The 111,995-nt window shown below is 32.4% G+C and overlaps 4 protein-coding genes across 5 annotated transcripts; all 4 read right to left on the bottom strand.

Moving 5' to 3' along the window:
• Positions 1 to 4,887: 4,887 nt before the first annotated feature.
• Mtpalpha (monolysocardiolipin acyltransferase Mtpalpha) lies at positions 4,888 to 21,541 on the bottom strand. The gene is made up of 14 exons (XM_088273201.1): positions 21,357 to 21,541; positions 21,139 to 21,245; positions 20,119 to 20,305; positions 18,814 to 19,006; positions 16,863 to 16,984; positions 16,094 to 16,323; positions 15,036 to 15,215; positions 14,295 to 14,461; positions 12,938 to 13,167; positions 11,915 to 12,107; positions 10,390 to 10,525; positions 8,000 to 8,223; positions 7,155 to 7,271; positions 4,888 to 6,241 (listed from the first exon to the last, which is right to left on the bottom strand). Exons 1-14 carry the CDS (start codon positions 21,427 to 21,429, stop codon positions 6,106 to 6,108), a joined length of 2,295 nt encoding a protein of 764 aa, XP_088129327.1. The 5' UTR covers positions 21,430 to 21,541; the 3' UTR covers positions 4,888 to 6,105.
• Positions 21,542 to 22,531: 990 nt separating this feature from the next.
• CarT (Carcinine transporter) lies at positions 22,532 to 27,949 on the bottom strand. The gene is made up of 7 exons (XM_088273203.1): positions 27,608 to 27,949; positions 26,296 to 26,469; positions 25,516 to 25,774; positions 24,465 to 25,097; positions 23,703 to 23,884; positions 23,112 to 23,290; positions 22,532 to 22,796 (listed from the first exon to the last, which is right to left on the bottom strand). Exons 1-7 carry the CDS (start codon positions 27,827 to 27,829, stop codon positions 22,604 to 22,606), a joined length of 1,842 nt encoding a protein of 613 aa, XP_088129329.1. The 5' UTR covers positions 27,830 to 27,949; the 3' UTR covers positions 22,532 to 22,603.
• Positions 27,950 to 32,309: 4,360 nt separating this feature from the next.
• On the bottom strand, positions 32,310 to 45,338 carry Fs(2)Ket (Importin subunit beta Fs(2)Ket). Of its 2 annotated transcripts, XM_088273200.1 has the most exons (7): positions 45,194 to 45,338; positions 42,813 to 43,054; positions 40,159 to 40,339; positions 36,867 to 37,126; positions 36,114 to 36,300; positions 33,788 to 35,507; positions 32,310 to 33,700 (listed from the first exon to the last, which is right to left on the bottom strand). In XM_088273200.1, coding segments are annotated over exons 1-7 (2,649 nt in total). In that variant the 5' UTR covers positions 45,252 to 45,338; the 3' UTR covers positions 32,310 to 33,699. The 2 variants fall into 2 exon arrangements, with proteins under 2 accessions (XP_088129326.1, XP_088129325.1); XM_088273199.1 differs by lacking the exon at positions 32,310 to 33,700 and having other exon boundaries at positions 33,784 to 35,507.
• Positions 45,339 to 53,090: 7,752 nt separating this feature from the next.
• On the bottom strand, positions 53,091 to 64,337 carry Hr38 (Hormone receptor-like in 38). Its single transcript, XM_088273204.1, has 4 exons — positions 64,238 to 64,337; positions 62,646 to 62,773; positions 54,208 to 55,552; positions 53,091 to 54,036 (listed from the first exon to the last, which is right to left on the bottom strand). Exons 1-4 carry the CDS (start codon positions 64,335 to 64,337, stop codon positions 53,780 to 53,782), a joined length of 1,830 nt encoding a protein of 609 aa, XP_088129330.1. The 3' UTR covers positions 53,091 to 53,779.
• Between the last annotated feature and the right edge of the window lie 47,658 nt (positions 64,338 to 111,995).

Genomic DNA, 111,995 nt, shown 5'->3' with positions numbered 1-111,995 from the left:
CTTCTCTCCATCACATGCACGATACGTGTAAACCAACATTAAACTTAACGATAACTTTCAAAGTATGTCAAGTCCTATTTTCTCGGTATTTTTTACTACCCAACTACGCCACGGCGCCTGTCATCACTTTATACAACACAGCGTTATTGTATAAAGTGATCACTTTATACACTAACATTCACCATTCAATGTTCAATAATAAGTAGAATGGTGAAAGTTATACACGTGTATATAGCGATTACTTTAGCCAGCCAAATGACAGGTTGTTAGCCCTGTGATGCTCGGACGATAAATTTATCATCTCAAATTGAGTCCATTAGAAAGTCAACATTTAAAATGAGCTTTGTTCGGAAAAATCAGAGATTTTCTGGTATATATTTATTTTGATTCAAGAAATGAATTCTGGGATATTTTTTTTTAAATATATGAAAATGTTAAAGCTGAAAATTGAAAAGCACCAATATTAAACAGCTGTAAAATTAATAAACACGTGTCGTGTAATATATTATAAGTAATAGTGGTATTTACCAAGCTCATTTACTCGCAATATTTTGAGTTAAACATGTTCAGAAATTTTCTCTACTTTTTTGACAACTCAACATATATGAAGGAGAATATGTTTGCACGTGTGTAAAATGATCATTTAACTTGCACTTAATAGGTCATAAGTCCTGTAAATACCCAGACTTTCATATTCTTCGTCATCTTTGTTAAGATGTCAAAAACAATAAAATTTAAATTTTAAATAAGTAGACATTACCACAAAGCGACTGTCGAATCAATTAATGAATATTTTTTCTTAAAATGTACTTGGTTTTCGTTTATTCTCATAATTTGTTTTGCATTTATATTAAATTGTTTCTCTTAAATTCAGCATCCCATATTTGTCTACTATAATATTTAAGAGAGAGCTACATTTTTTTCTTTCTATCTTTCATTAAAATTACTTTCAGTTCAATGACTCAAGGTTAGCGTCATTCGTCTCGATATATCATAATATGTCACCAGCATTGAAGGGTCCTTTCCCGATATCCCGTCGACCAACAAAATATCCCAATATGGAGTACGGTGATACTTTCTGCGTCAATTTGATTTTTTTAAATATATTTTTAAAATCCAGAAAATGAAGCCCCGAAAGTAGAGATGTGACTAATACGAAACTATTAATCGTTATATTACACGATTATGATGGTATTTACTACTTTTTCTCGGTTTTTATTCAATTTCTTTCCCGCTTAAGATATATGCCTCTTCCATGTGCTTCCATCACAGGCTGGTTTAAGTGATCATTTTATACAAGTGTATAAAATGATCACTATAAATATGTTTATATATATATACAAATATATATATATATATATATATATATATATATATATATATATATATATATATATATATATATATATATATATATATATATACATATATATATATATATATATATATATATATATATTTATATATATATATATATATATATATATATATTTATATATATATATATATATATATTTATATATATATATATATATATATATATATATATATATATATATATATATATATATATATATATATATATATATATATATATAAATATAAATATAAATATAGATATATATACATATATATATATATTTATATATATGTATATATATTGTACATGTATACATATATATCATATTTTTCTCACATCGTTTCATGTGTGAGTTCGCGGCATTATCTATGGGTGATTTAAGTAAGCTTTTTCTTTAGAAGAGACTCTTATTTTTTAGCAAATGCAAGATCCTTGCCGAATTATTTTACAAACCTGGAGACGCCTGAAAACGTGGTTTTAATTTTTATGAAGTGCCCAAGTTTTTATGGGTGTGCCCAAAAATACACATGAACGAGAATTTGGACACATCCAAAATGCTGAGATTCTGAATAAGATATTATGGAATAAGTTAGGCAACTTAGGATGTGAAAGTTTTCACATTGTCGTATATCACCATAAACAGGCAACAGACTTTACTAATAGGAAATTTGGATACAAATAATGGCAGACAATTCAATTCGTATAATAGCGGATACTGAATCTCCCTTTAACAAAATAAATACGTTCCACGCGATACCGTGTAAAAAATACAATAAAATAAATAAATAAAATGTGATGGATAGGTTTCCATGTGTAAAAATAAAAAAAATAAAAATTTATTAACATCTTAATTTCATTTAACATTCAAGTAGGCGGACCCGTTTACGCACTGCAACGTCTTCAATTTTACGAAATTTAATAAAAAATTCTTAAGCTGCATTTAAAAAATGGTAATACAGAAAAAAGTATTGTTTAGTGCAAAAGAGACAAAAAAATCTGATCAAAATGCATTACACGAGATTTTGAAATTTCACCACTTAATAAACAATTATTTAAAAACATCTAACTTTGAGGTAGGTATCATAATTTATTAATGAAGCAATAATGAAAGTTGTAAAAAAATTGTAAATAATATAGTTTTAGCATTATGAAATAATATGGAGATTTTTTATATTAGGAAAGCACTTAAAAATAATATTCCTCTAATTAACAACCAAATAAATTTTACATATAGTCCATTGTTTGATTCTACATCGGTTAAACACGATTCGTCAATATCCAATTCGAACCCCCCCCACTCCTTTCATCCTACAAGTATATAAGTAGATTCGATTCCTAGTCTAATTTTAATGTACGTTTAACCTCGGCTCGTAACGCATGTCTGTATTGAAAACTATAGTGCATGTTGGTCTTCGGGTCGACCAAAAATCGCATGTGTTAGACATTTTGTGTAGTTTTGAGTGTGTAAATGGTGCTATGGTGGTGAAGGGTAGTATTGTTTGCATGCTGTGTTAGTGATTGTCCTGACGAAGAGACGGGTACGTCTCGAAACCGGTAGACGTAAAAATCTCGGTGAGTGGTTATATACTAAGTTTATTAACATTTTTGTAAAAAAATAAATAAGTAATCAATGTTTATTTAAATTTCTACCACATATTAGACAAAAGGACGATTCCGGTCAGTCGTATAAAAATTTGTAAAAACTTTGATTTGGACTGATAGCAGTGGAAAGAGCTGCCTATTTTTCAAATTAAAACCAATAAACTTCGACGTTATTCAATAATAATTATATGAAAGCATTTTTGACATATACAATGCACATATCGCTTACTCCTTTCAACAAGGAGATCGTTTAAAGTTTAAAAATATAATGAAATATATTAAAAATAAATATCAAGCTACTTCTTGAACCTTTTACTGTGCAACAGATCTTTTTAGGTGAAACCTGAATGTTTTTTTCTTCATTTGAAAAATATTTATTTTATTTAAAAAAAAAAAATTAATCAATACCTTTTCTTCAAAATGCAAAACAACACTTTCTACCCTGTAGCGGGTAAATATTAAGTTAAAAATATGCCGCTTTTGCTGGGATATAGTACATTTTCTGAGCATTCCGAAAACATGCACAACTGAAAATTGACGATTTTTGATAAATGACGTTGAAAGGAGTGACCGATATATGTAAATCGTTTAGAGATGCCAGGGCTGAAATTACACACGGAATTTCAACATAACGGTTTAACCACGTAGTGTAGATTAGTTAAACTTTTTTCTAATGGCTGGTTTATTTATTGTGAAGATAACTTTGACTTTATATCTTGAACTTTTTTTTTTTGAACATAAGTAGCGTCTTATGTAGAAAAAAATTTCGAACGGCCCGATGTCCACATTTCGCATCCATACAACAATACGCTCCAGACTAGTTTAGAGTTTATAAATAGTTTACTTCAGTTTGTAATCAATGCCATGTAGGTACACCTAAACGCCTTCTCAGGATCAACCATCACAAATGCCAGTCTTTGCCTCCTTCCCGACCTTGGGCGAAGTTTTTTTTGTGGAATGACATTTAACACGTTAAACGCCAATACTAAACTTTGTCAATTTTTAAATTCACAAAAAAAAACTTTTCATTATTTTGCGTATTTTAACAATACAATGTATGTATTTAGTTTATTTAATTTTTTTGAGTTGATGATTGGTTCCATAGTTAAAGAATTTTGATTAAAGCTTTTGATTGAGGTCACTGGTGCCCCCATGGGGCTGCGGTCTAACACAGGCGAGGTCACCGGTACCCCCATGGGGTTAAAAACTTGTATTAGACCACTCATTAAGACTTATTTCATTTCATTTAGATAACTACCGCAAGAAAGATCATTACTTCAAAGTCTATACTTATTTTGTCCATTTTTCTTTAAAAATTTCCCTTAGCAGGGTGGCGGAATCTCAAATCAAAGATTAAGTCAATTTAAACCAGTCATCTTTGTGCTTCTATATTTTTAACTGTAATTTTTTTTCCATGAATAAATATTTACTTCAGATATTGAGTAGTGGGAAGAATAATACATTCGCGAAATATGAAAGTCTCTGTTAAAAAAAAAATACTCATCTCAAGCACAGATGGTGCCGAAAACTCATGTGCGAAAGATGTCAATAAACGGATTTATGCACTTCACTTACAATACAACCGTATACTCAAATATGTACAAACGAAATTTGAGTAGTGTGGTCGTCAATATTGGTAGAATGGTGAATATTATAAATGTATAAAGTGATCACTTCCACAACAGGTCGTAAGCCCTGTAAGTACCCAGGCATTCATATTCTTCTTTATCTTTGTTGAAATATCAATTTAAATAACTCCTAAGTCGAGACAAACCCATAACTTGTGAACAAAGATTTGGCCGCACTCAAAATATTATGAATATTAGAAACGAGTTCTTTGTCCTTTCTTTCTTTTCCATTTAACCAGAATTAATCACACCGATGCGTGGCTGGGTACAGCTTGTTTGAAATAAAACACATTTTAAAGAATAAATTATCTTTATTATAGAAACTGGCAGTAATATAAAAATGTATAAAAATACAACATGCTTTGCTGCGTTCCTGTTTAATATTTGTCTCATTGAAGTTTGAAGAATAATAAAATATTTTTTAACACGTGGATTAATAAACTTGTGTTCACATAAAACATGTACGGCTGTAATAGAGAGGAAAATAACTAAACAAATAAAATCTAGCTATAAAAAAACTTAAGTTAAAAACAATATAGTATCATAATACATTCACATACGTAATACAAATGTACATACATTTGTGGACAATAACCATGTTTTGTTATATTACATATGATTTTTTGTTACAATGATGTCCTTAAATTGACTTTAAAATAGATAATACGCTTTAAGTAATATTCACGAATAAAAAAATATATTTCATTAAGATTTTTAATTAAATTTTTTAAACATTTAAAGTCTTAAAACATTCCTTTAAGAGTATTAAATTCTTCGTGTAATTGCAAACATAGTAAGTAAATGTAGTATTTAAAAACGTATTGTTCAAGTGAATTTCCGCCAAAACGATTCTATATCATTATAATTATTTACTAAGATATGAATGGAATTTAATATTTATATTATTAATAATTTGCATTTTCAAAAGTTTACGAAACCCACAATACAAGATGTTGCCTGCAAATCTTATACATTGTAAAATTGAAATAATGTTTTTGATATGTTAATAACGCATTTAAAAAATATACTAAATTTAATTGGAAAATGCGATTTTAAAAGGAATTTTTTGTACGTAATCATTTAAGATTTCATCAAAACATTAGGTACATTCATACTTAACCCTTCACTGCATGACTGCATGACTGCATTGACAGACCGTCTTCGAGAGACAAGTCAAGTTATTATTTTGGCGTTCATAGCGCGTCTTTTGGCTAAATTATAAACTATATACGTGAGTTGTGAATGTATCTAATCAGTAACAACAAAGAATGGTTGCTTATATTTTTAAAGGACGTTTTTACACTAACTTTTGGGTATGTAACAAATTTGATACACTATGCAGTGAAGGGTTAATTGAGTTTACATCACTAAATACGCATTTCTTGATTCATGGCTAAAGCTTAATGATCATATATGCGAAGTTGGCATTTTATAGTAGATTGAAAAACGTAACAGCCTTATAAATAATGTAACATGGATGGTTAGAGTACAGAATAGTCGTGTCCGGGTGGAAAATCATTTGTAAAACTTCTTGGAAGAATCCTTGGCCATGTCGACGAGGGTCTGTGCCGGTTTGAATGGAGCTCCGTAGAGAGCGGCGAACTCTTCCATTTTGCTGACGAGTTTACCTGCTCCATACGCGTCAACCCATCTACAAAAAAGAAACAAATTATAAGACTACTACTACCGCTACTACCAACACACCGTTTCACACAGAAGATGGAACTAAAAAAATACAAATAACTAACTAATTAATCAACTTCTTCTTCACTTCAAACCCCTTATCCGCACTCCATTGGTGCATAGGGCACTGTATCATATAAACGCAGTATTATCTTGATCGTTAACATATGGAGGAAAAGTGATCAGCCCTCCGCTTCAGGTACCAGTACAGGGTAATATTGAATAAATATTACATTGAAAAAATCATTTATATTTATTTGACTCCCCCCCTGGGAATTGAACCCGGGACCTCCAGAACGGTAGCCGAATGTGCTGACCATTACACTGCGGAGGCGGACAAAATTATAAATTAACACTAATAACTAATCAGCAGTGTTGCCAAGTTTACATTATTTAAAAAAAAAAAACACTTGAATATACTACTTAATGAGTTCTATTTATATATACGACTAGTTTCGAAAACTTATAGATGTTTTCATCTTTTGGTAAAAATTAAAACTAACGAACAAAAAATATTTATGGGTTTATATAGGTTAATAAACACAGGGAAGAGGGGGGGGGTTAAGGAACAAGATTTTTTGTAAAAGAAAACATAGATAATAATGTGACGTATTTTGAAATAGTATATTACTAATTGACATTTTATCTGGATTAAATTTTTCATGTATTTCTAAATTTTCAAAGTTATTCATGACTCGACCTTTATTTGTAACAGAGTGTAATAATTTAAGTGTGTGAGAGTCAAACGAGTGGATAGTTTCCATGATATGATTTGCAAATTTGAATCAATAAATAATATAAGTTTACATTAAATTTTAAAATGGAAAGACATTACCACAAAGTCACGGTTGAATACATTAATAAAAATATTATTTTTTTACCTGAAAGGTCCTCCGGTAAATGGGGGGAATCCAAGACCAAATACGGCACCAACATCTCCTTCAAGAGGACTATCCAGGATCTTCTCCTCAAGGCATAAAACTGCCTCATTGACGAATCTAAAAAAATAAATAACAAATGACAATTTTTAATATCACATAACCATCTTCTTCTTCAAACCCTTATCCATACATGGTGCATAGGGCATGCATCATATAAACACAGTGTTATCTTTATCGTTGGACACATGAAGCAAAGGTGATCAGTTCTCCGCTTTAGGTAATATTAATAAATATTACAGTGAAAAAATAACTTATATTTATTTGACCCCCCCCCCCTTGGGAATTGAACCCGGGAGGTCCAGTATCGTAGCCAAGCGTGCTGACAATCGCATTACGGAGGGGGAACGTCATATAATAATATCGTAAAAAATATATTATTTATCTATGAAAAAAACATTAATATATAGTAAAAAGTCAGTGCAAGAAGCACAGGGCTGATCACCTTGCCTTCATGCAATTAACGATCAAGATAACACTACGTCATTACGATGCAGAGCCCTATGCACCATTGGGTGCGGATAAGAGTTAGAAGAGGATTTTAACTTTTAGAAGAACACTAGTTTTTTAAAAATATTTTTAGATTACCAGGAAAATTCATTCAAGTGGGATTTTTTTATACATTCATCTTTTCAATCGGTATAATTTGCTATGATTACAAATTTCATTCATATTAAATGTGTTCATTTCAAACACTCCCTGGAAGTTGAGGAAGGTCACTAAATAAGAAGAATTTATGACGAAACTTTCGCAAAGGTACGATTCTTTGATAGGGAAAAATTACACACCTTGACACCATACGCAGTTGCATGTCTTCGTTTGAGTTTGCGCCCTTAGACACGAGGGAATACCTTTCCTTGACTAGGTTAATGGCATCCTCGTTTACATCCCTATTCTTTGATCCCTTCTCGTAAATGTAAAGTCCCTTTCCGGACTTGCGACCCATGAAACCGGCCTTGACCATATCCGGCATTACGTTGATGTCACCGCCGCCAAACCTGTCCCCAAACGCCTGAAAGTAAAAAAGTCAAATGACAATTATTTATTATTTTATTTGTTTGGGAATTATACAGCTTGTACATAAAAAATTAAAAATAAATAGTTAAATTGACAATGATAAAAGCCAATGAATTAATTCCACATATCGCTCACTCCTTTCAAGAACGTCATAAATCAAAAATAGTCAATTTTCAGTTGTGCATGTTTTAAGAATGCCCAGAAAATGTACCATATCCCAGCAAAATCGGCATATTTTAAACTTAATATTTACCCGCTACAAGGCAGAAAGTGTTGTTTTTGCATTTTGTAGAAAAGGTATTGTTTTTGTATTTTTTTAAAATATACTAAATATTTTTCAAATGGAAAAAAAACATTCAGGTTTTATTTAAAAAGATCTGTTGCACAGTAAAAAGTTCAAAATGTGGCTTGATACTTATTTTTAATACATTGCATTATATTTTTAAACTTTAAAAACGTTCTCCTGAAAAATCAAGTTTTTTGATTTATGACGTTCTTGAAAGGAGTGAGCGATATGTGTTGCCTACTTTCAAAATCCGCCAGATCCATGTAAGTCGATTTTACAAAAAATGCATAATTCTACGGGTAACATTTACGTTTAAAAGATTTGTCTATCTTTACATAAAACATTATGAAATAGAGAATTTTCCCATTTTTTTAGAAATCTTTCAGTATTTATAAAAAAAACAGGAGACACAAACCAATAATGACGTCATCTTAATTTTTGACCTATCTCCGCTCTCTGATTGGCCAATATGGGTCAGAAGGCAAGTTCCATGAATATAGCGGAATTTGAAATACAACGCTGTTTTTAAGTATTCTTTAGCAGGGTTTTCAAGTACATAAATATTTTAAACAATAAAACCCACAATTGGCATTCCGATAAAGTATTTATTTTAATATCTAATAAAATTGAATCTGGCGGATTTTGAAAGTAGGCGACAAATATCGCTCACTCCTTTCAAGAATGTCATAAATCAAAATACTTGATTTTTCAGGAGAACGTTTTAAAAGTTAAAAATATAATACAATGTATTCAAAATAAATATCAAGCCACTTACTGAACTTTTTACTGTGCAACAGAACTTTTTAAATAAAACCTGAAGGTTTTTTCCATTTGAAAAATATTTAGTATATTTAAAAAAAATAATTATACAATACCTTTTCTTCAAAATGCAAAAACAACACTTTCTGCCCTGTAGCGGGTAAATATTAAGTTAAAAATATGTCTCTTTTGCTGGGATATAGTACATTTTCTGGGCATTCCGAAAACATGCACAACTGAAAATTGACGATTTTTGATTTATGACGTTGTTGAAAGGAGTGAGCGATATATGCTATGAATACTGTTGTATATTAAGAGAAAAAAGAGAAGAGAGGGTGGGTGTGCGTGAGTGTATGTGTGTGGTACAAGGGTATGGTATAAGATGGAATATCCAGGAAGGAAAAGGGTATGTATAGGAGCCCTGTAAAGGCCCAGACTTCCATATTCTTCTTTGTCTATGATGAGATGGCAAAAAAGTCGATAAATTGAGGACTTTACAGAGACAGAAAGAAGACAGGAGCAATATGACCAAAATTAACCTTTTCCGGGAGTATGGGTGTACATAAATGCCCGCGCTTATAACTAAAGCCTGGTGACATTTTTTTCTAAAATGGTACTTGTACTCCTATCTGTGGTTGTATTTAAACACTAAAATTACTATTCCGCCTCTGTGGTGTAATGGTCAGCGTGTTTAGCTACCATGCTGGAGGTCCCGGGTTCGATTCCCAGGGGGGGTGAAAATAAATATTAGTGATTTTACACTGTAATATTTATTTAATATTACCCTGGACTGGTTCCTGAAGCGCAAGAGTGATCACCTTGCCTTCATAAAAGTAATGATCAAGATAACACTGCGTCAATTCGATGCAGTGCCCTATGCACCATCGGGTGCGGATAAGGGTTATAAGTAAGTAAGTAAAATTACTATTCAGATTATTTTTATGTTTTAAGCGCAACATTTTAATTGAAATAAAATTTGTGCGATTTTATCGTAATGATGCTGTCAAAGAAAATTCGAGACATAAAATATTGATAATTTTGATTTCAATCATGATTACTAGAATTTTTTTTTCTTCTTTCATTATATGTTTTACTCAGGGAAATAAAAACAAATACCTTAGCTAAGTCAACGGCAATGTGGCTGCCAACGTCGATGCCAACTTCATCAGCCAATGTGGCCGCGCCAACAGGGAAACCAAACGTCTTGGTCAACTTGTCTAAATCTCTGGGATCAACTCCTTCCTGCAATAACCTGTGAAAACATATTCGCAATGTTAGCTCTGGCAAGTATCTGAAAACGAGAAAAGAAAAATAGCATCGCAAGTAGCCGCCATAGCTAGCGTAGTGGCAATACCACCCCGAAGGAAGACTTGTGCGCTGCCAAAAGGAGATCGGCGAAAACAGTATGAAGTCACGTGTGCGTGTACGTAAAGCATGGCACGCACGCACACACTGAGAAACTTTCGTGTATTGGTGATTCTATCCCTGATTTTTTCACTAAATAATTATTTATGTCGCTGCAAATGAATAACTTTATATTATAATACTTTTATTTCAAACGTAATTGTATTACGGAGGATTACAAAAATTCTGAGCCCGTATCTATCATATATATTATATATATATATTATATTATATCAATATTCTCATTCTTCTTCTTCTTCTTTCCATGTTCGCTCCCTAGGTGGAGCATATGGCCAACACGAGTCGTCTCCAAGTCACTCTGTCACGCGCCATCTCCTTGGCTTCCTCCCAGGTCAGTCCGGCGTCTCGAAGTTCCGCTGAGTATAGTCGGTGAATGGTCATCAGCGGCCTTCCGGGGCGCCGGAATCCTCGGGGTCGGAAGAAGAGACATGAGGGGTTGATGCCCTCAGGTGGCTTTCTAAGGACATGTCCCAACCATGTCCATCTTCTTCTCTTCAGGACTTCCAGTATGAGGGGCTGTTGAGTTCTTCTCCTCACATCGTCATTCCTGACGAAGTCATACCACTTTATACCCAGTATTCGCCCCAGGCACCTATTTTCAAAACTTGCTAGTTTTTTGCATTGAGCTTTGGTGAGGTGCCACGACTCACATCCGTACAGCAACACTGTTAGGATGCAGGCGTTAAAGAGACGACACTTGGTTTTTGTCGAGTAAATATATTCTCATTATTAGAGTCAAATTGCAGTAAATACATATCACTGGGAGGGAAAGGTCGGAAAGGTATCTTACTACTCGAGACGATAATTTTATCGGTAAAGCTTAAATTTAATAAATTGAAAGTATTAACCGTAAGGAGAAAGATTTTATAATTTCACATTGTTTGCGGGAAATGCTTAAAAGCTCTTTTACATACTGTTGGCAGAGAGCGAGAGACACTTCTAAGCGCTCTATTTGTTTTTTTTTTGTTGAACGCGAGAGACACCAAAAAACATTGTACAAATCATAATCGGGTTTGCGGTTACTTGTGATTAGTATACTGAGGTCAGGCGGCAGGCTGTCCGAGTATAATTAGGATCGGGGTTAATGTAAAAACCGCCCGACAACAATGTGTTAAAGATGTGAAATATTCTTCTTCTTCTTCTTCTTCTGACCCTTATCCAAAGAATCAGCTAGAGCTACTCTTGAAATTTTTCTTTGTAATTTTTGGTGCATTACCTGATGCCTTCGCTGAGCATGGTGGAAAGGATCCTGGTGGTGTAGAAGCCGGGACCGTCTCCCACCGTGATAACCACCTTCCCCTGCTTGAGGCCGACCTGCACCGCGGCGGCGCTGGTCTCCTTGCTGGTCTGCGGGTGCGTGATGATCTCCAGCAGCTGCATCTTGTCCACGGGAGAGAAGTAATGCATTCCTGAACGGAAAAAGGACATCGGTTCGATTAATATCAAATTATTTTTTGATATCTCAACATAGATGAGAAAGAAAGAATATGGGATGCTGGGCATTCATAAGGCTTACGACCATCATAGGCTGATTTTTTTTTTTAAAGATTGAATTGAGTTTTTTTTTAAATATGATCATATTTATCACTTTCTTTAATAGAAATATATTCGCGGAAACAGTTTTGCATCGTGGCTAACAATATTTGTTATCAACATAAATGAAGAAGAATATGGAAGGCATTTGGATGGCTTACGACCATCACAGACTGGTTTAAGTAATCACTTTACATACATGTAACATTGGTGTAACACCAATTCTACCCATGATTGACAACCACACTGCTCAAATTCTTGTAAATTCTAGATATATTGATCAAACTCGGAACACAGTGTTTGACTTCACTAGAGACATCTATGGTGGGATGAGAAAAGCTTTTTGTTAAGCAAAATCTCTTTTATTTGTATGTGAGGTCTGAATCCTGGATTATATTCACATACTGAGAAACGTTAAAAAATATATTTTTATTCAAGCTTATTATTTGACCAGTTAATTTATTTTCAGTGATCATCTACATTTCTGGAGGTCCAGGTTCGATTTCAAAGGATTATAAAAAATATGACTTATTTTCACTGTCATATTTATTTTATATCACCCTGGGCCAGTACAAGAATTGCAAGATTGATCACCTTGCATTCATGCAATTAATAATCAAAATAACACTGTCGACATGATGCAATGCCCTACGCACCATCGGGTATGTATAAGAGTTAGAAAAAGAAGAGAAGAAGAAGGACTCACCAATAACTTTGTCGGGTCGCGAGCTGCCGGCAGCGATTTTGGTGATTGGAATCGCGCTAGTGTTTGTGGCGATGATGCAATGACTTGGAACGACCGCCTCCAGTTCTTTGATTACTTTGTGTTTAATGTTCAAGTCCTCGAAAACGGCTTCAATCACAATATCGGCAGTCTTAAATTTGGAATAGTCTAGTGTAGGAGTGAGGTTTGAGAGGAACTTATCCTTCACGATACTGAAAAGAATAACCATAAAAAATTCATCATTCATCAAATTAATAAATAAAATCAATCATCATCAAGTGAATCAAATCGACGGCCCCTACGTAAAGTACTCTATCTGCAAATCTGTTACTTTACAGGAGAGAGCTTAGAAGATTTTTTCAACGTATTTTTTATAATTAATTAATGGTTTTATCTGAAATTCTAAACTAGTATTATACATTCAAAAACACGGTAAAATAATGTATTAAATTGTTTTAAAACTTTATGCTTTGTCAGAATTAAGTAGTTAGCGTTTTAGGAGTTCAGTTCATTTTGAACATTCGATGTAGATAGCGTCTTATACGCCTGAAAACTAGGCGTAATTTATTTTATATTTTTTGTTGTTTATTTACAATACATTTGTAGATAACGTGTCTGTTGATAACATACACCAAATACCTCAAAATTGACAAAAATGTAGTTAGAGCACTTTACGTAGGGAACATCGAAATGATCAGTTAAAGCAAATAAAAACCTATTGCCAAAAACTAAACTGGCAGTACACTGGGAGTCCTGGTTCCAACTCTAATGCATGGAAGTGAAGCATGGAGTTGGCAAAAGAAGGATGAAAGCAGTCAAAATCCCATACCTCAGACAAATGTGTGTCAATATGATATAAGATTTTAAGAAGTTTTAATGGTGAAATAAGGAAAGAATGCAAGGTTGAGATAAGCACTATCAATTAAATTAGGAAAGGTGTGTTGAGATGGTTTGGACACGTGAAACGAATGAGTAGGAAAAAACCGTAAAACAAATTATGAAGCGAATGTAGTTGGAAAAAGGAGCTGAGGAAGACCGAGAAAACCTTGGCATAATCAGGTTTGGCAAGTCTTTCCTCACTCATTCATTCCACATGTCCAGACCATCTCAACACACCTTTCTTAATTTAATGGATAATGTTTGCATTTCTTCCTCATTTCACTATTCGAACATCTATCATACATCGTTTTCCCGCACATTCATCTGAGGGATTGCATTTCGAATGCTTTCAGTCTATTTTCATCTTTCTTTTTCCAACTCCATGCATCACTTCCATACATCAGATTAGAGTTAGAACCAGGAACCAGATTATTTATTAATGATACAATCATCTACGTACACATTCATCTTCTTCCTTTTAACTGCCCCACTAAGCCCAGTCTGTATCTGACCAACTCCCCGGAAGAGTCCATTGTTACTCGTGTCCTTCAGGATGACTTTGTATCCTTTATCTACACTCACGTGAGCTATTCCCGCTCCCATTAAGCCGGCTCCCAAAACTCCAACCTGAAATATTAAGATTTCTTTATTTATTTAAACATATTACATACAAAAGTCGCATATATAATATGTATTACCCATGAGTACTTTCCGTTACTCATTTTGGGATATGATTGAGGTTAACAAGACTGATAAACAAATAATAAACACAGGATAAAATGTAAAATATAAAACCATAAAAGGTAAATAGGCATATAAAAAAAAACATAAGGTTAGAATAATGTTTAAAGGAAACAAATGAGAGAATATAACTAATCACTAACACAAATATCTTTCCATAAAGTATTTTTACAGTTCATTCATTTCAGACCCCTGACCGGGTTTTATTTTATATATGTCAGGCAGCTGGTAAATTTGAATATAGGCGATATATTGTAAGGACCCTAATCCAAACTTAGTTATGTTTATTGGCACCACATGTTTTTTATTATGTCCTCGTTTAAGATGAATTCCTCTGTTAAAAATTGGATTGTTTTTAGTTAAAATCAGTTATGATGTTTTAAAAAGAATGTACATTGAGTGAAAAATTAACCAGGCCTGGAATAAATTATGAGCTAATTTTTGAGAATGAGCTTCTTACGGTCTGAATTTTGGTCTGCGGTGCACCAAATCTGTTCTTTTTGCACTCAGTCTGCCCGCGGAAGAGGCTAATAAGGCCTTTGGACTGCGATGTCTGCGTCAGTTCTCCGAAACCCTTAGCTTCAGCTTCATACCCTGCCTTCTCACCCTTCTCAACTCCAGTTCTGATCACTTCCAAAATCTACAAATGGAAAATTTATTTTTGCAGTTTACATGAAACTTTAGTCAATAGAGATGGCTTGAAAAATTTATGATCAGGTCGATTCTCAGCAACATTTATATCCGTGATATATACATATTTGGTCAATAATGGAACATAAGTGCTAATTTTCTTCTCATATCAACAAGTTCACGACCTAAGTATTTTCCTACAAGTTTCTAATGCAACAGCAATTTAAACTTTACATTAACACACTAAGGACGAGAAAGGTATTTCTTCCTGTTCGGTCTATTGATGCTTAAGGGCGGGAAGGGTATTTTTATCTTCTGTGCCGGCAGAAGACAGAAAAGAAGGAATTATGCAATGTTTTTATATGAATATTATATAACAATCTCTCTATAAAGGTCTTAACTATATGTAAATAATTATCAAATCCCATTGCCAGTGGTCCACAGATCCACAAAAAATATCCACTCAAAGAATCAATTTAAAGTAGTTATGATTATTGGCAATATCTTAAAATGCATGATTACATTTTTTTTTTCAAACAAGTTTTTAAATCACGATTACTCTAGGAAAAGATAAAAAATAAATAATTCATAATATACTCCTCTCCTCACTGACTCTTATCTGCAGCCAATGGTGCATAAGGCACTGTATTGTAACAAGTCAAAGATAAGTAAATACATGTTTGAGTGAAGAAAACTAATATTATTTACTTGAAAAAAAAGTATCAAAACTGGGACCTCCTGAAAGGTAGCAAAAAGCGATAGCTACAACGGAGGAAGATAAAAGAAGAAGAAAAAGTTGACCTGACAAATGAAGTCTATCATAAGTTAAAAAGAAAAAATAACTACCAGGGTACTATGTAATTGTAACAAGTTATATGGAAATCATACCTTCAAAGGTGCTGGGTACAAGCCTCCGGACGCTTTCATTACTTGGTCCTTTGCCTTTGAAAACACTTTATTCCTGACAAATTCAATGTCAAAAGCGAAAGCCATGACTTTATCCATGAGTGTCTTCTTGGAGCGGTCTATTTTGATCGCTCCAGAGACAATATCCTTGGCAATCTTGATGGCAACATCTTCCAAATATTTGATGTTTGTTTCTTCCGCAGACATGATACCTGTGAAAAATGAGACTTTATAGAGTAGGATATCAATTTACAGCTGAGTATCATTGTGGGAGTTGGTGATCTAGCACAAGGACAAACTTCGACGTAGAAGCATGTTAAGTACTGCAAAAATTCAAATATTTCAAGAAATTGGACCTTAAATTTCAAACAAATGGACTAACTAACTAACTAACCATCACGCCGCGTCTCCGCAAGCGTAGGCATAGAGAATAGAATGCCACAACATTCCTGCCAATTATTCAACTCTTGACCTGAACGCTTTGACATACATAATCATATCAAGTTTTTTCATTAAGGTATTGTTTAATTTTTTTTTAAATATACTAAATATTTTTCAAATGGAGAAAAAACATTCAGGTTTTACCTAAAAAGATCAGTTGCACAGTTAAAAATTCAATAGGTGGCTTGATATTTATTTTTAATACATTTTATTATATTTTTAAACATTAAAAACGATCTCCTGAAAAATCAAGATTTTCGATATTTGACGTTGTTGAAAGGAGTGAGCGATATGAAGAATCGTTAAGTACCTGGTCCAAGGGGATTGACTAACAAATCAACGATGCCCAATTTTTTTGCTTTATCTGCACTCAATGACTTCCCGGTCAGCGCAAGATCCAACGCTGTTGGAATAGATGTCAATTTTGGTAACCTAAAAGAAAATTGACATTAAAATGAAACACCATTCATAATTTTTTACGGACAATGCAAGTTTTACTATTTCGATTTTTGCAGTCAGTTGCTAAACAATGACATCAATAATTGTTTGTTTATCTTACAATCAAAACTTGAAAGCTCAATCATATATTTTTCATAATATTTTAGGCTCGTCTAAATTTTTGTTTGCAAATACTGGATTCGCTTCACTTAGGTGCCTTAATTTCAAGATTTTTATCGATACCTCAACATACACAAAGAAGACTATTGAGTATCGAAGTCTAGGCATGTTATATCTTACATAAAAATGGTCCCGATTGTCTTTTGTTTTTAAATAAAATTTGTCAATAATAATAATAATATTAAATATACAAAAACTGCCTACATATTATGTATCCAGTTTTCCTACATTTGTCAAAGAGATTGCATTTATCTCCTTTTTTTTACCAATTCTATGTTTCGCTTCCATACATCAGTATCAGACATATCATTAAAGATAGTGGAAAAAAATATGCCTCATCACCAATATAAGATAATAAGATAATATACCAGATTTGTTTTAGATAATAAATTATATGGTGCTGTTTTATAAATCAACAAAAATGGAGAAATTCTGGGATATAAATTATTATTGTTCCATTAGTAAAATATGATAGCGATGTCATGAAAATATTACGAAAATTTAAATACTTTTTTATAGGGTGGAAGAATGTGCTATTTTTATCCAATTTTTAATTAACAATAAGCATACTGGTATGTATCAGAAAAAAAGGAATTAAATTGTGTAAAAGAATGAAGCCAAGGACTTTGAAGAATTTGACGAGAAAATATAGACTATAATGACTCGATCATCAAAAAACAGGATATGAAAAACCACCTTTTCACACTTTGTGCCACATGTATCTGTAATACTTTGAGTATATTTGTTCAGTGCTGATGCTAATATTAAAAACATGAGAGTACATTTGTGATAACGAGAATGGTATCCCAAATGTACTCTAATATTTTGTGACTCGTATTTGAAACACGCCAGGGTGTAGATGAGTTCGACTGTGAAACTGGCATCGCGAGTTCAATTCCCACCGATTGCAAACTACATCCAAGAAAGATTTACTTTAAATTGGTCTGGGTGTTTTTCCTCTCTCTTTTGAAGTATTTTTCTCATTTACCTTCCCCATCCTTACTATCCTACCTGCAGACAAACCTCTAAAGATAACGGCTTTACGGGTAATTACTTTATTTAAGATAAAATAAACTGTAGGGTTGTGGTCCCGTGGTTAGTGTCGGGGACTCTTGAGTGAGAGTTTCTTGGAACCCACCCTAACACAATTTGATACCTATTTCTAATAATGAGCCGCTTAGGGTCAAAGAAATAGTATGAAATTTAAGTATTTTTGTAAAAAAAGAGGTATAAAAAAGTGTGGAAGAGCCACAATGAGATAAAGGAATACCTCTGGAGTGATTCTTTTTCCTGCAAATCCCAAAAATAGCATAAGACTATTCGAGACAGAGAGTGACCATCCACAGGATATTTATTGTTTGTATTAATACCTCCTTGGAATTACCTCCGCCTCTGTAATGGTCAGCACGCTCGGCTACCGTTCTGGAGGTCCCGGGTTCGATTCCCAGGGGGGGTCAAATAAATATTAGTGATTATTTCACTCCAATATTTATTCAATATTACCCTGGACTGGTACCTGAAGCGGAGGGCTGATCACCTTTCCTTCGCGTGTTAACGATCAAGATAACACTATGTTTATATAATGCAGTGCCCTATGCACCATTGGGGTGCGGATAAGGGTTTGAATTGAATTGAATTAATACCTTTGGGTTCCGCCGCTTCCTGGCAGAAGGCCGAGCATGACTTCCGGCAGGCCGAGATTAGTTTTAGGGTCCTTCATGGCAATGCGGTAGTGACAGGCCAGTGCTGTTTCTAGTCCTCCGCCGAGACAAGCGCCTTGGATAGCCGCCACGACTGGTTTTGCGGATTTTTCTAATCTATCGAACAACTGCTGTCCTAAAATCATATAAAAAAACCAGTTAAGACAATTTTCTCACAAAATTTACAAAATGAGTGTAAAGGTGGAGACTGACCGGATCATTTCGTCGTAACATAACGTCACAACATCGCTCGCGGCGAGCATCACCAAGCATCCGAAACTATGGATGGAGCGCTCGGCTCGGTGTACTGACTGCCTGAATGCTCACATCGTAACGTGTTACGTTATGACGTAATGCTCCGGTCAGTCTCCACTTAATACCACCTCCGTAGTATAGTGGTCAGCGCGTTGGTACCATGCTGGAGGTCCCGGGTTCAATTCCCAGGGGGAATTGTTTAATAATTTATTTAATATCACCCTGGACTGGTACAAGAAGCGCAGGGTTGATCACCTTACATTCACGCAATTAACAATCAAGATAACACTGCGTCACCACGATGAAGTGCCTTATACACCATTGGATGCAGATAAGGGTTAATATTGACAAATATTGTAATAATTGTGGTGGAGATAAACGGACTTTCTTAAGAAATAAAGTTTGATTTCTTTCCAATAGTTGTTAAGAAAAGCAATACATTTAAATTCTTGAATGTTTTTTGCTAATACTTTGTGGCACATTTTATAAAATTTATAAAATAAAACTTTAATTTTTTTAGACACTTTTATTTTAAGTATTTTTTTTTCAAACGATTACGAAAAGCAGCGTGTCATCTTCAGGGATGGATATTAGTATAGTATGTACATGTAGTTCATATCCTTAAAAATGATAGGGTGCTTGTCGAAACCGGTTGGAAAAAAATACCAAAAATAAAAGTGGTTAAAAACAGTTTTATTTCATAAAGACACATGATAGTATCACACAGTTGGTCTATTTAAACTCAAACATAGATTTTTTCTTCTGCAATCAAATAATTAACACACATATTTATTAAATCACCATTTAATTATGACGGAAAAAATCAACTTAACTGATATTAATTACATATTAACTTATTGTTTATTATATAATCATACATTTAATAATAAATCAAAATCTGGTGACAATGATGTACAATGAAATAATACTGCTATTAATATAAGCAATCAAGGCAAATAAATATTTCAATTTAATTAAACAATAATAGCTCACCCATTTTGGACACCATTGTGCCATCTTCAACAGTCTTACATTTCTCCAGCATAGAAATATCCGCCCCGGCTATGAAGCTCCCAGGCTTACCAGATATAAGGACGCCTCCCCTAATGGCAGGGTTAGTCTCTATTTCTCCTATAATGGCCCTGAATTCATCAGTAAGTTGCTCATTCAGTGAGTTAACCTACAAAATTTCAAACTTTTTGAATACAGTTAAATCATTTTTGCAAGAATATTATGAATAAGAGTCAGCAACGTGCACAGTGTTTTTAATCGGGGTAGGCAGTTGGGTAGTAAGATAAGGTAGGCAATACTTAATAAAGCGTAGTAGGCACTGGTCGTGTTTCTATATGGAACGCGAGTAATCTACGTTAGGCACTGCTTTTCTGCCTGCAGAATGCATACCTCTGATTGGAGTACCATTCTGTTTGGTTTATATCTATTTCAACCACATTTTTCCATGGTTTTTTGAGCTGTATACAGTAGTGTGCTGTGTGTAGTTTAGAGAAGGAATGTGTATTTAAATATGCATTTTTTTACAATTGTGCGATGATCTCTAATTCTGAAACTATGGAATGCATTGGTTTATAAGTTTACGATAATTATCTAAGACATTGTCAACAGGTTATTTTACATTCCTATATGTAGGAACAAGCTACCACCATACCATTCCACATCTTCAAAATAGGATTATTTTATTCCAATCTATGACAATGTTAAATTTTGCAATCAATGCCAATTTTAAATTGGCTGGATTTTTTTCTATTTCTTTGTAATTTTACTTTTACTTATCTGTACTTGTACAAAATTGATTATGAAAATACCAAAACTCAAAAGTTACCCTGATTTAAACCTTAAAGATTATGCTTTTTAAAACAAAATTAAATAAAAAATCAATGTTTTTCTTAAGTAATTTTTTCTTAAGCATTTTACATTTTTCCTAATGCAATTACATTTAAGATATTAGAAATAAATGTTCGGAATCCCTGTACTGTAATATGTACGATATTTACTAACCTTAACGTTGGGAGAATTCAAACTGACAACGTATATTCCGTCAACTAATTTACATTTAAAATGAATTCTATCACTTGCAGCCGCCGCGTATAACCTAGATTGGGGAGCTGCAATCACAAGATCAAAAATAATATTAGTCGTCCATAGGTCACGTATGTAACAAAAATGTATTTATTGTTTTCTGATTTATGCGAATGTAAACGTGTCTTAAACTTTACCGAGAGTGGGTTTAAATCTGATGTTGCTTTGAGAAAAGCGACTCAGAGCCCCAAAAAATCGACAGGTCGACATGGTGTCGTTTTTTTCCAAATCCTAATCCAACTCCGCTCCAACAGCAACCGGTCAAGATAAAATAATTATGGAATAAATAAATCAGACTTTGCCCTTGCCTGACGTAACTGACGTCGCCGCAGATTAGACGAATTTTAGAATTACAAAATTTTATCTATGACATTCCAAGTGAAAGTAGGTACCTACGTTCGTTAATCATTATAAACCCAAACAATAATATTTGAAAAACAATAATAATTTTTTCGCGCGTTTCTATAATATCGTCTGATCATTTTTTTTAAAGAGAAATGTGTGTTTTTTTTATTTACAAAAATACTTTAATTCCATACTATTTCTGTGAGCCTAAGCGGCTCATTATGAAAAATGAGTATCAAATTGTGAAAGAGAGGGTTCAAACTACTGTCTCAAGAGTTTGCGACACTAACAACGAAACCACAACCCGACACAATCTAACCAAAATATTTTCGAAATATTCGGAGTTTCATAAAAAGCATTAAAAAAAGATAAAAATTAAGGGCTAAAAAAATACTGCTGCCCTGGGATATTACGAACGCATTTGAGATAAATTTACTGCCTGGTTTTTTCTGTTAAAAAAGGAAATCTAATTTTATTCAGTGATATTAACTTTTCGACAGTACGGATTAAAACTCAGTTTCAAAATGATAAAAAATAAAATAAACAGTTAAAAATTTAAGTAATCTAGAACGCGTAGATAACAGCTCTGCATATAATGACCAAATGTCCCAGATTTAGGTGATCAGGTGATCCAATATTTCGGTCCTTGGCTGATAATAAAATTTTCGAGCAATAACCCTTTTTTTGGTTAAGTGGTCACTGTCGAAATATTGCTAGTAGTTTGAGGCTTTATGGAAGCCAAACATCCTGGTTACTTTTTTGGCCATTATTTTGCATTTAAACAATATTGAATATGGTTTGTTAGTAAAATTTCACATTGTCTCTTTAAACTGAATGAAATGTTGAAGAATTCTTATTTGTTGGGTGGTTTCTGTCGGTACACATTGTGTATTTTCTTTGCAAGAAAATTTGAATTTGGGAAATCAAAAGGCATGCGGTTGATTTTTCTTTCAAATAAAACAAATTATGTTATTAAAAATCAATATCTTATTACATTTTAAAACAAAAACAAATTAACAAAGTATACAACATTCATCTTTTAAAACCAATATGTTAATTGCATTGAACCATCAAGACCCCTTTGAGTATCCATGACACTAGTCTGACGTATTAGTTTACGCATCGAATTTCTTCTTGGTTCAGGACTCACTTCATCTCGAAGATCGGTGACACGCATTTGACTCAACTCCAATTGTTCTAGATCTTCATATGACCCCGATGTTGCAACAGGTCTATGAAATAGAAAGATAAGATTTTTAACAAAGATAATAAAACAAACTCTTTAACAGTATGAATTTTTCAAAAATTAGGAAAATGCAAGTGTTTGGCTACAGGATTTTAGCCTTTTAATAAACCCGTGAGAAAAGAGTGATGTAAATATCTAACAAGTTTCATTTTGGCCCATAGCTCCTTTATCACTTTTATACCCAAACTGAATGTAGATCACAATATAAAAATTCAACTCAGCAATAAGCACTCAGGGTTGTGGTCCAAAAATCACAAAAAAATAATTAGTAATTTCATCAGTGTAAAAATTCACAACCTACCTAATTGGTATACACCGAATACAGTCAGCATAAGACCAATCTTTTCCAAACTCTTCACCTTCTTCCAGAGTTTGTGGAAGTTTATGATGAAGTGTTTCCGGAAGCCGAAGAGCTGCAAGGCCCCCAATGACAGATACTACTCCCATTATAACAAGTGGCATCACCAAATTATCAGATCCCTGAATATAAAGCAAAAAATGAAGCATTAGACTTTCTTCCTACATAGATAATTCTATAAAATATTGATTTATTGTTTTTGCATACAAAGTTACTATAAAACTTGAAAAATTAATTAATTATTGATTAATTAAAAATGGAAAATTACTACTTCAAATATTGATTGATAGAATAAAAAATTATGATTGCTACAGCATTTATGTTTGTTTGCTGTAGTCATTCTATGTGAATTTGAAAACTAAAACTGCTTCAAACTAAGTAGTGTCAAACCTACACAGATTCACTTGGCAGTTGGGCACATACTTACAAGGGAGAGGAGAATAGTATGTTTCTATTCATTGACAAATTTGTATTATTCAATCCCTTTTGAATAAGTGACAGAGAATAAGTGAGAGTTCAATGAAAATTACTCACCAAATAAGTTATAAAAGGAATGATTATTAAGCCAAGTCCTCCTATGTATGCTGATGTTCCTATTCCGATTCCACGGAGTTGTGTTGGATAAAGTTCTCCAGCAAATGGGTAGACAATCAGAAATGATGCCGATATAAGTGATTTAGATATCAAAAAGATGACAAGAGTTGCTGTGACGGCATCTGAAGAAGTTAGGATACAAATAACTTTAGTCTGACATAAATCACTTCACGACCTCTATTGTATTTTCGACCAAACTTTACCAACCATCATTATTTAATTTATCGACCTAGGTAACAAATTGCTCAGCTTAATTAGTTAGAGCAGAAGGTATAATATCCAAAAGTTCCGGAGTAGGCAGTTACTTTTTCCAAGATATAATTAGTTCATGTTTTATGATTATTTTTTAATAATAATTTTACTACTACTACTACTACTACCATCACGCCGTTTCCCCGCAGGGGTAGGCAGAGAGGATGGAACGCCACACTCTATAATAATTTTAATATATTTAATATTGCTTATGTCTAATATTTTGAGAATCAATAAGGTAGACAAAGAAAATCAAATAAAAAAATTCAACTTAAATTAAATAACTTCATTAAAAAAAGTTGTTATATAATTCACTTTTTAGATTTGATCAAATTAAAGATTTTGATTTTGGTAGTTTATTCCGGATTTCTAGCTTTTAATATGTTTGGCAATCTAACATCAAAACAAAAGCTGGAAAAATAAGAATAAAATAATTCAAATGTATTTTACCATCTGGCAGAAGAACAGTGACGATACATGTTATTCCGCTTAGCACCATAGAAGTGCACAAGGGCCATCTTCTGCCCCAGCGGTCCATCAGAATCCAGCATACTAAATAACTCGGAATTTCCACAATAGATGACAGAAAAAAACTGATATATTGGTTGCTACCGAGAGAAGGCCCGTAGTAACTCATTCCAACATAGACCATTTCACTCGCAAACCAGTTCAGAGTGATCAAGCAGGTCTTCAATCTCATATTGGGAGTTCTGCACAAAGTCAATGCGCTTGGGTTCATTTTTGCTCTTTGTTCCTCACTTACGGTGCGTTCCATCATCATCAACTGTTTCAGTTTTTGTTTGAACGTTTCAGGTAAGGCTTTGCCATTAACTTTGGCTAATGTTTCTAGAATTTTGGACGCTTCCTCTAATCGGCCTTTGGCGAGTAACCACCGAGGAGACTCCGGAAGGAAGAACCAGTACAAATAATATAATATAAATGGTGCAGATGTCACATACGCCAGTAAACTCCAGTCTTTAACCATGTAAGTAATGCCAGCAAGCACAACTAATCCAAGTGTGTAGAACATGCAAGTCATTACAGTAATAAAAGAACGATAGTTTGGTCCAACAAGCTCTAATGCTGAAAAAAGAGGTGATCATTACTTAAAAAAGAGACAACTGCTGCATAGTTATAATATTAGAGAAAATAGTAATTATCCATATATCTGATGTGGTGCCCAATGCACCATCTGGGAACAGATAGTTATAGAAATAGTCATATTTTTGATAAGATTAGATTCCATAAAAGTGCTTAAATCTCCTATAATCCTCCTATATACCACAATGATTTCTATGGAATTAACCATAGAATTTTTTTTATATTATTTAAGTTTAGGTATTAAATCTTCATGCAAAGTTGGTAGTATAGTAGACATATTTAGAGATTACATTTGTTATCAATATTCTTAATAATCTGATAGTTACATAACGCTTGTAATTATGATTTTTTTATAGATTTGCATAAAATACAAGAGAGATGTTTATCAAACAAAACTTACATATTATGAATGGTATTTGATAAGCAGCTGGAATAGTCAAGCCAACAATGACTCTGCTACCCGCCCACCACCAGTAACTCTGTGCCGATGCTGTCAGTAGACTCCCGATTATAAGAATGGTGAGGCATGAGAAATATGACTTTTTTCTTCCGATTCGGTCATTTAAAACGCCAAAGAAATATACCCCCACCGGCCCTCCAACATTGAGTGCAACAAGTCCAAGAGTTGGGTATATCGATTTGTCACAAACTAAATCAAACTGAAAAAAATATAGTGGCTAACAGATAGTAATCAATAACAGATAGAATTGGAACCAAACGTACTAAGAACTTTTTTTATTTACTTGGAGTTGGATAATTGAGAATAAAAATGTTTTTTATCAAGTTATCTGAGGAAGCTTTTTCGAGATCTTTCAGATTCTGAAATTCTTTAGCCACATAGACATAATTTGTATTTTTTGGGTAAATTTTTTGGTTAATTAAGTATATACTACAAAAGTATAAAACAAAATAAATATCTCTTTTTTAATGATTTTATAGATAATAGGAGTTTACTGAAAAATATCCAAATGTGGTATGCGTTTAGTTTTGTTTAAATGTATTACTGCATTTTTGATTTTGGTTCTATTAATATTTTCGTCTAGAGCAATGGTTCTTAACCTTCCAGCGGGCGCGTGTCATAAAATTTATGACAAATGCGGCCCGCGGGCCGCGGGTTGGCCACCCGTGGATTAATGTATGCGATTTATACAAGTAAAAATTTAGTTAATGCTATACTCACATCTATCACAATTGAAGACTCAACTTCCGACCGATCGAATTCCCATCCGTCATAGCACGGCTCTACATTCCAGTCCATGTTAGGAACAATATCATCGAGTTCATACTGTTCCAATACCTCGGCCCAAGAAATAGCATACCTAGAACACTTACTGTATGTGCCGTTTGTATCCACCTAAAAAGCTACACCTATAAACATAATGCCTTATCCATCATGGGTTAAGCCGTAATCCAATTAGGGAAAGGTGCAATGAAATTGGGCTACTGATAGCGGTAGAGTATATATTATGCAAACTGTAGCAGGTAATTAAAGTAGGCTTAGCTGATGTAAGAATGAATAAACTGTTGCCTGGGCTGTTTACAATATACACTTCTCATTCTTTATTTTATATTTGATATTTTAGGCTATTATTTTGAGCAATAATATTTGGTGTTGTGTCTGATCAAATCATTACCAAACAAAAAAGGGAGTTCAAATAATTTTTTATTTTATTTCATTGCACCAAACAAAACACACATTTGAATTATAAGTAAAATGTAGCTTTGTTTTAAGATTTTAAAACAAAGTTACATTTTAATTATTAAATGGAAAATCACAAAGTTAGTGCTTCAAATATAAATTATGTACACATTTGAATCTTTAAGGACAATAAATCAAGATATATACTCGGTGTCTGAATTGAGATGAAGTTTTTTTATAATTTTTAATCCTTCGTAACGAGATCTTGATAAGTTTATCCTCTTTTTGGGTAATTCAGTGTTAGGTAAAATCATTGCTGTTTTTCATGTCTGGTCACATTAGAAGTACGTAAATTAAAATGGGCTTACAGGAATCTATTAATATGTAAAAATAAAAAAATTTAAAGAATTTTTCTGATAGCAGTTCCGACTAAGATACAAATGTGATTGTTATAATACTGCATATATACAACATTCGAAAAATGATGCAATATGGTTGTTCAATAACGAGAAAATGTTTCATGTTACACAGTGTATAAGTGATCGCTCAAGTTAGCCAGTGCCAGGTCGTAAGCCCTATGAATTTCTTAACTTCCATATAACCTTCATATAGAGGGGAGAAACTTATCTTTAAAAAAAAACCGAAACATCTTGAAAAAAAAAGTAGCTTATTTTTTATTTAAAAAGTAGCTTATTTATTTTTGGTGATCTGTCGTTTCAATGTCACATATTTCAAGATAACACTGCATTAATACGATGCAGTGCCCTATGCACCATTGGGTGTGGATAAGGTTTAGATTGAGTGATATCTTTTGATGTAAAAACAAAATGGTAACTTTCCATATTTGGCTTACTTCTCGAGGAATTCCCAGCTGCCGTCGCTGTTGCGGCGACAGCCCGGTTACGTTCATCAAATCAGGAATTTTGCACCAGTGTTCCGGAGTGTCGGTCATGAACAGTTGGTTGAATGCGCCGAACCCACAAGGAATGCACGCCGGCAAACAGACAAACCAAAGGAGCAATTTCTGGTATAAACCAAATTCACCCACGTGCGGAAGGAGGTCATCCAAATCCATTCCATCTCGAGCCTGGTAGAATTACATAAATAGTCATTTTTATTTAATTACCACATTAAAAATTTTGCACTGTTCCATATGCATAATGAATAAAAATAAAAGGTCTAAAATTAGCTGCTAAAATTAATAAATCTTAGTGATAGAAGGGTAATTACTGATTTGGTCCTGTTACATATATAAAATCAGCCCTGATCTCCTAAATCAAATAAAGCTTAGTCGAAGAGGTACTAGGCAAAAATCTGTATTCGCAGTATTTGTACATAATGCAAACTATGCCATGTTCTCTCCGATTCCGCGGCTTCACATGTTAGCCAATGCTGTTGATAGTATAGATTTATTTAATATATTGTTTTCCACCTTGAAGTCTGTACTTTCTCAGCATTTCTTCTCCATGTTATAATGGATAAATTTGAACGTTGTGTTTCACTCTCGCTGCTCGCTGATAGTGTGTGAAGGAGACGTGTATTTATCAGTGCTTACTATTTGTTATTGTATTATTATTTTATGTTTAAGACTTTTTGTTTCTCTATTAGTGTATTTTTATATTAAATACTGTATATATGTATTATGATTAAGGCTTTAGCCATTCAATAAATAAATAAATATTCTTTAGACGGATCTGCGATGCGAAGTGATGGGGCAAGTGAACAAAGCTGCAGCCATCTCAGGATGCCTGAAAAATGCTATATGGAAAAACCCTGAGATGAAGATCGGCAGCAAGATCAAGATATACAAAACTTGTGTCCGACCCATCATGACGTATGGAATCGAAAGTAGAGCAGACACTGCTGCCACAAAAAACGCGCTTAGAGTGTCAGAAATGAAGACTCTGAGAAGCATAACAGGCAAGAGTCTTCGAGATAGATTGAGAAATGCCAAGATTAGGGAAATATGCGAGATCGAAGATGTCGTTAGGTGGGGAAGGCAACGAAGAAGACAATGGTATGCGCATGTGAGGAGAGTGGAACCATCCAGACTCCCCCACATCGCACTGTACGGCCAACCCCATGGTAGACGACTCCCGGGCAGACCACCAAAGAGATGGGCTGATAGCTGGGAATCGACGTCGCAGGAGGCTAATCCCTCTTAAAAACAGGCCGCAAGGCCTATAATAATAAGAAGAAGAAGAATATTCTTTTATTAATTGATTCAGCAGTCACTTTGTGGTAATATCGATCCATTTTTTATTTGAATTTTACCTTGTTAGTAACACCACTATTACTTGAAAGCTATCGTGACGCGTGTTTCGACGGATTCAGCGTCATTATCAGAAACCATATCGCTCACTCCTTTCAAGAATGTCATAAATAAAAAATCGTCAATTTTCAGTTGTGCATGTTTTCGGAATGCCCAGAAAATGTACTATTTCCCAGCTAAAGAGGCATATTTAAACTTAATATTTACCTGCTACAGGGCAGAAAGTGTTGTTTTTGCATTTTGAAGAAAATGTATTGTTTAATTTTAAAAAAAGAAGTTTTTTCTCAAATGTAGAAAAAACCTTCAGGTTTAACCTATAAAGATCTGTTGCACAGTAAAAAGTTCAATAAGTGTCACATTAAAAAAAAAATTATGTTTTATTTTTAACTTTAAAAACATTCTCCTGAAAAATCAAGTTTTTTTATTTATGACGTTCTTGAAAAAAGTGAGCGATATGTAGAGGCTCAGTCTAAATTTTAAGTTCTGTCCTTGTAACGTTGAAGGATAAAGAGGGAGTATAAACTGTTTCTTATTCTTTTTTATATGTGGAAACACGGACTATAGTGGGGAGGCTTCAGTCATTACCATAAAGTTAATTATGGGTTTATTATTATTGTTATTTTCTGTCGTTTCAAAATGTTGAAGTACTCATATTAATAGTTTTTACGATTTCTACATTATTAACACATTTCGGACAGGTGTTTTTTTACGCCTGCGAACCGATGGTAACGGGATTTGATATTATGTAAATATTTAATTTATTAATAAAGATTCAGCGTTATTATCAAACACCGTATGTGAAGCTTAGTCTAAATTTTAAGTTGTGTCCTTGTGATATTGAAGGATGAAGGGCGAGTATAAGCTGTTTCTTTTTTTTTTACACGTGGAAACCCAGACAATAGTGGGAAGGCTACAGTCATTACCATAAAGTGATTTATGGGTTTATAATTATTTTTTTTATCGTTTTAAAATGTTGAAGTACTCCGGTTAATAATTTTTAGGATTTTTACATTATTTATCTACGCTATATGAAAAGAAATAGTGGTATTTATTAAATTAAATAAAAATAAAAAAGAATACTTTATTTGTGATCCGAATATCTTTATTGACATTGTGACACTACTATTACTCTATTCCTGGTGGGGTTGGTGGAGAGGATAGAATGACACTCGTCTGTCCTGACATATACTTCTAGTTTCCTCTAGTCATACATGTCCTCTGCTTACGTATACTTTTGACACAACCAGATTTAAGGCTTTGTTTGATTTGGACGCCGATTTCCAGGTACTCTATATGGCACTTAATTTTAAACATAACACATATCGCTCACTCCTTTCAAGAAAGTCATAAATCAAAAAACTTAATTTTTCGGGAGATCGTTTTTAAAGTTTAAAAATATAATACAATGAATTAAAAATAAATATCAAGCCACTTATTGAACTTTTTACTGTGCAACAGATCTTTTTAGGTAAAACCTGAAGGTTTTTTCTCCATTTGAAAAATATTAAGTATATAAAAAAAAAATATTAAACAATATCTTTTCTTCAAAATGCAAAAACAACACTTTCTGCCCTGTAGCGGGTAAATATTAAGTTAAAAATATGCCACTTTTGCCGGGATATAGTACATTTTCTGGGCATTCCGAAAACATGCACAACTGAAAATTTATGATTTTTGATTTATGACGTTCTTGAAAGGAGTGAGCGATATCTATTTATATTATTTATAAAGTGATATAAATTTCTAAATTCTTTAGTTTTTTTTTTCCATTTATTTATGGATATTTTTTTTAAAGTATTAATAATGGAAAGCCTTGACACATAAAGAGGCCTTGTAAAGCAGAAATATAGTTCAAGGGATAATATTGCAAAGCTACTTACAGTTTCAGATTTACTAGTAAGGCGAGTGGAACAGTCCGGAGTGTCTTCCATGATGGACTGAAACAAGTTGGTAGCGTAGCCCCCAGGGAATCCATACAAGTTGTACCTAGATTAATCCACACGCAATACAATCCATCCGCTGAAATGCCAACCTTTTCATTCTATAAAATGTAACTACAGGACAATCAGGAAGATTGTATTCCAAATAAATTGAATTAAAAAATCCATTAAATACCGTTGAAATATTAGTTATTTGTTTGTAGATGAAAAAAAGCAGGGTGTTCAAACCACTTCATTCTCATGTTTTTTTTCACGAAAATACAACTAAAAATATGAGGTTATTTTATTTTAAGAGTTTACACAATTTAAAGGTTATAAAAATACAGGGTTTATCTCTATCGTTTTTAAAGGGACCTATTGCAATGAACTATAAATGCGGGATTAAGACATTAATACAGAAAAAGATACATCCTCCCAATCTGCATAACCATCGGTAGGTTAAAATTCTAAGAAGATGCAAGTTTTAGATATAAATGTATTTAATTTTAAAAATACATAGCTGAACAGAACAACAAAAAAAAATTGTTGTATTGTAAATAATCTGTGAACAATATTTGTCTTTTTTCTGTTTTATTTCCGTAAGTCAACAGTATGTTTTCGGCTCTGCAAATAATATTTTTTTGGCATCAGTTATTGAATGTGCGTAGTAGAAAGTTTTCAACCTTGCAGAGTGTGCATGCTTTCGAAAAAGAAGGTAAAGGCAGCGGCTGCTCTTCATCAATATCGACTTCTTCTGCTGTCTTCGTCAACCTTGTGTCACACAAGCTTTCGATAGTTTTTATCCCATACGTTGAAATATTGTTGAATGTAAGAAAATTGAGAAAAATGCAGCGTAATTCGAACGACGAATGCGGTGATAGAGAAACGATCTATTTTTGTATGAAATGAATTCAGGGTAGAAGAAATAATTGACACATCCAAGAGAATGATCAATCAAGGAACGATAGATAGAGGTTTCATTGTATAATATTTAAGTATTTTTGGTAAAATGAATATTAAAGAAAATATTTTTGCGATACCCTTAAGGCTTAACTTAAGGAAAACTCATGCCCATGTTGTGCTCATAATTCCTGCCCGTTGTCTAAAATGATGTCATTACTCATTTGAAATGCATTATTTAGGTAACTAGTCATACTAGGGTTTCTCATGGTCTATAAAAGCATATTATTACATAAAATCTTCAAATATAGGGGAAGGAGAATCTATGGAATAGGAGGTTATACTAGGTCTGTTTTAGATAATCGCTACTTTAGGAAAATGCTAGTTAACTTTATTTTCGTGGTTGATTGTGAGTTAGTACCTAGCGTAGAGAATAATTTGGATATATGTAATAAAACAAGAAATGAGTGAATATTTTTTATTGAATTTCTGCAACTCCTCTACAGAAACTTTCAGTAATAATCCTAAATGGAAATAAGAGCGCGATCGAGAAGAAATTCAATGAATATTTCTACAAAAATACAATGAATATAACATAATTATAATCCAAACTTGAAATGATGGGTTAATTTGAGATTTACGAGACAAAACGTGGGTGGTACAGTTGTAGCGAGTGTTACACAGTCGCATGGCACACTAATATATCGGGTGATACACTCGATCCTTTCAGAAAACACTCATCAGACATGCAACTCTCACATGATTCCATAAAACTCCTCTGAAAATACATAACATTCACGTAACAAAGCGCCTCTTGGAGATTCAACCAGCAGCGTTCAGCATCCGACCAAATATACAGATTCGCTTAGTTTGTCTTATGGTTAATAGTCACCGTCGTTTCATTATTGTACCTCACACACACTTGCGGCCATTCATCCGTCTCCATTCGCAGGTTCATGCTCTCTTCTTACATATTTACACATTCTTCCATCTTACTTCACTAGGATATTATAGGACGCAATATCACACAATCAGGAATTGGTTATGTTGAGAGGGCTCCTCTTATAAACCCTGCAAAAGTTCTATCTAAAAAGTAATTTACCAAAACGTCGGCTCGGCAAGTCGCCACCGAGCCCACGACAAATCAGAGCCCTCCCAAATCACAGTTTTGACATAATCGTTTGTTTGTTTAGTTAAAGCAAGAAGTAGTCACTCGGTCACCGATTCCTGAAGCCGACCCTTCGGCGACCGAGACCGCCTTAGCCTAGTTTAAACGTAAAGCGAGATTTAAAGTAAGGTAGTCGGCGAAGACTCGGAGAATGGGTGGCGCTTTGTGCCGAGGACCGAGGGCTAATATTTGTATAGGGAATGTCGCCCCCGGCAGCTACTCTCTCTCTCTCCGCCACTGCCCGCCATTCCCCGCTGACCAGAAATGCTTAACTAAACAACTCCGAGATACCTTTCAGTCGTCGCGCACATAAATAAGTCAATGGTCGTCCTTTTTATTCAAAAACTTCACGCAAACACGCACATCCGATTTAATCACTAATGATCGTCCGATCCGCAGAATTCCCGATACCAGCTTCCTCCTGATAGCCGGAAACGTTCCCGCTTCCGAGACTTCACTCACTGTTTGCACTGAATAAATGTAGATTATCTCGTATTTGGAAAATAACATTTTCTCATTCTGCGCACTGAGAACTGCCAAACGATGAAGATCAACATAACTAATGCACTATATCATGTCAATCTATACTCCCCAATAGCTTTGGATAGAACCGATATAGAGTTTTGGAATTTGATATATTTCTTAACTGAATACCTCCGAATCTCCATCTACGCTCTAGTTTGAAATCTGAAACAAGAGAAGAGACGCATTAGCGGGGGCGGGGGGGAGACATAGACAAGTATCGGAGAGTGGCAGTTGGTGGGGAGCACTCACCAGCTGCTCGGCGCTTGGTGGCCCTTGAGGCGACGGATCTCTCGCGTGGCCCACTGCGCTGTGGTCTTGGTGCGGGAGGTGGAGGAGCGGCGGCCCAGCGTCAGCACGTCGGTAATGGGCTTCACGTCCAGCAGCTGCAGCATGGGCGCCCCGAAGGCGCACAGATCGCCTACCAGCCCCGACACCGACACCACCTGGTTCTCCGTGTGCTCCGTGTCCAGCGCCACGGCCACCATGAAGTTCACTATCATCAGGATGTACGGCTCCAGGAGGCTCATCTCGGACACCTGGTCCTTGTCGTCGCCCTTGAAGCCCTGCACGATGCCTGTGTACGCCTCCAGGATGCTCTCCCGCAGCTTCTCCAGGTGCTCCGTCATCTCGGGGTCCGACCGGTTCACGGGGACCAGGGAGGCCTGGTACAGCATCTTCATCACTACCTCCAGGTACTTGTTGAAGTCCGCTCCGATGGTCATGGCGATGTCCCCAAACACGGAGAAGATAGCCGGCTTCACCGACTGGTGGATATTGCTGTCCTGCAAGTTCTGGAGCAGATACGTCATGAGGTCGTCGCAGTAGGGCAAGATCTTCTTCTTGAGGGCACGGCAGATGTCGCTCACCAGCCCCACCGTCACCTCGCACACCTGGTGGTCCTGGTGGTTCTTGAGGCCCGCGTACAGGTAGATCTTGAAAGCCTCCATGTACTTGATGAAACCTTCCTGCAAGACGTCTACCAGACTGGACACCGTCATCATGGCGTCTTCCTGGATGCCGCCCACCTTCCCGCTGCTGGAGCTGAAGATGGTGAGCACCGCCCGCATGACTACGTCGGATATCTTGGGAGCGTCGTCGGGAGTCACCTTCTTCAGGAGGGACTGCAGAGTGGCGCACAGCAGAGACTGCATCTCGTTGAACTGGGAGCGCTCGTTGTGACCGGTGACGTGCTTTTCCATCTGCAGAACTTGCTGTAGCCTCTCCAGAATGACCATGGTGGTTTGTTGAACGGTAGAGTAGCAATCCCGAGGCGAGTACTTGACCATCTCCATGAGCGCTTCGTAGGCGTTGGTTCGCAAGTTGTGCTGCGTCGAGTCGGGCCGGTCCGTGTTTTCCAGGAGGCGTTGTATTATAAAGTTGAAGCAATCGGACATGAGGTAAGTCTGGGGCACGTCGGAGGTGCAGTTGAGCTTGGCGGCCTCGTACGTCGCCTCCGCCAGGTTGTTGAAGACCCAACAGACGTTGGCGGCCACGGAGGGTTCGGCTTGGAGTCCGTTGACTAGAGCTTGCAGGAGAGGTTTGAAGTAGGCCTCGTTGAGAACGGCGTTGGGGATGATTTCGCATATGCGACCCAAGGCCCAGGCCGTGGTGTCTCGCACGTGGACGTTGGCGTCATACATGAGCTGCACGAGGGTGGGCATGGCCTGCTCCACCAGGGGCTTCTGGGTGTTGATCTGGAGCCCGCCGAGTACGCAGCCGAAGGCCATGAGTGCCGCATCTCGGAACCTCCAATGGTCCGATTTGATATTTTCTTCGATGAACGGGAAGACGAAGGGAAGTATGTCATCTTCGCAACAGTTGGACAAGATCATGAGACACACGGATGCGGACTTGCAGGGATTCCAGTCGTCGGACTCTTCCTGTTTGGTCAGTTTGTGCATTAGAACGGGGGTGAGGAACTGGAGGGCGCCGCGTGCGTAGTGCCGCGATGTTCGGACTGGGGGACAACCTAAAAATAATAATTAACCCATTGTACGAACTGAATATTTAGAATCGCTAATGAAAACCAACAATTATGTGTGATATTGGACATTACGCTCACTCCTTTCAACGTCATATATCAAAAATTGTCAATTTTCAGGTGCATGTTTTCGGAAAGCCCAGAAAATGTACTATATCCCAGCAAAAGCGGCATATTTTTAACTTAATATTTACCCGCTACAGGGCAGAAAGTGTTGTTTTTTGCATTTTGAAGAAAAGGTATTGTTTAATTATTTTTTTGAATGTACTAAATATTTTTCAAATGGAGAAAAAACCTTCAGGTTTTACACAAAAAGATCTGTTGCACAGTAAAAAGTTAATAAGTGGCTTGATATTTATTTTTAATACATTTCATTATATTCTTAAACGATCTCCAAAAATCAAGTTTTTTGATATCTGACGTTGTTGAAAGGGGTGAGCGATATCTTAAACAGTGGATTTCTTTAACAGGTTATAAGATAAAAACTTTAAATTAAAATTTATTTTGTCAGTTGCTCATCGCAACCGAATACTGGTGATGAATCCTCGAATATAAAAAGTAGAGAGAAATTTAGATAATAATGCGTGAACCAACCTGATTCCATTGCTTCTGATTCTTCAATTGACAAGTCAATTTCCTCTTCGCTGACCGTCGACCAGAACTCTATTCCTTGGAGTGCAATTTCATCGATGTCTGATTTCATAGCTTCTAATGTAATGGGGAATAATGCTTGGCCCATATACGGCTCCATGTAATGGTAATAATGTGACAGGATTTTAACCTAAGGAAAGAAAAATCAGTTACAGAACAGGTCTTTTCTACAGGTCAGCACAGGAGATTTCGCTTCACAAAGGGTGACATTTCCCAGTGAGCGAGATGAATAAGAGTAACTTTTAAAAAAACTCAACATTTATGAAGATACAAGATAGGACAGTTAAACCCTTTTTAACAGTTTTCGAGGGATTGGTAAAAACTGTGCAAATCAAATAGTGATAAATAGTGATTTGGCAAATTTGTATGCAGATAAAGGAAATTCAACTTTAAAATCTCAAAGATCCTTGCTGATTTATAACGCATTCGCACGCACCTTAGATGCGTGCATAAAGGGGTTTGTTTACTTGCTCTTTCTACATGATAAACATATAATGCACACCGATGCCGCTTTTTGTGTAAAATATTTATCAATGAATGGAATGTTTACAATATTCCATTAATAGGTAAACATTCCGTCATCCAGCGAGTATGTAAATATTTGTGAGTAAAACCAGGGCAATGAAAATTTTATTGGCGTAAATCGCTTCGATACACTTGATTTACAAAAATGATACAAAAATTTGATACACTTACCAAACATTGCAATGCCGCAACACTGATCCGTCGGTCTGTTGACTGAGTGGCTTCGCACACCACTTCCATGATATAATTTCTTTCGTTTTCTTTGTCAAAATTGGCTTTGGTAAATTCCAACGAGTTGAATAACGCCGTAGTGGCCGCAAATCTTACATAGTTGCTGGGCTCACTGGACCTCATGCCGTGCACGATGGCTGTTAGGATCTGATTGCTCTGCGCCACCAGGTCTTCGGAATCTATATCTTGGCAGATGTAACCTACAAAGAAGTTGTTAAAAAACATTGAAATGTGACGAAAACTCAAAAAACTCGACAAAAGTAAAATTAAAAATGTGACAAAATTAAAATAACAGAAGGATTTTTCAAAATGCAATATGTATTAACAAAAACAGAAAAGTGTTGAAGTGTCATTTTGAGAATTCCATAACAGAGCGATAAAAAGTTAGGATAATAAGCAATTTGTCTTGCTGGTCTGTATTTTTACTGAATAGCTGATGCATATGAATTGTGAAAAATGTGTGAAACTGAAACCATCTTAATCATGACAAGAAAAATATCATTTGAAATAAAGTAAATGTTACGGAAAACACAAAAATATTGTTGAGATTATTCAATCAAAATAATAAACAAGATCAAACAAATTATAATGGGAGCAATGTTTAAATAGGTTGAGTAAATTGACAGAGATGGTGAGGTATTATTATTATTATATATATATACATATACAGTGGAATCCCGGCAACCCTAACTAATTGGGCCTGCGGCCTTCGGTCAGCACGCTCAACTACTGTACTGGAGGTCCCGGGTTCGTTTCCCAGGGGGGTGAAATAAATATAAGTGATTTTTTCACTCTAATATTTATTCCATATTACCTTGGACTGGTACCTGGAGCGGAGGGCTGACCACCTTTCTTCATGTGTTAACGATCAAGGTAACACTGTGTTTATATGATGCAGTGCCCTATCGGGTGCGTATACGGGTTTGAAAAATCATTTCTCCATTGTTACAAAAAAAAAATCTAGTTGGGAATTTACCCTTATTGAATGAAAATTCAATCAATTTTTTTCAAATTGTGTTATATCAAAACCGTGTAATATTAAATTTGAGTTTTGTATTGTGAAATATGGAATCCATATTTCAATAATTGTAAAATTTGTACCGCGTAATATCGAAGGCGTTATATGAGAGATACTTGATACGCACAAACCTTGGTGAATGTGTGTTTACGATACAATGTCTTACATCTGACGTTCGATATTTCAGCATTTAGAATATTAGAATCAGGGATTATTTTTACCATTTTAAAATTGAAAACAGAAAGTTCAAGAAAAAATACATAAATATGTAAAATTTTAGATTGATTCAATAAAGAAAAGTGGCTCAAAAATACTATAATTTTTGGACGATAGTTTAACATTCATAGTCAACTAAATAAAAGCTATGAAAAACTAAATAATTTTTTGTTGTTGTTATTTTTGTTTATTTTAAATGATCTGTCACCTTAATTAATAAATTGTGAGCGGTGTTATACATGCTTCATAATTTAAAATATCATGCATCAGTTAATAAAAAAAATATTGTTGTTCTTTTGTGTTTGTTATTGTCAGTAATAGAATAAGGAGAATTATGGGAAATGAGTCTAGTATGGGATGAAGTAAAAACATATTAGTACAGTAGACTCTCACTGAACAACTGCCCCACCAAATGATTGATCTGCTAGAGAACTCACGGAATGGTTATTCGACTAAATAATTGGCACATTGAATAACTGACTTTGCTATATCGCTTACTCCTATCAACAATGTCGTACATAAAAAACCCTGATTTTTCAGGAGATCGTTTAGAAAATATAATAAAATGTATTAAAAATAAATATCAAGCCACTTATTAAACTTTTTACTCTGCAACAGATCTTTTTAGATAAAACCTGAATGTTTTTTCTTCATCTGAAAAATATTAAGTATATTTAAAAAAAATAATTAAACAATACCTTTTCTTCAAAATGTAAAAACGACAATTTCTGCCCTGTAGCGGGTAAATATTAAGTTTAAAAAAATGCCGCTTTTGCTGGGATTTAGTACATTTTCTGGGCTTTCCGAAAACATGCACAACTGAAAATTGACGATTTTTGATATATGACGTTGTTGAAAGGAGTGAGCGATATGTGGATTAGAATTGGACAAAAAGCACTCTTCAAAAATTCATAATTTAAATTCATCTATAATAAAGGCTTCTAAAATCAAGTTGGATAGCTTGAGAAACTTCTTTGATAAAAGGAAATCAATAAATTCAATTTTATATTTTAATGATATGCAATAATTTAGATAAATTTTATTTTAAGGTGAGCCTAAGCGGTTTATGTTTGAGAATTAGAATGAACTTGTTGCAGAGTAGGGGAATAAACCTAGAAACTCCGGCCAAGAGTCCGTGATACTAACCACGGGATCATAAACAAACTCAAATACTTAAAATAATATTATATAAATAATTAAACAAGCCTTAAGACGAGCAGTTGAGGGAATGACTGTCAGTCACTATTTACAGTTGGGAGGCAAAAGTCTACTGCAGAAATATTAACATATACGAAGGTCATTCACAAAATAAGTTTCCCATAAAAAAATACATCATTTTAAAGCATCATTTTTTTTCTACATAGTGGCCGTTTCTGTCTAAACAATTTTGCAGACAATGCTCCAACTTTTGTATCCTCGGGTCATAAAATTTTGTCGCCATTCCTCTGAGAAATCGATTTGGCTCGTGGAACAACAATAAACTCCGATAGATACTGCGACACATTAAGAAAACCGAAAGGTGCTATCTAAATTATGCAGAAAAATATAGTTAGTTGTAAGCTTTAAAATGATGCATAATGCTAAGGCAGTGGTTTTTAACCTGGGTTCGATAGAGCCCCAGGGGTTCGGTGAGCCAGTCTCCCAGGTTTGGCGGAGATCAAAACACACCTTTTTTTATTGTATGATATTATGAAAAATGATACGACGTATGATATATTCTGTTATCCAATAGATCTAGTATATTATTTGAAAGGAATATATCAATCTAGAAAAAAAAAATTCCAATTAAGGGTTCAGTGAACGCGCATATGAAACTGGTGGGTTCGGTACCTCCAACACGGTTAAGAACCACTGTGCTAAGGGAAATATTAATTGTATATTTAAAAAAAATATGGGAATCTTATTTTAAAAATGACCCTCGTAGATATAATGATCAACCAAAGCCTATTCACACCGTGAAAGAGATTAGAGAAGAATTGTCGTAAGTAACACTCTTACCGATAGCTTCTAATGAAGCCTCTCTATGCATTTCACTCGCATGAGCACTCACTACGTTGTCCACTAAATTAGCTATCACATCATTCCACTGACGGACCGGGATCTCTATAACGGCGACATAAGCCACACACTGTGCCGCCGAACTCGGTCTGCTTTCCTCTGTAGCAATCGCACCCAAAATCTAAACAGACAAATCACCACATGTAAACATCGGCAGGGGGAAAATACATTCTGTTCCGAGAACTCAACATGCACATCTGACAAACGCTCAAACACAATATAAGCTCCACTCAGAGACAGCGGGGGGTGGCATTCTTACAGGTAAAAGAACAGTTTACTCACGGCGAATACAAACCGCCCATTTCAAAATCATATCGGAAAAGCGTTCAAAAGCGGAAATGTTACAAGGGTCGTGTTAGTGACAAAAGTTAATGGCATGATGGTGAAGACTGGAATATTTATTTACAAATTCACAACATTAACCGTCTGATGAACACATATAACAAATATTGTTAAAATTTGCTCTTAAACCCTGCATAAACAAAAAAAAAATGAGTTGCCACAAGTATCATTATTTTATAAAGCTTTAATTATTTCTAAATCATAGTATGAATTTAATTTTTTTATTAAAAACTTTTGTTTAAAAAATATTTGAGAAATATAAAAGAAATTGAAAAACATATTATTAACTCGCAGAATTTTAACCAGCCCAATGTGCTTGTCAAAATAAGATGCATTGACCTGGTTACATTCCATAGTAGGCTCATGATATGTTACAGTCATCTCAGATTATCATGTTTCAAGATAAGATGCATCGGCCTGATCAATTTTCATAGTAGGCTCACAATACATTACAGTTATTATCATGTTTCAAGATAAGATGCATCAACCATATCACTTTTCTTAGTAGGCTGACATGTTACAGCCATCTCAGATTATCAATTTTCATAGTAGGTTCACAATACGTTACAGTCATCTCAGATTACATATCATGTTTCACGATAAGATGCACTGGCCTGATGAATTTTTATAGTAGGCTCACGTTCAAGAAGACATTTGACATTGAGAAAACATTTATGAATAAAAATTACAAATTTAGAAAACCATTATTAGAGGAGTTAGATTGAGTTAAGTAGCAAGACAGCATTGAGATTGTATGTTTATTTTAAATTATTTCTAATTGCAGACTGGGTAGCCAAAAAGCGCTTTTTAATAATAGTAAAAAACCAACAGCAAACTGAATACAGCCTTGTGTCTGAACAATATCTGCATCATTTTAGCTATTTACATTTTTTTGTTAGTAACATGTTCCTCACTAATACAAGGGATTAATCTGTAATCAGACTTTGAATAACCAAATTTTAGATTATTTATAATGAATATGTTTTGTCTAATAAATATTACACCTTGATGATTTCCGATTTTTAAAAAGTAAAAATACTATAAATTTTACAATGGTAGCTCTTCTTTTTTCAATCAGAATATAAAAATGAAGGAATGAAGGAATGAAAGAGTGTATTATCACAGAGTTTATTCAAAAGGCATAATCTAGACAGCTAATATCCGGTTTAGTATTTCATGTGATTTTTTTCTCCATAAATGCAAAATAGAATGGATTTCTAAGATTTAAAGCTTGATTACATGAATTTTTCCATACTCAGACCATGTTCATTCCCAATTAGTTTGAATAATAACGAATCTTATTTAATATTAAGAAGACAAAAAAAAAGTGGTCAAGTACACAGACAAGATTGCATACAACATTGCGGTGATTTGTCTCAAAATGCTATTATTTGAAATAAGATGCTGATATATATAATGCCGTGTGTCGGTAGAACTTCTTGCCAACGTTTCGGATTAAATTGCAGTGTTCATCACCATGGCTGATCAAAATCGGCATCCCAAAAGGCCGTGAAAATCTAAGTACTCAATTTAACATGTTGAATATTCTTCTGCTCCGTCTTAGTCGTCATTACTGTGGGATATGACCCTCGTGGAGGCAATGACTCTTCTCCAGTTATCCCTTGACTGCGCTGCACGTAGCGCTTCAACCACCGAGGTGTCTGGTGCTGCTTGCTGCCTTAACTTGATCTTAACCTTTCCCTTACGGTGCTAACTTCCGCGGGCACCGGTGATATGTATTTTGTACACCATATGAAAATGTGGTTTCAAAACGGGAAAATGATATTCCTAAATGTTGCTTTTATTGACCATAGTTGAGGTTGAAATGTAACAATTTTGTAATGGTAGCTTTGGTAAGTATCTGGAAACGAGAAAAAAAATACATCGCAAGTAGCCGCAATAGCTAGCGTAGCGACACAACCGCCGCGTAAGACTATCTATACACTACTGGTGCAATAAACATGTTATGACATGCGCATATACATAAAGCACGGCACACAGAGAAACGTTTGCGTTTTGGTGATTTTATCCCCAATTTTTCACAAATTATTTGTTTCCGTTGCTGCAAATGAATAACTTTATATTATAATACATAATTATATTACGGAGGAATACGAAAATTCTGAGCCCGTATCTATTATATTTTATATTGATATCCTCATTTTACAAGTCGAGCTGTAGTAAATACATATCACCGGGAGGGGAAGGTTAACTTGTTAAATATTGAAGCTAGATCTTGTAGCTAGACTTACGTTTTTCTTGATATAATGCCTAATATCATCGGGTATTGAGAGCCAGCGGGCTTTGTATTCCCCGCGGAGGTTCTCCTCCTTGGAGGTGAGGTGGTTCTTGAGCTGCAAGCCGGCGGCCATGCGGGCCACCTGACTGTTGCCCCCCTGGACCAGCACATCGGAGAGCATCTTCATGAACTGCCCGAAGTCTGCGGCGGCCGCGTGTTTGAGGAATTCTTCAGCCGTGACCAGCTCATTTTTATCTGCAAAGGCGGGAAATAAGATTTGAAATTCCTATTAGATTTGGCTCCAAATAAGGAACTTATTACAATGACCCTGTGCATAATATAATACCAGAGCACATAAGTTCTCGCTTCCCTGTCTGCTTTTCAACTAATGAACACAATAGTACATACTAATATCTCCAATGATGTGTGTATTTTGTATAACTAACCATAATACTACGGAAGCGGACATATGTCTTGTTTGCGTTGAATTGAATTTTCTTTTTTCTAATAAACGGTATGGTAATATACAACACGGGTAAACATTTTAGGGTTCAATTTATACTTAGGGCACTTGTCCACTACCCGGAATTCCGTGTAATTTTACCGTCCGGCACGTCAGTTAGCGTTTTAAAACGACAATTGGCTTGGATTGGCTTGTGCTTTTGTCCATCTTGCTTCGGATCGGAGATCTTGATCGGTGCGTGGTTGGGGGTAAATTCGATCACGCTAAACTGTCGTAGTCGTTTTCATTTTTCAATGCCGGACGGTGAAATCCCATGTAGTGGACAAACGCCCTTACTGTACACAATATTACTCAATGAGTGTGTTGACGTTAAACATACATATGTACATGAAATTTACAAATACAGCATTACATATAAAGATCCAAAATGGTATAAGTTTATTGTTATAATCTAATGCAGCATACAGATGTATTATTTAGATGCACTCAAATTCCACCACGGAAAAAACAGCATAATGATATAATCTTCAAATTGACCACACTTTTATTCATATGATTGTAATGGTATTTTATTTATTTTGTTTGTATTGCTTATGGTCCTATTAAAACACCTTAAACAGGAAAGGTATTTCTACTCGTTTGGTCGATTGATGCTTAAGGACGAGAAGGGTATTTTTACTTTCTGCGCCGGCCTCATTTCAAAGGCAGAATAGAAGGAATAATCCAATGTTTTTATATGAGTATTAAATACAAATAGCAACCTCTCTTTTAAGGTCTTAATAATATGCACATTATTATCAAATCCCGTCACTAGCGGTCCACAGGCGTAAAAAATACCCATCCGAAATGTTTCAGGTTTATAAAATCAAAGCAAACTTGAACCTAAACGTGTTAAATGTTAATCTAAAGGAAGTCATTTAAAAATAACAATTGCACATTAAAACAAAATATGATTTTAAGTACTATGCAGTGTTAAACAATATCATCTAGGTCGTTTCAAAAATTTATTGATATGTAAGTAAAAAAAAAATTGTTAATAAAATATTTGTGATTATGTACTTATATATAAATATTTAAATATGGTATAAGCTTTATCAAATATACAAAAAAAGTATAAATAGTGACCATATTAGTGTTTTTCTTCACGTATAAACCATTCTGACAGTTCGATTACTAAAAGAGTAATCTTTTTTTAAGGTTATGTATAACATAGACATCTCTTGAGATAAAGTATTTCCTAATCGTTTATACCTTGAATGTGATTGCACATTTATTTTATTATTTTTAAATTACAACAAAATAATTAGCAGATCATTTTACTGATTAACTTACATGCGTTATTTTTTATAAGAAAAAACGATTCGAATATCAAGAAAATGAGATAACCGTATCTAACTCGTCGTTAACACGAATGAGTATTTACGGAGCAGAATAATTTATCAATAAAAGAAATTCGGCGAAGACTGTTTGATCAATTCGAATCCGTTGTTAAATATACCTTAAGATAGCAATGCGTACGAGCTTTAATTGTCACACAGATATCAAGACTCTAAACAAAAGAATTCTTATGGAAGAAAACAAAGGTATATGCGTTTATTTACATGTAATAGAATGAGTCCCTTTAACACAAAAACAAATTGACCGGCAAACGCAGTATTACATGGAACGTAGAGAAAATACATGAAATTTTATCGGCACGATGTTCGATGGCAAAATAAGCCTTGAAAGGAAAATGATACGCAAATCTGCGAGATATAAAAGTTTAGATATTTATGAAGAATGTAAAATACGTTTATTATTCGTCGTACTTGATTCTATAAGGCAGATTTCTTTCGAGAAGATTACGCCATGAGTCAGACAGACATGTTCTAACGGACATTTCTGTTATCGATACGTTTGACGTTGAACAAATGTATATACACTAAACTTACCTGGAGAAATAGTCTTCTCTAGAATTTGGATAAGCTGTAAATTAGTTTCTGAGTGCATTTTGTGTAATTTAGTGCTGCACTTTTTATTTAACCAACACCGTAAACTTCAATGCCAGCCAGCGATCGGCGATCATGAATGTAGACTGGAGGTGTTTCCGGTGGACATTTTGAACATTATAAACGAACAAAACAATAAATATCGGAGATTTAGCTAAAAAATACGGTAATATCGTTCTCAAAAAATCAATTTTTATTTTTCATATACGTTTTGTAGCACTTTTACAAAAAATACTTTATTAATATTTTGTTATGACCGGAACCAAAATGATACTTGTCAAATCTGACTAACGATCAAAAGCAAAAACAATTTATACAAAATTGTGCAATTTGATTTCGCTCGTTTGAAGAATATTTTTTGGAATCCTAAGTTCTGCGATTGCATTTTGTGTAAGAATAATGGATTAATATATTATAATATTCAATCAATGCAATTCAAATTTTTAACGAAGAAGCTTGCTTTTTACCACTTGAGTTATTTATTTTGACTGAACAATAAATAAAATACAATTCAATATGCGATCAAAATAATTTATTTTTACACCATTAGAAGGATGTTATAAGTAATAAAAACTTTGACTCATCTCAAAAGTACCCATTTGCTTATTATTATTATAATATCATATTACTAGACATCGTGGGCCGGTATTTTATATTTTTTGGGAAGTCATTAAAATTATGTTTTTTAATTTTATTTAATGTTTGCAAGCTGAAATAAACAGAGATTTCCAAAATGGCGTGAATGAAACGTTTGGTTTGAAATACCAAATTCCTTTTATTCGATGTCGAATTTGACAATCGCAATTTACCTCAATTTCGAACGCACTCTATTTGATATTTGGTTTGTGTCCCCGCTAATGCAGTGCCCTCTATAGGTTTTGAAATATGTAGTGACAGATGCGACCACAGACAATATCAATAGGTAGGTATATAGTATGAACGATGCGACGCGCCGGTCGCTTTCCACGTGGAATGAGGGTTATGTATTCACTAATTTGTTTCATAATAAAATCATAGATGGCGCTTATTTGACTTATTTAAATTATTTGCGTCGATAATTTACCCCTAAGCATCAAATTGCATTTTATACCCAAAACAATTGCTCTTGGTTATAAACAGAATTCATAATATCACAAGATTTTACTTCATTTAATTTAATTGAGTTTAATGGACTTAGGAATAGGGAAGTCTGGGTATATACAGGACTTACGACCTGTTCTCGGTTGGTTTATGCTATCGCTACATACACTGTGTAATATTTTTTATTCTAGACAACCACGAAAATCAAAATTTACATCATTGACAAGGCAATCGATATTTTTGTTGAAAAGTTCGTAGTTAAAATATGTACGTTGGCAGGCACCTCAATTTATGCACGTGCGATATAGTACTAAGTGAGAAAAATGCATATAAAAGAATTTTTAACAAAAGTACTTTAGGGAAAAGTAGGCGTGACCAAGCTTCTACGAGTACAAGTATAATATTCCGAATGCCCTAACAATTGATTATCTTCTCTTTTACCTACCAACTGTTCCTCCTCCATTTGCTTTCCCATGTTGCAGTAATATGATTCATATCATAAAATAATATTACTCCTAGATCCAAGAACCTGATGTCCAGGATTGATCGTATATATATAGCCTTCATATAATCGGTGTATGCTTCCATTATATGATAAGCGGAGGGCTGATCACCTTTCCTTCATGTGTAAACGATCAAGATAACACTGCGTTTATATGACGCAGTGCCCTATGCACCATTGGGGTGCGGATAAGGGTTTTATTATTATTATTATACTCCATTGAGTGTGGCCAGAAGATGAAATACAGTTAGGCGTTAGCCTTATTTAGGATGAATTTATGTTTTTTTATACTATTTTGAAGGTACAATTATTTATTATTGGAAACAAGTCTTATTTATTCTTCTTATTCTTTGTGTACGTTTTGTCAAGTCCCCTGACGTCGACTATCAGTTGAGAGTAATTGTCCTTGTCTTGAGCAGCTCTAAACAGCGCCTCGACGGTCCTGATTCTCATCCAATCTCGTATATTCCGGAGCCAGGAGGTTTGTCTTCTGCCCACACCTCATCGACCCTCTACTTTGCCCTTTTATTCCAGATCAATGCGTTCCTTAAACTTAAAACAATGACAGGTATTGCATTTTTCCTCTTCTTTTTCTAGTTCTTATTTGCACACGAAGGTTAATATGGCACTGCATTTGATAAATGCACCGTTATCTCGATTATTAATGAAGGCAAGGTGATCAGTCCTGCATTTCAGGTGATGATAAATAAGCATTAGAATGAAAAATGTTTTCACATGTTCTTTTTTAATCTTTAGGGAATCGAACCCGAGACCTCCAGCATGGTAGCGAAACTCTCTTAACACGACACTAAACAGGCAGTTGTATTTTTTAGTATTTCTAAATAATTGGGAGTTGGTTACGCTGCTTTTTTTGTTGATACTTTGTAGGTACTTGATTTAACACAAATTTTGTTTTTTAACCACCTTTATTTTTAGTCTTTGATCCCAATCGGTTTCGACCAACACCTTGACTCGTACGTATCCATCCCTGAAGTACCAAGATATTTGGAATAAAAGTACCAAAAATAAATGTGGTTAAATACAAAATTTGTCTTCTTCTTCTTCTTTTTCTAGATCCTAAGGATCTGTTTGTGCCTCCGCTTGTAGCTCTTAGGATGTTGACTCCCAGCTGTCTTTCCACCTTTTTGGAGGTCTGCCTGGGTGTTTTATTTATTTCATAAAGTAGTACATGATTATTTATTTTTACAGTATAGAAGTAAAGTTATCAATACTACGTAGTTAAGTCGCTATTATTTTCTTAGGAATTTCAGCAAGGCTTTCTGTCTTCCCCGTTTATAATGCTCAAAAAGGAGTGTGTGTATAAAAGTTTGGGATGATCATGACAAATAAAAGATGTATTTATAATAGATTTAATATATTATCATTTATTTATATTTTTGTTAACCATACATACATACATGTAGGTACATACATACAAACGTACGATTACATAAATTTTGTGGTTTCTTTCAGATATAAATATAATTTGTAATCAGGAAAATTAAAAATACAAAGCGATTTTACACAAAATTTTACTAAGTCGGATGGCAAATATTTTCGTGGCAACCTTACAATTAAGTATACACAATATACAAACAAGAAAACTTAAATGTTTAAATCTTAACGACACTACCACGATGTGCTTCTCCTAGAATATGTATACCATAGACATCTAATATGCAACACCAAAACACTTGAAATTATAGGTAACTCAAATCAAATTATACAGTTTTAAACATCTAATAAACGGTACAATTAATGGTGTATGTATAAATTTATAATGTGCTGTATAAACTTGTTAAAAATATTCTATAATGTAGTAACTATAGCTTAATCTTAATAGACACTTTCTTAAAAATAGTGCGCCAATAGGTTGAAAAAATATTATTTAATTACGATATTTTATTATTAAGTATTTATCGTTTTATATTATTATGTCTAGATGTTGTAAGATGTCGGTAGTGAAAGTGACAAAAATCTCAAACATAAATGTGACACACACATTTAAAAAAAATATTGGTGACGGGGAAAATAAATGAACATGCTGTTTTATCAAAAACGTATTAACAAATATTAAAAATTGCTAAATGCTTCTTTATACCAAAGACTTACCAATTTAAATATTCTATTGCTATGAGCTTTTCTTTAGTAAATTTTTGTAAGTTACTTTTTTCAGCGTTTTTGTATATTTTTTTAATTTTTCGTAAATTGTATATCAAAATCTAATAAATTATTTTAGGAAAATGTAAATACTTCAGCTTCATTAAAAAATGATTTTTAAATAAGAAAATAATTAAAAATACTAAAAAATATGTATGTAAACATATATGCATGTTTTTCGAGCTGTAAATATAATTTAACAAATGTGAATTTAAAATTTAATTTTTTATTTTTATTTTATAAAACAAATGAACTAAACAAGAGCCTTAATAAAGATTTGCATTTTTTGACGTCAAAAGTATTTCTCTTTAATATATTTTTTATGTAGGAATTTCACCATAGACAAAAAAATTTAACAAATAAATAATTTGATAATAGTGTGTTTTTAAATCATACATAATTCCAAATAATTCATCACTCACGTAATCAGAATGAACAAATAACATTTTTTTTAAATTCACCGGCATATAAAATCTATATAAAAAAGAATTTTAGATAAGTTGATATTGCTTTAAAAAATTGACGAATCATAATCAAGAAATTTGAAAAAAATGCAAATATTACAATGACAGTTGTTTTTAGATCAATCAATTTTTTTTAAATACATTTGTAGTGAAGGAAGAGCTTTACTTATACAGATTGTCAATATTAAATAATGTAGGTACAAAGTTTATAAGTCAATTATTGCAATAACATGATATAGAGAAGTATAACTTGAAAAATTAAATGAGTTATTTTTTTATTTGTTATGTCTCAGTTAAAAGTAAACTATGTATATTTAAATCCATTTGTTGAGACATTTAAAAAACTTATTAACATAATAATATGGCTGTACGTGATGATTCATGAAAATATTAAAAGTTGTCAGTAAGTTCTCAATTATTTTATTAAGATGAATTCAATAAAGTATTCGAGTTGATTAGATATTAAACTATGAAATAATTAATAAAAGGTAACTGAAGCAATTAAATTCCCATTGTTAATAAGACAGAAAGGTAACGTTTTTTTAAACTTAAAATATTAAAACAATACAAGTTACATAAATAATTACTAAGTACAACTCCTACAAACACAATGATATTAAACTGTAAAAAATGAACACAAAAAATTATCAAAAAGAGGATTGATTTATGAGGTATAAATATTTTTCGTTTAAAAAACTGATTTTAAATAAATTAAGCCATAGTTTAATTTGAAAATGAATGAAAATCAAAGATGTTGTTTTATTAAGATGTATTATAAAATAAGAATAAAAAGGTGCTATAAATTAATTTAAGGGTCGTTACAGTTTGTTTAATATTTATCTTTTTCATACCTTAATCCTATACATTTAAAAAATTTAATATATACTTTATTTCTAATCATAGAATACAACTTATTCAATTTAAATAGGTTATGAATACAGGTAACATATACACAATTTAACAATTACTATTAACATCAAAATATTTTTTCGATATGTAAACTTACAAGACTTCCCTAACACGTTTAGTAGAAATGAATTAAGTGAAACGTTTGTAAGGAAATGGGATTAATAATAAAACAAAAGTAATATGAATCCATCTCTTAATTTCAATCAGTCTCTTCTCGTTTCCACACTCCGTCTGTCTCATTCATCGACCCCTAAAAGAACTAGTTTAAATTGAAGGCATCACATTAAAGCTAATACCTAATAGGTTTGAGGGTAAAAAATGGGTCTACATGAAAATTATAATTCATATGTATAAAATTGGTCATTGGATGTACCCAAATCTTGATATTATATCTTTATGGCTTTCAAAACAGCAACAATATCTGCCATTTTAATGTAATTTTTAAAAATTTGAACATAAAGATTATTTATAATTTTAAACATTGTATTTTTACATCTTTTAAAAAAGTAAAATTCAAGCATTTTAAAAATGATTTAAGTATGAGGAGTTCCTCACCAAAACGTTACATTTCCATTATAAATTATTTTAAGTAATCAGGAATTCTAGCTTGTAAAATTGTTACGTATTGGTGCAATTCCATGATTTCATATTGGTTTAACACAGGATTGGTCACATTTTGTAGCAACTTTAATTAAGATTTCCATAGAATACAGTAGACAGAACAGATTTGCATTAAAATGATTTTTTGTGCAATATTGGAAATGTAAGTTTTTGGTAAAAAATTTGTATGAAATATTTTGAAAGAGATAAGGAAATGTTTGCATCAAAAGATTTGTAAGTAGCAACGTATTAGGACAAAATACAAAAAAAAACAGTAAAAACAGGGCATCGATAGTCATAATTACAATTTCTTAAAAAGTATATTTAGTTACGTTGAAAATACATCAAATAATAAATGTTGGCCCTACTAACAATAACAGCGACGAATAATTACTACGAGTACTTACTCAACCTTGTAAAATTCATTGGTACTATAAGAACGTCAATATTTATTAAAAGTAATGATATGCTCTCCACAAGGTTTCTTAAGATTCTGTTTTTTAAATAAAAAAGTGATAAAATTTAAATTGAATTTTTTTAGAAAAAAATCAGAATAAGGACTCAAAAATATGCTTGTTTTGCAGTACTTGCTGGTGATCAAATTTATATGAAAGCCAATCAGTATGTAGTATCAAGAGGCATAGGGATTAGTTTAAACATCTCTCTACTTAAAGGGATAAGACACACAATGTTACAGGACAGTTTGAGATATACAAAGGTATGATTATAAGTAGGTACTTGCGTTATAAATTAAGTCCTTTCAGCTGGTCACACTTCGCCCAGTTATCAAAACGACGCAAGCAAAAAATACTTTGAATTTTACATCGTAATTACACAACACATTCTTTCTTGCTTACCTCCGATCAGATCAAGGTACACAACATAAATTCACAATTTTCCTATATTTAACATGAATTATAATAACGATAATACTCACATTATGACCCCCCGAGGGATCTAAGAATACTTAACTTTTATTTCTTTTAATTAAATTGACAATAACGCATAACCGCGCTGGGTAGGTACATTTTTTAAACATATCCACGTATGTATGTCGAATCGTGCTTGGAATGGATTTTTTTCGGAATAAGGTGGAATAGGGATACAAAATCACAAAAAAATATTCAACCTCGACTTTAATAAACAATAATGGCACTGGTTTAAAAATGGCAAATTATATTTTTCAATAATATGGCGAGTAGATATCCCTGCTTAGTGAAATAAAAAATAACGCTGGGTCAAAAAAAAAAAAACGCAATTAAAGTTAGTTTAAAATACCGACGGCAAATACAATAGATGCTAATTAGTACGTATCTGTTATAATTGTGGTAACTCTCTTGATAACGTATGTATTTCTAACTATATATATCACTAATAACTTAACAATCACTGAACAAAATCACCGTTTTAGACACAATTAATGTTTTGTAAACCAAAGTATCAAAATTATATATATATATATATATATATATATATATATATATATATATATATATATATATATATATATATATATATATATATATATATATATATATATATATATATATATATATATATATATATATATATATATTTATAAATATATATATATATATATATATATATATATATATATATATATATATATATATATATATATATATATATTTATATATATATATATATATATATATATATATATATTTAAATATAAATATATATATATTTATATTTATTGTATATATATATATATATATATATATATATATATATATATATATATATATATATATTTAAATATAAATATATATATATATTTATATTTATTATATATATATATATATATATATATATATATATATATATATATATATATATATATATATATAAATATACATATATATATATATATATATATATATATATATATATATATATATATATATATATATATATATATATATATATATATAAATATATATATTTATATATATATATATATATATATATATATATATATATATATATATATATATATATATATATATATATATATATATATATATATATATATATATATGTATATATATATATATATATAAATATATAAATATATATATATAAGAGGAAAGAATAAGGCTTTTTAAGCATGATCTTAAGTAAATAATAATTTCGATTCTGATTTTCTAGCGCAAATGACTAGATTTTTATCGCACTTGTAATTTAGCAACATTTCGATATCCAAAATAACAGTTGCATGGTAACAATATATGTTAAAATTATTTTTTTTCAAAACAATACAATTTAATGATTTATTAAGCATACTTTTCTTACAAATTTACTTACAAAACTCATATAAAACACTAGGGTAAGTACATACATTAAAATAAATACGTTATTTCATTGGAAATGAGAGTATTTTTGTTATTAATGAAGTATATTAGATATATAAAGATATCCTTAATGATACGATCGGTATTAACGTTTCAGTTACAAAGCTAAGAACTAAATTTAACAATAAAAGGAATAGTGGTAGAGGATACAAAAGGTTAAACAATATATTTTAAACAACTAACGCTAATCAAACAGAAATCCATTACGATATGGTTGACCGCTAAATTAATAATATGTATAATTCATTGATAATTATCGATGAGGTGACCGTCTTCATTAAAAAATAGGTTAAAACTCGTAAAAAGGGTTTAAGTATTCAAAATATGGTATACATTTCGACAATATGGCAAGGATTGATAAATGCATCATAGACGGTCGCATCGTCGCTATTATATTAAAAAAAGATCAATTTGAATCTCATTCACCTCAGCGTGAAAATTAAAACGGTAAACTGGCTACAAACATATTCTCTATCAGCGGTGGCGCCGGCACGAGGTCCTCCAGCTTGAGATAAAATATCCTCTGTAGACCTTGGACCGAGAGAGACCGGAGTTCTGGCAGTTTACCGAGAAGTCTGCTGAAGTAGTGCGCCTTTCTCTGCGCTTCGGCGTTGTAGGTCACGTGGTCCCGTAGGGATCCGATAATCTTCATCTGGAGTTGCTCCACTCTGTGGGGTTCCTTCAAGCCGTGTCGTTCTGGAAATAAACAACATAATTAGTCAGCCAATTAATGCTATCGGATGTGCTAACGTTCAGTTCGTGTTTACAAGATCGATATGATCTTTTTAAACTGCATATTTTGGTGAAGAAAAATTGATCTAACGGTAAATACGATAATATTAAATTTTTAGAAAAAATTGCGGTTACCTGTTACGAGAGTGAGCGCGCAGAGGCAGGCGAAAGCGGAGATGTCAATCTCCATAGAGTGAAGGCTGCAGCTGAAGTCCAGGATGGCGTGGAGCCAGTCTCCGAAGGAACGTTGACACTGTTGCTTGTCTAGTACGACTCCGTTGCAGAAAGTCATCTTGGTATCGTCCAATTTCGTCCGGTAGGAGAGTCGCAGAACAAACAGTTCGAGGGAGGCAGATTGGAACAGGAGCTCTTGATCGTCGGGGCACAGTTCCAAGAATCCGGGTAGTTTATCGGCGAAGTGTTTTATGACGTCTACGGAAGTCGTCAGAAGGCTGTAAAATTGTTGAATTTTTTCAGCTTCAGAGATCGGGGGTTCGAGCGGGCTCGGCTCTCTGTAGTGAGAGTAGTCCAGGCTGGCGATGTCGGGAGAGGTGTCCACGTGCGCGCGCACCAGCGCCGTGATAAGGGACACGGGGGGACTGGGAGGCGACTCCTGCGGCGACTTGGGTTTGGAAGGCAGTCTACCCCGTCTACCCTTGAGGGAGTCTGTTCTCACTACTTCTTTCACCATGCCGACGGCTAAACACTTTTGAAATCTGCAAAATTGACAGCGGTTTCTTCGCCTCTTGTCCACGGGACAGGCCTTATCGGCCAGGCACACGTACTTGGAGCCTTTCTGGACCGTTCTCTTGAAGAAGCCCTTGCAGCCCTCGCACGTGCGCACCCCGTAGTGCTGGCAGGCGGCGGTGTCTCCGCACACCGCGCACAGCTGGCTGGGGGACGGCGGGGCGGGCACGCCGCCGCCCGGGGAGCTGGAGGCCGAGCTGGAGGCCGAGGGCGCCGGGCCGGGGGGGCGCAGGCGCGGGCTCTCCCCGGAGCTGGCGGACTCGGAGCGCTGCAGCGGGAGCGAGGCGCGCCGCGAGCGGAGCCCGAGCGGCTCGGCGGACGCGGGGAAGGGGGGCAGCGAGTAGGAGTCCTGCGGGTGCACGGCGGGGCCCGGCTCGTAGCCGGGGCTGCAGGGCTGCGGGGGCACGTAGTAGGCGGCCGGGGAGTAGTGCTGCTGCGGGTGGAAGTCGTACACGTGCGCCGGCACGTGGCCGTGCGGCGGGTGGTGGTACGAGGCGGGCCCGAGGTTGTAGCAGTCCTCGTCCATCTTGATGCCGAAGCCAGCGGCCAGCTCGGGGCGCGTGTGCCTCACGGAGTAGGTCTCCTGGAAGCTCGGCAGCGCCGGGGGCGCGTGAGGTCCTTCCTGGCTGAACTCGACGTCGGGGAACGGATCTAGTCCCTCCTGTAGAGAGCCCGAAGCGTCTTCGCTGTACGGAAGCGATAGAAGATCCGCGAATGTTGACCCAAATGATGTCTGTAAAAAAATAATATATTACATTTAAAAATCGGCGTAATACGCTACGTGAAAACAGTTTACGGAAGGAATTCCCTAACTGAGCTTTTTCCCCTTCCTGTAGGTATATTTCCACTTTCGCCCTCGCTCCGCCCAATACCACAAACAAGGGCGGATTTGCGCAGCCGCCTATCGAATATGCGATAAACTATTCATGGCGAATACAATGGCGTCTATAGTAGTTTATATTACAACGTTTCTAATGGATTATAATTTAGGAAGTTTTTTTTTCATTCATACATTCATATAGATAATTTATATATTTTTTGCGGAGACCCACAAAGCTACCTTACGTGTCATGTCTGTGGAAGTCTTTTTACGTACATTTATTATTTTTTTAAATCTTTTTTAACATGATATGCACACAAAAAAAAAACATTTTACAATATATTAACTCTCGATCATTTACTCATTCCTTTCATTTAGCCTTTGATCCATATCTTTGTAAGTTTTACTTACCACTTTCTTTCTTAAAATCCTTTGCGATACGAGTTTCGATGCATTCTGCATAATTTTCAAACACTGAAATATCAAATACGGTGCTTGAAAATTATGCAGAATTTCGAAACACGTGTCACAGTAGATTTTAAGATATAATGGTATTTACTCCATATTCATTGTACACTCTTGGTAAAATGTATCTATGAATTCATCCATTCATTCATTCAAAACCCTTGTCCGCACCCGATGGTGCATAGGGCACTGCATCATTTAAACGCAGTGTTATCTTGATCTTTAACACATTATGGAAAGGTGATCAGCACTTCGCTTCAGGTACCAGTCCGGGGTAATATGGAATAAATATTAAAGTGAAAAAATCACTTTTATTTATTTGACCCCCCCCCTGGGAATCAAACCCGGGAGCTCCAGAACGGTAGCTGAGCGTGATGACGTGATGATTACACTACGGTGGTGGAATTTTTTACAATATATAATTAATGATCGGTTTGTTTTACAGTACTATTTTAAATCCCTTTTTATGAAAAGTATGAATAAATATAAGTGTGATAAAATCAATTTAATTTATTTGACCTCCTATATGGTAGCCGAGCGTGCTGACCATTACACTGCGGAGGTGGACGAAAAATCTTTAAAAAAAAAATCTAATATATATTTCATACCTATGGAGATTGTATTTATCATATTACTAAACATATGTGTTGTTAGCATATCGTCAGATCGAATTACGAGAAAATATGTAATACTATCAATGGTATCTACAATTTGATTTGGTCTCTTATTACATTCTATCGCCGTGCCAATGGAATTTGCGTGTTGAAAAGGACCAAGTGCTTTGGTTGTATTATTTTATATCGTCACGGCTGAAAGCTTCGCCCCTGGGATACCGCCAAATGTCATCGCCTTGGAGACGCTACTCGCTACAAATTAAGCTACTGCGCAGTGGCGTAGCCGCGGAAGCGCTTCGTCGTTAACAATGCGAAACCCCCTTGTTCAGTTTAGACCATCTTTATTGGAGACAAATGATTTTAAAAAAGTACTGTAATTTTTAGTCCCATAATTAAAAGTACTCTTTTTTTTCTTAAATTGAGGCACATTATTATAATTTGTAATTATGTAAATGATAAATAAATAAATAAATATATAATAAATAAATATATCGTGGTCACACAGGCGAAAGTGACCAAGTGCATTTTTTTACAAAAAAGTGATTATTGACTATTTGATATCTTACTAGCTTAATTGGCCTAAAAAATCCTAAAGTGATTTTAAACTTGGAAGTATAATACAATATATTGACTCGTTTAAAATGACTAACTGCATTGATGTTTATTTTCTTGCCAAGCAAAAGTGACTTTAATAGACCTCCTGAACATTTTACGTTTTGTTAGTTGGCCACTTTCTCCTGTACGACTACGATATTGCAAAACAGAAATTTTAGTATTTTGAAACAAAAGATTTAAAAATAAAGGACTAAAAATTATACTCATAAAATAAAACTACTTTGTTTTTAACATTTTTTTTTACTTTTCTCCAAACGGTTTCCATTAGAACATTGTCATCATCATAGTTAAATATAGTACATGTTTAGTAAATGTTTCACCCTTACAATGATAAGGTTCTTGTCGCAACTAGTTGGAGAAAATTACCAATAAAAAGTGGTTAAAAACAAAGAAGTTTTATTTTAAAAGACTATAATTTTAAGTCCTTTATTTAAAAATATGTACTATATTTTCAGTTACATAAAAAAATCATCATATACATATTAAGAAGTTGCAATAATGTGCACTCACTGAGATCCCGTGCCAAAGGACACATTTTAAAATATTTAATTTAAATTTATATGAATGAAAATTGTTGTTGAAACGTGTTAGTTAATAAGTAAGTAAGATTATTTTTTATTTCGAGAATGTGGATTCTTTCATTAATTGATTCGGCTGTCACTTTTTGGTAATACCTATCCATTTTTAATTAAAGTTATAATTGGTTAATTCTACTATTTCTTGATATCCATTGACACAGTTTCGATGCATTTCGCATCATTTTCACATACCGTCACGCGTGTCACAATGGATTTCAAGAAATAGTGGTATTATCAAAGTAAAACTTAAACCAAAATCAGTAAAATTCTATTTTCTTAAAAAAAACATTTTACGTTTTTTTCCCATTTCATTGAACTTCCATTTGTAGTGCCAAAACACTAAAAAATCTATGTTTAAACATAAAATGAACAATTATAAAAATGTAGTTTAGTCTAAATAATATATTATAAAATATATTAATAAATCTTCTTTTTAGATTTTTGTTGGTGTTATTTTTTTTAAACCCTTATCCGCACCCCAAAAAAAAAACATTATCAGCACCCAATAGTGCATCGGGCACTGTGTCTTATAAACGCAGTGTTATCATGATCGTTTTACACATGAAGGAAAGGTGGTAATATTGAATAAATATTACAGTGAAAAAAGTCAGTGGAATAAAACTTTTTTTAATGAAACTTCATACGTAGTTATAATGGCAATAATAATACATTGAAATACGAAACGCTTGTTATTTTTTGCATCTTTTAAGCATTAAATTTTGCTATTAGGGAGATTTTTCAGTTTATTAAACTGTAAACCGTAATTATCATAATCCAAAACTGTAATATGCTCCGGTACATAAATCAAATTTAATAGTTGGACTACACCCTGTTCAGGAAAATAAGTGCTATTTGCAGACGAGTAATTATAACTTTTATTATTTTAGTAGTTGGGTAGATCCTTGACTGCAAAACTGGCGTCGTGGGTTCGAATTCTGCCAATTGCGAGATACATTCCAAACGATTTATTTACATATTCTCAATATTATTAATATTTAATTTTTTATTACGAAAATATTAGTATTATTAGTATATAACCACTCACTGAGATTTTATATCTACCGGTTTTGAGACGTACCCGTCTCTTCGTCAGGACAATCACTACAACAGAATGCAAACAATACTACACGTCACTACCATAGCACTATTCACATATGTAGTTATATAAGAGTGTGAATAGTCCAATGGTATAAATTTGAGTAGTGCGGTTGTCAATTATGGGTAGAATGTTGAATGTTATAATGTACTCATAAAGTAATCATTTAAACCAGCCAATGATAAGTCGTTATCCCTGAAAACCCAGACATCCACATTCTTCTTCATCTACGCTGAGATATCAATAAAAAAGAATTTATTTAAAAACGATCACATATTTTTTTGACAACAAGGCGGCGTCATATTTATTACGAAATAATTGTTTCATAATTTTTGCACAATAAATACTTTAAATATTAATTAACACCATGACTAAATTTACAAGTTACATAATCTAAAAATGCGTTAATGCCGGCTGTATGAATTCTTTACCACGCCTCCTATAATTATTTTATATCGCTTAAAAATGAAATAAAAAATATAAAATAAATCAAGAAGATTTTCAGCGATAAATAAGTAATTAATAAATAAAGATTTTGGTAAATTAATTATTATATATTATAAAAATTGAGTCGTTTTTGTCCGCCTCCGTAGTGTAATTTGTGATTTTTTCACTGTAATATTTATTCAATATTCCCTGGACTGGTAACAGAAGCGAAGGGTTGATCACTTTTCCTTCATGTGTAAACGATCAAGATAACACTGCGTTTATATGACGCAGTGCCCTATGCACCATTTGGGTACGGATAAGGGTTTTATTATTAAAAATTGAGTCGTTATATTTTTTTATCAATGTTTACTATTAATTTAGAAGGTACCGGGATTAAAAGATTGCATGACACACAAAAAAAGAAGTTTCATTAATTGATTCGGCGGTAACTTTGCTGAGATATCAATAAAAATCTTTATGTTTATATCTTAAGTACAGGCAATATAAAATTTGTGAACAAAAATTTGGGAATACTCAAAATATTGTGAATCCATTTTCGATTTATTTTTTACTTGTAAAATTTTAAAAATAAAATAAATTGTGATACGTGTTTCAAAATATTCAGCAACATGATCGAACATCGTATATGAATCTTAGAGAGTTGTACTCTTTGATGTTGAAGTTGATGAGGAGGGAGTAGAAGCCGTTTCTTAATTTTAATATCAAATTTAGGTTATGTTTCAAATACGGTATATGACAATTTTTGTCCGCCTCCGTAGTGTAATGGTCAGCACGCTCGGCTACCGTTCTGGAGGTCCCGGGTTCGATTCCCAAGGGCGGTAAAATAAATATAAGTGATTTTTTCACTGTCATATTTATTCAATATTACCTTGACTGGTACCTGAAGCGGAGGGCTGACCACCTTTCCTTCATGTGTAAACGATCAAGATAATACTGCGTTTATATGACGCAGTGCCCTATGCACCATTGGGGTGCGGATAAGGGTTTTATTATTATTATTACTATTATTATTATATGATAAGGAGGTTGAATGCATCGAAACACGTATCATAAATGATATTTACAAAAAATGGTATTTACCAAGTAAAATAGAAAGAAAATGCATAGGTATTACCAAATAATCGACGGATATGTACGCGAAGGTGTATGAATGTGGAAAAAGTGAAGATTGTTTGCATAGACAGATTGGTGTGGGTTATATTCTCTCTACCTACTTCTGTAGGGAAGCGGCGTGATAGATAATTAGTCAATTTTATTGTTAGGCATCACCACAAAGTGATAAGAATGTTGAATGCATCGAAACACGTGCCAAAATATATTTATTACAAAATGTAAAAATGGTATTTTACCGAGTAAAAATAAAATAAAATATGGATTGGTAAAATGGTATTTACCACAAAGTGATATAAAAAATAAGACACAGCTCAAAATTAAACTTCATAGTTGGAGGGTACAACGTTCAAATTTAGGCAAAGTTTCACATACGGTATTTGACAATGCAGTTAAATCTATCGAAAGACGTGTCGTAACAGATTTAAAAAATATATATATTTACCAGGTTAATATAAAATAACAAATAATACAGAATGTTTCAAAAATTTCAATGTAAAAAATTCTCAAACTCCCTGTTATTTCACATGAAGGTATTATAATATCTAATATCCTGTTTATATGAGATTGTCCCTATTGACCCGAGGGATAAAAGTTTAGGGGGTAATCTAACAATGCCAATGAAATAATTCATTATTTTATTGTCACTTTGTTATCTGTTGTCTGAATCAGAAAACCATTCACGCCCCTGTAATAATATTATTTTTCACCCCTATTTTTTATTTCAATTTAATCAACTGCAACCCTTAGATGAAGGGGTTGATTGGTAGCAGAACCGGTAAGTATCGTCAATCTGTTGACTTTTTAATGACGGGACTATTAACCCTTTGAGTGATGTGTTTTAATGAAGAATTTATTTGGAAAACGGGTATGTTTTATTTAAATTTGAAATATTTGATATTATTTTATTGTTGAAACATACGAAATAAGACGGATATTAGGTGACGAAGTCCACTATAGTCCATCACATACAGCCACCTTTTGAGAATACATTCAACATCTTCGAAAAATAATACAAGAAAATCAAAAGAGCTTCTTCACCGGGGTATTTATTAGGTAATTATGAGGTGAATGTGGTTGGTAATTGAAGTAGAGGAAGATCGGGGCACGATCGAGCATTTTAAATAGTTGAAAGTTATTAGGTCAGCAGTATGAATAATCGGCGTGTATGCAAGAGAAGATGCATGAACGTAGAAGAGGCGTTTCTTTGATTCTTTGGCGAAGATTCTTTGCAAAGACAGATTATTGAGGCGTTCTATTCTCTCTGCCTATGTGTGCGGGAAAGCGGCGTGATGGTTGATTACTTGGTTACGACTGCAGAAATTTGTGTAATATGGTTGTCAATCATGGGTAAAACGATTAGTGCTGTAAAGTGTATCATATTCTTCTACATCTACTCATGTTGAGAGATATATTTTTCTACGATATTTAGTTCCTTGACACTATTTTTCCTTAATAGGTTCACAACGGCGTGCTAGTACCGACACTAATGTATGGAAGCGAAACATGGAACTGGCAAAGGAAGGATGAAAGCAGAGTGAACGCTGTTGAAATGCGCTCCCTCAGACGAATGTGTGGAAAATCATTAAAAACGAAGATATAAGAAAGGAATGTAAGGCTGAACAAGGAATAATTGAAAAAATTAGAAAGAGTCCTTGGCGGTAGTATGGACATGTGGAGCGAATGGATAGCGAGAGAATGACTAAGAAAATATATGTGGCGAATGTAAGAGGGAAAACAGATCGAGGACGAGCGAAAAAGACTTGGCACGATCAGATCAATCAGAACCTTAAGTCTGGCGGTGTCAAAAGTCTGCGTAATCGGAGGGCATGTATGACTAGATGTATGGATGTGAAGGAGGCGAGGAGTGTATGTCAGGACAGATGAGTGTGGCGTTCCATCCTCTCTGCCTACCCCTGCGGGGAAACGGCGTGATGCTAGTAGTAGCTAAATAGGTGAACATAGTAAAAAAAGCTTAGTTCTATTGTCTCTGTCAACCCATGCGGAGAAGCGGCATGATGATTAGTTAAGTAAGTCAAATAAATCAAGTGAAGATCTACAGTGGTATTTATTATTACCTGTGTTTGCAGAAGTAGCATGCTTGGGTGCGAGTGGTGTAGACGCACGGGGGGCCGCTGTGACGCGGCGCAGGGCTCCGGCGCGCCCGAATCGCCCCCTGATTCTTGGGGCGGGGGCTGCGCGGGACCTGACATTAAAAAAAACAACAATTATTATCTTTTACTCACCAAATCCTCATCAAACCCTCACATCCATTCATTAGCCATTGATTGACCAGCTAAAACCGATAGCCCGTGAGTGATAGATGGCTACTATGTAAGACAACTGCTATATCGTAGTCGTACAGGAGAAAGTGATGTAAAATGTTCAGGAAGGCCATTTAAGTCACTTTTGCTTGGCAAGAAAATAAACACGAATTCATTTTTAACAAGTCAATATGTTCTACTTCAAAGTTTAAAATCGCTTTGGGATTTTTTCAGGGCAATATTAAGCTAGTAAGATATCAAATAGTCAATAATCAGGTTTTTGTAAAAACTGCACTTGGTCAATTTCTCCTGTATGACTACGATATACACGTATCCCTTTTTTTGAAATCCTCACATGGTAATTAAGCATCGTTTTCGTAAATAAAATAATGCATGGAATTTTGAAAAAGTTTGCCGATTTCGTATATTTTTTTGTTTGTTTTTTTTACTAACCACTCGTTCACGAGTGATTTTAGCTCTAACAAACAAAATACATTAAAAACAATAAATAAAGGATATTTCGAACATATTTTTAGGAAGTATGTTTTTAAGGAATGTAAATATTGATAATGTTATAGAAAGGAGAGTGAATGGTGCATTAGATTCAGTTATAGCAAATAGAAAGCTTTGTAAGAAAGCTAAACTAGTAGTGTACAATTGAGTCCTCTTTCCAAACGTAATGTATGGAAGTGAAGCGTGGAGTTGTCAAAGGAAAGATAAAATTAATGCAGTCGAAATTCGATATTTTAGTGTCGAACGTCAAAATCATTTATGATAGATGTTCGAATGCCGATATAAGGAAATAATGCAAGGCTAAGATAAGCATTATCGATAAAATTAAGAAAGATGTGTTGTGATGGTTTATACTCTTTTAGAAGAACTGCATTTCATATAATAAAACAACAATTATATAGTTATTTCCACATTTATTTTATTTGACCAGTGATCGGATTTCGTCGTCACAGATATCATCAGACTGGCGTACACCAGTCTGATAATGTCGGCAACGATGAAAATCTGTCACTTTTCAAATAAAATAAAAGTGAAAAGAAAACTACATATTATATATATAGTTGTTGTTCTATTATTTTCTTCGTCCACTTTGTGTAAAACATGCTATATTTAAGTGGTTTTATACAAAGTGAATGATTAATGATAACTAGAGTGTTATATTACCGTAACACAAATTAAATAATGCTATTTAAATACAAAAAATAAAGGATTTAAAAAATGAAGTAATTTATATGATTTACCAATGCTAGGGCAGAAGTATTTATTATATTTCATCCGAATTTTGTAGATTTCTGACGTTCTATTTGCGTCAAAAGTCAGCATTAACGACAATTATTTTTATTTAATTATTTTGTTATTTTGAAAGAAATTCAACAAATTTATGAAGTTCCAACTTTCAACTTCCAAGTTCCACCTATCACTGCAACCACCGAAAGATAACACCACTGAATGACGTCGCCTGAAGAGCGACTTCCTAATATATCCCAACACCATGATGATCGCCATAATACAACGCTGTATATTCCGCAACCCCGTTAATATCAGGGATGGAAAACCATGATCTTTGAAATAAATGATTTTGTATTTTGTAAATTAAAAGCATTGTTAACTTTGTGGCACGGTAATTAAACACTGTCCTTATTTTAATATTAATTTTTAATCAAATATAATTTTTTTGAGTCTATTAAGTTGTATTTTTTAAACAAAATCCACGAAAAATTTATATTGTGACAATTGTCTGCTGACAAATTGTTAGGGCATTATCAAACATTCGTTTGATAATACTCTAACAAGGCGAAACTAAATTTTTAATTTGTTTTTGTTAATATATCACATCTTAGTAGACTAAAAAATCTGTGTTTCATTTAAAATTAATACATAAATTAAAATGGAGCTCTAAAAATTAAACGCCAAATCAATAAAATAAAAATACACTGTCCTTATCATTCATAGTTCAGTTTGTGTAATACCACTTTAATATATAAAGTGAACGATGAATGATAAGGAGAGTTTAAAATGATTTTATTTTATATTTCACTTTAAAATTAGTATAAATTAAAATTAAAAAAATAAAGAAGAATACCGAAGCCTGGGTATTTACAGGGCTTTGTCATGGGTTAGTTTAAGTGATCACTTTATACACGTGTACATTTATTATTCTACCCATGATTGACAAACACACTACTCAAATTTCGCAAGCTGTATACCATATATGCTTCAATTGACACCTTCTGTCACATGCCAATTCTCGGCATCATCTATGGTTGAGTTTTGTAAGTTATTGTAATTTAGCTCTTATTTTTGCAAATTAAAAAAGGCATTAATGCGTTATTTTTATAATATAAAATGCGTTATTGTTTATTGTTTGTATGCTGCATTTTTTAATAATATTTTTTATGTCTCTCTCAAATGTTTTGAGCTATATCGTCAATTTTTAATGTGAATTTATTTAAAAAAGCAAAAAATATAGTTATTTCGTCTTATTATAAGGATAAATTCATTTTAGAAAATATGTATGTCATTATTTTTTACAAATAATATGTGTCTGTTAGTAATTATTTATAGTAATATATAATACATATATATATATATATATATATATATATATATATATATATATATATATATATATATATATATATATATATATATATATATATATATATATATATATATATATATATATATATATATATATATATATATATATATATATATATATATATATATATATATATATATATTTAAATATGATTTTTAAAAAGGTTGACAATACATGTGGTATCTATTTATATAAACATAAGCGCGTTCAAAGAAATTTTTATCCCTTGATAAGCTCATAATACCGTAGTAATAAAATCATATTAGCCTGTTCATATTTGACGTAAAAAGCCGTCCGAATTCAAGGCAAAATAGGCTGTAAAGCAAACGTGTATAAGAGTTATTTTCTGATGGATATTTATTTTACCAGCCATACTATGTTTTGGTATTGAAACCAAGATTATATGTATGCGATAATAAGCTTAAATTTTTATCAAGATAAGGGTGGTTTTGGTTTGATTTTTGTAGTATTTAGACTTGTGACGTTATGGGGTTGTACGAAGTGTGGGGTTTTTAAGGGAGGGGTAGGTCCCAGGGGAGGATATGAAATCAGTGGTATTTGCAACCCTCCATAATAGCTGGAGTCATTATGAGTTATGTGTGTCGAAGTGCCGCTATTCACTAATATTTATAGCAGGTATGTATTTAGGGGTAGTTCAATACGCGAATATTGAAATTGCGTATTATTCGTCTTTAAATATAAAACAATTCATTTCATTAATTTATTCGGCACTTTGTAGTAAAATGTATCCGTTTTCAATTAATGTTTGACTTAGTAAATACCACTATTTCTTAAAATCTACTGTGACACGTGTTTCGATGCATTCCGCATCATTTTCACGGTGTTTGAAAATGTTGCGGAATGCATCGAAACACGTGTCACAATAGATTTTAAGAAATAGTGGTATTTACTAAGTAAAACATAAATTAAACAAAATACATATTTTATTTCAGATGATTTATACAATACAACATAAGCTTATAATTATATGTAAGCTTTAATAAAAGAAATAAATTTTCTAGCGTTTCTCAAGTATGTGAATATGATACAGGATTCAGACCTCGCATACAAATCAAAGAGTTCCTGCTGAATAAAAACTTCCCTCATTCCACCATAGATGTCTCTAGTAAAGTCAAGCACTGTTTTTCTTGCTTTTACGTAAGTAACGATTAAGATAAAACTGCACCAATTAGATATAATAGGTAAGTCTAATATGGGTAAACAACATAGTGTCTGAAAAATAATTAAAAGATAAAAAACAGAAGCATTTCGTAAAATTTTATATAGTAAAAGTAAAACATTATATCTAACTACTTTCATTTATTGTACTTTTCTACAACCGGTTTCGACAAGAACCTTGTCATCTTCAGGGATAGAGTACATAGCCATCCTTGAAAATGACAAGGTTCTTGTCGAAACCGGTTAGAGAAAAGTACCAAAAATAAAAGAGGTTAAAAAAGTTTTGGTTTTATTGTATAAAGTTTTATAAAATGTGCCACAAAGAACCAGCAAAATACTTTATAAAATATAAAAAAATCCTTAATGAATATTTTGTGAATTTGATCCGCCCTCGAAAGCTCGTTGGAATACTAGTGTACCTATTTACGTAAGGAAAATCATGTTGTATTTTATATTGTTATATGAGTCAATATTGCTTGCCTTATAATCCGGAACGGTTTGGATAGCCTCGCTCCTTGTTAAGTGTTCCAACAAAAACAATTTATTTTGTGAATCACGGGAAAAATTGAGACAGTATTAAAAACAATTCGAGACGGGCAATTACGATGAGTATACAACGTACTAATTCAAAAAGTATGTGTGTGAGTAACTGTGTATCTTTAAAAATATTTATTAATTTATTTAGTTATGCAAATAAATGTCGTATTAAACATATATGGAGTATTAAACATAAAAGAGATGCAATATCAAATCATTTGAGATAAATCAATAGGTTAATTAGTGATTAAGAGAAAAATTGTGATTGATTTAAGATAATTTTGAAATGCAGGTTGAGAATTTTTTTTTCAAGTTAATGTTGAGTTTAGATTTATTTCGTCCGCCTCTGTAGTGTAATGGTCAGCACGCTCGGCTACCGTTCTGGAGGTCCCGGGTTCGATTCCCAGGGGGGTCAAATAAATAAAAGTGATTTTTTCACTGTAATATTTATTCAATATTACCCTGGACTGGTACCTGAAGCGGAGGGCTGATCACCTTTCCTTCGTGTGTAAACGATCAAGATAACACTGTGTTCATATGAAGCAGTGCCCTATGCACCATTGGGGTGCGGATAAGGGTTTTATTATTATTATTATTAGATTTATTTAATACTGTCGCAGAAAATATGTTTAAAATTTGGCTAATTGATTTTAAAAGATCTGAAAGATGCTGATGACGTTTTTCGTTTATTATGAATTTCCACAGTAAAAACAATCCCCATAATAATTATTAGAACCTCGACCCTTGACCACGGGACTTATTTCAGTGTACCCTATAATACGGTACTATCGTAAAATTTACACAGATGAGAAAATACCATTCGAGGGTGAAAAATCACTTAAGTTTATCTTGAACCCCTAATGAACTGATTTCGAGACCTCTAGAATAAAATTAAATAAATATCGGAGTTATAAATACTTTATTTTGACCCCCCTGGGAATCAAACCTTCTTTAACTTGGTAACCAAACGCGATAACAACTACACTATGGAGGATGTTCTTATTTATTTTTAAAGTTTATAGTTTGTGTAAATTATAATAAATCATTTTCGTCGAGATTTTATATGGTCTTTTTAATTATTATGCAAATTTACACCTGCTTTTAAACCAAAAGAATTAAGGGAAATGTACTAAAATTTTATGGGATACTGAATAACGCATACAGAATTTTAAATCATCATATATGTTACATGAAGTCAGGGCTTCGTGAATTGCAATGTAAACCAGTGTGGTTATAATGAATAAATCAATTTAATAATCTCAAGTGAAACTCATTTGTAATTAATTTTTGTATGTTCATGGTTTCCGGAAATATTAATTTATAAACAACAAAAAATCTTATAACCTACATAGTTTTTTTGTGAAAAAAAAAACTTGCATTTAAAATCAATTAAGACACATAACACAAGAAAGCTCTTCACAGCAAAGCCCAAAAATTACAATTAACACATTTTATGGTAACGTACAAAGAACTACAATATCCATAACACAGAAATACATTTATTGTTATGTTTTAAAGGAATAACCCGCGAAGCCTTTATTTTAGAGGCTTGTCTGCAGGTAGAATAGAAAGGATAGGTAAGGCAAATGTGAAAAATGCATCACAAACATCCAGACCAATTAGAATAATTTTTCTTAAATATATTCTACACTTGAAAGGAATCGAACCCCTTCGATGCCAGTTTCGCAGTCGAGCGTCTACCCAACTATTAGTATCTTATAAAGTTGTAAAATATGCTTCCATTATCTATAAAGTTATTAAAAATAGGAACTTAATCTAAATCCCTGTATTTCCAATCGACAAAATTACGCAGTGTATTTTGCACATCTTTTGAATTCTAGTCAACTCGTAAGTTAATCGTTAAGCGGAAACAACGAAACACAGAATTCAATCAACGACCGACCGCCGGAGAGGTACCACGTCTTTTCACGCCCAATTTTTAAAGACTATAATAAAAGACTGGTAAAGACTTTACAATTTTAAAAACAAATCGATATTATAGTCACTTTGTGGTTATATACTCGTGTATATTTTACATTTTTAATTTGAGTTTTACTTGGTAATTAGGAGTAACACTATTTCTCGAAATCTATTGTGACACCTTGACATTCCGTATCGTTTTCAAACAACGGGGTTTGAAAATGAATTCATTGAAACACAAGTCACAATGAACTAAGAAATAATGGTATTTACCAAGTAATAAAACTTAAATGGATCATTTTGGATATTTTGTTGTTTTTCTGGAATGTATATTGAAAAAATACTTTCATATATTTTTTAAAACTCTATTCCATTTAATAAATCTTTTATTTTAACCACCGTATAATTCTTTGAAGAAAAACTTATTTTTTCCATGCAACAATGGTGTTTAAAGAAAAAAATTAATTACAAAAATAAAGTTGCGACTAAACGAATACTGGCCCTTAAAGGAAATTCATATTTCCTGTCGCAAAACACGAGTTAAGGACGCGTCGGTAAAACAGTCGTCGTCCTTGGAAAATTCGCTTCATTTGCAAAAAAGAAGTTGACAGATGCTATTTGTTGAAAAATAATTGTCCGATTACACATCTGCGGCCGGGAAGCGTGTCTATAATAAAGACCGTAATTAAATTTAAAACGATTGTAAAATGTCATAACACTAGAAAGGTGTGCCTTTATGTTAATTCCTTTTCTCGTGGTCACTTTAACAATGTTTTCTTTCATGATGATATACATAAGTGCGATAAAAGGCTTGTTTTAGACCGTTGTTGATATGTTTTATATCGGTCGTAATACTGTACCCGGATTTTATAACTTAGATAACGGAATAATTTTTTTATTTTAAATTTTTGTTCACATTTTATAAAGAAAAATTCCACGTAGGCAGAGTCTATCCGTGGGTATACAATAAAGTATAATTTACATTAAAGTATGAAGCTAATTGCAAACATTTAAAACCAGAATAATAGGTGAAAAAACAAGAAAAATAGTAAAAAAATATACAATTTTAGTTTTGTTCAAATGTCAGACTAATAATTTTATTTGAATGACCCGATGATGGAATGATTATTCCGAATTTATTAGTGTTCACTAAAGTGGTATTACACAAAGTGAAAGATGAACGATAATGGAGTGTTATAATATTCTTTAATTTGTTATAATATTATATCACATTACATTAAGCTATATTAATGCTCAATGTTTCAATGGATGTCCTTTTTAAATGCTTTGTGTGTTAATTTGAAATATCCGATGTTTAATTTAACGTTATCGCTTACGTATTTTGTAATGGCATTCTTGTTGTCAATATCGTGGGACGGGACATCGATTACCCGGTCTCGTTTCACATGGCATAATAATCCCAGAATATAACCATATTTTACACAGTCACAAAACCCTGAGAATTACAATAAAACACGTAAGATAACTGACATTTTAAGTCAATGCAGTTTTGTGGATAAACATGTCCAATAATTAGAATCACTTCTAGTTTACACGGCGCATGGGGCGCTGTATTCATGCCGCTTAAATAATAGGCCCTTAATAAAATGATATATTGTAAACCACGGATAATCTAGACTAATGCTTAGATATCGATTCACTTAAACGAAAATACTCGTATGTTTACAGACTTGATTATATTATTCATATAAAATACACTTCAGGACAAAAAGGATCATTTTTGAGTTATATATCCAAATCCTACATTTATTTACATACATATGATAATATGTAACGCGTTTCGTCTTTTTAGGACATTATCAAACACTGACTAAAAATAATTGCAAAATGTCCTTATTTACTAACAATAATTGCTATTATTAGTTCTAGGGGTACATATAATGGTAGGTATTTCAGATTCTACATTGCTTATATTAACATTAATAGAAATCCACATTACCCACTGATATACCCACCATTTTGAAAAAATGCCATAACAAGGCGAAACAATTGTCATTTTTTTATATATTGTTTAAAATAAAATACAGTTTAGTAGACTCTTAAAATAAGTGTTTGATTTTAACATTTAATTTATAAATTAAAATGGAGTTCTACAAATTAAATGCCAAATCCATAAATAATATTTTTTTTTATATCTGAAAAAAATTAAAAGAGACCTAGTTGAGACCTAGATCCAGCAGTTGAGAGACGGTTGACAAAGAAGAAGAAGATTTTAAAAACAAACAATTATTGTTTTATATTTTATAATTGAAAATATATAAAAACAAACGTTCAATATTGATTTGAGCAGCTTTGTATAGACCTTTTTAGGTCCGTCTTTTTTGTCCGCGACTGCAGAAAATGGTTGCGAAATTCATCTTTCGATCCCGGCTCGTGTCCGTGTACTTAACGAAACTATTTTAATGCGACATGTTTAATGCCATAATGTCAGAATAGGATCAATTTTGTACGGACAGTTGGAGCGGTGTTATTATATGAACACGCGTTTTCCGTCCACAGCTGCAGTTAATAACGGCCGATGCAGTTCCTCAAGGAAAACTTCTAGACGATACTTTATTATCCAAAGATTTCAGATGTCGCCGATACGGCGCTCTTTTGGCGGCAAAATGTTAAATAATGGCGTGAAATTCCGAAAAAAACAACGGTTTTTGAGGTACCTACTTATTGACAGTCTAGCACCATCTCTTAAGTATAATTGTGGCCTAAATACTAAGTTATCGTTGGCTGGTTTGAACGATTACTTTATACAAGTTTAAATATAGATTTTTGTATAGCCATTATCAAAAAACTTCCTAGCCTCTGGTCAGACTACAATACATGTTGATGTATATAAATATGATGTATATAATACATGACATCTATAATATATCTACATGACAATCCATCGAGGGTTCAATAAACCTTTGTGTACACACTTTATGATCACCCTTCCTTCATGTGTTAACGATCAAGATAACACTGCGTTTATATGATGCAGTGGCCTATGCACCATCGGATGCGAATAAGTGTTTGAAGAAGAAGGAGATTATTTCTGTTATGATATTGAATATATGTTTTTTTTTTTATAAAAAAAAAACAATATTAATTTAAAATCAAACACAGATTTTTTTGAGTCAACTAAGTTGTATTTTATTTAAAAAAAAACACAAAAAATTAAAATTGTGACAATTGTTTCGCCTAGTTATGGCATTTTCAAACGAATGTGAAGATCAAATGGACTGACGGAATTTCAAAAAATCTGTGTTTGATTTAAAATGAATACATAAATTAAAATGGAGTTCCACAAAGTAAATGCCAAATCAATAAATAAATAAAGATAACAGTGTTCTAAGTTGGATTCATGTATAATACATATTTGATCGATTTCGATCAAGTTTTTTGTGGATTTTTCTGGTACACCGATGCTTTTATTGATGATTTGATGCTTGTAAATAAATCAACAATATATCAGCAGTAATGAATATTGTAATCGAGGTTACACAAGTAGATACGTAATGGTTAAATTATCCAAGAACATGTTTATAAAATAATTAAATACGCGAGTGTGAATTTAACCATCATCTGCCTTGGAAAAGGTCCATATACAGATGTACCCGCTTTCTTTATTTGGCTACTGGATACGATTCAAAAAGAAAAACGCCAGCCCATCGAGTAAGCATACTGTTCATACGAGTATGTATATTATTCAGTCCACCAAAGAAAAAAGGGAATTAATTTCATGGAGGCATACTCGATTGTTAATACAAAATGTATTGAGGGTCGCGAAAACCAAGTCTAGACTGTTTGTGGGAAATACTGTCTTGAGAGAATACAATAAATAAAATGAATGTTGTAATTTTATTAGGTTAAAGATATTGGTTTTACTATGGTATAACACATTGTTCCGCAAAGTGTGTGCCGCGGCACACTGGTGTACCGTTGTGATTAGTTGGTGTGCCGCGGAAAAAAAGTCTAGTTTTGTGAAAATAACACAATTACTCCAATTTTGATTCCCTGTGCTCAGTTAAGTAGGCTCACATTTCGCACATTATATGTTACCATAATATGGTAAATATGCACCTCTGAAATGTCTTAATTTGGCAGGTGAACCTTGAATAGAAAAAGTATAACACACATTAGAATAAGGTAGGCATCTCATTTTTACTTAAGTAATATTTGTCAATGAATAAATACGCAGGTTTAATGTGATGTTTTTTTCTCGAATTTGAGGCAACAAAAGCAGTGTGGTGTATGTATGTGTGTGTATATGTATATATATATATATATATATATATATATATATATATATATATATATATATATATATATATATATATATATATATATATATATATATATATATATATATATATATATATATATATATATATATATATATATATATATATATATATATATATATATATATATATGTGTAATTATAATCCGGGATTCGGATCTCACATACTAATATAAGAGTTTCTGCTTAATAAAAAAGCTTCTTCACATCTCACCAATAGATGTCTCTAGTGAAGTTCTAGTGATTCAAGAACAAAGTTTCTAAATTGGTTCATATATAAATATATATATATATATATATATATATATATATATATATATATATATATATATATATATATATATATATATATATATATATATATATATATATATATATATATATAAGTGTGTGTATATATATTTAAATATATAAATATATACATAAATAAAATGAAAATTTAGTACTTTTTTAGGTTACAATGTTTATTTGTGGACAGGAAGAGGATAGGCAGGTGGCGATGGATGGTAAAATACGAAGGGAGGGTCCCATAGGTCAAACGTCACCATGAAAAACTTGTCCTGGCTTCTAGCTTTAATGGGTAGGACGGCTTCCTATAATAGTCCTTACACTTCCGGTCAGTGGGAGGCCTCGGGGAACTAGCAAAGGAGATAATAATACATAATGTGGTCGTGTACTCGCCATTATGCATGTAAGGACAGTCGTATGGGGCGCGTGGGATGTATTAAAATGCCAATTGACCACAAACTAAACAGGCACTTCTATAAATCAATATCGTTTTTATTCATCCATATTTTCCTAGGTATTTTGTTAGAGTTTAAATTAAATTAAAGTTTTACATGGTAAATACCACTATTATAGAAAGTTGTATTTAACAAATAAAACTTAGATAAAATTAAACAACGTTTTAACCACTTTTTTATTAATACAATTTAACCTACCGGTTTCATATAATAGAATTTAATAAACCCTGATGATGACAAGGTTCTTGTCGAAAACGGTAGGTTAAATTGTATTAATAAAAAAGTGTTTAAAACAAAGTTGTTTAATTTTTTAAGTTTATAAAATCTGACATAAAGTATCTGCGGAAAACTTTCAAGAAATAAAACTTAAATTTAAAATGGTTAGATACGACGACTAAGTGACACTCAATTAATGTAATATTGAATCGGATAAATAGTATCAACGTCATTTAGATATAAGTCAATATGTATATTGTATAATATATGTTAGTATGTAATAAAAATGTGCAGTAATAAGTAATTTTTTTCTGTTGCTTTTTTTTACGAACTGGTATATGGTTCGAATAATTCACATTTCTTCGATAAATCAAAGAATCCACGTTTGCATTATCTGTTTTTACAACATCGTTTGAGGGATATGTATGTACCTATTCGTGAGGGCACTTTATTATAATTTGTGAATATGTGTATGATGAAATATAAAATATTAAAAAAAATGAAAAAAAGTACGACCAGCTACGTTTTGTTTTACAGAAATAACCCACAAAGTCAACTACGTTTTATTTTAAAGGAATAACCCACAAAGCCTCTACTTTTAGAGGCTGGTATGCAAGTATCCATTATATACATAACAAATACCAGACCAATTGAAAATATATCTTTCTTAAATTTATTTTGAAATTGGCGGGAATTGAACCCACGACGCCAGTTTCGTAGTCAAGCGTTTACCCAACTAAGCCACGGCTCTTGTATTGAGGTATTATAAATTGATTTAATTAAATTATTATGCCGTTATTAAAAGTCTAATATCAATACCCTGGTGGCCGTAAGGTGTTGGCGATAAATGTTACATGTAATGACTGGGCGGACCTCTGCAGCCTCCTGCCATCCGAGCTTGCAAGCTTGCGCAACCCTTTTCATCGCTGTGTAACGTGCAGTTTGAAGGCACAGTGGTTTCACGGTACGAGATAATAGCTGCATCTGGACATTACCGGTACCGGAATATCGAGAAGCGATCAACTGTTGTAGGGCTGTCAATCAATCGATCGAGACACTTTTATTAATATCGAAATCGAAATTGAGTTGTTGCAAATCAACTACGTACATTGTATCATACATGAGACTTGTCGTCATTTTTTAATCATTGATTCGGCAGTTACTTTTTGTTAATATCATATATTTATTAATATATTATATAACGGTTAATATGTAATGCCGCCTCCGTAGTGTAATGGTCAGCACATTTGGCTACCGTTCTGGAGGTCCCGGGTTCGATTTCCAGGGGGGGTCAAATAAATATTTTGTATAAAAGGGCACTGGCAAGAATACAATAGATATTATAAGAAATAAAATCAGATTAAAAGTGCTTATATAAACTACAAATATTTGATATTATTTTTTGACATCTCATCAAAGATGAAGAAGAAGATGGAAGTCTGGGTATTTACGGGGCTTACGACCGTCATAGGCTGGTTTGAGTGATCACTTTACACACGTGTAACATTCACCAATTCTACCCATTATTGACAACCACACTACTAAAATTCTTGGAAGTTCTATATATATGAACCAATTTAGAAACCTTGTTCATGAATAAGCCCCGTAAATACCCAGACTTCCATCTTCTTCTTCATCTTTGATGAGATGTCAAAAAATAATATGAAAATAACTCCTGTAATTGGAGATAATCCAGATTTTGTGAACAAGTATTTGGACACACTCAAAATGTTGTATACAAATATTTGATTTTATTTTTATGTTATTTCTTTTATTTTTTGAAGCGAAATGTTTGCATTGATATCTCAATATGGATGAAGAAGCATATGAAAATCTAAGTATTTACAGGTGTAAAAACGTGGCAATATATTTGTACAATATTTCCATAAAAATTTTATATTTAATCATAAATTGCACTCCCTGGAACATAATGTAATTAATTTTTCATATCAGCTCCCTGGAACACATCTGTCTCGCATCTTGTCTATGCGAGATTATAATCAACCGCTTGTTGCAATTATACCTTCGCACAGGGTACCCGTTTAGGAGTTAATAGTTTACGTGAAGGACTCTACAGGTGAATGCAGATAACACGAGGAGACTGCAATAATCTGCACCCAGAGGCACAGCGAAACAAAAATATCACAAGTGTATGACAATGTACATATACTATATTATCACAGGTAGAGATTAAGCTGAAAAAATATCTCTCATTTAGATATTGGGAAAACTGGTTATACATAGCATTTTGTGTAGGTTTTTTAAAATTTTTTAATCTGTTGAAAAGATAGATAGAAAGTTTTGAATTTGACGTACATTGAACATAATATTTTTGGAATTAATGACATCTGAAAGTGAAAATTTATTGAAATTACAAAAGATCTGGTTATGTTTACCTTTAATATTTATATATAATGGTGTACATAGCATTTTGTGTAGGTTTTTCAGAAATTTTTAATCTGTTGAAAAGGTAGATAAGAAGTTTTGAACTTTGAATATTTTTTAAACTAATGACAGTTGATACTTCATAATTTAACTAATTGAAATCGCAGTAGATGTGGTTATGTTTGCTTAGCATATATTTACAAACCATGCCACAAACATTAAATTTTTTAAGTAAACATTTAACTTTGTATCCTTTTTAACTTAAATTTTACTTGGTAAATATCACTTATATAATATCATTTGTATAATTTGGTAAATATCATCTAAATACCAAGTATTTGTTTAAAATTTAAAATGTGTAGATATCACCACAAAGTAATTTTTGTAAATTGATCAAAAACTCATGTAGTGTTTAAATATGAAAATAAATTAAAACAAATAAATATAGAGTTTAGGTCCCTCTCCAAGCACAAGAGTTAAGTCTCTTTTTTGGAGAGAAATGGGTGGCTAAATTAAGATTTTCTATAAACAAATATGTGTAGCCAACGAATTAATATTTAATAATAATTAATATGAATGAATTATTTTAACTTTGTATATAAAACAAATAAAAAATATGTGCAATCATTTTCTAATTCAATAACATTTTAAATAATATAAAGACAAGTATATAGTTATTTCCACTGACTGGAATAGTCTGATGATGTCAATAACAATGAAACCCGCTCACTGGACAAAAATAAAATAATGGCGTAAAAAGCAATATAGTTGTAATAGATTTATATTATCCACCGACACTTCGTGATGGAATTGCATTTTAATATATTATTAGATTAAAACCAATACTTTTAGCTTTTCCACTTTATTTTTATTTGACCAGCGACCGGGTTTCGTCGTTACCGACATCAGACTAGTCTTATAATGTCGGTAACGACGAAACCCGGTCGCTGGTCAAATAAATATAAAGTGGAAAAGCTAAAAATATTGGTTTTAATCTAATAATATATCAATATAGTTGTTATTTTATCATAACATTAGTACGTACGTTTAAATACATTTATGAATAAAAACATTACACACCTACATATGCATCATACAAGTATAATATATGTTTATTTTATTATTAAAATAAAAATAAAGCATTGTTTTGAAATGAAAAGTCATGCCATATATGAGGTGCACGTTGCAGGCTTTGCATATTTTTTTCTTAACCTGTCGCGTGCTTTTCATCAATTAAAATACGCGAGCGGAATGTATGGCAAAATTTAATAGGTACGCAGATGACTTATACGCGCACACGCCGGTTGAAATTGATACTGGAATTGTCTTTTGGATCACCGGTTAAGTGACTATATCCTTTGTTTCATCTGCACTTGGGGGGGTTAATTCGACGTGAAGAATGGGAGAGGTAATTAAAAATGCAATTCCTCGGCGCAAGCGCATTGGACTAATTTAAGGAATTCGAATCATTCTCGTTTTCTCTTGAGCTTCCGCTTCGAAAGGGTTAAACAAAAATACATAATTATATGGACTGTCTGAAAACGATACATTTTTTTGAACATTTTTTTAATGACGTATTTGGATTTACATTCGTGTTTTGAAGAAATACATGTTACATATTTTGCAAACAGTTAAGTTTTTTTTAACTGTTCAATTTTAAAAAAGAGAATTTTTTTAAGGAGAATTGTTTGTATGTAATTCATATTTGAAGAAAAACTTTGTAATTTCTCCTTTTATAATTAAAATGTAATTTTTTCCATACTTAAAATGTTTTTTGAACAGAGTTACATTTGATTCATAATTATTTATGTTCTTATTATTTACAAAAATATGTACTTAAATTTCATATTATTTCTGTGAGTCTCATTATAAGAAATATGTATTAAATTATGGTAGAGTGGGTTCGAACCAAGAAACTCTGACTCTAGAGTCCGCGACATAACCACGGGACTACAACTCGTCACAAGACACCATGGTTCAAATACAAGACAGAACATTTAATAATATGGAATTGGTTGCTTCCTAAAATTTTGAAATTTATTCACAGATAAAAATATGTTTATTGGTAGTAATTTTTTTAAAGCAATTGCTGACTTGAAACTCAAATTAAAAACAAAAAAATATTTTGTTTTTAATTTGAGTTTCAAATTAAAAACAAAATATTTTTTTCCATGTCTCTGTAGTGTCATGGTTAGCGCGTATAGCTTCCGTGCTGGAGGCTTCGGGTTCGATTGCCAGAGGCGGGTAAACACATAAGGCCTAAATTTCAAATCTATCAAATAACTATTAATCTACGAAAGGAATCCAACATCATTGCATGAAATATATTTTTCGAAAATGAATGCAATACGGATATTCAATAATGGGCAGAATGGCGAACGTTATACAAGTATATCGACGGCCCCTACGTAAAGTACTCTATCTGCAAATCTGTTACTTTACAGGAGAGAGCTTAGAAGATTTTTTCAACGTATTTTTTGTTATTAATTAACGGTTTTATCTGAAATTCTAAACAAGTATTATACATTAAAAAACACGATAAAATGATGTATTAAATCGTTTTAAGACTTTATGCTTTTTCAAAATTAAGTAGTTGGCGTTTTAGGAGTTCAGTTCATTTTAAAAATTAGATTTGCGTCTTGTACGCCTGAAAACTAGACGTAATTTATTTTATAAATTTGTTTATTTATATTTGTAGATAGCGGTCAGTTGATAACGTACACCAAATATCTCAAAATTGCCAAAAATGTAGTTAGAGCACTTTACGTAGGGCACGTCGATATAAAGCGACCACTTGCCCTGTGATGCTCAGACTTCCATCTCCCTCCGTATAAAAACGATAGATACTTCATCAAGCTGAGACACCTAAAATAATATTTATAAATCATCCGTAGTGTAAATAATTTAATGTATGATGAATACATAATATTAAAAAAAAAAACAAAACAAAAGTGTGAGCTTCAATAGACATCAACAGTTGGTCACGCACGAAACCTTTACTTTGAAAATTTTCCGCTAGATGTCGGTAGCGTCTAGCGGAATCAGAATATAGGTACCTGAATATTTAAGTACCAACAATGCGTCTGCGTATCTATGTTATACGTACACACTTGGCATATAAAACTAGTAACATTACTCTCGACATGCGTACAAATTAATTTAATTATTTCCCAGTGGTTTATGGGCGAGTAAGATTGACCTAAATAATGCAAACGGCTGATTATATTAAACTTTAGCCAAACCCGCTAAAATGGCGTTAACTCAGAATAAGTGGTATTATATTTAAAATATTAATACACAACGCGGTACTAGGCCTTTTAATAGACAATAATATATTACCTTAAGCCTCTGAACTAGTAATGTTTATGGTAAACCTTAATTGACCGAAGCGAGAGGCTAACAATAAGTCTAATCTCGTGACAAATACCTCACATATTTCCAAGTGACACTTTATTATTTATAAACAATAATTAATTAATAAAATGTGGTAAGAAAACGGCGGCATATAAGATAATAAAACTAGCCGGGTACTGAGGTAATTTCCCATAAAATGTGTAATTTATTAGCTTGCTCGCATTATCCAAAATCGCCAATTTATCATCGATGTCAAATATTTATCTATTTCAACAATATTATGTGATTTACTGTTTAATTAATAGATTCATAATTTCTTGGAAGTAATTTACTTAACAAGCGTTAATGTTTTAAAATATAATAAAAGATTTTAGATTTTAAGCTAAAATAAAAGCAAATATATAAAGCATAAATTTATTATAACCCTAATCCGCACCCGATGGTGTATAGGGCACTGCATCGTGTAGAAGCAGTGTTATCTTGTTCGTTTATACACGAAGGAAACCTTTCCTCACCCTTCCGCTTCAGGTGATCACCCTTCCGCTTCAGGTACTAGTCCAGGGTCATTAAATAAATATTGGACTGAAAAATATAATTTTGATTGAATATTTATTTTGACCCTCTTGGGAATCGAACCCGGGACCTCCACCACGATAGCCTATTGCGCTAACCACTACACTATGGAGGCAGATATGCACAAATTAATACACACTTAATTATTTATTTTAATTTCGTATGAAGAAATTGTCGTTTTAAAATAAAAACATTTTCCGTTTTTAAAAGTATTTAAATGTCGTTTCGAAATGTGTCGACATCGTAGAATGCTATGCATTCCATGCATTGATATGGCCAGTAAAGCAAATGTGCTTCTAAGCAAGAACAGAGTGACAGTTGTTGACTGATATCAAGGTCTGGAAGGTGTTCTATCTGGGGCATGTGCTTAGAAGAGAGAAGTACGAGCTATTGTACCTAATTTTAAAAGGCAAAATAGAGAGTCGACGAGGTGTGGGCAGAAGACAGATCTCCTGGCTCCGGAATAAACGTGATTGAGCGGGGATCAGGACTTTCAAGCCGCTGTTTAGAGCTGCCTAAGACAAGAACAATTATTCTCAAGTGATGGTTGACGTCAGGGGGACTGACATGATATGCACAGAAGAAGAAGAACAATTTATAAATATCTTTAAATGCATGTTTGAATTTTATTTTTAAATATTATATTATATCGCTCACTCCTTTCAACAACGTGAAATATAAAAAAAAAAATTTCAGGAGAACGATTTTTAAATTTTAAAAATATAATGAAATGTATTAAAAATAAATATCAAGCCACTTATTGAACTTTTTACTGTGCAACAGATCTTTTAAGGCAAAAACCTGAATGTTTTTAATCCATTTGAAACATATTTAGTATATTTAAAAAAATAATTAAACAATAATCTTTCTTCAAAATGCAAAAACAACACTTCATACCCTGTGGCGGGTAAATATTAAGTAAAAAATATGCCTCTTTTGCTGGGAAATAGTACATTTTCTAGGCATTCCGAAAACATGCACAACTGAAAATTGACGATTTTTGATACATGACGTTTTTTTTTTTTTTTTTTTTTTATTCATTTAATATATTTACATTTTTATTTATAACATAATAACATTTGAATCATTTATACATATGTAGAACTTTTATATTTCGATTCGCTGTGCCTCTCCATAAAAGAGTCTGTGCTCTTGTGCTTGGAAAGGGACTTACACTCGTGGTTTTTGATACATGACGTTGCAACGTCATGTATCAAAAATCAACAACGCGTTGTTGAAAGGAGTGAGCGATATATCATTTGCAGTAATTTTAAGTGTCAGTGCAAACATTATACTGTAAGTCATTATACAAACATTCTAGGATAAAAATACAGTACCTATAATTATAAATACCATGTTAAAATAATTGACATTTTAATAAATATTCATTAACTTCATTAACAAAATAGAAAATTAATCAAACTTCACCGTTCGGTTGGTTATAAATAATTATTCAATTATTTAAATGCCCTTTGGTACAATTATGAATTACCCGACGATTTAAATTAAGTCGTTGAACATAATTAATACTTTTTATAAATAATGCAAAATAAAAAGCCTGCATGAGTTTAAATAATAATAATGGATATTTAATTAATACTTTCAAACGTTTTTAGGTTGGTGCTTTCAACATACATAAATAAAAATATTGTTCGTTTGTTCAATATCTTAAATCTCCTAATGTAATTCACTGAGTACTTGTTATACGTGCTTGTATGCTATGTAATACGTGCTTGTGGTGATAGCAAAACGCTTATTTTTACCACGATGGCAGTGCCATCTATTGTAAGTTAAAGGAATGCAGGCAAAATTAAACCTTGCTAATGGCGAACAGCGTGATTTTTGACAGCAGCTAAATATTGTAAAATTAATCATATTGGAAAATTTTCCATACTTCTTTTAAATTTATTTTTCATTTTACCAGACAGAGCCAAACAACACGTGGCTGAGTACAGTTGGTAATATTCATATATGCAGGGTTTTTTTAAAACAAAAAAGGTCCCAGAACTCACTTCATGTCAAGCTTTTTAATTTTAAAAAAATGCATTAAAATATTTTAATATTCATTACAATACCAAATTTTATAATTTTGATGAATTGTATAAATAAAGATTGATATTGACGCAGATATTGTTTCGTCTAATTGATTATATGTCATAATAATTAAATCAGTGATTATATGTTATAGAAAATTGTAATGAATTGAAAGTTATACTCTGCTATCCCCGAGGTTTATTTGTTGCACAGTTTGCGTAATTTTCGAATTAATATTATATATTGGTAACGCGATCTATAATTTCTCGTAAAGTTTAACAAACCATCTGTTAAAGCAAGCAACCTGAGGGCTAAAGTAAATACGCAAATAGGCATTATTAGTAATGTACGCTATTCCGATGATGGGATATAAGCGAATAATAACGAAATCTGATTAAATTAAATTAAAAATAACGACGAAAATACGATATTGGAGTAATGACTAATTTTCAATTGGATCTAAGTATGTCCGATTCACAGTATACGAACAAGATTTGAATGCAGTTGAAATGCGATCCCTCAGACAAATGTGCGACAAAACGATGTACGGTAGATGTTTGAATATCGAAATAATAAAATAATGCATCGCTGAGATGAGCATTATCGATAAAATTAAGAGAAGTGTGTGTTGATGGTTTAGACATGTGGAAAGAGTGAGTGAGAAATAAAGGTAAAACATTTAATAAATCAATAATATATTCAAACTAAGGAAATCCTAACATACATATATTTAAAAGTAGTGCGTGTTTTTTTTCTTCAAAATTCAGACAATGTTGAATATTTTTTTGTAAATGCAGTTAGTTGGTAGAATTACATTAGAATTTTTTTGGTAAAGTATCCAAAATAAAACAAAATTGTTGGATCGAATTCCACTTTTATTTATGGTATATAATGTGACGCGTTTCGTCTTATCACACGCGTTGATTTTTATGATGTACCAATTGAGTTTGAGTTGTATTAATTGAGTTGTATCAATTGAGTTTGATAATGTCTTGATAATACGAAACGCGTCACATTATATATCATAAATAAAAGTGGGATTCCATCCAATAATTTTGTTTTTTTTTGGTTACATTACCAAAAAAATAGTTGAATTAGATTTTTATCATCTATTATTAGCCGATATATGTTATGCTCGTATATATACATTCTTATGTTCTGCGACGATTGGTGATCTTTGAACTATGAAAACGACTGTCGTAACAATGTTATATCACTCACCCGAGTTTTTAGGTGTCTGGTTTAAAAAAGACAGAGAGATGAAAATACCGTTCCATACAGATATAATACAGATTAGACTAGAATGAGTACAAGAATACCCAGGAGAGCGAAGATAGTACAGATGTTTAGTACACAAATTGCAGTTCTTAGTATGCAGAAATGCACCAGCGTGAGTCAGATGATATCTCTGGGCGGGTGCCGTCAAAGTTGCACTGTTTATGCACAAGCTGCATATATTAATTATTTATTCAGACAGCCTAGCAGCTATGGGTGGTATCGAAGGAACAGTAATAGTAGAAATATGGAATGAAAGAGATTAAGGCGGGATAATCGATAGCCCGCAACTTAATTTTCTTTAAACTCAGGTAACATTTAATGTAATATAATTTTTTATTAAAACACCGTTTTTGTATTGAAAAAAAAAATACTTTCTTCGAAATAAATATATGGTTTTGAAAAGAAATGAGTGATTGAAAAAAAAAAGTTTAAAAAAATTAATGAAATATTTTTTCAATACGTTTTAAAAAAAAAATGTAATTCCATTATATTACATACATATAATGTATTCTAAAATATTATTTATACATATATGGTATTCTAAAAAAAGATTGTGCGCTATCACGTGTGGCTATTCACACAGCTGGTCGCGCACTGAGTTGTATATTTGAGAGTACACCTTTCAGCGAGATTTAGCGGTAGATCGAATTTGCAGTAGTTTTTATTTATTTTATTTACAAAGAAGCATATAAAACAAAAATTTGCCTGATATTTTTTTAAAGTCCCGATAAACGCAAAATAAGTAGTTTGTATTTTAATAAATTACATCCAAAGTAATGTCCGCCTCCGTAGTGTAATGGTCAGCACGCTCGGCTACCGTTCTGGAGGTCCCGGGTTCGATTCCCAAGGGGGGTAAAATAAATGTAAGTGATTTTTTCACTGTAATATTTATTCAATATTACCATGGACTGGTACCTGAAGCGGAGGGCTGATCACCTTTCCTTCATGTGTAAACGATCAAGATAACACTGCGTTTATATGACACAGTGCCCTATGCACCATTGGGGTGCGGATAAGGGTTTTATTATTATTATTATACATCCAATGTTTAAAAAAATATATAGGTGCGAATTTTTGGAATAATATTTTATGCTACGGATGATTTGATACGAGAAAATGATTCGCCATAGAACATTTGAAAAGTAAAAAAAAATTTTGCATTTAGATATTTCAATGACTCCTAGTAATTTCTTCACAATGATGAACAGAGTGGTGTAAAAAAATCTTTAGCCTCGAATGTGGCCATGCATAAATACATACTTAGCGGTATTTAAAGTGCTATATGGGCGGTTATTTAAACACAAATTATAAGGTACAAAAAAAATATTATGCAACGCTACAATAAGTACTGAGATGAAGAGAAAACATCACGATTGTCTATACATAAGATGCTTTACACCGGTAAACTAATACGTCACGTAAATTCGGTTTTTTAAAGCCATCATTTTGATAAATTATTATAATAATAAGATGTAGTTTAATGTAATAAAATTGTCAGATGAGAAAAATTGTAAAATTAAACATTTCAAAGATAAATAAGTGATGATAATAGTGTATTTAAATCACTACAGTATCAAATGATATTATTGTGAAATAAACAGGAATATTGAAACTTTTTAATACAAAAAATGAGTTTTTTTTTTATATAATGGAGTGAAATATGATAAAGACATTACAATAATGGGTGAAATAAATAAATATACCTTAACATTTGTACTAGAAACAATATGTACAAAAAATAAAGATAAAAATGTCTGCGTAATTTTTTTTTTGAGATTTTTTAAAGTCCAAGTGACTTCTTTATAAACGTCTTTATTTTATCTGTGGCTTATGCAACACCATTTATCATATCCCTAGTGAGGATTAAATTAATTAAGTTTTATAGCCGTTTCCTCAATATTGTGGTGTATTTTTTTTCTAATCAAATTTACCACAATTTCATGCCAACAGTCGGGCTTCTCCAGAGGAGGTTTACGTGGTTTTCTTCCAGTAATGAGAAAATGCTGAGAAGTTCCTGATTGGCCTACACTAGTTAATCCTTCCTGTTACCAACATGGATTAATATACTAAATGTTTTAAGATAAATGAAACAAAATTTTACTAAACGATCCATAAACTCTATAATTATTAAGCTAGGAAAAAAATAAATGCAACTCCCGTCCAAGAAAATATTTATTTCTTGTAAAACTGTATGGAGTTGCAACAGTATGAATGCGGTATCTAATCAATATGTATTATGTAAGATCATATGTATAATGGATAGAGGGAAGCATTTGATACAAGTGGTATATTTGCTAAACTGGTATATTTTAACAAGTACGATTCAAATGGTTGATCGTGTTCACGATTGGCCAGTTATCGCAACCCCGCATTATCACAAACTAAACGGCTGTCTCGTTATCAAACACCTGTCTGCAAACTGCATCGAAGTGTCTCAATTCAGATCATAAATCCCCGAGTCGTTACGGTCTCTTCTTGGCGGCAATTTTTAGCGATTTCCTTAAGATTACGTTAGTTTGGCCGTTTCTCGCAAGAGATCAACACAAGCCTGCAATTTCCATGTCATTTTGCTTAACTGGGATTTGATCTATGGATCAGTCTGGTCGTTTTGCATGTGCAGTGCTTAGTGCTCACCCGGACTGCCATAAAACTAAATTGCAGCTTGATTTATAACTTACTTGCGATGTTGATAAACTGCAAAGCGTGATCCGAGACTTGTTCGCGAGGACGGGAAATGCCGATATTTAAACGTACCTCTTTTTAGTAAACAAAACAACGAAATTATCTTTAATTGGATAATAGTTGACATGTTAATTGATTATAATAAATATTTAGAAAAAATAAACATACGATTTTTTCTAATACATTTTTTGAGCATGAATAATATAATCCATACTATATCGCTCACTCCTTTCAAGAACGTCATAAATAAAAAATCGTCAATTTTCAGTTGTGCATGTTTTCAGAATGCCCAGAAAAAGAGTAAAAGAGCAGCAAAAGAGGCATATTTTAACTTAATATTTACCCGCTACAGGGCAGAAAGTGTTGTTTTTGCATTTTGAAGAAAAGGTATTGTTTAATTATTTTTTTAAATATTCTTCATATTTTTCAAATGGAGAAAAAACATTAAGGTTTTACCTAAAAAGATCTGTTGCACAGTAAAAAGTTCAATAAATGGCTTGATATTTATTTTAAAAACATTTTATTATATTTTTAAACTTTAAAAACGATCTCCTGAAAAATCAAGTTTTTTGATATATGACGTTGTTGAAAGGAGTGAGCGACTTGTGTAATGATCTACATAACATCATCTAAATATTACAGGCATTACAGTCATCACCAGTCTGATGATGTCGGTAACGACAAAAACCGATCACTGGTTAAATAAAATAAATGTAGAAAAAAACTATATGGTTGTTAATTTAATGTCAAATTTGAAGTCATTATAGATTTTATGTCCTAAAACTTTAATAAATGATTTGTTAACGGTATTCGGTTATAAGCTTTCGCACGTAACATTTTAACAATAAAGTTTTTAATGAAAAACAATGGAAAGGTGTGATTTGAAAGCTTGAATATTTATTAATCGTCGTGAGAAGAAGGGACATTAAAAACGTCAGAAGAGTATAGTGTTTTATTACACTGTTAAAATATCGGCTGCGCTTGCTGTGAAAATAGTTAAAGACCATCGACAATTTATTTTAAAGACAAAAAGGCGCCAGTAAAATCACTTTCTCTCAATTTGAGAGATTGAAGATAATTCTTGAATGAAGAAGCGCAGAAACATTGAGGGAAAGTGGGCAAAGAGATGGCCGTCCTTATTTTATGAACGGACATACTAGTATTAAATAGTCATTAAGATTATTACGTATTCGAGTGATGGTACAATTGATGCGTTATTTATATTTAATCCACAACTCGTGGATGCTGCCGGATCGATGTAATATTAATATGCAATATTTTAAACCACTTAATGCTGTTTTTTTTTCACAAAAATAGAACTAAAATTATCAGGCGACTTTATTTTTTATTTCAAGAATTTACAGAATGAATTTATAGGTTGTCCAATAAATTTCAGTCCAGTAAGACATGTGTACTTTATAATTAAACCTGAAGATGGAAGCTTATCTTCTGAAACTAGTTGTCATAAATAAACTCAAGTAGTAAAAAACAAGTATTTTCTTTAATAATTTTAATCTATCTTAGTAAAAAAAAACACTCTCCTTATCATCCATTGTTTTCTTTGTGTAATACCACTTTTATAAATACTTATCCACGACTACCGGTTTCGGAAAATCATTCCATGATCATGTCATTAAAAAAAAATACGATTTGACATTAGTATAATTAAAAAAAAAATATTCAAAATTAAAATTATGTACAAATGTCAAATCGTAATAATATTTTTTAATGACCTGACGAAGGAATGATTTTCCGAAACCGGCAGTCACGAATAAGTGTTTATAAAAGTGGTATTACACAAAGTAAACAATGGATGGTAAGGAGAGTGTTTTATTACCGTACCACAAAGTTATCAATGTTTTTAATATACAAAATGTATCTTAGTTTATCTTAAAAACGCAAAAAAGTCGAAACAAGCGAGCGGTTGAAAGATTAAAAACAAAATAACGGGCAACACATCACATCGGCACATTCATAATATATTACAGTTATGTAGAGATGTGTTAGATACTATTTAATATAAGCAGACTTTGTGTGCTTTATGTTGCCACTGTGCCCTATTGATATAATTTCCAAAGGAAAGTCTACAGAAAAAAGGGAAATTTGTCTATGACTTCATTGATAATAAAAAAAATCATTCCCTCGTGATCTGAGACTCGTGGTCTGCCACAAACCGCTAAACACAGCTGTTAATGATAAATACATAATAATTATATACATAAACGGAATTACTGAATTACTGAATTACTCTGATAAGCGTAAATCACGTGAATTTTTTTGATAATTTTTATGATTATTTATTTTAAATTATTTAATAAAATATACACACATTATACTTGTATACCATAATGTTTATGTAGGTGCATTGCGTATTTATGCAAATGCACAAATCCTTATTAATGTAATATAATTCACATGTGCGATAAAAAAAAAATTTCATATAAATTGAATATTAAAGTAAGCATTTAAATAAGCATAATATCATGTTCTAAAACAAAACATCTATAACTGAAATACAGGGTGAAATGTAGGATGAAAAGCCATTAAAAAAGGAAAATAAGATTTTTATGTTATGTTCAATATCTATCCATTTATAATTCAAATTATATATTTCGAATGTATTTTGAGCAGATGTACCATTACGTATAAGTATGAACCGTGATAATGTTTTATTAAATAATCGCTGTTTGAAAATTGTTACCGGTATTTTTTTCTTCTAATAATTATTACAGCCGCAAAATGATGGATGGCATATTTTTTTGTTTTATTTTGAATCTGGGACATGATTATTGGCGATGAAATTGCTAAATATTTGTAATAAATTAAAATGATTGAAATTTACCGGTGAATCTTCGTCCCCGTTAAAGATAATAATTAGCCGATGGACCAACATATTGCTAGACCTCAGGTGAAGTGATTTACTGTGTTTCTGCAGATTATTGCACAGAAAAACTGCATCTAATCCAAAACGTGAATTGATAATTAACTTCTTAAAGTTCGTCAAAGTGGGGTAACCTTGACCCTTAACACTATATTGATGGTATTCAATAATGATTTTTTTAAATTCATTTTTCAAAAGGCACCAAATTAATCATCATTTAAAAGCTTGACAGTACGAAAAAGGAAATAAAAATGCCACATTCATTTTCGAAATGTACCTCTATAAAAATTACGACATTGAGGCAGAGATTTGTATGTAAAAGAAGATGGAAGTCTGTATCCCAGGACTTACTATAGGCTTATGTATATATACTTACAGGGCATCTATATATACCATGCATCAATTTATATAATATATTACTTCAATTTTAATACTATTGTTGCCGGCAAAGGTAAGAAGATTAACAAAAATCGGGGCCATAAAGGAATGGTATCAAGAGTTAATATTTAAAAAAATAATTATAAATTAGTTTTATTTTAATTTTTCGATGTATGTTTTGTTAAAAAATATTAAATTAATAATAGTAATACTAAAAAGTATCTAAAAAGAACTCTACCGATAAGACTATTAGGTGGCTTGGCGGGTGTCTGCAAAAACATAGTGTATTTATAATATTTATGAATTAAAAAATGAATGTATACATGTTTGTATATGTACATATAAGTTTAATAAATAAATCAAATAAAAAAGGTTAGTGTTTTTGAAACGTGTTAGTGAATAGAAATCAAATTGTGGTAGATTGGGGTTTGAATCTAAAGCCTCTAAATCTAAAGACTCGTAAAATTATCACCCCGAAGAATTGAAGTAACCCTGATTTACTTTATCTTATTTTAAGCAATAACGACCATTTTTTTCATTGTTTTAACGCTAAATTGTTTGAGAATTTTTTAAACCTCATATGAGATGAGTTTTAGTTATTAAAATAACAGTCGTTAGCTTAGTGCAGATACGAGAATATTATATGTTAATATTATAATAAGCTTTTAGCGTAAATAGGGACCAGCAAACATAATGACGCGTCGCATTTGGATACATTTTTTTAATTCGTTATTTATAATGCTCGACCTCAAAGTGAAATAGCGGGAACTTAATGCCAGTAATCACACAGAGGTGAAGATGAAGATTATTGCGTGGTCTAGTATAAAAATTAATATAATAAAACGTTTTTTCTAGCCATGCCGGTATGTTGGCAATGTGATTACGCATTTCGCAACTATCACAGAACACATGTTGAGCCATACTCGTTCTGAAGAAGACGATCATTTGTGATTAGGAGAAATGAAAAACCATGGGGTAATAAATTCGTACGTTATTAAATATAATCACGCATCATATAACATCAGATTACAACGAATTATTATCTCAGGCCGTCATTATACTTTGTGTATTTAAAAATATACACCGATAATTATTATATTGCTTTAAAGCATTGTGTGCTTATGGAAATTAAGCGTGGAATTGGCAAAAGAAGGATGAAAATATACTGAATGCAGTCGAAATGCGATATTTCAGTATATCAACGATGAATGATATTTATTTAAAAAACGATAAATATGTGTATATTTTATTATTTACAAATATTTCAATTTCGTGCTATTTCTGTGAGTCAAAGCGGCTTATTATTAGAATACGTATAAAATTGTGGTAGAGGGGGTTCGAACCAAGAAACTCTGACTCAAGAGTCCGCGACACTAACCACGGGACCACAACCAGGAACAGATATTTATAATAAATTTGGATAATTTATACAGCAAGTAAAATACTACCTCAAGGCGCTTTACTGTGATTGAATTGAGGGAAAAGGAGATAGTGGAAATGATTTAGCAAATAAATACCTACGTCTTTAGTTTTTCCTAAATATTATCTCACTCTCATCACTTCTAACTGCTGGTGGAAGGGCATTCCACGTGGAAGAGGGGAAGATTGTTTCGCACATACAGATTGGTGTGGCGTTCTCTTCTCTCTGCCTACCCCTGAGAAGAAGCAGCGTGATGATTAGCTAGTTTTCTTAGTTAGTTTTATGTTTGCCTGCAGGAAGAGCTACCGCTATGCTGGATATTATAACACCAGGTATTGAATTGTTCCATGTCTCTGAGGGGGTATTTCGAAGTGGTGTTCGTCTTCAACAATAACAAGAGTCTTTTTACTTACTTTGTATTTAAAATATATATATATATATATATATATATATATATATATATATATATATATATATATATATATATATATATATATATATATATATAGTTATATATATATATATATATATATATATATATATATATATATAAATATGTATATATATATATATATAAATATATATATATATATATATATATATATATATATATATATATATATATATATATATATATATATAAATATATATAAATATATATATATATATATATATATATATATATATATATATATATATATATATATATATATATATATATATATATATATATACACCCTAAATGTTAAGTTTGTTTTTTGTATATTATTCATTGAATGAACTGATTTGAATTGAATTTATTTGATTTGATAATGCTTCAATTGCCACCTTTTTTCACATGATACTTTGTCGGCACCATCTATGGTTGAGTTTAGAGACCTTTGTGAAATGTATTTAAGACTCTTCCTCGTATTTCGTACTAAATCATATCTTAAAGCTCAAGTAAAAAAATGATATAAAGCTCAAGTATTTGATTACCTTATTGTCATATAGTGTTTAGATCTTGCGTGATTAATGATGACATATTAAGATTCATCTCAAACGAAAAAAATATGGTCTATGAAGGTAGCCGTTTAGACTGTCGTTTGAAAATGGTTATTAATAAATAATGTCGATTAAATCCCTTGCGATCGGAAGATTACGCGAGTATAAGTATGAGTATTTCCCAGGCGGAGATTTTATCGGACATCCTTCTATTATATGAGAACTGAGGACGGTACGTTCGGAGTATACAGTGGAGCCTCTTATAATGGGCAAAATTCGTTCCAGCATCTTACTCGTTAAGCGAAACATTTTTCCCATAAAAATCAATGTAAAATACGATACTGGGATCCGTGCCGAAAGAATACATAATTTTATACTATATTTTAAAAATGTTTTATTCAAATAAAATATGTTGTAAATTGTAAATTGTTAACAACTTGGAAAAAAAATTACATTTAAAAAAGAAAACGTAAATAAAAATATGAATTTGTGACTAATAATTCATTACTTTTAACTAGAAAACTGTCCAAACAGATTTTTTTTGCCAACGCTTCAAAATTTGGCAAAAATGTTTCATATCATTATCATTGAATACATTTGTAGCACAAATGGCCACCTCCTTATTAGGGTGATGCTTCTTAATGTACGATGCGACAGTTTCTCAAGCTTTCAGCATTTCTCTTCTTGAGCTAGAAGATTGTTGCTCTGCTACTTCCTCTTCCTCGATTAATAAGCTCACCTTCATATATTCTGGTGGTCATCTCTTGAATATGTTTTTTTTCAGCTATTCAATATCGTTTTTAACCACCTCAAGTCCAAGCACGGAAGTCCCGGGTCACAAGTAAATGTCGTGAAAAAGGGACTTGCTCTTTCTCTGTAACTCGTTATGCGAATCATCGCTCGTTGAGGGAGCATTAATTCAGATGTTTTTCGTTAGTTATGAGAGGTACTCGTTATGAGAGGATCCACCGTATTTGCCTCTAGGCTCGAGGCGGGTCCAAAAGTTCGAAGTGAAAGATTACGGAGTAAAGAAATAGGCAAATGACCAATCTTGATACACTGGGCTGGATGGGTAATTATTATAAAATTTCATCGCTTAACGTCACGTATCCAATAGCATAGATTTGTTTGATGTTTTAAGAGACAATTAACGTTCGTTAGTTGTAGCCGTAGGGGAAAATTGAATGAACGGCAATAATGCTATCAGCATCCATTATTTTTCTAATAAGACTAGCAGTCGTGATGGAAGATGAGAAGCTATTTATTTCAAAATAATGGTGGTCTGGAAGTAGAAATTAAAAATGTGGACATTCAATTTGTAAAGATGTATGATTATGTGTTTTATATTTACGCAAACAAAGCGATGTAATATATCAGTGAGAGACGTGAGTATTGTATAAACAGGAAATAAATTTCTTTTATGTATTTGAACCGATCTTTTATTTTTAACTTAAAAAACGTTTTTGTGTTATTATTTTTTTATTATTTAAAAATATATCCTTACTAGAGATAATACAGATTTTTGAACAAGTATTTGGACACACTAAAAATGTTGTAGATGCTTACGTGCTTTATACCGTATTATAATAATACGGTAAAAAGTAAAATATACCTCACTTTTGGTCACCCGCTACAATATTTTCAAAAGCCTCAAATAAATCGGTGAATCGAATGAGAAATGGAGGAATTACAATCTTCGTGACTGCAATATTATCACATCATAAACAAACAATTATTATATACAAATATGTTACAATTACATTTGAACTAGGAGATTCAGAGCCAGCACAAAGAGAATAGGTCCGCAGACATGTTTCACGATTCGGATTTTGTAGCAGCGGAACGAATATGGGTCGGCTCGGAAGAAAGGTTAGATATGAGTTGCGAAACGTCGCACGGGGTTAAACTTAAACAATTGACGCAACGCAGTGATAAACTTTAGAACAACGGCGGAGACGGACGAGTCGTGACGCCCTTAAATCAATAATGCCTATTGGCCAATAGGAAATGGATCCAATTCGTTCTCACACATAAATTTACTGGAAACAATAAATGCTCGGCCTAAATCTTCGGAGATCTAATGCCCGCCATTTGAAAACGTCGAAACTGCGAGTAAAGAGATACCATCGCTATTTAGTGCTAAAATTCTTGCGAGGAGTCAGGATAAGTACAGCGGAATGTTCTGAATGAAGTAGAATGTCTAAGGTGAAAACGTTCTCAGAAAAAAATGATCAACGTCTCCTAGTATAAATAATATAATAAATTATACCATTATTCGCACCCCAATGGTGCATAGAGCACTGCTTCATATAAACGCAGTGTTATCTTGATCGTTTACACATGAAGGAAAGGTGATCAGCCTTCCGCTTCAGGTACTAGGTACGCTCCAGGGAAATATTGAACAAATATGACAGTGAAAAAATCACTTATATTTATTTGACCCCTCCCCTGGGAATCGAACCCGGGATCTCCAGAATGGTAGCCGAGCGTGCTGACCATTACACTACGGGGGCGGACATAAAGTTTAAGTAATAAAAAAGTACTAGATTCAACCAAAGATGGTGCCGAAGAAGTAGCATATGCATGTTGTTAATTGAAGCATAAATATAACGAAATTTGGGTAGTGTGGTGGTCAATCATGGGTAGAATTTTTAATGTTATATGTGTATAAAGTGATCCCATAAACCAGCGATTACTTTATACACGTGTAACGTTTGCCATTGTACCCACAATTGAAAACCACACTTCTAGATTTTTTTACAACAAAAAAACTAACTTCGATAATTTTCTTCATCGGTGTTGAGATGTCAATATAAAATGAGTCCTTTATGGAAAATCACAGATTTGTGAACAAAGAATTTGTCACACTCAAGACATTGTAATGGGTTACATGTAGGCAACATTATTTCAAATAAAAACAAAAAAATGGTTTATTAAAAACTTTGATGAAATTTTCAATGGAACATCCTATTTTATTCCAACGAAAGGACTTTATGGTGTTTTTTGTTACTAAAAAAACGTTTTATATTATTTTTCAAAGATTGCAACTGACGCGTTGCGACCTAATGAAATTAAATTAAAAGTAAAAAAAGATAATGCATGTTATGAAAACATTATATGTATTTATACCATAAACGTTTTAAGTTCGCTTAAAATTAATGCAAGCGCCTTTATAAAGTGTTAGGTCAATTAATTTAATGATATTGTTCCTTTAATCTACGTTCTTTCATCAGCAGGTTAATTTCAAACCTCCGTTATAACAAACGATATTTACCATAAACGCTAAAAGTTGATGTTAATCTTACATTATATAATTTCTAATATGTGTGGGCAGTTTCGTGTAGAGCTTAGAGCAAAAACGCAGTTCAGATAGATTGGGCAACATTAAGCCTTGAGATCTCAAATATAAGGACTAATTTTAGTATTAGTCTATTTTGAATAAGTGCATATTTCAAACAGGTTTATCTAAGCTTTGAATGAAAAGCCTTTAATAAATCAAATACAATATTCACATTTTGAAATGTAAAGATGTTACAAATAACACTCTCCTTATCATTTATCGTTCATATTGTGTAATACCACATAAAAATTACTTTTATTAAAGTAGTATTACACAAAGTAAACGATGAATGATATGTAGAGTGTTATATTACCATACCACAAAATTAATAATGCTTTTAATATACAACTTTTTTTTTACATATATTTAAATGTTTTTAGCATATTTTTATAAGTTTTCTTTAATATATTGTAAAGTTTGAAATTCTTACACAACAAAAGTGAAGATTTATGTTGTCGTTAAAGGAATTTTCAAGATATTTGCATTCCAAAACGACTCCGATGTATTGAATTCCAAAGTCGTATGGCGTAGGCTGCAAAAAAAAAACTACAAAATTCGCATTTCAGATTGCTTTGTTAAATATTACAATATGCATATGTATTTTTTGTTATTTATGTTTTATTTTTGAAATTTTATTTTAAATATTTAAAAAAAAATCGATTTAATTACACATACTTAATAATACAATCAAGATTGGGAATGAATACGTGTTTAATTAAAATTTGTCAATGTGTAATTGAAATATTTAATGAAATTTCGAAGTACATATGTGCTTATACATACGAATATACCATATATATATATATAAATAACCAAAATAAGTAGAAAAATATCGCCGAAATTTTAACTATAAATACTTATCGAATTTTAAAATACAGTAAATTTCAATAATATAGAATTTATTATCGACTTGCTCAATCTGGCTCAATATGTAGAAAATAAAGAAAAGTGAAAATGCACAATTCTAATATATTTAATTTCAAAATGCTTGTGGGTATACAATATTTTAGCAGCTTTCGAAAAGCATGGTGTCTACCATAAGGAATGATCAGTTTTGCATATGTTGCCAATGGATGGCGCTGCTATAATAGTCAAATAATGTATGTCAAATAATCATTTTTAAGAACACATTTTTTTACCTGTAAAAGATAATAAATATATCATGAGACGCGCCTACTCACCTAAATATGAATATTTATCTGATTTAAGTCTAGCACATATCTATCGATGAAGAAGACCATATGCTTATTGAAACCGGTCGTAAATTTAGTAGGTATTTAAAATAAAAATAAATATTGGAGTTCTGTTTATTTTATAAATGTCTTGAAAATGTGCAAACGAAGGATGAAAGTAGACTGAATGCAGTCGAAATGCGATCTCTCAGAAGAATGTGCGACAAAACGATGTATGATAGATGTGCGAATAGTGAAATAAGGAAGGAATGCAAAACTGAGATAAGCATTATCGATAAAATTAAGAAAGGTGTGTTGAGATGGTTTGGACATGTAGAACGAATGAGTGAGAACGGTAAAACAAATTTATGAGGCGAATGTTAGTGGGAAAAGAAGCAGAGGAAGACCGAGAAAAACATGGCACGATCAGGTATGCCAAATACTTGAAAGTGGTCAGGTAAGGAGTCGTAACAACCGGCGGGTATGTATGAGGAGATGCATGAACGTGGAAGAGGCGAAGAATGTTTGCAAGGACAGAGTGGTGTGGCGCTCTATTCTCTCTGCCTACCCCTGCGGGGAAGCGGCGTGATGGTTAGTTAGTTTAGTTAGTTTTAGTTTAGAAAATGTGCTACAAAGTATCAACAAAAAAAATTAATGACAAAAAAATTATGCTAATAAGTTTTTAAAATCCGGGAAAACGTTAGGCATTTTATAACAGCGCGTATCTATTATAGTACGAGACAATCTCTTTTCTCTGCAAAGCCTTCGTTGAACTGCGATATAACCTCTGACTCAGTCCTTTATCCGAGAGTTGCAAGTACATGCAATGCAGTATAATATGTACACTGTAATATAGAGCCTATAACCTCAATACAGCCGCATTCTCCAGGATGTCATGTGAGGGAAACGTTTACGATTTCATTACTAATAATTTAGCAATCAAATATGTATTTAATATGTTATTTATGGTAGAATTACTAAACCCCAAAATTTATGAATGTATTTCGATGTCAGTTTATTTGACTCCAATATATCTAACAACTATATAAGATTATTTTTGATGTATGAGTACATTGCCATTTTTTATTTAAGTTTTACTAAATAAATGTCAAAAATTAAACAGTCCGCCTCCATGGTGTAGTGATAAGCGCGCTAGGCTACCATGCTGGAGGTCCTGGGTTCGATTTCCAAAACGGTCAAAGTAAATATTAGTGATTTTTCATTCTAATATTGATTTAATATGACCCTGAACTGGTACCTGAAGCGGAAGGCTGATCACTTTTCATTCGTGTATTTAACGATCAAGATAGCACTATTTCTATACGATGCAGTGCCCTATGCATCATTGGGTGCGAATAAAGGTTAGAAGAAGAATAAATACATGTTACTTTTTTTTAAAAAGTTACGCATGTATACGGTGTTTGAAAAAGATGCGAAATGCATCAAAACACGTGTCACAATATTTTTATTAGAAATAGTGGAATTTTGTAAGTAAAACTTAAATTTAAAAGGAGATATTTTAATACAAAGTGACGGAAATAAATTTATGAATTATCAATTTTAAATTATATTATATTTTATATTTTGGAAGATGGTGACACTTGTGTAACATTCACTATTTTGTCCATTATTGAACATCCAAAATGCATTAGATTTTAACGATGCATAAACATATGGACTGTTTCTGGATTCTATTCCCATATGAGCTGTAATTTTGATAGATTTCTTTTTTTTGTTGAATGCTTTCATGTATTTGCCATACCTGATAGTGCAAATTATTTATCGGTCTTTGACGATAGATTTTTAATAGGGAGGCGCTAGACTTAAAAAGTTTGGGAATCTGTGATCTAAATTATATACATAACGCACAAACATAATATTAAGATATCATATACTCGCTCGTACCAATAAAATTACGGGTACCTATTCAGATTTTAAATATATTATATACATCAGAGGTGTCAAACAAAAACTATTATTCACAACTAATAAATTAGTTATAGCAATACTATAATTATCTAGTCTAATTTGCATTTTATATTATAGCATTACATGAATTAAACGAGGTGCAACTATGATTACATTGCCATAGGAAGAAATATTGACCAAAAAAACTTGTATGTGTTATTAAAATTGTATACAGGCACAAAAGTATCACGACACGTTCAACGCTTCAAAAAATGTTTTTGTTATTGTTGTTTTTGTTATTTGGGCAGATAATCTCTCCATTATGACGTTACCCCTGCTAGTCTTCCTCTTCCTCCCTTCCCTTCTATTTTCATCTCTATTATGGAAGCAATAAGGTCATAAAGCCACAAGATGTTTCATTTCATCTTCTAATTTCTGTTTTATTTTGTTTCTAGGATCTAGGATTGGAACTATTATAAAAAATAACGTACGTGAACAAGTTCTGGGCGAAGAACATTACTGTTATATGGGAAATTAACTTATTAAAACTAATACGTCAATGTGTTATTGACGAATTAGTTTTTATAAGTTATAATTAATAAGTTAATATGTCAAATTCGTCAATTCGTCAACCATCACGCGGCTTCCCTGCAAGGATAGACAGAGAGGATAGAACGCTACATCAATCTGTCTTTGTAAACAATCTTCGCATTTTTCACAATTCATGGATCTTCTCATGCATACCCATCGATTGTTCAGACTCCTGATTCGAGCAATTTTTCATCATGCCAAGTTTTCATCGGTTTTCTGCTTATATTACCAATTACATTCACCTCATAATTTTGTTTTACTATTCTTTCTTCACTCATTCGATTCAAATGCCATAACTATCTCAACACATCTTTCATAATTTTATCTTTAATGCTTATCTCAGACTTGCATTGTTTCCTTAAATCACCATTCGAACATCTATTACAAATCGTTTTGATGCACATTCGTATGAGAGATCACATTTATCTCTTCACAAAATTAAAAGCTTGATTATCAGACAATCTTCGTCTCTTCTACATTCATGCATGTCCTTATACATGCCCTCCATTAATTTCAACTCATGAGTTGACCACTTTGTGATGTTTACCAAGTTAAATAAGAATAAAAAAATACTAAATTTCCATACAAAATTGCTTGCATAAGAATGAAATCATTTTATGATTATTAAGATATTAAGAATGAAAGCCTTTTAGAAAAACAAAAATGTCCATCATATTTTTTAAAATGATTAAAGAAAACACTTGTTTTTTACAACTTGAGTTTTATTATAGACTACATGTTTCAGAAGTTAAACTTCCATCATTCAGGTCTGTATAGTAACTAAAATATAAAATATAAAATTGTTCTATAAATAAGGAGAGGGGAAAGTATTTATTTATTTATTAAGTATTTATTTCCCTTTACTTTCCCCTCTCCTTATTTATAGAACAATTTCATATTTTATATTTTAGTTATTATACAGACCTGAATGATGGAAGTTTAACTTCTGAAACATGTAGTCTATAATAAAACTCAAGTGGTAAAAAACAAGTGTTTTCTTTAATCATTGTAACATGTCTTACCACAAAGTTAATGCCGAAACAATAAATAAAATATCTTTTTTAAATGTTTAATGTGTTGTTTGAATAAAATCTTCATTGGGCGCAGTAAGAATACACGAACAAACCTTTTTGTATGCAATTAGTTTGAAATGTTGTTCGTGTAGGAACAGTTGATTTCTCGTTAGCGTTTCGATTCATTGAAAGCTAATTAACCATTTGTACTAATTAACCTACTCCATTATGGTAATGGTAGCCAAAGGGTGTGAACCGTCAGTGAGCTTTACAGCATCCATAGAAAGTCGCTGTGTGATCTTTCAAAAGATTTCCAACTGCATTGAAAATGTAAATTGACCATTAAAACTTTTACAACGCCAAATTGAATAGTCCGCCTATGGTTGATGCGTTAAGCCATGGTGCTGAAGAATCTATGGTGGTTAAAATAGATATAAGTAATTTTCCCTCTCAATATGAGCGATGTGGCCAAAAAATACTTGGGACGAACAGATCAATCTGAACCTAAAATCTGGTGGCGTCAAAAGTCTGCGTAATCAGAGGGAATGTATGACAAGATGTGTGAATGTGAAGGAAGCTAGGAAGGTATGTCAGGACAGAAGAGATAAGTATAAATTTAGGTTGGTTTAGGTAAGTTAAGGTTAAAAAGTTACATCCACAAACAAACAAAAAAAATTAAGGGGTGAGCTATTAATAAAAACTCTTAGAGGTATCCTCTCTTAGTCTTTTTAAGAGTTAGAATATACTAGTACCTCCAGACTTTTTATTTTTTGATGTACGTAACGATTTATTGGTATACAATTCATACGTTTAAGTTGTTTGCAGTTTGCCTGCTATGTATAAAATTATTAGTGAATGTTGAATTGATATAAATAGTCAGTAGTCCCGTATCACACTTCATGAATGGTACCATAGGGAGTTCAGTTCTTAATGTTCGTATAAACAAGAGTGTGGAACAGGTTTCGGAATGCGTACATAAATGAAAGAAGTAATTAGAGATGCCCACAGTATCTGCGAGTATACCAGGACTGTAAATAGTCATTATGGGAGTTGTATCAACTATATTTTATTTAGCTATTACTCCACAGAGATAGATGATGAAAATATTCTTCTTCATCTTCTTCTTTAGGCCTCTGTTTTTTACTGCCAGATATAGGCCTCTACCGTATCCTCCCATTTTTTTGTAGGTGGCAGCTTGTAGCCAGTTTTTATCCCCCATCGTCATGACATCGGACTATCTTTCCTGATTATTATAATTTATCTTAATCAATCATTTGAATATACCACTTTCATGATTTTTATTTTTATATACGACTAGTTTCGAAAACTTAGATATGTTTTCATCTTCTGGTGAAAATTAAAACTAACGAACAAAAAATATATTTAGGGGTATATATGTATAGGTTAATAAATATAGGGAAGGGGGGGGGGTTAAGGAACAAGATTTTTTTCTAAAAGATTTAGAATAATGGTGACGTATTTTGAAACAGTATATTATTAATTAACGTTTTATCTGAATTTAAATTTTTATGTTTTTCTAAATTTTCTAAATTATTCATGACTTGACCTTTATTTGTAACAGAGTGTATGAGAGTCAAATGAGTTGTTAGTTTCCATGATATGATTTGCAAATTCCGAAAAATAATTACTCGTTAGTCCACGGCGATGTTTTCTAATTGTAATTTTTAGACTTCTCGCAGCTTGGCCAATATATTTATATCTTTCTTGAGGTCTTCTAACGCCTCTTTTATTCTCCCAATGTTTCCATCTTAAAATTTAAAGGGTTTATCTTGTAGGGTCTTGTCTGCAACATGTCCTGCCCATTACCACTTTAGTCTTGCCACGCGATCCACAATATCCGCCATTTTGGTTTTGATCCTAATTTCTTATTTTATCTCCAAGCATGGATCTTTCCATGGATCGCTGTGTGCAGTTGATTTTTTATTGTCAAAGCAATGGTCTCTAATGCACATGTATTCACTGGCAGTATGCATGATTCATATGTTTCTTTTCAGACAACTTGGAATATCTTTACTAAAGTAGAGATAAGTCTATATTATTTAAATTATTGTCATATATCTTAAAAAAAAACATTGCTTTTATGTATTTATTACATTTAAATCAGAAAAAAGAATGTACCATATGTTGATTAATTGTTTTAATCGGGTGTAATTACATATGGATACATGGGTTTATACACCGTGTAAATAACGCAAGATTGGTTTCCCCATATAGCCATCTTTTAAATATTTTCGATTATTTTTTAAGATTACAATCAGCGATGTCCTCAATTATTGAACGTGTTGATTACATATAAAATAATGAACTTTTTTAAAGTACAGAAGCTGCATTTTCATCATATATGATTTAAAAACACAAAATGAAGATTTCAGTTATAATTTGTAGCACATTTTACAAACTAACGGATAAGTATCCATCCCAAAACAAAACAAAGTGTTTGTCGAAACCGGTTGGAATAATAGTACTGAAAATAAAAGTGGTCAAAAACAATGTTAAACTTACACATGTTAAACTTAACTGTTTTTTTTTAAACCTCGCTAAACCACACCTCAATGAATAATATGAAATAAAGAGGGAAAGTGTGGTGAATACAAAATATGTTAGAGAAATTCTAGTATTTATTATGCCGTTTTTGTTTTAAAACTTGAATCACCGATAAATTGACAAGTTGACAGGTGTCAGTCTATCGTATTACACGGCATTTATTTAATTGACGAAGAAATACGTTTATTGGATGAAATTATGTCCGCGAAACACATAAAAGAAATAGGATATCATTAAATTTCAGCCGATATCATGGGAATTCTTATGTGCTCCGTGGGCAACGGGTATAATTAAAAATTTAGTGTTTTGAAATTAAAACATCAATATGATCGGATGTACCTTCTGAATTAATTGGCATCTTGAAGGGCCTACAGAGAGAGCTGAATATTAATTAATAAAATAAGATACGTAGGAATAGGAACCTTCGTAAATTAATTCTTAAATGTCAACGCGTCAGGCATTTCTTTGATACTTGGTTTTTAATTTTTCCTTTGCTTTACTTTTCATTGAAATATTAATTTACTATTATTTTTTGACATCTCATCAAAGATGAAGAAGAATATGGATGTCTGGGAATTTACGGGGCTGACGACCGTCATATGCTGGTTTAAGTGATCACTTTACACACGTGTAACATTCACCAATTCTACCTATTATTGACAACCACACTACTCAAATTCTTGGAAGTTCTATATATATATGAACCAATTTAGACTTGTTCTTGAATCACTAGAACTTCACTAGAGACATCTATTGGTGAGATGTAAAGAATCCTTTTACTAAGCAGAAACTCTTATATTAGTATGTGAGGTCCGAATCCTGGGTTATAATCACACACATGAGAAACGTCAGAAAATACCATTTTTATTTTTATTATTTAAGATTTTGTGAACAAGTATTTGGACACACTCAAAATGTTGTAAATTTATTTACTACATTATTTAAATCGCGTAATTATCTTTTAAATCGAGGATATTTGAGTTGTGTGGTTGTCAATCATGCTTAGAATGGTGAATGTTGTGTATAAAGCGATCACTTAAACCACCTGATTCAAATTCAAATTAAATTCGCCTAATAAATTTATTTTACTGTATATTTATTTTATGTATTGATTTTAGATCAAGCACAGATTTTTAGAGTCTACTAAGTTATATTTTATTAACAAAAACACATTAAAAAATTATATTATGACAATTGTTTCGCCTTGTTAGGGCATTATCAAACGAATGTTTGTTTGAACGACATTCGTTTGATAATGCCCTAACAAGGCGAAACAATTGTCACAGTATAATATTTTGTGTTTTTGTTAGTAAAATACAACTTAGTAGATTAAAAAAATCTGTGTTTGATTTCAAATTTATACATAAATAAAAATGGAGTTTGTACAAATTGAAGGCCAAATCAATAAATAAATTATTTTACTGTCCTCACTTTACTCATACGATTCACACCCCCGAACCATAACACACCTCTTTAAATTTTATCGATCATGCTTGCCTTTATTCCAGCATCTATTATATTATACATCGTTTTGCTGCACATTCAAATGAGAGATCACATTTATCTCCTTACGAGATTGAAAACTTTATTATCAGATATGCATCTAAATGAAAGCTTTCTTTTCAAAAGTCGTAGTACAAACGGTCATAAATAATTTAATATTAAAATATTCAAGCAATAATTTAGGGCATTAGCGTTTAGCGTTTAGCGTAAAGAGGCGCCGCTGCACCGCCCATTTTTAGTGACCTATCGGGTCGTTAGTTACCCGCGACTCCGGCCCCGTTCCCACATTGTACCCAGCTGCTTATTAGAATGTGATTTATCACGCTTCATAGAGTTCATTCTTTTATTTCGCAGCGCAGGTCGAATTTTATACTGGCTCAAATTTTTATAATATCTTTATGACGCGGTCGGTTTTTACTTATTTGGTTGTGGAAGTTTGAGAAAAAAATTCAATGTGAACAAAATAAAACAAAATCTATCCATTTTTAATTAATGTTTTACTTAGTAAATACCACTATTTCTTAAAATCTACTGTGGTACGTGTTTTATCATTTTATCATTAAATTATTTTATTTTAATACAACATTTTGAGTGTGTCCAAATACTTGTTCACAAAATCTGGATTATCTCCAATTGCGGGAGCTATTTTCATATTATTTTTTGACATCTCATCAAATATAATATTCTTCAAACGACTTTCGTATACTAAATGTTAAATATTGCTTCAAAATAGTAAAAGTGATATGAAAAACTGGCCCTCAGATTCATAATAAAATTGCTGCAAAGTTTCTAATTGATCTCGCCTTAGGGTACTTCGATTCAGATAATATCTACATAGTTAATGCTGTCATAATTTTCACCAATAAGGAAGAATTGCGTATATTAAACGATTAAATCCATAGATTCGGCACTGTATATGACCACATATCATACATACAATGGCTATCTATATGTAAACATAAATCAAAAAATCTTAACTGAGATTTTAAATAATAAGACGTCTTGATAGAAATCGTGCTGATCTGTTAGATATTTATATTAGATTTGTTTAAATTTACGTTCATATTTTTTTAAAAATCTTGTTTATAAACTTCAAATATATACCATTAGATTTTGTCAAATGTAACGAGTGTGCAATACGTGAATGGCAGTGGCGAGCTGAAAATTTTAATATAATTAATATTTGAAGTACTACCTTTGTAAAATTTGCAAATGTAACTTTGTTTGAAAATCACTTTATTTTTATAGTGATTTTAAAACAAGTTACATTTGACTATAACAAAAAGTTACATTTTAATTCTAAAAGTTTAAATACTAGATTTTTCAATAGTAAATCAGGATTTATGTACTTACTATAGTTTGGAAAAATTAGACATTTCACAAAACGAATTGAATGTTATATCATATTTTGTAAAAAAATTACAATCTTAAAAAGTGTATTCGAAGTCGTACTCATGATTCAAAGTATGTAAGTATTAAAAATCTTGTCTTAAAACTTCAGTACACATCGCGCGCACAGACTATGACAGCGCGCCGCGAAGACTTGCAAACTTGACGACTAACGCACTTGCTAGTCTTAAAAATAAAACAAATGGGCAGGTATTCTCACTGACCGTATATGACTATCTTGTACTAATATTATTAATAATTTTTATAAAATTTTTATATTTTATATGATTACAAGATATGATTTTACCTTGAATGACATATAAATAGTTATTTATATTTTTTTGTCCATATTTTCATTATTTATTTAATATTTCAATTTCATGTTTTTTTTCGTGGGCCTGTAGCTTATTATTAAAAATACATAATAAATTGTGGTTGGGTGTGGATTCAAACCCAAGAACTCTGATTTAGGGTCTACGACACTGTCCACGGGACCACAACCCTACTAAAAATCTACGAGATAAATAGTATAGACTTTGAACGAATAACAGACTATCTTGAAAATGTCTCTTCAAAACCTTGGGCGTTACGAGGGACTTGGAACAATGCGATGCGAGGATAACATTTGTTTAGGCTGAGATAGATGCATAAATATAAATGGATGGTTGTCTAGTTCAGTGATCTCCAAACATTTCTGACGAAAACACTAATGAAAAAAATAATCAAAAATTGTATTTTCTAATTATCTTTACAATTGTGTATAACGTACCGATTTAAATGACGTCGTGAAATATTATAAATGCCTTTTTATAAATAAAAAATTCATGATTAAAAGCCTAAAGCCAATTAAAATAATAGTTATTGAATTAATAAAATTAAAAGTTTTTAGGCAGGTACTTTAAATGTATTTAAATAAAATTAAAAATATTTCTTTGTTCAAAATCTTCAAATTGTTGAGGGCACATTTAAACAATCACCTTAAAATTTTCACACAACGTTGCATTCGAATACTTGCTCGTTTGTTCTTTTTACACACACACACAGTGTTAAAAATGTTTTTTTTTCACAAAATGATTGAAAAAAAAATTCATGTTTTAAATTTATTCATTAATCTATTTGAAATAAAACCGTATTATATTTACATTTTTTAAAATCATGTACGAACCGTCGTATATAAACGGAAGTGATGGTGAATCTACTTCTAATAGTAAGTGTTATTTTTAAAAATTTTGTTCCAAGTTTTTCTGTTATAATTTTGAGCTCTTGAAGACTAAGTATTTTGAAGAGAAATGTGGCGGACACCTTGGAATTCTTCGAGCCCCAGTTTGGAGATCGCTGGACTAGTTGCGTCAGAGATCGCGATGTGAAGTGTTTTGTGTCTAGCACGAGGTATGTACGTAATATATACCACGTAGTGGTAGGTGCGCACGGAGTCAGGGACAAAGTTGAAACGATTCGACGAGTTATTATAGCAGTGAATGCATTACTATTCCTAGCTCTACTAACTAGGGTCTAATGATTTATACGTATAACTGTAATACGTCCAATATTATTTCGTCCGCCACTACGGAGGCGGACGAAATAAATTTAAATTTACTAAAGTATATGTTTGGTTCTTTTTTATGATTTTTTTGTAAAACAATAAAACGTATATATTCAAATATTTTGTTTATATGTTCCTTTTCTGTCACTCTGTACTAATATTATCTATGTTTTTCTGATATTATCCAATCAATGACAACCCAGTGAATGACAGGATTTCCTGTAAATGTCCGGACTACCATATTTTCATCTCAAAAGCTTCTTCATCTATGCTTAGTTATAAAAAAAACTTTTGTGTTTAATTCGTAAATAATTGACGCATTTCATCTCAAAGAATCTTTCCCCATTCTACCTTGTGAATTTAATGTTTAATTTGTATCTAATTGGAGAATGTTTGCGCTCATTAATTACATCATAATAACCTATTAGATTGCAATATGAACATAATATGTAGGTATTTGAATTACGGAATACAGTGTTGCATGTTAAAAAGCTTTTATATTTGGTTTATTTGGGGTTACTACAAAAAGTCGTTAAATAAGTAATTAACCCGAGTTAAGTGTTTATTTATTGTTATTGAATCAACGTTTTCTTAAAATTAACGATAAAACGCTGAATTGAGGTAGTCGTAATTATAATATCGGTAATAATAATCGATGGAACATTAAGTCATTGTAGAGCGTAAAATTTTAAAGAATCACCCTGTTATATGTGTCGCCTACTTTCGAAATTCGCCAGATCCATGTAAGTTGATTTTACAAAAAATGCAAAATTATCCGGGTAACATTTATATTTAAAGATTTGTCTTTCTTTGGATAAAATATTATGATAAAGAGAATTTTCCCATTTTTAAGAAAATTATTCAGTATTGAAAAAAAACACAGGACACAAACCGATAATGACGACATCTTAATTTTTGACTTATCCCCGCTCTCTGATTGGCCGATATGGGTCAGAAGGCAAGTTCCATGAATGTAGTGGAATTTGAAATACAACGCTGTTTTTAAGTATTTTCAGCAAGGTTTTCGAGAATATAATCATTTTTAACAATAAAACCAACAACTGGCATTCCGATAGAGCATACATTTTAATATCTTATAAAATTGGATCTGGCGGATTTTGAAAGTAGGCGACACATATGAGTATAATAATAAGTAACTTGTATCATGAAAATGTGTTGTTTTTAAAAATGATACAAAATATTTGACTTGACAAGCATAACTGATTAAATATGTAAATTTAATTATCTACCTTGTTTTTTGAATCTTAAAATAAACACTGAATATGATTCATCAATAAAAATAATCAATAAAATATCAATGATTTGAAAAATGAACCTACAATTACGTAAAATTTATTTAAAAATTTCCGACACACGTTGTTATAATATGCGAATGTAAAAACTCACTGATTATATCAATTATTGCATTTAAATCAGATAGCAATAATCAAATATGAATTATTTTTCATCGGCTATGACTTTTTTGATTTGCAACTGCATGAGTGCAAAATGTCACGACTCTGAGTTTAAATGGAAATAAATAAGATGCTTTTTATGATAAAAACAGCTCGGTGGTCTACGACCAAAGGAATGATCTAATAAAAATAAATGTTTTGAACATCAGAAGCTTTTCATCTGTGTAATAGTTTTAAATTAACTAACTAACCAACCATAACGCCACTTCCCCGAAATGGTAGACATATAGAATAGAACGCCACACCACTCTGTCTTTGCAAACATTATTCGCCTCTTCCACGTTCATGCATCTCCTCATACATACCCGCCGATTATTACGACTCTTAACCTGACCACTTTCAAGTGTTTGGCATACCTGATCGTGCCATGTTTTCTCGGTCTTCCGCTGCTCCTTTTTCCAATTACATTCGCCTCGTAAATTTGTTTAATCGTTCTTTCCTCACTCATTCGTTCTACACGTCCAAACCATCGTATCCAAACCATCGTATCCAAACCATAGTATCCAAACCATTGTATCCAAACCATGGTATCGTTAAGCAAAGCCTATGTTGAGCCGAGTACTCAAATGAACTACGTAAATAATACAATTGCGATTAAATTATTATTTTATATACTTAGAAAAAATAAACAATCTATAGAGGTAAATAAAAAGTAATCAGGAACACGCTCAGATATTTATAACTCAACAAATAATGTGCAAAGCGTATTTTTTTGCCTGTTGTTCTCGAATTCTGGGTTTGGTTTTACTAAGTAGTCATTTAAATTGATATCTATAGCAGTCTATATATATATATATATATATATATATATATATATATATATATATATATATATATATATATATATATATATATATATATATATATATATATATATATATATATATTACGTGTGTATATATATTATATATACACACGTAATATGTATAGGTAAGTAAATGTATATTCGTATCATAAAAAACATCAGTTTTGAAACGCTTTGTTCCAAAACAAAGAAAATATCTAAAAATCTAATGGAGGCCATAAAGTAGGTACTCGAGATAATATTATTTCAGCCGTTGCGTCTTATGGCAAGCTCACGATGTACCGATGTAGCAAAGCCTCCCAGAGCCGGGTTCGACAGAGATCCAATATCGTGCACAATCTCTCGAGTGGTGCTTTCGCCCGATTGTTTTCACCGAACAAGTGGGTCAGCATTGGGCGCGCTTCGGTACAGGCCGCGAAGGTGTGGCCGCGAGAAACGTCTCGGGTGATGAGAGATGCTGCGGCGATAGTAGAAATCGGATTGCCAAATGGGTATGAATAGCAAATTAGATGCCGGGCGACGCAGCGCGCGGCTCACCCACGCGAGCTAGCGGCTGCGATATCGATCACAAATAGCTGTGTCCTCGTGAGGAGTCGTCAGAATCGCGCCTGTAATCGAGCCAGATGCGAAGGATTTCCTGCATTGAGAGTGCATACATTATGATCAAGCACACATGATCTAATTGCTTTTTCGTAGGTTACAATACTTATGTTAATTGGTTTGCTCCTGTCATGGTCACTCTTCATCCGTCTCTTCAACTTTACCTTACTCTTCTCTTACCATCATTAACACCATTGGGTGCGAATGAGGGTAAGATGAAGAGACTTCATCTATAAAACATTTTTTTTAGTAATATTTTTTCTTCATTGGACATGTACTTACAACAGTGTATTTAAATTATTCCCTTTAGAAACAGTTATCATTGCAAAAATATAATATAGAATGGGTTTTATTGGAACATCATTCCGGCGTACGCAAATTATTTCTTAAAAATCATTTAAAAATATGAATATTTTCAAGGAATATGGTGAAAATGAGGTGCAAGCAATAATGTAAATATTTAATATCGTTGAACGCCGATCTTAAGGAAGAATTTCCTTTCTAAAATCAAAATATGTGACAAGTTTTAAAAGTAAATACTTTAATATTATTCATTGATTTATATGCGAGAATGTGTTATTATATATAGCACTACGTAAAATGGAATTAAGCTTCAATTTGTAAATTGCATTTTAAAATATAAGTAACAGATAATTTATCGCGATACTTATCGTAACAAAGACGCAGGTACTTTACGTTCGGAATTGTAATCATAAATATGATTGTAATCTCGTTACCATAAACAGAAACTAAGCCTTTCCCAACAGCCAGGAAGCCTTAAGCTTTAATTGTGAGAAAGTCGAGATGAACGTTAGTATTAATTACGGATTAAGTTTAATTCTTTCTGACAGGTGACGATGTGGTGATTGATGAAAGGTTTAGAAGATGCTGTACTTATCTTTAATATTACCCATATTAAAAAGAAAATAAAAGACGAGAAAAATCACGGATGCATAACCCGAGATACTGTTGATCAATAACCCAAACATCAAAAGTATCTTCTTGCATATTAATATATTTTAGTATTATTATATTACATAAAGGTATTAATGAAAATTGATAAGTAATTTTGATTCAATTTGTATTGATGCCCATAAAAGTTAAGCCTTTTGTAATAACTATGGATTACGCACTAAGCATTTAAACATGTGTATGCATTTCAATTTGATATAATGATTATTTATTAATTTAAGTATGATTTCAAGATGGATTTCACATTATGTTATCAATATAATGAATAGAAAATGTTTGAAAATGTCATTATATTAAATATAGATACAGAGAGAAAACAGAATTTAATATTTATAAATGTATGTAAATGAATATTTTTTAAAATTTAATTTTGATATATTGGGCAAAATTTTAAATATTCAACTACAAATTTATGAAAAAGCGCACCTTTTGCTATCAATATTTAGTGTTTACACATAAAATACATATTTCTAATAAACGTTTTTTTATGGTATTATTATTTGCGGATTGGTTCATTCATACTGGATTTCTTTCCTGTGAGATAATTTTATATTAAAGATGTCTCAATATAGCCAAAGTCTGAGATATCGCATTTTGACTGTATTTGGTCTGTTTTTATCCTTTTATTATCAACTCCATGCTTTACCAGGATTCATACAATATATATATATATTATATATACAGTATTAACTTTAACATTGATATGTCATTCGTAGGATGTATAATCGAGTGTCTGATATATCGCTCACTTCTTTCAACAACGTCATATATCAAAAATCTTCAATTTTCAGTTGTAAATGTTTTCGGAAT

This window comes from Brachycentrus maculatus, unplaced genomic scaffold (assembly GCF_059751285.1).
Source record: "Brachycentrus maculatus isolate JH-2025_06_01 unplaced genomic scaffold, ASM5975128v1 h1tg000559l, whole genome shotgun sequence".
In the NCBI taxonomy this organism is placed as follows: Eukaryota; Metazoa; Arthropoda; class Insecta; order Trichoptera; family Brachycentridae; genus Brachycentrus; species Brachycentrus maculatus.
This window is presented reverse-complemented; position numbering and strand designations above follow the sequence as displayed.

Coding starts and splice junctions, on each gene's coding strand:
- Mtpalpha (XM_088273201.1), bottom strand. CDS start 21,429: ATGTCGACCTGTCGATTTTTTGGGGCTCTGAGTCGCTTTTCTCAAAGC. Junction 14,462..15,035: donor CGCAGACCAAAATTCAGACC/GTAAGAAGCTCA, acceptor TTAATATTTCAG/GTTGGAGTTTTGGGAGCCGG. Junction 7,272..7,999: donor CAACTGCGTATGGTGTCAAG/GTGTGTAATTTT, acceptor TTATTTTTTTAG/ATTCGTCAATGAGGCAGTTT.
- CarT (XM_088273203.1), bottom strand. CDS start 27,829: ATGGATTTGGATGACCTCCTTCCGCACGTGGGTGAATTTGGTTTATAC. Junction 25,098..25,515: donor TCAAATACCATTCATAATAT/GTAAGTTTTGTT, acceptor CTCTTTTTTCAG/CATTAGAGCTTGTTGGACCA. Junction 22,797..23,111: donor ATTCGGTGTATACCAATTAG/GTAGGTTGTGAA, acceptor TCTATTTCATAG/ACCTGTTGCAACATCGGGGT.
- Hr38 (XM_088273204.1), bottom strand. CDS start 64,337: ATGGTGTTGGGATATATTAGGAAGTCGCTCTTCAGGCGACGTCATTCA. Junction 62,774..64,237: donor GTGGAACTTGGAAGTTGAAA/GTTGGAACTTCA, acceptor TTTTAATGTCAG/GTCCCGCGCAGCCCCCGCCC. Junction 55,553..62,645: donor TGCTACTTCTGCAAACACAG/GTAATAATAAAT, acceptor ATTTTTTTACAG/ACATCATTTGGGTCAACATT.